The 110,527-nt window shown below is 52.7% G+C and overlaps 1 protein-coding gene across 1 annotated transcript; it reads left to right on the forward strand.

Annotated features, from left to right (window-relative positions):
* Window positions 1-6,701: 6,701 nt before the first annotated feature.
* Window positions 6,702-106,271, forward strand: CPNE5 (copine 5). The gene is made up of 22 exons (XM_052648476.1): window positions 6,702-6,796; window positions 22,171-22,211; window positions 23,952-23,998; window positions 50,369-50,472; window positions 51,894-51,933; window positions 52,147-52,223; window positions 53,968-54,027; window positions 56,079-56,129; window positions 56,409-56,472; window positions 70,442-70,545; window positions 74,836-74,940; window positions 84,249-84,290; window positions 87,007-87,082; window positions 91,359-91,412; window positions 95,343-95,404; window positions 100,258-100,308; window positions 102,265-102,442; window positions 103,034-103,161; window positions 103,405-103,507; window positions 104,298-104,355; window positions 104,767-104,840; window positions 106,053-106,271. The coding sequence occupies exons 1-22, from the start codon at window positions 6,702-6,704 to the stop codon at window positions 106,269-106,271; spliced, it is 1,833 nt and encodes a 610-aa protein (XP_052504436.1).
* Window positions 106,272-110,527: the final 4,256 nt, after the last annotated feature.

The raw sequence follows: 110,527 nt of genomic DNA on the forward strand, positions 1-110,527 counted from the left end.
TGTAACCACAAGCAAGGCAAGGTTCTTGCTTGTGTAAAACTTGTATTTTAGTGGGGAAAACAGAGAAGGATACCACTCTGAGGAAAAATAAAGGAGGGTCGGGGGCAAAGAGTAACAAGGCACTGGGTTAGGTATAATGGCCAGGAAATCCCCCTGCCCATGGGGCAGAGACCTGAGGGCCCCAGGGCCAAGTGTTCTAAGCTGGGACTTTCCTGGTGGTCCAGTGACTAAGACTCCGTGCTCCCAATGCAGGGGGCCTAGGTTTGATCCCTGGTCAGGGTACTAGATCCCACATACTGCAACTGAGACCCAGGGCAGTCAAACATAATTTTTTTTTGTTTTGTTTTTGAAGTATTCTAGGCTGAGGGAACAGCAGTATAAAGGCCCTGAGACAGGAGCCTGCGGGTCAATAAGGAGGCCAGTATGGCTGGCGCGAAGATTGTGATGGGGAGAGAAAGATGAGCTGAAGTCAGAGAGGTCACAAGCCTTTTGGTCCACAGCCCACGGCCCATCAAGTCCTCTTGGCACAGAGGGAAATGGAACCCAGGGCAAGGTCTCAAACAGAGGAGTGACGCAGCCTGACTCTGGTGTCAAGTGGATCCCCTGGCTGCTGTGAAGATTCTAGTAGCTAGACAGGGAGGCCTCCCCTCACTTAGAAAGCAGGAGGGGCTGGAAGGAAGAGGACAAGAGACTTGAGAGGCAGCCCTGGGGTGGGGGTGGGGGCAGGGGCACAGCTGGGATCCGAGGGGCTAGGAAGGGCTGCTGAACCAGCAGCGGGAGCGCCCTGCCCTGGGGCTTCCCTTTGCCCGGATGACTGAGCTAGTGGCTCTCTGGTGTGGGGAGAGGCAGAAAGGAAGGGCGGGGTGGGGCTCTGGTTGGGATGGTGGGGCAGCTCCAGGAGGAATGGGGGCTGGAGGTGTGGAGAGCTCCACGGCCAGCTTGTCCCCCTGCCTTCAGCCCCACCGAACAGGGCTGTTCCCAGACCTTCTCAGGCAGGTCCACCTTGCACTTGGGCATCTGACCTCACTGTTACTGCTGGAGTGTCTTATTGAGGGAAGAGGCGGGTGACCTTGAGTCCTTTACTCCCCTTCTCTAAACGTTTTAGTGAAAGAAGGGGTTTAATCTAGATGATCTCCAGCCAAGCCCCTGCTAGCATTTCTAGTAATGGATGGAATTAGACACTGCATCTCCCTCACCTCTCTACTGCCATGATGGCTTCAGGTTCCCGCCACGCCCTCTGTCTTTCCCTGTCTCCCCAGGACTCCCATGCACCATGGTGCAGGGTCTTCACTTCCCAAGGGCACCCAGCCAAGGGAGTAAGCAGAGGGTCAAATCCAGTTCCCTCCGTTCTACGAGCCATGTGCCCTGGCTGCTCAGGACGGAATTTACCCAAAGGCCTCTTTCCAGCTTGTTCTAAGATGCAGTATGGGCAGCCCCCACTCCCTGTCCCAAGCACAGTCCTTCTGCTCCTTTGTGTTCTTTCCTCTTATCATCGCCAGCCTTGCACAGGGCGGATCTGAGGGCAGCGTTTACACAACAGGGGGTGGGGGTGTAGGAGACGGGCAGCAGCTGCCTCATCTGTGAGCCCTGCCTCCTAAACCCCGTGGTGCTTTTCCTCTCCTTATCAATGCTGCGGGTTGCCTCTCGAAATTGCTCTGCCGTCATTAACACCACGGATTAGGTCAGATGAGAGAGCGTTTGCAGTCTTGGATGGCAGAGGCAAAACGCTGATGCTGATTATTCCACATCTTCTGGGCATGGCCCATTCTGTGCTCAGTCTGTAATCAGAGGGACAAGGGTTGGTTACATGGTGGGGTGGGCAGGGCGGTGGTTGGCTCTAATCTGGCTGCCGGGCCCAGACAGCAAGACTGCAACCCCTTTTGGCCTGCCACCGGCTTCCCTGAATTTCACAGGTGACCTCAGTTACTTGCCACCACTATCATAGCCCTCAAAGGAGAAATGACCTCTCCAGTGGCAATGCCCAGAGGCTGCTTTTGAACCATCAGCAATTCATTTGTGCAAGGACTGTGAGCATTTTGCCCCAGGCCTGATCAGCGAGTTTTGTATTCTGGGGTCACTGGTTAACCATGGAGCTCAGGGGTGTCTTTCAGACTCCTCTTCCTCCAGTGTACCCTCCTGAAACACCTCAGTGCCCAGAGGAGGCCAAGGCCCATGGCCTTGCATCATGGCCCCTCACCTCCTGGCCTCCATTCTATCTCTGCCACCTTCATCCTGCACTCCAGGGTCTCCAAACACAGCTCTCTGGCCCTTAATCTTGCTGGTCGCCCGCCAGAAGCACCTGCTCAGCCTTGTCCTCCAGGCAGAAGTTCGTCTTCTGTAGCAGCTGCCGTCCTGTCTGTACCCTCACCTTTACCATTTCAGCGCGCCCCAGCCCCACCTCCTGCTGTTGGCACCTGACTTCTCTGCCTGCAGCTCTCTCTGGCTTCTGGAACCTGCATTGCCACTCTCTGCTGGTCAGGTCAGATGTGTGCCAGGAAATGAGCAGGCTCCAGAGGCGGCACTCAGCCACTGAGCCTGTGACTGATGAAAGTTCGTGTGTCCACACACCCACCCTGCTCCCTCACCCCTCTGGTGGGCTGAGTGTGAGGTGTGTGCTGCGTGGTCTCCCAGAGCGCCTCGGTGGGAATGAGCCTAGTTGCCCGCAGGGATAACCGGCTTGATAAACCACCCCTATTGGCTGCCTGCCCCGCCTCACCTCCACACTCCCCACATGGCATTTCCTTCATCTCCCAAATAAACTACTCACATTTAAAGCTTTCTCTCAAGGTCCACTTCTGAGGGAAGCAAACAGACATCATCTTCAACGTCCATCTCAGTATCAGCTCTTTGCAGTTTCTTCTGAGCCTCCCTTGCACCCACTCCTGGGGAGGAACTATTGATCACTCCTCTCTGCGGCCCTGGCCCTGTATGTCTACCTCATCAGCACTGCTCTCGCTGCGCCGTCATTTATTTTCTGCATGTCTTGGGGTCCCCACTGGCCTGGGAACTCTTTGGGGACAGATACTACGTCCTTTTCATCACCTTTTTATCCTCTGAGCCTGAGACAGCACCTGGCACAAAGAAGTTGCCCAATATAATTTTTTTTCCCCAAAGAGCCACGATGGAAATGCAATAACTAAGAGAGAGCAAAAGAAAAATAAACACCATATATTATGCATATATGTGGAATCTAGAAAAATGGTACAGATGAAACTATTTGCAAGGCAGGAATAGAGACACAGATGCAGAGAACATTCATGTGGACACAGTGGGGGAAGGGAGGGAGGTTGGGATTGATATATATACACTACGATGGATAAAAGAGATAGCTGGTGGGAAGCTGCTGTATAGCACAGAGAGCTCGGCTCAGCACTCTTGTGATGACCTAGAGGGATGGGATAAGGGTGGTGGGGTGGGAGGGAGGCCCAAGGCGGGGATATATGTACACATAAAAATTATTCATTTCGATGTACAGCAGAAACTAGGGCTTCCTGGGTGGCTCAGTGGCAAAGAATCTGCCTACAATGCATAAGATGAAGAGACACGGGTTCGATCCCTGGGTCAGGAAGATCCCCTGGAGGAGGGCATGACAACCCACTCCAGTATTCTTGCCTGGAGAATCCCATGGACAGCGAAGCCTGGTGGGCCACATTCCATAGGGTCGCAAAGAGTCAGACATGACTGAGCACGCACACATGCGCTGCAGAAACTAACACAACATTGTAAAGCAATTATATTCCAATTTTTTAAAGTATCTTAAAAAGAAATAAATCAGTGAATAAAAACAGAAAAGAAAAAAAAGAGGGAATGGAGAGAAACAGACAAATTCCAGAATCTTTCTAGGAAGAGACACAGGGGCTGCTATGCCCAATGCTGTAACATTACAAGGTTATGCGATAGAACTTCAGTCTCACTATTCACCTGCTCAACAAGCTGCAGTGACTCCCACTGTTGTCCTCCTCAACTGGACCTAATTTCACGGATGTCTGTCTTTTTAAAATACGTATTTATTCATTTGGCTGCGCTGGGTCTTAGTTACAGCGTGCAAACTCTTTAGTTGTTGCATGTGGGATCTAGCTCCCTGACCAAGGATTGAATCCCGGATCCTCTACATTGGAAGCATGGAATCTTAGCTGCTAAACCACCAGGGAATTCCTATGGATGCCTTTTAAGACCCTTCAGCACCTGGCTCCATCCTAAGAGGCAATCAAGACTTCTGTTCAGAGTCAGGCTTTGGTCTCAACTGCCTGGGTTCAAATTCTCGCTCTGCCAGTTCCCAGCTGGGTGACTGTGGGAAAGTTATTTAGCTCCCCTGAAATAATAATACCTCACACCTATACTTATTTTGAGAATTTATAATCATGCGCAGTCTTTGTAAATATATTAAAACCATTGAATTGTATAGTTTAAAATGGAATTTTATAGTACACAAATAGTATTTTGAAAAATTAATCATGGTGTCTGGCCCAGGGTAGGCTCTTTGAAAACAAAACGGTGGTTATCACTGTGACCAAGGAAGCTTTCCAAGGGAACCTAGCACCTGATGAGACACAGAGTGGGTATTCTGTAAACACTGGTGGGACCACTGGATAACACAGCTCACAAGTATGTGTGGAGCATGTCTAGGACAGCTACCTGGGGGAAAGCGGGGAGTGGGGCACACAGAGATTCCAAGCCCAGTTTTGCATCCCTTGGGAAACGAGGCCCAACTTATTCTTGGTGGAGACAGGGCCTTAAGCCCAAACCAGAGAAAGGAAACTTTCGACCCCACAGCGCCCCACCACCCTGGGCATCCCCTCTTTGTTCTTGCTGTCGGGTCCCAGGTCGCAGAGCCTAGTCCAGCGGATCCTGAGCCATGGGTAAACAGAAAACACTTAACCCAGGCTGACGAGCGTGTTCTTATATTTATCTTTGACTCTGGCTGTATCCGATGTTCTGGGAATTGACTTCAAACAGAATCTTGAGCGCCGGTTAAGGCCCAGCTGCCAAAGCCAGGCCCGGGGGGCGCGGCTTTCCCAGAACCGGTCTCAGGCTCTGATCCCCCCAGGACCCTTCCCCGGCAGAGAGGCATGTCCGCTCCAAATGCCGGGGCGATGGGGAAGAGGAGGTTCTAGCTCAGTAAAGCTGAGATTCAGGCTGAGGAGGGGCCGCGGGAGATTTCCTGGGGAAGCGTCTCCCTGAGAAGCCCTGGAGAGACGCCACAGCGCTGCAAACCCAGGGGCTCACCCAGGAGGGCTAGACCCAGGCAGAGTGGAGCCGCAATGGGCCAGGCTGGAAGGGAGGCCGCCAGAGAGGGGCCTCGACAATCTCCTCGCTCCCCTGACTGCGATCAGAGCCCGGCACACAGCAGGCGCCTACTTGGTGCAGGTTGCAGAGAAGCCTGGAGAGCTCGGACCGCCCTCTGCCTGGTTGGAGGAAGCTTCTAGACCCAGGGGCTGGCTAAGCCGTGTGGTCACGACGGGCAGGGGATGGGGAGGGCTCTGTCGCGTGGCTTAGGTGGCCGACTCCGCGTGGCCAGGCCCGGCGGGGGCAGAGGCGGATGGGGGAGCGTCCATGTACCCACGCTGCCTAGGCCTAAGGACCCTCACTGAGGCGACCCCTCCGGGCACTGGGGTCGTCCCCACACGCTTCCCCAGGAGATGTAAAATCTGTTTCTGCACTGAGACCCGCCCCCTCCCCCGCGTTGGGGCGCACCCTCAGCAGAGAACCCCCAAACCTCTGGGGGAGATGCTGTCTCTGTGCACAGATCCCTCCCCACCCTCGCTCCGCAGAGACCCTTCCCAAACAGATGCTCCTAGGTTCAGACACCCCTCTGGCTCCCGGGGTACCGAGACCCTCCGGGAGGTGGGAAGTGGAGCGCGGGCGCAGACGAAGACGCGCACCGCCGAGACCATCTCTAGCCGTCACCCCCCCAGGCTCCCAGCATCTGGGCGTCCCCACGCCCGCCACACGCACACACACACAGATTCACACGCTCGCACACACACTCGCGCGCAGACCCCGCCCGCGGCCCCGCCCCGGCCCCTGCGGGCGCCCCCTCCGGCGCTCACGGACCCAGCAAGCGGCCCGCCCCGGGTGGCGGGAGGTGGCGGCTTCGGGTAGATTTGATTTTCCCGCAGCCCGGGCGCCCCGGAGCCAGAGCCCGAGCCGAGGAGGTGGCGCTCGGAGCCGCGTCCCCAGCCTCGCCGCCGCCCGCGCGGAGACCCAGCGAGTGGCGCCGCAGCTCCGGCGCTCCGGGTTCGCTCCGCGCTGCCTGAGTCCCGCCGCCCCCGCAGCCCGAGCTCCACTCGACCCCCCACACCCCTCTCCCTCTCCTGCACCCCTTCTGCCCCCACCCCGAGCTCCCCGCCCCTTTCCTGGTGCTCTCTCCACCACTCCGCGCGTCCCTCCCGGCGCCCTCGCCTCGCGCCCCTCCGCCTCTCCCCGCTGCGCCCCAGCTCCCTGCGCGCTTTGCCCCTCAACACTGGGTCCCCAGCCTCCTCGTGGCGTCACCCGCACCCCCTCCTCTCTCCTCGGCCCCCGCTCCCTCCGCCCCCTTCCCTCTCTCACTTCCCACGCCCCCTCTTCGCTCTCCTCTCTCCTCCCTTTGCCGCCCAGCCCCGGCTCGGGAGTTAGGGGGAGAGCCCAGGGTTTCCGTTGCTCCGGAGGAGGCGTGAATCGCGCAGGGACTGACTAATTTGGGGTGGGGGGCGCGGTGGGCTATGGAACAGCCCGAGGACATGGCGTCGCTGAGCGAGTTCGACTCCTTGGCGGGCAGCATCCCGGCCACCAAGGTGGAGATCACCGTGTCCTGCAGGTGAGCCGCCCGCTGTCCGGGTCCCCCCGCCCCGCCCCTGGAGCCGGAGCCGCGTCTACCTCCGTGCGCCCCCTTCCAGAGCGTGCTCGCCCCTCTGCCTGTCGGGCAAGAGCCCATGCCCAGCCACGGGTGGCCAAGGCGGAATGGGAAGCCAGGCTCAGGGTCTTATCCGGGAAAGTTTGCACGCCGGGCTGATGTTGCGAGGAGATAAGAAGACACGGGGGGTAGGGATCCGGGAACCCGAGAGGGGAGAGGGAGGTAGTGAACGAACACGGCAGGGGCTTCGCGCCGTCTATTTCTGACCGTCCCCTCCCCAAATGGAGAAGAGAGGGATTTGCCTCATCCCTCCCAGGCGTGCCCAGCCTCTGCCTTCTGCGCCCTCCTTCCCTGTCTTCTCCCTGCTCCTTCGCCCCAACTCCCCCACCCTCTCCTCCCTCCCTCCCCCCACCTTCTAGACCCCAGGATCCTACAGCCTTTCTTCACCTCCAACAGCAAAACAGACTCTTTGGGAAACGATCAGATTGGCTCATTTATGCTGAGCTGTGGATGACTGATAACAACTCGAAGTGAGACCATTAAAAACAAAAACAATAACTGGGGTACAAAATCTTAAGCCAAAGGACTAGGACACTAAGTGTGGAAGTTTAGAGTCCAGCAGGGGAGGGAGAGGAGCGTTTTTGTGGGCTCCCACCCCTAAATCCTCATCCAGGTCACACAGGCTTTGGGAGTCACTGGCGGGGTGGGGGGACACCGGAGCTGGGTCTCCCCCAGGTTCTTCCGTCTGAGAGGAAGGCTGTCCCAAGCAGTGAGGGGCACAGGTGGGCTGGGGGTCTGTCTCCCCTAGTGCAGTCAGCCTGCGGCTGGCCTAGGGTCACTGCCTTGCGGGGACTGTGAGGAGCACTGGTCGGTGCAGACCCCACCTCTGCAGGAGATGCAGTTCCCCTGCCCAGAGTGACCAACAGCGTCTCTGGGGTCCCGGGTGTGCACTTGTCCCAAATCGCCTGCCCCATCCTCTTCTAGGCCTCTCTTTGGTCGGCGTTTAACCCACCTTCGTGGCACCGCCCCCCCCCCCCCCCCCCCGCCCCGAATCTTGTATTCCCAAGTTGTGGCCCTGGGGAGATGCCTGTAGATGAGCCAGAGGAGCTGGGCAGGGGTGTGAAAGAGGGAGGTTTCAGGGAGCAGGGGTGGGGGTTAGGGGAGTAGGGGTGGGAGCTGATGCGGTGGAGCATTGCTATCCCCTCGTGTTAAGGCCCTTCTGGGGGCTCCTGTGATAACGCCCACGTTTCTGCCCCATGGTCCCACACACAGTTTTGTCAGGATCATCTCCCAAGGCCATTTGCATCTTGTCATTACTCCGCTGGGAGATTCCTGATGGCCCGTTAGTTAGCTCGGGTCTCACTTCCTCAGCCATCCGCAGCTGCCCCAGCCCGCCCTTCCCTCCCCTGCGGGCATACAGCCTGCCGTGCCTTCCCAGCCCAGCCTTCAGTCAAGCCCCTGTCAGAGCTGTCTCGGGGTCCTTTTCACCCCAGAGCCTCTGAAGGGCACCTTCTCCATCAGATCTCACCCGGTCTTCCTCTCTACCAGTTTATGTCCCCGACCCCATCCTGAAAAGCCTGGCCTCATGCTCCCCACTTCCGGCCATCCTTCTCACCCATGGGACACCCATCCCAAATCACTGCCTCAGGTGTCCACTGAGTCCTGAACACTCAGCCTGGCCCAGGGGGTCTCTCACACGCTGAGCCCAGAACCTCGGAAGACATGTCGTTTGTATAGACGTCATTCCCCTTCCCCTAAAGGAACTGTTTTTTCTTTCTTTCTCTCTCTCTTTTCTTTTTGGAAGTGGGAGCCCCCACTCTGATTCAGATTCACGAACCCTCTACTTCCAGGGCAGGGAGAGGAGGCAGAGGGCAACAGGGCACCGTGGCTTTGGATCAGACACCTTAAGATGGAATCTGCTCCACCACCTGGGGCAAACTTTTAGCCTTGATTTCTCCCATTTGTCAAGTGCAAACCACCTGCAGCCCTAGGAGGTCCCATATTCATTGAGAAACCTTACTTGCCAAGGTAGCTCACGCGCTTGGAAGCGTGGCTGGCACATAGCAGATCCTCAATAAATCCTGTTGGAGGAATTAACTTACAGGAGTAGAGGATCATGAAGCCTCCAGCATGCTGCTTTCCACTTGCTTCGCATACAGTAGGTGCTCAATAAATAGCTACACTGATTCTATAAGGCAGTAGCACTTGGCCCCTCCTGTTTACTCTCTGAAAGTAGAGGTGTCCAAAGACTTAAACCTTTGGCCTAGGTGGTACCCAGGGATGCAGTTGAGTTCCTGAGGGGTGTGGTTCTGGGATCAACCCTGGTGCTTATTCCCTTTCATAGGATATCAGGCTGGGGAGGGCATGACCCAGGCCCTGCTCTCCCACCCTCCCTGAAGCCAGAGGGTGGGAAAAATGGGGTTCTGGTAGGAAGGGATGAAGGGAGGAGTCACCTGGAACAGAGAGGAGGCAAGAGCACAATGTGGGCGGGCTTGAAATCGTCAATCCATCTCTTTGCCTCAACCAAGTCCAACTATCCAGTTTCTAGAACAGATTGAGAGAGGGAGAGAGAAGAAAGGAAAAGGAGGAGGAGGGGGAGGAGGGAGAGCCGCACAGAATGGCTTTCTCCAGCATATTCTATACTCCATGGCCACCAATTACTGGAAGTCCTGGCCTCTTCTGTTGCATTCCATGGTCCGCATTGACTGAGCCCCGGGGGAGGAGGCTATGGGATGCCCCTACCCTGAGCTTCTAGGTGACAGGGAATAGTGGGCAGGGGCAGGGAGTAGTAGGGCAGGCAAAGGTGCTGATGGACTGAGTTCCAGAGGGCTTCAGAGCAGGCATCTCAGGATGAGGGGGCCAGTGTTTCAAAGGAGCTGGAAACTGTCCTGGGAGCCAGTTCCCTTCCCTCTCTGCTTCTTAGGAAGGCCCCTGCCACCCCTGCCGCCCTCAGAGGTCTCTGCTGTTCCCTGAGGGAGGAACTGACCCCGCACCATGCCTATCCTAGGACACTGCTAGCTGAGCCAAGCTGCTTGGCACAGGGACACATGTGAGCCCCAGCACAGGACCACAGTGGATGCCCACCCAAGCCTCTGCTGAAGGCAGATGACACTGTGGGGTGGACATGTTTCAGCCCCTGGTTCTTCGTGTTGGTATTTCCTGGGCTAATCTACAGTCTGTGTATGTGTGTTTTTGTTAATCACTCAGTCATGTCCAACTCTTTGTGACCCCATGGACTGTAGCCCAGCAGACCCCTCTGTCCGTGGAATTCTCCAGGCAAGAATATTGGAGTGGGTTGCCATTCTCTTCTCCAGGGGATCTTCCCGACCCAGGGATTGAACCCAGTTCTCCTGCATTGCAGGCAGGCTCTTTACTGTCTACTCCCAAATAACTGTTTTTACCGATTTTGGTAACGTTGTTGTTCAGTTGCTCATTCGAGCCCGACTCTTTGTGACCCCATGGACTGCAGCACGCCAGGCTTCCCCGTCTTTCACCATCTCTCGGAGCTTGCTCAAACTCATTTCCATTAAGTCGGTGATGCCATCTAACCATTTCATCCTCCGTCGCTCCCTTCTCCTCCTTTGGTAAACTCAGGGTCAAAGATTTTAAAGCTCTGGTTGTCTGGCTCAGTGTTTAAGACCATGAGTCTGTGGAGTCTGTCTGCCTGGGTTCAATCCCCGTGATCCTGGATAAAGTACTTAACTTGGGCCATGGTTTCCTCATCTGTAAAGGAAGCGTAATAATCCTTATCACAGTAGAAGGATTAAATGGATTAATTCAGGAATAGTAATTTATGTGCCTATTATTTGACACCTGAAAATAAATAAAAATCTATCTCTATAGCTGGTTTGTGTGGGTCTTGGAGATCTGATCCTTCTAGGAAGTTCTATTTCCCCCACTCCCAGCTTTATTGACATATATTTGACATACGGTGTGCATTTAGAGACTCTGAGAAGTTGTTTTGGGAATAATGGTTTGTGAAACCGGATTCCAGCAGACATCGTAGAAAGTGTGAGCCACGAGCTTCTCCCTCCTCTGACGGTCTGTTTCAGACCTTTCCTGACTTAGTAATCTCCCTGCAGACCCAATCAAACCTTACCTGTCAAAAAAAAAAAAACATAAAAACCTCATCTGTCCAGTGCCCTGTTCCCAAGCCCCCCACTATTTCTCTATGCCTCTTCTGATAGAGGGATCCAGACCAACGTGTTGGTTAGAAAGGGCAATTTGCATTTTTTATGTAACAGAAACCTGTGCACTTCCCAGGGGTCTTGCTGGCAGAAGCAATGCACAGTTCTACACGGTGGGGTTCCTGAGACCCACAGGGGAGGCAAAGAAGGGACAGCCCAGTGGTGGGCGGTGGCTTAGCCCTGCTGGGGTCTCTCAAGCGGCTGGCTGCCCACGCCCCTGCAGCAGACGTGGGGCTGGTGACAGCCATTTCCTCTGCCCCAGAGATGTTGTTTTCTGCTCTCTGTTCAGGTTGGCATTTTGCTGCCCTGGGGCTCGAGAGGCAGCCTAGCTCCAGAGCGGTGCCCTCAGCCTCTCAGAAGGGGTGTGAATGGGCTCAGAACGCCGTCTTCTGACAGGCAGGGCGAGGGTGGTTTTGGTGAAGGAGGGGGCCTGGGGGCAGTGTGGCAGCTGTTAGAGCCAGTGCTGGGGAAAAGAGACATATCCAGCCACTGAATATGTCAAGATACCATTTAGAGGAGCCAGGGGAATAATAACGGTGGGATTTATTGAGTGCTTCCTACAGGTTAGGCTCTTAACATCTGTATTAGGCTGAACCACATGCATTGCCTATACTCAATTGCTTTTTAACCTACCCAAATAGCAGTTTGGTCCAAACTCAGATTTTTATTAGTTTTCAATTGCTGTGTAACGAATCACCACAATCCTAGGGCTTTAAACAATGGCCATTTATTATCTTACGTTTCTGTAGGGTCAGCAGCCCAGATACAGCACAGCTGGCTTCTCTGCTCTGGGTCTCCCCAGGCTGAAATCGAGGTGTGTGCAGGGGCTATGATCTCATCTGAGGCTTGGGGTCCAAGCCAAGCTCATTTAGGTTGTTGGCAGAGTTTAATTCTTTGCAGCTATAAGATGAAAGTCCTGTGTACTTTTTGGTTGTCAGACTGGGGCTCTTAGCTCCTATAGGCCACCCTCAGGTCCTAGCCACGTGGGCCTCTCACAGCATGGCAGCCTGCTTCTTCAAAGCCAGTGGGATAAATCTCTCCAGAGTCTGCAACTTAATATAAAGTAACAGGAGTGAGTATCCTATCACATTCCCACTCACACTCAAGGGGAAGGGATTGTGCAGGCTTGTACAGCAGGTGTGGGAATCTTGGGGACCATCTTGAATTTCTTCTGCCTACCACAATGACTGCACCTTTTGTAACCTTACAACCACCCTGTGAACTAAATAGTAGTATTTTCCCTTTTCACTGATTAGAAGATCAGGGCTCAGGTTCAGGAACCAGCCCAAGGCTGTACGGTTAGTGTGTTTTAGAAAAAGGGATCCAAATCCAGTTTCCTCAGACTTCAAAACCTTGAGAGCTTCTTCACATTGAGGATTAGGGTGTCCAATGATGAGGACTGCAGTAGCGCCTGCGCTCCAACTGTGGTAGATGCAACCAAGAGGTAGGTACTCTATCTCCAGAGATGAAAGAGGCCTTCTTGCCCAGTGATGCCTTTGGTTCTAAGCAGCAAACCCAGAGGAATCCCTAGGGAGCAGAGGCCAGAGAGAGTCACAGAATGGCAGCTGGCCTTCCACGGCATCCAGACTATAAAGTAGCAATTTATCATCTGTCCTCTCCCAGCCCCTTGTTCTTTCTGCTCAGACTTAAGGCCATTGCTAGAGAGGACCTACCACTGGAAAGAGAGAGTGGAGAGGAGGTGAGGGGAATAGGTGGAACAAGCTTTGGGGCACAGAGGAATCAGGTTCAGTTAGGAATGCTTTGGCTGTAAGTAACAAGAATTCTGATAGTGGATCAAACCCAAAATACATTTATTTTTCTTAAATCACAAGGAATCCATAGGAAGGTCTTCTCAGTTCTGGTTTGTCTGCTCACTTTGCCTAAGCACCCAACTGCCCTTCTATCTTGTCATCATCCAAAAGGTGGACCTCGTTGTTACAGAATAATTGCCTCTGTTCTAGGCATCATAACAGCATCCAAAGACAGGAAGCAAGACATAGGGCCAAAGACCTCTCTTTGAAAAGTTCTTTTTTAATCTAGAAAGCACAATCCTTCTCAAGAATTTCTCAGCAGACTTTCCCTTCTATCTCAGTGGCCAGAGCCAGGTTTCATGTCCACCCCTAGACCAGTATATTAGTCAGTTTGGGCTGGTATAACAAAATACCGTAGACTGGGTGGCTTAAACAAGAGAAATTTGTCTCTCACAGTTTTCTAGAATAGAAATCCAAGATCAGGTTGTCGCATTCTGGTAAGGACTCTCTTCCTGGCTTCAGATGGCCACCTCCTCACTGTTCTCACATGGCAGAAAGAGAAAGTGAGAGCTAACGCCAACTCTTCTTATAAGGGCACTAAGCCCATCATGAAGGACCCACCCTCATAACCTCAAACAACACGAATTACTTCCTAAGACCTCATCTCCAAATACCAGCACATTGAGGGGTGATGTTTCAGTGTACACATTTTTGGGGTTACACAATCAGTCAGCAGCAACAAGGGACAGGAGCCTTCTTTCTCTGACTTCAGGGCAGCTGCATCAGATACCTGAACCAGTGTGGATTCTGTTAGGAAGAAAGTGAGGAATATTTGTTGATTGGATAGCCATGGCCTCTGCCACAAGGAGGAGGCTTTCCAAGTGACCCATAGGTTCCCTGAGATCCCTGAGGCTAAAAGAGGCCTAGAGTTTGGGGTCCTCAGATTTTCCTGCACTTAGTAGACAGCCAGTGTTAAGTGACTGGGGACTGATTTTCCAAGCATAGCTTGGCTGGACTCTAGACAAAGTCTTTTTCTGCTAGTTTCCTGGTCAAGACAAAAAGACTCAAGAGTGATTCCAAAACATTTCAAGGTGCCTCTGTCCCCTAATATCCCCTCTGTCTTCCCACAGTCTTCTCTGCTGGCCTTGCATAGGCCTGAAGTTCCCAATAGGAGAAATCTTAAGATTTGATGAATGGGACAGGAAGGGGCATAAGGAAGTGCTGCCTACATTTCCGTTGTAAGCTATTGGCTTCACAGCTTCACAGGACGGGTATATGACTGCGTGCACTGATGAGGAAACTGAGGTTAAGTAGCTTGTTCAGGGTCATAGAATTACCATGTGGCAGTGTGGAGATTCTAGTTTGAATGGATCTGAGGCAGAGCTCAGGCTCTTTTCCTCGGTCACGCAGCTTAGGAGGGACAATTATTACAATAATTAATAATAACAAAAATGCAAATAGCTCCAGGAAGGAGAACTCTTCAAGCCATGTGAAAATTGCTTTTTAGACCTTGGCGAGGTTGCTTGGCACGGAGACGGTGCACGGGCGTGTGGAACAGGATCTGAAAGGGGAGATGGGCGAGTGCCAGGGGCTGGGTGCCAAGGTCCCTCTCCTCCCCAGCTCCCTCCTTGCCTTTCCTGAGATTACTTCTGCTGTTAGGACAGGGAGCAGAGCAGGGAGAGATGGAAAGCCCTCCAGTTCTCTTCAGCTGTTCCTTTGCGAGCAGCCCTGATGAAGCTAGGGGACAGGAAATCGGGGAGTGAGGATGTGAGTGGCACTGCTGGCTGGGGTGGGGATTTGGGAGACGCTGGATTTTGGTAACACAGGCACCCCTGCCTCCCCATAGGACCTCTGAATGGGCTCCAGCTTCAGAGTTCAATCTCAGTGCTCCAGCTAAGCTGGGGGACACTGGCACCGCATTCCCAGCTACCTTCCCTATAAAAGGAGACAGTGTCTGTCTCCCTGCATTGATACGTAGGGTGAATAGGGTGTCATAGGTTAAGTACCCAACAAAGGATTTGCTGCAGATTATATCCATGACTGGGCTTCCCTGGTAGCTCAACTGGTAAAGAATCTGCCTGCAATGCAGAAGACCCTCGTTCGGTACCTGGATCGGAAAGATCCCCTGGAGAGGGATAGGCTACCCACTCCAGTATTCTTGGTCTTTCCTGGTGGCTCAGATGGTAAAGAAGCTGCCTGCAATGTGAGAGACCTGGGTTTGATCTCTAGGTTGGGAAGGCCCCCTGGAGGAGGGCCAGTATTCTTGTCTGGAGACTCCCCATGGACAGAGGAGCCTGGCAGGCTACAGCTCATGGGGTCGCAAAGAGTCAGATACGACTGAAAGCCTAAGCACGCACACATATCCATGGTTAATGTGGCTCTCTCACACCTACTGCCTACTGGGGGTTGACCAGATGTTTGGTGTGGAATTGTTCCATAGAGAGTTAGGGTGCTTCTAGCAGGCCCCTCAAGCTCTGGGGTCTCTCCAGCTTCTTTAGGATTCCTGTTTCTCCCTGATAGTGACTCAGTCTGCTCTCCTCAATGAAGAAGATGGGCAGTGATGGGCCAAGGACATGTGGGTGCTCACAGTCCTAATCAAGCCCAGCATTTAGGGAACAGAGAGGGAAGAACACAGGGCATCCCTACAAGACATCTTATCCTCCACAGGGCTTTTGTGAGCACTTATTGTGTGCCAGCATATTACAAAGCACAGACATCACTTTGCCCACAAAGGTCCATGTAGTCAAAGCTATGGTTTTTCCAGTAGTCATGTGTCGATGTGAGAGTTGGACCATAAAGAAGGCTGAACACTGAAGAATTGGTGCTTTCAAATTGTGGTGTTGGAGAAGACTCTTGAGAGTCCCTTGGACTGCAAAAAGATCAAACCAGTCAATCCTAAAGGAAATCAGCCCTGAATATTCATTGGAAGGACTGATACTGCAGCTGAAGCTCCCATACTTTGGCCACCTGATGCAAAGAGCCAACTCATTGGAAAAGACCCTGATGCTGGGAAAGATTGAGGGCATGAGGAGAAGGGGATGAAAGACGACGAGATGGTTGGATGGCATCACTGACTCAATGGACAGGAGTTTGAGCAAACTCTGAGAGATGGTGAAGATCAGGGGAGCCTGATGTGCTGCAGTCCATGGGGTTGTGAAGAGTCGGACATGACTGAGCAACTGAGCAACAATCACATTGTATGCCAGGCACTGAACTGCAGATGACTGTGCGCCAGACACTGTTCTGTGTGGCATGTATGAGCTCTATTAATTCTCAGAAAACTTGTAGGAGAGAGGGACTATGATTACTCCTGCTTTACAGATGGGGATACCGAGGCACAGGCAGACTAAGTGATGTCCTAGATACACAGGAAGGGCTGGGTTCTGGACCTAGCATTGAAGATGCAAGTTATGTGCTCATCACCACCAGCTTTTTGCCAGAGGTTGCAGGGATGCTTAGTGAGGCTGTTGGAAAGAAACTAAACCATATTTCCTTGGCCTTTTGAACCTCAAGAACCTCTTTAAGAATGTGATAAAAACTCTCCAAAAGAAGAATGCGTACATACAGATCAATATGCCACATTTTGCTAATAGTTTAAAGGGGTTCATGGACCTCAATTAGGGACCTACAGTCAAGAAAAGCTGAGATACATCCTCTTGGAGTGTTTCCTTATTCTGTATCAAGAGTCATTGCTAGTAAATCCGTGGAGCATGAATGGGCTTTGTTTGCATGCATGCTCAGTCGCTCAGTTGTGTCCGACTCTTTGCGACCCTATGGACCATAGCCTGCCAGGCTCCTCTGTCCGTGGGGATTCTCCAAGCAAGAATACTGGAGTGGGTTGCCATTTCCTCCTCCAGTAGATCTTCCTGACCCAGGGATTGAACCCATATCTCCTGGGTCTCCTGCATTGGCAGGCTGATTCTTTACCACTGAGACACCTAGGAAACCCATAGACTTTGTTTAAAGATTGAAGATGTGATAATCAGTTCACCCAGCAATTTAGCTCAGAGGAAATGTATCCACCCCCTCAGACTGGGGCTCCCTGAGGGCAGGGCTGTGTCTCCCCTCAGACTGGGGCCCCTGATGCAGGGTTCAGTATCCTCTGAGATTTGGTCTCCGCTAGACAAGGCTGTGTTTCCTCTCAAATTCAGGCTCCTTGAGGGACGGCTGTCTCCCCTCAGATTGGGGCTCCCTAAGGGTAGGACTGTGTCTCTGCTCAAATAGGGCTGCTTGAGGGCAGAGCTGTGTCTCCCCACAGACTGGGGCTCCCTCAGGCGGGGCTGTGTCTCCCCTCAGACTGGGGCTCCCTGAGGGCAGGGCTGTGTTTCCCCTCAGACTGGGGCTCCCTGAGGACCTGGCTCTGTCTGCTGTCAGATCTGATCTGCCTGAGGGAGGGCTGTGCTTCCTCAAATTCAGGCTGGTTGAGGCAAGACTGTTTCCCCTCCGATGGGGCTTCCTGAGGGCAGGGCTGTGTCCCCCTCTCAGACTGTAGCTTCCTGGCGGCATTGCTGCTTTTCCTCAGAAAAGACTCCCTGTGTCTCTTCCTCTTTCTGACTACAGAGCCTCACCTTCTATTCTGACTCTTTCAAGCCCCTCCTTGGGGTGTCACCCTCAGGCTCTGTCCTTTAGTACTTGGCAGGAATTCTCATTTTGGCCTTTCTGTCTTTGCTGGGGTCTTCGCCCCTCACCGCCCAGAGCATGGTCATCCTTCCTGCAACTGTTTCAGAAATTATTCTGAGAGGAGAGCGGGGAGGGAAAGAGCATTGGCCTCGGCTCCCTGACCTTGATTTAAGGAACAAAAGGAGCCAAGCTTTAGGTTGCAGCTTGGACAGCTGAAGTATTTTATGCTTTTGGGGAAAAAAAATGAATTTTGCCTGTTGGAAAGAAAGTCTCTTTGAGTTTGCCAAAGACTGGAGAAAAGCAGTTGTGGTCTGGTCTCTTTGTGTCCTTGCAGTTTGAGCCCTGCTTCATGGTAGAAGATCTGGTATTTTTACCCCATGGCTTCTTACTACCCCTGTGCCTGTGGGCGAGTCACTCACCATGTCTGAGCCTTGGGGTCTCAGTACATCAGCCCCAGGGGGAAACTGGGGATGTAGGTGATGGGATGGGCTTCCTGGAGCTCTCAGTGTAGAAATGGCTTGTGTCGCTCCTCCTGTCCCTCCTTTGTCATGAAGTGAACCTGAGCGCTCGCCAGGAGAGTGACTGCTGTGCTCAGCACCGGCCGATGATGACTAAACTGTCTGATGAGCCTCACTATGTCCCAGGGCTTCACAGCAGTTCTAAAGGAGGAGCTATTTATAACTCCATTTTACAGATGGGGAAACAGAGGCACAAGGAAGCCAAGTAACTTGTTCGGGGGGGGATGTGAACCGGGCTCGTATGACTGCAGCCCACACACTTAACCATCAGGCTCTGCAGCTAAGTGGAAATACAGGGGCCGACCCTGAGCATGACCCTGTGGGGAGACAAGAGCCTCGCTCACCCATCTGGCCATTCCTTTTGGTTTTCCTTCATCCACCCAATTTGCCAGGGCCCTACTCTGAGTCCAGTGCTGGGTTGGCCTGGAGCAGCGCTGGGGTCGCTGCCCCATGTGAGAGACAGTGTGTGTGTGTGCTAAGTGACTCCAGTCGTGTCCAACTCTTTGCGACCCTTTGGAGCGTGGGAGACAGAGGCACCCTGATTTTGAAGTCCAGGTTGTGCCGAGTATGGTCATGGGTCCTACAAGCCAGAGAATGGCACAGTACAGGCCAGAGAAAGCTCTGAAGAAATAGTTGTCAGTCACTGTCCAGGGAAGGCAGAGTTTAGAACAAAGAGGAATGCTTCTGGAAGGAGGGTAAGGATAATCTCAACAGAACAGAGGGAAGCAGGTTTGCATTACCCTCAGGGCCATGGCCAGGATGACCCTAAGTCTCAGTGACAGTCCAAGGTCCCTGGGCAGGGAGCCACCGAAGCTAGGTGGCGGGGTTCTATTTCTTAGTGCAACTGGGTGCGCTCACCAGGAGAATCCCCATCGCCCAGACAGGCCCCATCTGCTTCTCTTGGAAGATAAAACTCCGTATCTGTGTCTCTTTCTCTCAGTCACTTTCTCTTTCTTTCACGTTCATGCACACACACACACACACACACACACACACATATATGCCCATATCTAGGCTGGAATCCTGGAGAAGGCAATGGCACCCCACTCCAGTACTCTTGTCTGGAAAATCCCATGGACGGAGGAGCCTGGGAGGCTGCAGTCCAAGGGGTCGTGAAGAGTCGGACACGACTGAGCGACTTCACTTTCACTTTTCACTTTCATGCATTGGAGAAGGAAATGGCAACCCACTCCAGTGTTCTTGCCTGGAGAATCCCAGGGATGAGGGAGCCTGGTGGGCTGCCGTCTGTGGGGTCGCACAGAGTCTGAAGCGACTTAGCAGCAGCAGCAGCAGCAAGCTGGAATCCAGAGTTTCACTCTCTCTCTCACCTAGACATGACTGAACCTGAGTTCCAACTAAACTTGAAGGATACCTAGAAGTCAGTTGCCTTCTCTCCAAGTCTCACATTCCTGATTTATAAAGGAATTAGAAAAGGTGACCTCTGAGGTCCCTTCTAGCTTGAACATTCTAGGATTTTATGTAATTACAGAACTTCATTATAGAATTCAAAGATAAATCTCAGCACTTGTTTGAGAAGAAGAGTCCCCCCCACTCCCCCACCCCCCAATCTTCTTTATGACTTTCCAGCTTCTCACCACACCTCAGGTTCCACTGCCACAGAGTCATCTTTGGAATTTAGGCATTTTGTATAATTCCAGACCAACGCTCCTGCCCTGAACCTAGCACACTGAGGAGAGGGGGGTCCACCTGGGAACAGATCAGCCCACTTCAGTGCGGAAAGAAAGTGAAATCGCTCAGTCGTGTCTGACTCTTTGCAACCCTGTGGACTGTAGCCTACCAGGCTCCTCTGTCCATGGGATTCTCCAGGCAAGAGTACTGGAGTGGGTTGCCATTTCCTTCTCCAGGGGATCTTCTCAACCCAGGGATCGAACCCTTGTCTCCCGCATTGGAGGCAGATGCATTAACCTCTGAGCCAAAATAGGTGGTGTCTTACCTGTGGTTCCTGCTGCCTAGCTTTTCGGAGCCGCCTGTACGTGTCGTTTCAGCTGATGCTCACTGCAGAGGACTGGGAGGTTTATCAGATGGTTTCCAAAGTGGCCGCTGCTGGGAGCAGGTCTGGTAAAGGGCCAGTGGGGGCCAGCAGAGGGGTTCTGTGCCTTTGGGGTCCTGGAGAGCTAGCAGGGTAGCTACCTTCGGGGAGAGGCCCCTGAGTGAAGAGACTGGAGCAGAGGGTGGGAGTCTGTTGGGAACCAGAGCTGGAATGATGGACCAGCACAGTCTGGGCCTCCCTGGCAGCAGAGCATGCTGCGTGCTGTCACCAGGAGGCTGCTGCGCCTGTCCGTCTGTCCCGGGCTCCCACCTCAGAGTGGGGGGTGGTGCTGGCTGTGGGTCGAGGTGTCCAGACAGGCTGTCTCTGCTGATGGCTTCAGTGTTGGTGACTTGGGGGAAGGTCTCCTTCTAGACCTCTCTGGCTCTACCACTGCTCACCACGCCCTGTCCCTCCCTGGGCCTCAGTCCCCTCCTCCTCAGGGAGAAGGTGAAGGGATAATCCTGAAGGTTTATCTGTTATCTGATCACCGATAATCCAGCCCTGATACTGGGAGTTGGCTGGCAGGAAGCCACGTAGCCCAGTGTCTGTGGTTTCTTCTCTCTGGGGAAAGGGTGCAAGGGGTCTGTTGGGGGGAATGGGGCATGGGAGTGGAGAAGGGGGATGACAAGACCCCAGGGACATCTGAGAGGGAGGTGGGACATGGATGAGGTGGTCGGCAAGGGCAGAGCAGGACTCTAGGGCAGTGTAGGAAGGAGTCAGTAGCACCAACAGGTGGGCGGGTTGGGGGGGCCTCACAGGAAGACCCTTCAACAGTGAAGCCCTTGCCCGAGTCAACAAGGGTCTTCAAGGAGCAGGTCTCCCGGTGGGCCCCTCTGGGGGGGTGTGTGGGACACAGAGCAATCCCCGGGGGGCGGGGAGTGAGGAAACTGGGCATTGATGCCCCAACGCCTGCCCAGCATTGGCTGAAGGCTGCCCCGGGGAGTGTCAACTCCCTGGTTATTTGCAACCCTGTCCACCTGGGAGAGCCCTTGGAAGAGAAGCAGGAGGAAACTAGGGGTGTGGATGGGAACTCTGAGGGTTGAGGAAGGAGGGAAGGCCGAGCCTCTCTACCGTACAGATGAGGAAACCGGCCCAGAGAGGTGGAATTACTTCCCGGCCGGAGACTGAGTTTCCGTCGGGCCACACTGTGTCCTGCACAAGGACGGCCGCAGGTCACTGTGCAGCGAGGGACGCCAGACGTGCAGGGCACGTCCTTGCCCAGTTGCCCCTGTTAGCTGGGATCCTGCCTCCCCAGCACTGACTCTTGCAGGACCCTGAGAGGACTGGGAGCTAATATTTGCCCAGCACTGGGCGCCGCACATGGGGCTCAGTGAGTGGAAGCTGTGATTGCACAGAGGCAGGGTGGGAGTGGGATCCACACCTGTCTCTCTGCCCCCAAACTCCATGTCCATCATGTTTTCTTGTTGTTGTGAACCATGCCGCGTTGCTGGCAGAAGCTTTGCTCCCCAACCAGGGACTGAACCCTGGCAATGAGAGCACCACGGAATCCCCTGTTGTGTCCATCATCTTACTGCGTGACTTCAAGTCTGATTGTCAGAGCCATGTGTGAGCTCTGGCCTTGATCACCGAAGGACCTTGTTCAAATGAGTCTGCATCTCCTGGGAGGTGTCATTAATTAATCCACAGGCACAGAGGAGATGGTCGAGTCCACTGGCTCTAAGTAGAGCCCTGGGAGAATGGAACAGTGAATGGAGAAGTTTTTGATGGCTTGATTTTGTTTTATTTTTTCAGAGACAGAGAAGTGGTAAAAGGAGAATTTCTAGAACAGAATTTTCAGAACATTGGGCAAGTTGGGATTTGGCCCAAGAGCGAGGTGCTGTGCAAGCTAGGGTACCAGGGTCCACAGGAGTGCGTGGTGGTGGGGGTGAGAGGCAGGGAGCACCAAGCACCCTAGGAAGGCTGAGCTGAGCAACCTCATGGGCCCACCCAGCTCTAATGAGCCCTACTAAACCACTCTGGAAGTTGGTGATGGATAGGAGGCCTGGCGTGCTGCAATTCATGGGGTCGCAAAGAGTCGGGACACGACTGAGCAACTGAACTGAGCTGAACTGAACTGAAACCATGCAGAAGGAGCCTCCTGCTTCCTGTTTGCCTGAAGCCAAGCCTGAGGCTGCCTCTGGGTCTCAGTAACAGCCTGAATCCCCTGGGATCCTGGGGCTGTGCTAACTCCTGCGCTCTCCCCATCTTTCAGGAACCTTCTGGACAAAGACATGTTCTCCAAGTCTGACCCACGTAAGTCCTGCTCTGACAGTAGTAACAGTAGCAACAATAACAACTGCACTGTGTTTGGTTTATTTTGCTCTTTTCCATGTTTTATTATAAGATAGTGAGTATACTTCCCTGTGCTCTAGAGTAAGACCTTGTTGCTCATCTATTTTATATATAGTGGTAATCCCAAACTCCTAATTTATCCCTCCCCACCACCTTTCCCCTTTGGTAACCATAAATTTGTCTTCTGTGTCTGTAAGTCTGTTTCTGTTTTGTATAAATTCATTTGTATAATTTTTTAGATTCCACAATACATGTTATCATATGATATATGTCTTTCTCTGTTTGGCTTACTTCAGTCAGTAGGACCATCTCTATGTTGCTGCAAATGGCAAAATTTCATTCTTTTTTATGGCTGAGTCATAGTCCATTGAATATTTGTACCACATCTTCTTTATCCATTCCCCTGCCCATGGACATGTAGGTTGTATCCATGTCTTGGCTGTTGTAAATAGTGCTGTAGTACATGAACTGGGGTGCATGTATCTTTTCAAATTAGAGTTTTCTCCAGATATATTCCCAGGAGTGGGACTGCAGGATCTTACATCAACTCTATTTTTGTGGTTTTAAGAAACCTCCATTCTGTGTTCCACGGTGGCTGCACCAATTTACATTCCTACCAACAGTGTGGGGAGGTTCCCTTTTCTCCACAACTTCTCCAGCACTTGGTGCTTGCAGGCTTTTTTGTGATGTCCATTCTGACTGGTGTGAGGCGACACCTCACTGTAGTTTTGATTTGCATTTCTCTGATAATAAGCAGCGTCGAGCGTCTCGTCATATTCCTGTTGGCCATCTGTATGTCTTCTGTGGGGAAATGTCTGTTTAGATCTTCTGCTCAGTTTTCGATTGGGTTGCTTGTTTGTTTTGTTATTGAGCTGCATGAGCTGTTTGTATATTTTGGAAATTAAGCCCTGTTGGGTCGCATTGTTTGCAAATATTTTCTCCCAGCCCACAGGTTGCCTTTTTGTTTTGTTTATGGTTTCTTTTGCTAACAATGGCATTAGGACTACTCCAGTGGCCGACATGGGAGCCAGGACTGAGTGCTTACTATGTACGAGGCACTGTTCCTGTACATCAGGGCTGTCTCATGTTTCACCGACACCGTCTGCAGAAAGAGAACTGGTGGGGCGGGAGGATGCGAAACCTCAACACAACCGAGCGGGTGGGGAGGGCTCAGGGTGTTTGGGGCCAGAAGGTCTCAGTCCCAGGGAAACCAGTGCAAGGTCTGTGGCCTAGGGGCATGAGCACTGGTTTTGGAGCCCAGGGTTCTAGCTCTAAGCAATGTTGCCCAAGTATGTGACCTCAGACAGATCACTGGCCTCCTCTGATCCTCAGTTTCCCCATCAGGAAAGTGGGGCTGATGGTAACAATAGGGCTGAGGCCGCCTTGGGCTCTAAAGGGACAGGCAAGTCTCAGATGCCCCCTCCTGCCACATCTCTGCCACTCAGTCCTCCTTCAGGCCCACCTGTCCACCCGCCTCACACTTCACACTTGCTCTGGCCTAGGAGTGGCCCTGACCCTCCTCCCAGACCCCCATATTCTAGCCCCCGACTCCAAGCTGACCTCGGCCCTGCCCAGACCCAACAAGGCTAACCAAGACAGAGTGTCCTGAGGTGCTTGACCCCCCAGAGCCCTCCCCATCTGGGGCGCACATCTTCCTCTTGGCATGGAGCGTTAACCCTTCTTTCTCTCCTCTCCTCACAGTATGCGTCATGTATACTCAAGGGATGGAGAACAAGCAGTGGCGGGAGGTAGGTACAGCCCCGCTCCCACCCTGGAAACACCAGCCTGTCCTGATGGTCTGTCTGTCTGTTCATCCAACTCTGGAGTCCTCCCACCTGGTGACTTATTACCAACTCCAGCATCTCAGCTCCCGAGGATAGTAAGACACGCAGAGTCTTATCCCTGCTGGTGCAGGAAGAGACTGGAGGTGGTGAGAAAGTTCCTGTCCTCAGGGAGCCCCGGTTGAGGCGGGAGACAGGGAGTCCTGGTCCACCAGGGTGGTGGCCTGAGGTATGGGTACAGCATCTAGCACTGAGTCGCCGCCACAGCGGCTTTCCTGGGGTTTTTGACTAATGTGAGTGAGCGTGGCTTTAGTTAGGTGACTCCCCTCTGCTTTGAATCAACTCCCAACTCCTTAGTCTGACTTCCAAGCTCTGCCATAACTCAGGATGAGCACGTGTCCAGCCTTGTTTCAATTCCATTGTCCCACCAGAGTCCAAGTGTCTTTTGCTCCTGGTGACAGGGGCTCTAAGGAAGAGGGCAGACTTGAAGGGCTTACTGTCAAGAATCACAGAGACTTTAGTGGATGGGTGCTAGATACCTTTAGTCTATTCCTCACCCAAAAGCCAGAGGAATCCTATTAAAACCCAAGACAAACCCTGTCCCTCCTCTGGTCGGAGCCCTCCAGCAGCTCTTGCAAAACCGCCGTCTCTGTGGTGGCCCACCAAGCCCCATGGGGTCTGACTTCCTTGAGCTGTCTGACCCATCCCCTGCTGCCCATCCCCTCCATCCCTCCACTCCAGCCATGCCTGCCTCCTCCTGCCTCAGGGTCTTTGCACTTGCTGTTCCTTCTCTCGAGATGCTCTTTTCCCAGACGTTCATGTGGCCCCTCCACAATTCCCTCAAAGCTTGACTCAGACATCACCCCATCAAGGCCTTCCCTTGGCTACCCGCTCTACCATTTCAACTGTCAGGCGAGTATGTGCTCCTCGGTTCTTTGTATGTCATGCGGGTGTGTGCTCCTTGGTTCCGTCTCGTCACAACAAAGATTCGGAGCGACAGACGTTAAAGCCCTCGGCGCGTCACAGCTCTCGGGTCTTGGACAAACCGTGTTGTAGCTCTTAGGCAAATCAGTGTTACAGCTCTATTTTATTTAGAAGATGGCAGGAGAATCCATCCTCGAAGCGTGAGGGCATGCCAACCCAAAGACTCGAAGAGAAGAGAGTGGAGGAGCGCACGTGGGAGGGAGGGAGAGAGAGAGAGAGAAAGAGAGAAAGAGCGCACGCACGCGGGAGAGAGAGGGAGACAGCGCTTTGGCTCCTCCTCCTATATGTTTTCCCTCCCCCTGGGCCTGCCCTATGCAAATTGGGCTTAGCCAGGAGTGCTGTCTGTTCTACCTGAAGTCTTCACTCTGGTCCTCGGGCCTTCCTTTGACCTTCCTTGTCTTTTAGCCACCGCCATTTTGGACTCCTTTTCCCTATTCTACCTACCTAACACAACCTCTCCAGCACATAGGCCCTTGCCTGCTTAATTCTGCCTCCCCCCCAACACCCCACAGCATGTGTGATCTCAGTTCCCCAAACAGGGATCAAGCCCACAGCCCCTGCTTTGGAAGCTCAGGGTCTTAACTGCTGGATGCCCAGGGAAGTCCTGCCTCCCTATCATTTTTCAGTATAAACCATAAAACCAGTAGGTGTTAACAAATGGCTGTTGGAGGAGTGACTGGATTAGGAAAAAGAGGCGGATGACAGACAGAGGCCAGCAAGAACGTGGCAGCTTTTGTCCCCTTCCTAACTCTGCTTCCTTCTTCCCTCACACCCTCCATGCCAGCTGGTTTTCAGGTGCAGAGGATAAAAGGGGGAACGGGCCAAGGGGGAGGGTCGTAGTAGCCCCTGGCTCCTGTCTGAGCAAAGAAGGAGCAGACCTCCTTACTCGTGGAGAAGAGGCTCTAGCCAAACAAGGATGGCGTGAAAGTCTGGGAGGTGAAGAATGTTTTCTTCTATGGTTGCAGGGGTGGAACCTCCATGAGGATGTGGGGGTGAATTTATCCGGAGGTGGTTTCCCGTGGTCTTTGTATTGTGCACACTGAGCTCGTTCCTGGTGATCTGAAGAGGATCCAGGATGGGATGAGAGGGGTTTGACCTTGGCAGCCCCACCTGTGCCCTTCACAGGGAGGGAGGAGGCCCGGGGCTCTGAATAGACACTCGGCTTGGGGTCTCCACTGAGAGAGGCGGGCGCTCTATCTAACGGGACAGAGGCAGCTTCAAAGAGCAGAGGGACACAGGTCTAGCCCCCGGGGCCTGCCAAGAGGGAAGGAAGGGAAAGGTGCACGAGAAGAAAAAGTCAAAAAACCAAGAGCTCACAGGGGTGGGGGTCCCCAGTGGCTTGATGAGAATGGGGGACTGCCAGGCCAGTAAAGCTTCAGTAATTCAGACTCTTAGTCATGAACTCTGGAGGAAGTCATGAACTGCTTCCTCTTTGGTGGACTGGACGGAGTATCACCTGTCGTGCTCCCTGCTCCTCCCTCCTTCAGATTTGGCAGAAGCAAGTGGCCGAAGTGGGTAAATTTTATCCATAAAATGTATGGGCAATATTTCCCCAGGGACTGGGCTATTGTTGACTTTTTGCCCTCTCCAAGACTCTAAACCAGTTAAAGTCTAAACCAGATTGCAGGGGAAATGTTTAGCCTAAATGAACTCATTACTTTTGAGGCCTTTGGCGGAGCTTCACAGAGAGCAGGAGTGTCCTAACATCTCAGTGATTCATTCAGGAAAGTCTGGAAAGGCCTCTTCAGAAGAGCGCTGTTCCATGAACCCTTAATTACAGTCTGTAATGAGGCTTGTCTCATTGGGTCAGGGTCCCCAGTTGTCCACGTTGCATCTTTTTTTTTTTGGCCATGCTTGGGGCATGCAAGATAGTAATTCCCCAGCCAGGGACTGAACCTGTGCACTGGAAGCACGGAGTCTTAACCATTGGACTGACAGGATTGAACCGATAGGGAAGTATCCATATTGCATCTTGTTATCATACGCACCACAGGATGAAACGAAGGAAAGGAGATAGGCCTTGGAGTCAGATACACCTGTGCATTCACTCCTGGCTCCAGCCCTCTCTGGAACAAATTTCTTAGCCTCTGTGTTTCCACACATGGAGATAATACGGGGATAACACCGACCTCACAGGCCTGAGATGACTGTAGGGCAGGGTGGATATAATGTGGCTGCTGTGTAGTCATCGTTCGGTAAATATTATTGTACAGCATCGGCCAGATTGTGGGGCCTTACTGGTCCCTCTTCAGTCAATATTTACAATAGGAAACATCCATGAGGTGCTGAGGGAAAGAGGGAGACAGGCCAAAAGAAGAATTTCACCAAAAACACAGATGGAACGGGGAGTCTTCCGCCTGGAAGGGGAGATCCCCGTGCATGAATAATGCGGAAGGAGGATGTGATGAGAGGTATTGATGAGAACAGAACGGGAGTTCAGAGGAGAGAACGTTACAGTCAGTGTCATTCGGGTTTTTAATGGAATTGGAACCTAAACGCCAGTCACCTCTCTAAGGGGTGCTTGACAGGGAGCAGAGGAGACTGTGGGTTGGAAGGAACTCTGAGGCTCAGCGGGTTCACCCTCCTCGTCCTGTAGAGGAGGGGGACTGGCCTCAGCTTTTGGAATCGGGGTGCTCGACCCCAGTACAGCGGGGGCATCCACTTGGGAGAGCTGAGTCAAGCTGGGTTTCAGTGAAGCCGGGAGACACGGTGCTTGCAAGGGCCCAACAACAAAATGGAGGTGAAAGCACAGGCTTGGAGGGGACGGGAGTAAGCAGGCCAGTCTAGGTCTTGGGTGGTCGAGACATATGATAAAAGGCTATTTATAAAGGAGTGTGCGGGGCTCAAGGAAACCGAGGAGGGCTGGTGAATCGCAGAGGCTGGCAACAGTGGGACCTCTCCAGGCCCGAGGCGGTAAGGGGAGGGTGGGGGTGGTTCCTGGAACCCCAGGGGAGCTTCTCTGCAGGGGCAGGGCCCTCAGTGGAGGTGCGAGTTCAGCCCGGCCACCCTCGCTCTCCCCACCCTCTGCTCTCCTGCCTTCACCTCCCTTGGGGGAACCTCCTGGGAGACTCGGGGCAGGGGCTGCTGATGCAGTCCAGACACGTTGGCCTCCCAGGCACAGAGCAGGGTGGGGAAGGGCAGACAGAGACTGGACAGACAGACAGCGAGCGAATGCGTGAGGCTGGCATTCAGGCGGTGTTGCGGGTGTTACAGGGAGAGGCAGCTGAAGGGAGCTCATGACCATCAGACTGAGGACTGCTTGGCTCACAGGGTCAGAATGTCAGAGAGGAGGCTGATCCTGTTTATAGGATCCGTCAGCACCACGTCCAGCCTTCAGGGGCGACGGTGGCAGAGCTCTGTCGATGGGCTACCCGGGGACACAGGCTTCAAGCTACTTCTAGAGAAGGGATGTTTCCCTCAAACACATCAAAGGCCCTACTGCTTTGCCTGATTCTTTGTGTGACCTGCAGAGGAAAATATCAGGAATGGAGAAGTTAAAGAATAATCCAGACCCACCTCTGTGGAGTGGCCCCTGCTATGGAAGACTGCTTTCCCTGGTAAACACAAACCCGTTCGCATGGCTCCACATTTCATTGCAAAATGTCCCTGCATGAGCTTGGATCTTGGCCAAGAGATACGCATACCATGGCCGGAGGGTGGCAAGTGCAGGCACAGCAGTTTCTCCAGGCAGGGTCCAAACCCCCCTGTTTGCATAAGGCCGCAGAAGGATGAAAGCTGCTCTCGCAGCCCCTGGCTGTTGAGTTCCAGCTGATTTTAACTGTTTGGGTCATTTTAATGCCTTCTGAGAAAGCTCCATCTTCCCAGCACCTAAATCTGTCACTGCACTTTATGAAAATTGACTCAAGATGTAATTTTAGCCCGGGAAATTGAGCACTATTTGCATCAAGGCTTGCTGGGGCCTTCTGCATGTCCCGGGAAGGGCAGGATGGCCAGGCAGGAGGAGTCCCAGAAACACTCTCACTTAGGAAGACGGGGCTGTGTGTGGGTCCCCGTTTGAAAAGGGTAGGGATGGGGTGATCCCTGCCCCTCCCTTGCCCGCTGGTTGCCCAGGCTGAGGGCCCCTGAGAAAGGAGGAGATGGGTATCATGGAATCTGAGGGTGTCCCCTGATGATTGACCCACACCACCCGCAGGGCATGCGGCCCCAGCCACCACGCCCACGCGGCCCTGCCTGAGCGCTCAGTCTATTTTTGAGCAACCTCAGCCTGTTAAAAATCTTAACACCAGCTGGGAGTGACAGTTCATCTCTGAATGTTCAGGATGATCTTCTTCAGAGCATCTTGACATGAGCCTCCACATAACTTTGACTCAACCTGCTCTGTGCTGGGGGATGGATGCTGGGGACGCAGAAAGGGACCAGATACTGTCTATGGCCAGAGCTCCCTTTCAATTCAGGGAGGTAACAAAAACCACAATAACAGCAGGAGTAACGCTAATAGCAAACACTTAGCTAACAGTGATGGACCCTGGCCCTGATCTAAGCATTTACCATAGTAACTCATGTAATCCTCACGACACCCCCGTGATAGAGGTAGCTGCAGCCGCACTGTTGTTACCATTATTATTGGCCCCATTGAACAGAGGAGGAAACTGCATGCAGCACAGACAGGTTAATGTGAAAGGAGTTTCTGAGCATGACTATAATATAGTCAGAACTATAATAGAATTATATATAAAGGGCAAAACTCCACTCGTTCCTAATTCCATACTCGTTGTGCAAAATAAGCTGGTTTTCTCTCCCATGTGTTCTTTCAGTGTTTGAGGACAGCTCACAGGGCCCTGTTAGTCTGCTTTGGGGCAGACTTAGAATGTGACCCTTTCTCTCCAAGCCGTTCTTTAGTGTCTCTTGTCCCTTTGCCAGGCTGGGCACACTTTCTGGAACACAAGTCTGTTTGTCACTGTTCTTTCCAAAGTGTGTGTCCTGCTCTGTCCCCTTCTCTAGCTGAGGGCACCGTGGGTTGGCTGTCTCCTCACCGGGTCTTGGACTAGACGATCATGCATTCTGTGGGTCAGTTTCCGAGGTTTACGTGTCTGTCGACAGTGTCTAGAATTCCACTGGCCTCTTTGACAGACGTCTTTGACTTATTTCATCTTGATTTTGGGGGCTCCTGTATCTTTCTCACATGGGTTGCTATCCGAACAGAATTCCTCTAGCTCAGATTTGGCAATGGTGTTTTTGAATGTAGACGTGAGGGTTTATAGTTATCTCTGTTGTGTGTCATTTGGCAGATCCAGTCTGCTGTTCTGGTCTTTGACGCTCACGCTGAATTATGGTAGTGCATTCAGCATCTTGGTTCTGCCTTCTGGCCCTGCGTCAGCTGCAGTCATTTGTCCACGCGGTGATAGGGGTTGAATGAAACGGAGTGCTGTGCTCCTCCGCTCGAGACCTTTTCCCAGATTGATCTGGTCCCGAAGGACATCATGAATAACAGCCAAATGACTTGTCAGATGACACCCTGAACTTGATGTCCAAAACCCTGCGTTCCCATCCCAACTCTGAGATTTGCTATGTGACCTGGGTGAGGTATTTATCTTCTCTGAGTCTCATCTTACTCGTGTGTAGAATGGGGTTAGGAGATCTTCTTGGGAGGACTAAGATAATGCTTTTGAGATATCAGTGGTAGAATATCATTGCCCTGCTCGGGCACCTGGCCCTTCATAGTGGGAATGGCCACACTTGGAGACCCTGGGAATCAAACCAACATGCCCTCCCAGCACCTAGAACTCACGAATGACAGCCAACATTCTGTAATATGCAAGCTTCCTGGGAAACTCGAGTCCCCTCCTCAGAGGCTGTGGGATCGCATTGGCTCCAAGGAATGAGGGCTTTCTGGGAGACGGGGCTTCCCAACCCTGCGTGTGAGGGTCCCTCATCAGGAGGGGCTCTCTCAGGAAAGGCCAGGATGTCACCCCTGTGTCACGTGCAGAGCGCTGCAGCGTGGCATGCCAGCCACCAGGATGGGGACTGCTGCTGGCACAGGAGCTCCGCTCCCAGCCTCGAGGGTGCCTTTGTCCCCTGCGGTGTTTATCCGGATGTCTTCTCAGTCTGCCCACGAAACCCTGCCTCTCTGTGTGCCTCCTCCCTCTTCCAGACCCTGATCATCCTCCCTGCCTCTGGCCCCAAAGGTCACCCCCAGATTTATCCCCAAAGTCTCCTTTCTTGCTCCCCCTGAATAGAATAGGCTTTCTCCTGGCCTCCAAAGACTCTTTGAATCACAGTTCAGGAATTCACCCATTTTCCAAGGCTCTGAGACAAGACAATCAACATTAGCCTGGGGTTAGAGCCTCTCCCACTTGGACTCCCCTAAAAATGGCCATAAGATAGGAGCTACCAGGGACTCAGCCCTTTTTGTGTGCTCTGCTCGCTCATCCCTACCCAACGCTGCAGCCACCGCGAGGAGATGCGATTGGCCCAGATCCCAGAGAAGAGCCGAGGCGGGGCAAGGGGAAGCAACTTGTGCACGGCCATGCACTTCATCAGTGTCGGGCTGGGACTCAGTCTGTGATGAAGCCTCCTAACTCTGGTTGGCTGTCCACAGCTGCCGGGCCTTTAGGGGAGACACCTGCCCCCACGGTCAGGGCTGGGTCAGGCACATCTCTGTTTCTGCTCATCCTTGACACTGGGCCTACAAAACCATGAAGTCAGGACCCAGGCTGATTTCTCCATGTGCACCATGTGTTAGAGTGAACTATGCGTGCATGCTAAGTCGCTTCAGTCACAACCAACTCTTTGCGGCCCTATGGACTGTAGTCCACCCCTCTGTCCAAGGGATTTCCCAAGCAAGAATACTGGAGTTGGTTGCCACGTCCTCCTCCAGGGGATCATCCTGATCCAGGGATCCCACCTGCGACTCTTAACATCTCCTGCGTTGGCAGGTGAGTTCTTTTACCACTAGCGCCACCTGGGAAGCCCAGATTGAATCATTCGGATTTGCAATTGGAAAATATTGGCAGTTTCACATGGTCTGACAGTTAAGGTTAGGGTCTAACCTAATATTAGCAAGTGATCCCTAGTCACACACAAGCTCAGAGAGGTCCCAGGGCCTGCCTCTAACCTGAGAGGCTTCTTGAGGCAGGCCGAGGGGATGCTCCAGGGTTGGTGATGATCAGGCCACAGCAGCCTCCATCTGTGGAAGAACCTGGGGTATCCCAGACCCACTCCCAAGGCATGAAGTCACACTGGTCTCTGCCGAGTTTTGCTCCCTGCTCGTTCAAGCACTTAAATGCTTGTACAGACCTTCTAACCATCCAGTTGTCTCTCTACACCTTCCCGTTGGCTGTGAAAAATCATTGCTAACACCCCTCTGTTAATATGGCTCTCCAGTGCCCAGGAGATAGCGTATTAAAGGTGAAACCTCCTAATAAGGGTCTTTCCAATGTAACTCCCACTTGTAGGATGGATGAAACTCATTAAAAAATAATTTAAAATCATGTGAGAAAACCCTCTGCTGTTTGACTCCAAGCTTTTTCCTCCTTCCTCAGGGCCTGGTACCCACTTAGGGAAGAAACTCTCCTTTGCTCTGATCCTCTCTCTGCAGCCAGCATTCAGAGCCCCCAGTCTGGGGTACTGCCCACTCTCACTCTGTTCCTCCAGAGGTAATTTTCCACCATGCCCTTGCCTTTATCCACCTCTGATCTACCTTCAGCTCTCTCTGAGCTCCCTAGACACCCCTATCTTAGCAACCAAGATTGCTCCCTGATAACTGATGATTTAAGCTACTCAAAGAATCAGTCGAGATGTACAGAAAGTCTGTATAACAACAGGCCTCCTTTACTGAGTGCCTGCCGTGTACCCCGCATCTCAGACTCATCATCTCTAATCCTTGTAACAACTCTGCAGGCAGGTACAGAGTATGCCCAGACCGTGTAGTGGGGGTGGGGTCTTGGGCAGTTTTAGGAGCCAGACAAACCTGGGTTTGTTTTAGGACCCTGATACCTAGAGCTCTGTGGACTGAACCAGACATGTATCCTCTCTGAACCTCAGATTACTCATGTGTAAAATGGGCAACTAGCAATACTCACCTGCTCGATTCTCTAAGGATTTGAGATAACACAGGGTAAGTTGGGGGCTTCACTGTTAGATCAGCTGGTAAAGAATCCACCTGCAACGCAGGAGACCCCAGTTTGATTCCTGGGTCGGGAAGGTCCCCTGAAGAAGGGATAGGCTACCCCCTCCAGCATTCTTGCCTGGAGAATCCCCGTGGACAGAGGAGCCTGGCGGGCTGCAGTCCATGGGTCGCAAAGAGTCAGACACAGCTGGCTAAGCACCACACAGTGCAGCGTAGGGTAAGCGGAGAAGCCAAGTAGGCACTTGGCCAAAGATAGCTCTTGATCATAGACCACTGATGGGCTCTGGGTGCCGGGCAATGTACCAGGCGGCTTATATACGTTCTCACAGGTAATCCTTTCTAAAGATAGCAGTATGGAAGCCAAGAGAAGGGAAGTCCCTCAAGTAAGACACTGTGGTAACCTCCAGGGTGCAGAGGGTAGCAGGGAGGTCCCTGCTCTCAGAGGCCTTACAGGAAGCTCTGTCCCTGGTGTGGAGGATGATTGCAGGGGAAAGGACAGAAGCAGGAAGACAGTATGCAGTGCCGTGGAACTCCTGGGATGAGAGGGGGTGGAGAACTGACACGTACACAGAAAGATTGAAAAGCCTCCTTTTGTTGATCTTGATGAGGGTATTGGATCAGATCCTCTCGAGGCCCCAGGTTTCAGACTACAACTAGTCCAAGAGCCTCCCAAGGAGTTTAGATTGGAATTCTCAGCACTTCATAGCAGGGACTGATCCAGGGGGAATTCCGGGGGGAGATGGCACCATACCTGGGACTCAAAGGATGGTGGGAGGAAGAAAGGGCATTCCAGGAATGGGGCCTCACAAAAGCAAAGCCTTGGGGTGTGAATGGCCTGCATGCATTCACATGCTGGCTGTGACTCAGTCTGACTGCGGCCCAGGGTGTGCTGGAGAGAGGTTAGCAATCAGCTTGAGAGGAAAGGAGCTTGGGACGGAAGGATGGCGCCTGCTGGGAGTCCTGTTGGGCATCTGCAGTCTTAAATGTAATCACGATTTCCAGAGGGAGCAGTCAGGGAACAGGCATTTATGGAGCACCTACTATATGCCACACACTAGTCCAGGCACGTAGTGGAGGGCGAGACAAGCAGAGTCCCTGCACTGGAGAAGATTAGGATGGTCAGCAAGGAAATTGATTTCAAGTACTGATTGATAAGTGTTGTGAAAAAGATAACACAGTGTAATGAGATAGAGAGTGACCAGGAGAAGGGAGCTGCTTTAGTTAGAGGGGTATCAGGTAAGGCCCTGCCGAGTTGAGCATTGAGTAGTGCCATGCCTAAGTCTGGGAGTGGGAGGTTCCAGGCAGGGAACAAGTGCAGAGGCCCTAGGGTGGGAACAGTCTCTCTATACTCAAAGGACAAAAGAAAGCTGGTACCATTTGAGTGGCATGGACGATAAAGGCAATGGGCCATATAGTCACAGAGCTTGAATGGGCAGATTCTGTAGGGCTTTGTAGGCCATGTAGGAGTTCAGACACTGCTCTTAGTGCAGTGGGAAGCGATCTGAGGGTTTTGAGCAGGGGAGTGATGTAGCCTGGCTTGTATTTCAGAAGGACAGCTCTGTCCCCGGCGTGCAGGACAATTGCAGGGGAAAGGACAGAAGCAGGAAGACAGTTTGCTCCTGGGATGAGAGGGGGTGAGCACCGGCAGTGGGCATCAGGTTGATTCAATGGCCAAGAGTTTAAGAGTGAAATGAAAGACCCTCCACCCACTAGGCTGTGAGCCCAGTTTGGGATCCCTGATGACCAGCATAGGACCTGGCCCGCATCATAAAACATAGACCTTTATCAAAAGATGGAAAGTGACAAGTGGACCATTATTATTGTTAAAGCCCAGAGCAAGAGACAAGCCTCTCAAGGAGGAGGACTTCCACTCCACCATGGGGTTGGTTTTCCAGACTCCCCTTTTTGCAATCTACCTCTGCAGAGAAAGGCTGCTCTTGGGAACTTCCCTGGTGGGTCCAGTGGTTAGGACTCCACACTCCCAATACAGGGGGCCCGGGTTCCATCCCTGGTCAGGGAACTAAATCCCACGTGCCACAGCTGAGACCCCGCGCAGCCAAACAAATAAAGGTCACTCTTGAGCCCTGGGTTCCTTGGGCAGTCTTTGGTGGGATTTGTTCCTGAATTTTCAGCTGAATTTCGAGGGCCTTGACCCCCTGTCATCAGCAGCAGGCAGTCTAGGACAGAGGCCTTGCTTCTGGGAGGGACCAGGTGGAGCCACAGATATCTGCTCCCAGTCTTAGGGGCCTGTTCCCAGTCTTAGGCTTTAGAACCTGCTTTATTTCCGTGTCTCTTGAAATCCTGACTTTTCCACTTCTCAGCCTCTCTGAGCCTTAGTTATTTTCATCAGCAAAATGCGACTCTGGGACCCTGATGCCTGCTCCTTTGGCTGTGATGGGACGAAATGACAGAATCACTCAGCTCAGTGCCTTGTTGCGCTCAATGCTTAATTTTTTTTAATGAATCCATTTTATTTTTGACTGCTCTGGGTCTTCTTATTGTGCGGGGGCTTTCTCTGGTTGCAGAGAACAGGGACGACTCTGCGCTGCGGTGCTCAGGCGTCTCGTTGCCGTGGCTTCTCTTGCTGCAGAGTGCCTGCTCTAGGCGTCTGGGCTCCAGTAGTGTGGCAAACGGGCTTAGTTGCTCCGTGGCTTGTGGGGTCTTCCCAAACCAGTGATCGAACCCGTATCCCCTGCATTCTTATCCACTGTTCAGTTCAGTTCAGTTCAGTCGCTCAGTCGTGTCCAACTCTTATCCACTGTACCACCAGGGAAGTCCCGTGCTCAACACTTAAAGGATGATGATGATGACGATGATGAAGCATAGTCAGGCAAAGCTGCGGGGGCGCTGTCCCCGGTCCTGCTGATCCTCAACAGGAGGACGACTGACATTCCTACTGCCTCGTGCAGTCCCCACATCACCGCATCCCGTTATCCCCCATGGCCCTCACCACATCCCTGATGAGGAAGCCGAGACATGGAGGGGGGGGTCCCTGCTTCGCCCAGAGACTGCTAGAAATTGGCAGAGCCGGGACGTGCTGTGGTCTTCTGAGTCCGAGGCTCTGCTTCTCTCATCTGCCCAGGCCACCGACTTTCAAAATGGGCTTTTCTAGCTCTCGGCTTTGAGGTCCGGGGCCGACTGTGAAATTTGTCAGTGGTTCCTGCCGCCCCTTCCCCCATTCAGCCAGAGGTGTTTGTTAGTTCTGTGTCACACATTAGATAGAAGCCTACGCTTCCATTTAGAGAAAGGAGTCAGCCTTTCTAGTAAACCCCGAGGATCTAGGCCAGGTCCCTTGATAGCTGAGAAATCTATTTACTCTTTGGCGTTAGCGTCCAGGCACACTTTACAGCGCTGCGGCTGAACTGCTGAGAGCGTGGGCTCTGAAGTCAAGGTAACTGGGTCCAAATCGAGGCCACCACCTTCCCAGTGGGGGCTCTTGAACAAGTGCTTAGGCTCACAAGCCTGCTGTGGGGATTAAAGGAATTGATTCATATAAAGTGCCCAGCACATAGGAAATGCTCAATAATTGCTCTTCCTATAAGAAGCCGTAAGTGAGACACCACCGATGGTATCATTTCACTGATGGTGGATCAGGAAGGAACCGCTGCTGCAGTCATTTCAGGTGTCTTGATGTCATTTGATAGGAACCATAGATATTTGGGGGTGTGCTAAGGAACAGGTGCTGTTATAGCAGGCTTTCTCAGGCTCCCCTGCTCCCCTAAGAGTGCTATAGCCCGACCCAAGACCCAGCAGCCTAGGCAGGACCCAGAGGACAAGCCAATGGAGGGTGTTTCACCATCAGCTTGGCAGCCAGGCTTATTGGTGAAAGCGCCGCCAGGAGCTGAGACGATTTAACAGATTATCTGGAACGATGACTAATTAGGAACTAAGCTTTTTGGCAGGATGTCTTTTATTATAAAGCTTGGTAAAATTTCACAGGCCACTGTCAGTGTCTGGGGCCAGATCGGGAACCTTCTTCGTTCAGGCCTGATCACCAGGAAGGCCGTTGGAGCCCCAGGTCCCCTGTCTCCACCCTTGCCCTTTCTCACTAGAGGCCTTGCCAAAGCAGGAAGTGGTCTGGGAGGCCGTAGAAGTCATGGTTGGCTCTGGGTGACTTTAGGTAAGCCTCTTGCTTTCTCTGGGCCTGATTCTCCTCACTGTCCAAGGCAGAGGTGGCCACAGAGTCTTGGACCCCTCCCATGAGTGAACCTGAGAGAACTTCCCAGGCCCGAGACGGTGGCAGACCTGGCAGGGGACCGGGTGCTGTGTGGGCATCCCTCAGCCCGTGCCCTCATTCCTGATGCCCAGACCTCCGGCCATTCTCCCCAGCCCTGGGTGCCCACCCGGTCCCGTGTTTGCAATGCCAAGCAGATTCCCTTGTCCCATTTCTGTTTGAATCAGATGGCTTTCTGGCCTCTAATGTTAATCCCGGTGAACATGATTCATGAGGGTCCAGGGGTTGGGCCCTGCAGTGAACCTTTTAGAACCCCCCATTGAGGAGACATCAGTAATGTATGAGAATTATAGGGGGACTCCAGCTGGTGAAGGGTGGGCAGCTTGGTGGTAGAGAGCAGTCTGTCAGCTCCCACCTCCCTCTGTCCTGGCCAACATAGCCACCGGGGGCCTCGCAGCTGAGGGGAGGTCTCCGAAGCTTCATCCAGCTATAACTTGTAAAAAGGCAAGAACTGTGTGAATTAGGGGTCATTAGGTTGTTCGGGCTTGCAGAGCCATCCACTCATTCCAGGGACTGGTGGTGAGTGGACACTCCAGGACACAGTGCCTCTGTCACCCCTGGGGGCCCTGGCCCTCTCTTCCGACCTCCTGGAGCTCAGTTTCTTCATCTGTAAAATGGGGATGGTAATAAAGTCATCTCCCCTGGGGATCAGTGGGGGTGTTAAATGAAATCGTGGCTGTCTGGAAGTCTTTGGAAGATGAGAAGTCATGATGAGAAGATCTGATGGAAGGAAGAAACCTGAGGTGGGGGGTGGACAGGGGGTGTCCACAGGCTTCCAGGACACAAGGGCACTGCTCAGAGCCGGAGCTCCACCTGGCCTGGGCTCCTGTCACCGCCCTCTTCCTAATCAGCTGTGTGGCCTCCATCAGAGCGCCCCATTCCCCCTTCCCAGCCGCTCTCTTCTCATTGGTTGAGAGGATTGGGTTCCTTCTGGCCCTAAAATCTTCAGTTCTAAGTCAGCTCATTGTGTGTGCCGTGTGCTCAGTCCTGTCTGATTCTTCGTGACCCCATAGACTGTAGCCCACCAGGCTCCACTGTCCATGGGATTTTCCAGGCAAGAATACTGGAGTGGTTGCCATTTCCTCCTCCAGGGGACCTTCCCCACCCAGGGATCAAACCTGCGTCTCCTGTCCTGCAGGCAGATTCTTTAACCGCTGAGCCATTGGGTCAAGCTGTTAATCAGTGAATATTTACAGAAATCACAGGAAGGACCAGGACTATGGGTGTGTGTGTGTGTGTGTGTGTGTGTGTAGGGATTACCGGTGCGGTGGGAGTTGAGCAGAGGAATAGCTCGGGGGCATTCACCTGTACTACTCAGCCCCACAAGAAGAGTTAACCAGATGGAAGGGACAGTAAGCGCTGGAGATGTTCAGAGGTTGCGTGCATACTAAGTCGCTTCAGTCGTGTACAACTCTGTGATTTTATCAACTGTAACCCACCAGGCTCCTCTGTCCATGGGATTCTCCAGGCAAGGATAGTGGAGTGGGTTGCCATGCCCTCCTCCAGGAGATCCTCCCGACCCAGGGATTGAACCCGGGTCTCTTATGTCTTCTGCATTGGTAGGCAGGTTCTTTACCGCTGGAGCCACCTGGGAAGCCAGTTCAGTGGTTGAGCTGGGGCAAAGACTGGATAGGACATAGTCCTAGCCTCATTCACAGTATTAACCTCTCATTGGTAAGTGACTGGACCAACCCCTAATTGACTAGGAGCCAGATTGCCTGGGTTTGAATCCTCTTCGTTCCAGACATTTGCGGTATGACCTTGGGCAAAGTATCTCAATCTCTCTGAACCTTATCTTAGTTTACTTATGTGTAAAATGAAGGTGATGGTAGTACTGCCTCATAGAGTTTTTATGAACATTCATTACAGGCGGATCCTTTACCACGGAGCCACCGGGGAAGCCCAGTATTAAGAACATTAGATGAGTTAATATGTGGAGAGCACTGAGCCTCTGGCGCCTGGTGGGGCTTGGCGATAGTTGATGTCAGTTTTGAAACCCACTGGGCGGCAGATGATCCAGGCAGCCTTTCATACACATTTCCTTCTAGCCTTGCCCAGGAGAAGAAAGGAGGCTCTGTCTTATCAATGGGGAAATGCGCTCTCTGAGGGGTTACCCAGGTGGTCTCACATAGATAATAAGGAACAGAGCCCTAGCCAGTGTGAGGCTCCTGGGCCGCTGGCTTGGCTACCGCCTCTACCCCTCCCTGGCTGCAGCCCCCGGGGCCCCCCATCCAGGGTCATCTGCATGGAGCTGCCTGACAAATTGGAAGACATCCCTGAGCTGCTTGCTGTCACCGCCCCAGCAGAGAGTTGTGAGGGAGAAGAAAGGGACCAGGTTTTAGAAATCTGAAAGCAACAGAGAGAGCCTCTCCCAGGCTGGCTTAGTTCTGTATCTCCAGTGTCTGAGCTGGGGATGAGCGGGCCAAGGACATCCCTCTCTCCCTCCACAACCACTAGCAGCCTCCTTGTACAAGCTTCCTGCCTTCCCTTTTCTATCAGTGAGCAGAATGGATTTTCTTTTCTTTTTTTTTTTTAATATCTCTTTATTTTTGGCAGTCTCAGGTCTTAGCTGCAGCAGGAAGCTTCACTCTGGTTGTTGGTCCTGTAACTTGTGGGATCTTAGTTCCTGACCAGGAATCAGACCCAAATCTCCTGCATTGGAAGGCAGATTCTTAACCGCAGGACCACCAGGGAAGTCCCCAGACTGAATTTTCTTCTCTAGGCCTGGGTGGCTAAGCACATTTTACACATCCTACTGCCTTTTTCTAACGGAGGCCTGGGGGCATTGCTCGGTGTTGAGGGGAGCCCACGGGAGGGGCCGAGCCTGGATCTTAATGGAGCAGCTGCTTTCTGAGAGCAAAGGGCCAGCGCCGCATTTTCCCCTCTGCCTCACCCTGTATGTAGAAGATGTTTGGACAGAAACCACATAAAACTGGGGCCTCCAGGGGACTCAAGCAGAGAGGACCCCTTTAGATGGAGGACCGAGACCATCTCAGGTGTGGAGGGCTAGTAGGAAAGGTTAGTGGTTAGGGCCAGAGCATCTCAGAGACAGGGCTGAGTTCAGAGACTTGGGGGACATACACTTCCTGGGTGGCTTGGCCACCAGGGTTTGGGATTTATAAAGAACCAGAGCATGGACTCATACATTTACAGAGAATGTTTTATGCCTCGGGCTCTCTTCTAAGTATGTCGTTGTTGTTCAGTCGCCCCGTTGTGTCCGACTCTTTGTGACCCCACGGACGGCAGCACACCAAGGCCTCTCTGTCCCTCACCATCTCCCCAAATTTGCCCAACTTCATGTCCATTGCATCAGTGATGCCATCCAGCCATCTCATCATCTGATGCCCTCTTCTCCTTCTGAAGTATATTACATACACTAAATCATTTAATAATGCTCTGACAACCCTATGATGTGTGGACAAATGGTCATTTCCATTTTACAGAAGGGGAAATTAAAGCTCAGAGAGGTGAAGGTGTTGCAGGAGGTGGGACCCCTTTCAGCGCCCGAGAGTGGGCTTTTGTCTAACACTCAGAAATGAATTGTTCCAGAAAACACACCTTTTGACAAAGCAAAAGACTTTATTGGGAAGGGGCGCCCAGGTGGAGAACAACAGGTTAAGGGGACCCAGAACTACTCTGCCACAGGTTCACAGTCTTAGGTTTTATGGAAAGTGGAAGTGAAAGTCGCTCAGTCCTGTCCAACTCTTTGCGACCCCATGGACTATACAGTCCGTGGAATCCTCCAGGCCAGAATACTGGAGTGGGTAGCCGTTCCCTTCTCCAGGGGCTCTTCCCAAACCCAGGGATTGAACCCAGGTCTCCCACATTGCAGGCGGATTCTTTACCAGCTGAGCCACCAGGGAACCCCAGGCTTTATGGCGATGGGATTAATTTCTGGGTTCTCTGACCAATCATCTTGCTTGGCCCTTATTTGGTCTGACTCAGGGTCCCTCCTGGTGACGTGTGCATCTCTCAGCCAATAATCTGGGAGGATCCCAGCACAGAGGATTCTGGGAGGCTGGTAGGACGTACTATAGGCTGACGTCTCCGCACTCTTTTTGGCCCCTCCCGAATTCTCCCAATTAGTTTTCCAGCTGCAGCACCATGTCCCTTGTCGGGACCTCCTGTTGTGAGGCAGCTCACGCAAGTGGTTATCATTGTGGCTGACCAGTGTGATCAGTTTCAGTCAGCAGTTCCCTAACAAAGGAATCTGACCAAGTCACACAGTCAGTGAGTAGCTGAGCCAGGATTTGAACTTAGGAAGTCTGGCCTCAGAATGCTCTATCTTTATTGCCCTCTATGGGAAACCCTAAGATCTGTCTTCAAAGCTTGAATCAGTGGTTTATAAAGCTTTCTGAAGATATGCTTCCCTTTGAGAAATTGATGAAAACCATGGCTTCTCTCCCCAGAAAATAAGGACATGTACAGACATTTGCATTCAATTTCAGGGCATCACAGCCCCCTCAGAGCTGGTTCAAATCTGGCAGTTGCCTTTCCTTGCTGGGCTCTCGGGCACCTGTGTGGATGGGGCCAGGATGCCTACTTTCTACAAAGTAAAGGCTGTGATGGGAGCCTTGGTCCCCGAGAGTCCCCACAGAGTCTCACAGGTGGGATGGCTGTGCTGGGACCCTGCATCCCAGAGGGCTGTCACGGACCTTGGGCATCTAGGCTGCACGGCAGGAGTCACAGACTTTACTCGTGCCGTGAACGTTACAGTGTCTGAGAAGAATGGGGTGGAGGTGGGGACTGTTCTTGGTTTATGGTCCGTTACAGTTGGAAATTGTATGAGTGTGTGAATGTGTCTGAGAGAGAGAAAATATATCAGCCAGGGGCCCAGCAGGAAGGAGAATTCTAGTCAACTGGTTTCGCAGAAGAGATTTAATGGATTTCTTTCAAAGGTGTGGGTGAGGTTGAGGATACCCACAAGGGATGGTGCCACACTCTGGGCCTGGCAAAGACAGGGAGCTGTTCCCACCCAGGCTTGAAGGGGCATTGGGAGGAGACAGTGTTACTGTGTGAGAGTGGGAGGTGAGTGAGGTCAGCGGGGAAGCAGCCCCTCCCAGAACCTTGGTGCTGAGACTAGGTGGGAGCTGGAAGTAATAGCCCAACCTCTCTCTCCTCCCATCTGCCAGTGCCTCCCGCTGTGTGTGTGTCCGACTCTTTGTGACCCCATGGACGGTAGCCTCCCCCAGGCTCTGTCCATGGGATTTTCCCAGCAGGAATACTGCAGTGGGTTGCCATTGCCTACACCAGGGGATCTTCCCAACCCAGGGATCGAACCCGAGTCTCTGGTATCTCCTGCGTTGGTGGGCGGATTCTTTACCACTGAGCCACCTGCTGGCCAAACCCCACTGGAACCCACAGGGCAAGGGAACCGGGTGATGGAGTTTGGTGGGAAACAGTCTCCAGGAGTGTAGGGCAGGACCGAGAAGGAGCTGGGCAGGCCGGAGCGGTAGCGCTTCTCTCTCTAGCAAGAGAACAAGCCTCCAAAGCAGTCTAGGCCTAATCACCAGCCCAGTGCTGCCTGCAGGTTGGGACACCCCTATCTTGATGCAGGCCTGCCCCCTCCCGGCCTTGTAGCTGGATGTGGGAAGAGAAGGCCTTGCTTGACTGTCCTAGGTTCTCCATCCCAGCCCTGCACTGGCCCCTGACCCAGGACAGTGTGGCGGTGCAGCCCCCCACCCGCCCCCATAAATCTCCACTTCTCTGTGTAGTGCAACCCCCGAGAGCCACTTAATTTAGTCCTCAGAGAAGTTCCAAGTCTGCCTCCCCACTTTGAGGGTCTCACTAGAACTTATGTAATTAATTCTGCTTAATTGATATTCTTGGGGCTTAGTCATAGGGGTTTTAGGACCCCTTGGGAGCATCTTTTGTGACACGTCAGAAGCTTTTCCCACTGGGTTTGGTTGCCAGGGACAAGAAGTAAGCTTTTCAGAAGGTTAACACCCTGAATTTCCAGGCTTTTTTCTCATTTGTGCCTTCTCTTTCTTCCCTCTGGGAGGCTGTCCCTGTCAGTGGGGTCAAAGTCCCCTCACCACCCCATCATTCAGCCCCTTCCCCAGTTTCACACCCCAGCCTGCTCAGTCCTGCACTTGCCATCTACCCAACAATTCTCTAGGGTTCTCTGCATTAGAATCACTTGGTAAAACAAAGAAGATTTCGGGCTTCCCTGCAGCTTTGTTAATCAGAGTGTTCCTGTGGCCCCCAGTGTTTGGTGGTCTGTTCCCCAGACTATAAGCAGTGTCAGGGCCCCCTCCCATCCTTAGAGACCAAGTATGGACAAAGGGCTTCAGAATGGGCTTCAGAGGGGCAGATCCTTCCTGGGAGCTAGAAGAAGGATGTTCTGGGAGCTGGCTGACTTGGCTCCGGATTCTGGGTGGTGAGGGGTTAACTTACTCCCCCCTCCCCCTCACCCCCCATCCCGCCCCCCAGCAGAGCCAGATCTCAGCCTCTGCGTGCTTTCTTCCCACTGCTAGTTCCCTAGTACCTCACCTCTCCAAGTCCCTTAGGCTTGAAAGTGCTCTAATTCTATGTAGGATGAAATACAGCCAAATTGATTAAAAAACAACAACAACAATCAGTTCATCTGTGTTCTGACCGTCATGAATAGGAGTGTAAATTGGGTTTAACAGGGACCTGGTGGCTCCTTGGATTTTTTAAATCCAAGTTTTCACGTTTTTTTCTTTGTTAGTAACCCAAGTAATGAAGGCTATAAAACATCTTTAGTAAGTCCCTGGGTTGAAGATTCCATACACAGTAGTTTGTGATATGCATATGTTAATTACTCCGGGTCCTGGTAATTCATCACTGCCCAGCCAGACTCACTTGCCCCCTTTCCTGTTTCAGGAGATACTGGGTGCCCTTGGAGTCCCCCTCCCTGTCCTGTTTCCAGGGGAACTCCACGTTCTTCTCTGGCAGAGATCAATCTCTAGGGAATTCCCCTCTATTGAAGCCTCGAGTGCCGTTTTAAAAGCAGCGCTGTCATCTTCCCTAATGGGTGTTTTCCTTGGAGTCTCTGCCAGGAGTGGAAGGAGGAGGCAGGCTGCACAAAGGCATACTTGCTCTTTCTGGGCTGGGATTTTTATATAAAATTCTGCCGGAGGGATTTTTTTTTTTTTAATGTGTTTGAGAGAGGAAGGCAGTGAGTGTATTGAGGAGGAGGTAGGTCCCTTTCTTAAAAGAGGATTCTCTGGAACCTGGGTGTTTTCCTGGAATAGTCCACATTCTAGAAAGCTATTAGGAGAAATTTGTTTGCATCTGAAGACAAGAAGTATTAAAAATTAGCAAAGGCAGGAGAGGAAAATTTGGGAACTCTTTTGGAACCAGGGTTATACATTATAAGATTGTTATGGAATTTGGTGGGTGGGGCAGGAACCCAGTCTTAATTCAACTCAACATCCTTCCCAGGGACTTGCACACAGGGAGGTTTCTATAAATGCTTGTGAAGTAAACCTCATATTTACTTGGCTTTCATAATGCTTGAGGACTCTTGGCAGTTAGATGAAGGAAAAAACATAAGGAGCTTTGGAATTAAACATACTTAGGTTTAGATCCAGCTCTGCCTAGCTCTGTGACCTTGGGCAAGTTACTTACCTCTTGATTTTCAGTTTGCTCACTTGCAAAATCCCTGGAGAAGGAAATGGCAACCCACTCCAGTGTTCTTGCCTGGAGAATCCCATGGACAGAGGAGACGGGTGGGCTACAGTCCATGGGGTCACAAAGAGTTGGACAGGACTGAATGACTGACCACACACTTGCAAAATGGGTAACAACTCACAGAGTTTTTGTGAGAATCAAATGAAATGAGTTCAGTCACTCAGTCGTGTCCGACTCTGCGACCACATGTGCTGCAGCATGCCAGGTTTTCACCATCTCCAGGAGTTTGCTCAAACTCATATCCATCGAGTTGGTGATGCCATCCAACCGTCTCATCCTCTGACATCCCCTTTTCCTGCCTTCAATCTTTCCCAGCATCAGGGTCTTTTCCAATGAGTCAGTTCTTCACATCAGGTGCCCAAACTTTTGGAGTTTCAGCTTCAGCCCCAGTGCTTCCAACGAATATTCAGAACTGATTTCCTTTAGGATGGACTGGTTGGATCTCCTTGCAGTCCAAGGGACTCTCAAGAGTCTTCTCCAACACCACAGTTCAAAAGCATCAGTTCTTCAGTGCTCAGCTTTCTTTATAGTCCAACTCTCACATCCATACATGACTACTGGAAAAACCATAGCTTTGACTAGAAGGACCTTTGTTGGCAGAGTAATGTCTCTGCTTTTGAATATGCTATGTAGGTTGGTCATAGCTTTTCTTCCAAGGAGCAAGCGTCTTTTAATTTCATGGCTGCAGTCACCATCTGCAGAGATTTTGGAGCCCCAAAAATAAAGTCTCTCAATGTTTCCATTGTTTCCCCATCTATTAGCCATGAAGTGATGGGACTGGATGCCATGATCTTAGTTTTCTGAATGTTGAGTTTTAAGCCAGCTTTTTCACTCTCCTCTTTCACTTTCATCAAGAGGCTTATTAGTTCTTCTTCACTTCCTTCCGTAAGGGTGGTGTCATCTGCATGTCTGAGGTTATTGATATTTCTCCCTGCAATCTTGATTCAACTTGTGCTTCATCCAGCCCAGCATTTCACATGATGTACTCTGCATAGAAGTTAAATAACCAGGATGACAGTATAAAGCCTTGACGTACTTCTTTCCTGATTTGGATCCAGTCTGTTGTTCCATGTCCGGTTCTAACTGTTGCTTCTTGACCTGCATACAGATTTCTCAGGAGGCAGGTAAAGTAGTCTGGTATTCCTATCTTTTGAAGAATTTTCCACAGTTTGTTTTGATTCACACAGTCAAAGGCTTTGGAGTAGTCAATAAAGCAGAAGTAGATGTTTTTCTGGAACTCTCTTGCATTTTTGATGATCCAGCGGATGTTGGCAATTTGATCTCTGGTTCCTCTTTCTTTTCTAAATCCAGCTTGAACATCTGGAAGTTCACTGTTCATGTACTGTTGCAGCCTGGCTTGGAGAATTTTGAGCATTACTTTGCTAGAATGTGAGATGAATGCAATTGTGAGGTAATTTGAACATTCTTTGGCATTGCCTTTCTTTAGGATTGGAATGAAAACTGACCTTTTCCAGTCCTGTGGCCACTGCTGAGTTTTCCAAATTTGCTGCCATATTGAGTGCAGCACTTTCACAGCATCATCTTTTAGGATTTGCAATAACTCAACTATAAAGATCCACTTAATCTACTGACTATTCAGTAAGGGGCTCAATAAATGTTAATTTTCTTCCTTCATCCTGCATGCATGCTAAGTTGCTTCAATCCTGTCCTATGGACTGTAGCCCTCCAGGCTCCTCTGTCCATGGGATTCTCCAGACAAGAGTACTGGAGTGGGTTTCCGTGCCCTCCTCCAGAGGATCTTCCCCACCCAGGGACTGAAACCATCTCTTACGTCTCCTGCGTTGTCAGGCAGGTACTTTACCGCCAGTGCCACCTGGGAAGACCCTGTTTCCTACTGAGAATCTGTGATTCTTAACACCATCTGCACCTTTAAATTATGTAGGGAACTTTTTAAAAATACAGTTGTTCAGAGCCCACCCATTGAGACTTGGATTTAATTGGCCTGTGGTAGGGCTTGAGTATGGGTTGTTTTGTTTGTGTTTTTTGACCCTGCCTCAAGCTTTGTGGAATTTTTGGTTCCCCTGCCAGGGATCAAACCCTCACCCTTGGCAGTGAAAGCACAGAGTCCTAACCACTGGACCACCAGGGAATTCTGAGCATGGGTTATTTTGAAAAATCTCTTGTGAAAGGATACACTTTTTAAAGATAAAATAATGATTCCCACAGAAATATAAATTGAACACATAGCAAAATTGTATTCAACTTCTTCATTAATGAGGGAACCAGTAAGATGTTATAACTGGTTCAAATCCAACAACGCGAACACATACACAATCACAAATGCTGAGGTGAATTTACAAATAGATGCAAATCCACTGGGTAATAATCAGATAATCAATTGCATTCCACTGAGGGAAATTCATTTGCATTTCTGTGGATAAGAATCATTTGCATGACGTTATACCTTCTGTAATTTACAGAAGTTGTAAAAGAGCTCAGAGGTAATGAAATGCAGACCTCTATGAAATCAGATGCCTGGACTGGTATGTGAAACAGGACTCCCAGTGATCTGCTTTTTGGTACATTTCAATGACTTCCAGGCTTCCCCAGCCAGAGGAGCGCACTCTGCCTTAGACCTTTGCATGTAACTCTGTGATGACTGTTCTCACACTGTCTTGTAGTTATTATCTGTGTCTGAGCTGTCTCACCTATGACAGAGGAGTCCTGAAATATAGGATTCATATTCTATTTATCTTTGTAGCCCAGGACCCACCACACTGCCAGACCTACTTTATAAGTGCTTGAAAACTGTTGAATTCATAATTGAATTGAATTGGATAACTCAAAGAAACAAGCAGAACAAGTAGTGTTTTTATTTGGTTATTTTTGGCTGCTCTGGGTCTTCGTCCCTGTGCTCAGGGTTTCTCTAATGGCAGTGAGCGGGCTTCTCATTATGATGTCTTCTCTTGTGGCGCGTCAGCTCTAGAATATAGGCTCAGAAGCCGTGGCGCACAGGTTTAGTTGCCGCACCTGGACCAAGAATCGAACCCATGTCCCCTGCATTGGCAGATAGATTCTTTTTAATTTTATTTGAAACCTTTATTAAACTCTTTATTGGGTTATAACCACTTAACAATGCTGTGATAGTTTCAGGTGAATCACGAAGCAACTCAGCCATACGTATACATGTATCCATTCTCCCCCAAACTCCCCTCCCATTCAGGTTGGGTAGGCTGGTTTTCAACCACTGGGCCACCAGGGTAGTCCCAGAACAAGTAGTGTTATTTTCCATCTTCTGATGAGGAAGCTGAGGCCTTGAAAGTCTCTGACCTTATAAGTCATAATCAGCTTGTGATAAAGTTGGAACTCAAACCCTCTCATCCATTTCCTGCTTGGATCTTACTTCATTCAACAATGAGTAGCTTACTCTGCACCAGTCACTGGGAGCAGTGGCTTCTGCTGTCCTTGCTCCTGGAACCTTACATGTAGGGCAACATGCTTGGAGAACGTGAGCCAGAATGCCTGAAGTCAGCAATTATTAGCCTTGCGACTCTAAACAAATTACTTGCCTTTTCGGTGCTCTCATTTTCTCATCCATAAAATAGGGAAGGCCTACCATAAAAGGATTAATTAAGGGAATACGATGCAAAGTGTTTACAGCAGCTGCTGCTGCTATAATCATCTGTGAAAGATGAGGAAAACTTGGATCCTCCCATTGCTCGAGAAGCTCTATCTATCGGGATGAAAAGAGTAGATCATGGTTAGGGCATGTGGTGAGTGCAGTCATAGGGATATGAGGCAAACTATGGGAGCTGTAGAGCTGGACTTCCGGGGAGCTGAGTCCTTAAGCATTAGCATGGGAAACCACATGGGGTTTCTCACGTGGCTCAGTGGTAAAGAATCTGTTTGCCGATGCAGGAGACAGAGGAGACTCGTGTTCAATCTCTGGGTCAGGAAGGTCCCCTGGAGGAGGAAATGGCAACCCACCGCAGTGTTCTTGCCTGGAAAATTCCATGGACAGAGAAGCCTGGCGGGCTACAGTCCATGGGATCGCAAAGAGTCAGACACGACTGAAAGACTAACACACTTTAGCCACTTAAACAACAGGGTCGTGAATCTGGGTTCAGCTTTGTGGAATCCTTTGCCTCACGGTCTCTCACGAGGCTTCCGTCGAGGTGTTGGCCAGGACCCCCGTCCTTTCAAGGCTGGGCTGGGGCAGGATCCCACTTCTAAGCTCATTCAGTGGTTTTCGGTAGGATTCAGATTCTCAGGGGTGAGTTGGCTGACAGTCACCGTGGTTCCTTGCCACATGGGCCTCTCCATAGGTCAGCTCACACCATGGCATCTGGCCTCATCACAGTGAGCAGGAGAGAGGGGAGGTGCCCAAGACAAAGCCACAGTCTTTTTTGGCTGTGCTGTGTCTTTGTTGTGGTCCTTGTGGTGCGGGAGCTCCTCTGGTTGTGGATCACAGGCTTAGTTTCCCCCCAGCGTGTGGGATCTTAGTCCCCCTACTAGGGATCAAACCTGTGTCCCCTGCATTGGAAGGCAGACTCCTAACCACTGGACCATCAGGGAAGCCCTGCCATAGTCATTTATAACATAACCTCGGAAGTGACTTGTGCTCCAGTCCAATCTTCATTAGACGCAAACCATTAACTCCAGTCCACGTTCAAGCGGAGAGGATTACACAAGGGCATGAACACCAGGAGAAGGGATCTTCAGAGATCCCACAGCCCCTGTCTCTGCCTTGCGTTTACCATCAGGGCATCAAATCAGTACGCCTAAATCGAAATCAGTCCGAGAAGGAAGGTGGTCATAGAGGTAGCACAAGCTCAGTGTGCTCGCAGAGGCGTCTGGTTGGAGGAATCAGCACGGTTTCCTGGAGGAGGCAACATTAACGATGGACCTTGAAAGAGTGGAGGACACGCCATTGGCCGAGAAGGGGAGGCCTGGTGAAGGACACAGCATAGGCAAAGGCAGGGAGGTGGGCAAGTGAAGGGTCTGCTCAGATGTCCCGATATCAAAACCATCTCACTTGGGAATTCCCTGGCCATCCAGTGGTTAGGACTCTGTGATTTCATTACTAAAGATCCCAGTTTGATCCCTGATTGGGGAACTAAGATCCCACAAGCCCAAAAAAATCCCCACAAAAAAAAACAAAAAAACACTATCTCACTTGAGCGGAACCTATTTAAAAAAAGGGGGAGTAAAGTGATGGCAGTGGAGATTAGAGCTGAAGGTAGACGGCTTCCACTGTTAGATGAGGGAGCTCTCTCCTTGACTAGGGGATGAGGGTGGGGGCCAGGGGCTGGAAGAGGCATGGTTTCCATTACTACCGGGTTCAGGACTGAGGGGCTCTGAGTCCAGTCCCTCCATCCTGACTGCGAGACCCACGCCCCTTCTCCTCTTGCAGTTTGGACGCACTGAAGTCATCGATAACACACTCAATCCCGACTTTGTGCGCAAGTTCATCGTGGATTACTTCTTCGAGGAGAAGCAGAACCTCCGTTTTGACCTGTAAGTGGAAGATGGTGCTGAGGTTGGAGCTGGGGAGGGAACCACGGTTGGGAGGTGGGGCTCCAGGACCTGTTGTTGGGGCGGCGGTTTCCTCACTCGGGAAGGTAGGAGATCTGTCATGTCAGAGGAAGCCCGGGGTTGACCGGAGAAAAGGGACTATTAGCTGAAGTCCAGCCCCACCCACATCAGGAGATGGAAGAGAGGTGGGGAGAGGGAACAAAGGCACCCCCCCCCCCCATTTGTTTAGTGTGGAAGGGCACTGGGCAAGCTACCTGATTCTGGGGCAGGTGGTTGAGGGAGATCTTGGGGGCAACTCCAGCTCTGCCTCCAGGGAGCCCAAGTCCCCAGCGAACTCTTCCTCTGTCAAAGCTGCTTCTGGGGGCAGGTCCCCTCCAGTTTCCCCTCCTGCAGAGGTTACCCAGCTGATCAGACTCAAAGCATCTATGTGTTCATCACACGGATGCAGAGTGCCCCTCTTCTGAGGTTAAAGGTGACAGTGGGGTTTTAGTCTGGTGAGTAGGTGGAGGAGTGTTTTATTGTTTTGTTCGGGGAATAGGGTGGTTAGAAAGCACTGTGCCCCTGAGAATTGTGGATGGAATGGGGAAAAGGGGTTGGCGAAGAGGGAGCAAAGGAAGAAAATGCAGGAAAAGGAGACGAACACGGAGGGAGGAATAGGAGGACTCGAGGCCCAGGGCAGCAGGGCAGCCCATCGCTGGGAAGTCAGCTTCCCAGGTGGCACTAGTGGTAAGGAACCTGCCCGCTGATGCAGGAGACACAGGAGACACAGGTTCAGTCCCTGGATGGGGAGGATCCTCTGGAAGAGGGCACGGCGCCCCATTCTAGTATTCTTGCCCAGAGAATCCCATGGACAGAGGAGCCTGGCAGGCTACAGTCCGTGGAGTTGCAAAGAGTCGGACACGACTGAGTGACTAACACATACACAGCTTGTATATGGGCTTCCCTGGGGGCTCGGTGGTAGAGAACCCACCTGCCCATGCAGGAGATGTGGGTTTGATCCCCGGGTTGGGAAGATCCCCTGGAGAAGGAAATGCCAACCCACTCCAGTATTCTTGCCTGGGAAATCCCATGGACGGAGGAACCTGGAGGACTGCAGTTCGTGGGGTCACAAAGAGTTGGACATGACTTAATGGCGAAACAACAACAACATAACTTATATATAGTAAAGTGCTCAAATCTTTAAGAACCCTACCCCATGATGCATGTTGATATCCATTTATCTCCCAGATCAAAAGACACACTAGAAGGCTACCGTTTGTGTCTCCCTGCTATTACTCCCAGAAATGTCCACTGTGTTAGTGCCTGGTTTGGGGAGAGCATGGGTTCTGGCTCAGCTCAGGAAGCCAGACAGTTCAGGGCAGGCTGCCCCAGCTGCCTTCACCATCTCTCTGTGTTCCCTGCAGGTATGATGTTGACTCCAAGAGTCCTGATTTATCCAAACATGTGAGTTCTGCCAGCACCTGCCCAGCAATTCTGAAAGTCTCCTAAATGCCAAACTCTGAGTTGGCCTTGGGCTTCACTATGACACAGTGTGTGTGTCTGATGTACATCCTGTCATTTCAGAGCCCTCGTATATCCAGGTGTGGGGTGGTGGGGGAGGTGGGACGACTGTGAGCCTAGTGGGTGACTGGTCCTTTTTGCACCCTGGATGTGCAGGATTTCCTGGGCCAGGCTTTCTGCACCCTTGGAGAGATTGTGGGGTCCCCTGGGAGCCGCCTGGAGAAGTCCCTCACGTAAGTATACAGGGAAGTGGAGCCTGTCTGGGTTGCTTTCTCAGTGATAGTCCAACTTGCTGTTCATCTTTGCTGAGGGCTAGCTCAGGGGAGGGGCAAGCCGTCAGCCGATCATCATGGGCAGTCAGAAATATGGAGACTGCAAGGGCCTTGCCCTTGCAGGACTTTTAACCCAATTATCTTGGAGGGACCTCGGCTCACTTATTAGAGACCCACATTCCTTAGAATGGCCCGAGACCTTATGTAGTCCACTCCCACCCCTCACCCCATCGTTATATATGGGAAGAAACTGAAGCCCAGAGAGGGAAGTGATTTGCCCAAGGCCACATAGCTAGGAAGTAGAAGAGCTAGGATTTGAACCTAGGGATCTGCTCACATAGAGTAGCCTTCAGATTGCTAGGATGGCAAAGCCCTCCGCATCCCACCAGGCCCCTGCATCATAGGGTTTTCAGTGCTTTAGGGGGAAACTATTACACTGAACAGGCTCTGCCATGAAGAGTCTCAAGGCTTCTCACAGTGGAGCCTGGGGGTGGCTTCAGGGACCAGCCAGGCTTGCCCAGGCAGTGGGGTGACCTCTCTTGTCCCTGTCTCTCAGGAAGCCCCAGGAGCAGGGCCCAGGCAAGAGAGGCCTGCAAACTGGGACATTTGTCCAGGTCACAGGGCAGGGTGGACAGAAAAGCCCACCCCCCCACACCGCTTCTGTCAATTTCACACTGGACACTGTCCCCTCATCATGATCAATAACTGCAGAATGTGTTGTTTGGGGGGTGGGGGCTGGTCTCTTTCCCAGGCCCTGTCTCTGACCCCCAACAACTATGTGGAAACTTCAGAGCCCCCAGAAAGTCCTCCTTGTCCCCCAAAAGTTCTCCTCCTCTGGCTTCACAGAATATAGTGATAAATAGCTATCATTTCTTGAGAATAGGGAGTAATCCCCTGTTTGAGGGCTCTGAAGCTTATAGAATTTGAGTCCCAGGAGTCAGTGTGTGTCTTCTCCTCTCAGCTCCCAACTGCCTGGGTCAAAAGCACCTGAGTTATTTGGGTCTGTTTCTGGTGCTGGCCCCTGGCCCTCCAGCGGTGGAGGGGCACACCTTCTGGAGGGGCTGGAGAAAGACTTTGGATTGGGGAGGAGCCAGTGGGAGGAGCTTTAAAGGTCAAACAGTCTAAAATGTGGAGATGCAGGGTGCTGGTGAAGGAGGGGACCTACTGCCCCACCGAAGCTTTCACATGTCCAAGTCTAGTTGTTTCCCTGGCTAGACCTATGAATGGCTTCCTTTCAATGGGTATCTGTTCTGGGCCAGACAGTGTTTCGTCTCTGTGACCTCACGAGGTCTATCTCCCCATTTCACAGCCCGCACACTGAGGCTCAGAGAGGTCGCGCAGAGGTTCTCAAACTGAAGCAGGCATCAGTATCCCCTGGAGGGCTGATTTCGCACAGACTGCTGGGCTCCAACCCCAGGTCCAGGCAAGGGTCCAAGAATTTCTATGTCTAACATGTCCCCAGGGGAGGTAATGCTGCTTGTCCAGGAACCACTCCCCAAGAACCTCTGAGGTGAAGTTGCCCAGGGCTTCACCTTGTTAGGTTTGGGAAGAATACCTCTCCTTCCCCTGGCCTGTGGCTTTTGGACCTGTTTTGATGTTTGATCCAGAACAGAAACCTGTCTCCAAGAGTCTCGGTGATGCCGAGAGCTCTGGCCTCTCGGGATGGGGATACTCAGCTCACGACATGCTCTTTTTCTCTCCACAGAATAGGAGCGTTCAGCCTGAATTCCAGGACAGGCAAGCCCATGCCGGCTGTGTCCAACGGGTAGGCCACCAGACACCTCTGGCCCTGGAGTCCTCAGACATTCGGCCAGCTCTGCAGAAGGGGGCCTCAGGGTCCTGGTCCCATCCCCGCTCCCACCACTGTGCCTTCTTCAGTCCTGCTTAGGGGCACAGAGAGGGCCCTGGGTCCCTCTTAAAGGACCTAGGCACTTGGGGCCACTCTGCAGCTGGCCCTCCCCACACCCAGGCTAGAGCTCCAGCATCCCCAACCCCAGCGGTCAGAGGGCTCTGGGGAGCAGGGTGGGGCTTAGAGGTAGGGGCTGTTTCTGGGCATCAGCAGGGACTGGGCCCTCTTCCTTCCTGTCCTCTCCCCAACCCGGTTTCTTCCCCACCCGCCTCTCAGCCTTCTCCTCCCTTGTCTTTATCTCCCCTCTTCTCCAGTGTCCGCTGCTGGACGTCAGCCTCCTCACAGAGTAGATTCTGCTAAACCCTCACTTTCCGCATTTCCTTACCAGCTGTGGTGGGCTAGCCACGTTTCCCCAGCCCCAACCCTGACCATCTGCTTTTGGCTGGCCTCATGCAAATATGGCCACAAAGACCCTCCCACTCCTTCCCTTCCCTCTCCTGGTTGGAGAGAGGGTTCACACCTGGCAGAGGGTAGGGGGACCAGGGTAGGGAGCATCTGCTTGGGGGACCCACCTGGAGGAGCCACTGGCATTTGCTGAGGACTCCTAGAAGTTGGGGTCTCAGTAGCTGGATTGTTCATCCAACTAGCAGGATGTAGGAAATGGGCCTTCAGGGGACCCAGGGATGCCTGCAGCCCAGGAAGGGTATGGATGCTCATTTACAAGAAGAGTAGAGAAGCAGGAATTGGAGAGGGAGCAGGAGTCAGAGAGAGAAACAGAAAGGGAGAGCGAGTGGGAAGAGAGGGAGAGAGAGAAAGGCCAGGCAGGTGGGAGCTGATTGGGGCTGGAGAGCGTGGAAGGAAAGATCGGAAATAGACGAGGGGCTCAGCGGCAAGGAGAGGAGCAGATGGAGAAACACTGGACAGAGGAGGCTGGTGTGAGCATTCTATGTCCCTGGTCAAACAAATCAATCTTTACCAGCAGGCAGGGCCGGCTGGGGGTGGAGGGGCTTTGGGTTACTCAGCTGGCTGCCCAAGTCTAGAGGGACAAGCTGGCCACTTGGCTGGGGCAGGGGACACTCCAGCTGCAGCCCTGCTCTGGCCGCTTCATCTGGAGGGATCCGAGCTATCTCATCAGCCCCCTGCAGAGGGCCAGCTCCCCTGCCTCCTCTGTTTGAGAATCTCTCCCTTCAAGAGCCGGCACTGGAGAGAGCTCCATCAGTGGTTCTCTGAAATGTGTTCCGCAGCCAGCATGTTGTGGCCCTGAGGGCTGGCTCAAGTGTGGGCTGCATTTCATCAGCTTTGCAGAGTTGTAAAGGGACACAGGCAGGGAGAGAAACGGTGCTTTTGAGGCCTCCTCCGTGTCAGGCGCGGTGTGTGTACGTATTATCTTGTAAAATGGATGCTACAGTCACACCCATTATATGGGCTAGGAAACTGAGACTCAGAGAGGTGCAGTAATGAGCCCAAAGTCACACAGCTACTGGACAGCTGCCATTTTCTTCTCCCTCCCAGGGGCCCTGGTTTCCCTGGGACCTCCCCCATGCTGGGGTTAATCCTCAACATCAGAGTGCTATGGGCTGGTACCTGGGTGAGGTGGGGTCCCTCCTGACCAAAGGAAGAGGTCATGGTAGAACCCCACCCTGGGAACTTACTCCCCTTGAGAGGATTCTCTGGGGGAGGGGGGCCAAATTCACGTCCTGGTTGCCCACCTCATAGAGGAGCCTCAGGGTTGGCCGAGATCTCTCTCCCCCAGAGAGACCCCAGCCAAGAAGCTGCAGGGGAGGGGGCCATGGGAGACGGCCTGGCAAGCTGCCATCCAGAGTACTCCTGTCCTCCTGTTTCACTACCTCTTACTGCCCTCCTTTCTCCGATGGATCAGAGTGGCTCAGAGCTGGGGTGTTCCGGGACTCTGGGGATCAGCTGGGTGCAGGGTGGGGTGGCTAGCCCACGAGGTCTTTTGCCCACAGAAGTGGTCTCTGGACGGAAAGTTTGAGAACCACTGGTCTGGAAGCCTCTGGGTGAGTCTGGATGCTTTTCTAGGACTTTCAATGCAGACAGTACCCTTCTTGGTGGGCCCTTGGGGAGCAGGGGTGGGGCAATTCCAGGCCTGGGGCCCTGGCCCAGGAAGCAGCACCCTAGGTCACAGGAGACTCTGTCTTCTTAGGGGCTTCAGAGCAGATCTGCTGGATGGTGGTGGGGAGGTGAGGGGAGGCTGAAGAGGGCTGAATCAGGGAGAGCTCAGGCTTGTGGCTCTGTCTTTGTCTGACTTTCCGTTCTCTCATCTTCTCCTCTCTCAGCGGTGTCCCAGGGAAGAAATGTGGCACCATCATCCTGTCTGCTGAGGAGCTCAGCAACTGCAGGGTGAGTGGCAGAGGACTGTAGGACAAGACCTGGGGGCGGGGGGGGGGGGGGGGTGGATGGAGGGCAGGCTGGCCTCCCTGGGGCCCTGGGGCCCGCAGGATGTCCTTGGAGGCACAGGGGGAAGGTGGGGCTCTTCACTTTACCCTAGCTGTCATAGAAGCCCACAGCTTTGGAGCTGGAAGAGGTCTCCCCTTTTTAGAGCTGAGCTGACTGAGGCACAGAGAGAGGAAAAAGCTTGCCCACGGTCAGCCGCTGAGCTGGGCTGGGAGCCCTGGTCCACTCCCCGCCACGGCCACGCTCACTTGTCCTTGAGCCAAGACTGCCTTGGCACCAACACTGGCGGCGGAGAGGCCTTTTCAGTCTGGGAGGCTGGGCGCTTGGCATTTAGTTGTCATTTTTCCCTTTTAGCTCTGGAGTAGGGTGATGCCCCTACATGGGGCTGAGGGGGTGAGAGCATGTGGTTGGCGTGTGTGTGTGTGTGTGTGTGTGTGTGTGCGTGCGTGCGTGTGTATGTTGGGAAGCCAGAGTCTGCAGTCCTACGCAGCCCTTGGTTTTGCTTCTTCTGTGGGACTGTAGAGAAGCAGGAGGTAGGGACAGCTCGAGGTGGGAGCTGAGGGGGTAGCCAGGGTCTTTAATAACGAGGCTGTAGTGTCTCAAACTCTGCATTCAGGGGCTTCCAGTTGGAGAATAAGACACAGAATTGATATTCTTTGGGAAGTACAGCAATGACTAGATCAGCTCAAACACAGTTGCTCTGTCTGCTTTCTCTGCTTATCTGTTTACCTCGGTGGGTCTGGTGGACCTTGACCCCAGGACTAAACCTGCCCCGCGTGTACACCAGCAGAGGGCGGGGCGTGCAGTAGGTGATCACAGAGGCTCTTCTGTGAATCTGTAATTGAATGAACAGGAAGCCCAAACCAAATGTCTAGGAGATGTGGATATAACTGCTACACCTGTATATGCTGGTGATCTGGACGCTATTGGAGTCCCCACAAGGGAGAAAGTCAGTTCAGTCACTCAGGCGTGTCCGACTCTTTGCAGCCCCATGGACTACAGCATGCCAGGGTTCCCTGTCCATCACCAACTCCCAGAGCCTGCTCAGACACTGTCCATCGAGTTGGTGATGCCATCCAACCATCTCATCCTCTGTCATCTCCTTCTCCTCCTGCCTTCAATCTTTCCCAGCATCAGGGGCTTTTCCAATGAGTCAGTTCACATCAGGTGGCCAGAGTATTGGAGTTTCACGGAGAGAACAAGGGCAAGAACCCAGCCAATATGTAGACTAGAGCTTCTATTCAAGCTTCCTGAGCCTCAGTTTCTCCACCTGTATGCTGGGGCTGATAGACTTGCTGTGAGGATTAAAGGAGATCGTGAAGGTGAGCGTGCCCGAGGGGCTCTCCTGCTAGTGGGTGTCTGGGGAAGACCAAATCTGAATTCCCTGAAACCTAAATTCAGTTTGCCCTCAGCTTCTAACTCAGTCTGTGGCTTCCTCCCTAGTTTATAATTAGACAAAGTAATACAAACGAAAGTGCTTTGGAAATTCTAAAGCTCTAGACAGTGCTGGGTGCTGCTATTGGTCTAGTTTTCCGGGATTGGTAAACAGTGTGTGTTTAGGCTCTCCTCCTCCTCCCCCACTCCGCCCTCCTCCCCCTGCATCCACGGATGGCAACAGCTTCTTTGATTTAAGCAGTTTCAGAGCAAGTGGGGGTGGGGGGCTCCCTCCCTTCCTCTTGAGATTGTCAGCTCCTTTTCTTTGGGGGCATCTTTGGCTGAGTTCTGTCTTTCCCTCGAATACTTGCAAGGAAAAAGAGACTAATTCCCAGCATCTGGCTGAATTAAAATAATTACATCTGATCGGCTTTGCTTCTGTCATCCCAGCATTCAGTAGGAGGATCAGAGGAAGAGGGTGGAGTCTGAGAGATGGTTTTTCACCAGAGCTGGGCTTCCTGCTCAAATGAATATATTCTGCTAGAGCAGACAGACCCTCCCTTCATCCATGGGGATGGTGTGGGCAGGCAGGGACCAGAGAAGGATTAGAGTTGACTCCAGAGGGTCATCAGCATGTTTTGATGGGTTATAGAAAAGCCCTTCTCATCGAGAATTTAAATACCAAGAAAGTTCCAACAATCAGAATTTAACCCCAGATATTATTCAGTGATACTTGGGGTTGACAAGGCTGAGCTTAATCTCCTGAAAGGCCTCTGAATTACCAAAGAATTCATTATGGTCAGCAGTAAAACAGTAATTATTGCATGTAATACTGACCAATATTTGCATAGTCCTCACAGTTGACTAAGACTCTCGTGTTGACACTCTATTTGATCATTCACCATGGGACTCGGGGGCTTCGCTGGTGGCTCAGACAGTAAAGAATCTGCCTGCAATGCAGGAGACAGGGGTTCTGTCCCTGGGTCCGGATGATCCCGTGGAGAAGGACATGGCAACCCACTTCAGTAGTCTTGCCTGGAAAATCCCATGGACGAAGGAGCCTGGTGGGCTACAGTCCAAGGGATCACTACTGAACAACCAACACTTTCACCTTCGTGGGACTCAGGGCTGGATAGGTGTGAGTGACCCAGTGTCCAGATGCAGAGAAGTTGGAGTGGCCTACTTAAGACTGCAGGATTCTAACCCAAGCCTGTGGTCTGGGAGTGTTTCCCTCATCCAGTGAAGTTCTGAACCTTCATGGCACATAGAACAGCTATGAGCTTTGTCAGGCCAGTAGCTGTTAGTAGGCCTTATGAGTGGCTGGACTTCGAGAGAGAGGCAGGAAGGTGTTGTGGGTGCGGGTGGTGAATAGTTCCTAGGCTTCCCCTTCCCAGACCCCTAGCTGCCCCTAGGCCTGCCAGGCAGCCAGACAGCCTTGCTCCGGAGCCAGGAGTCCTTGGCCGGAAGCACATTCTCAGTGCCATCCAGTCAGGTCCCTGCACACACTGGCGAGAGTGTGACTCACCTCTCACCAGCCAAGGAAGTCAGAGCTCCACCTGGCACCTATCCCTCCCCATCCCCTTCTAGATATCAGCAGCCTGGCAAATAGATGGGGAAACAATGGAAACAGTGACAGACTTTATTTTCTTGGGCTCCAAAATCACTGCAGATGGTGACTGCAGCCATGAAATTAAAAGACATTTGTCCCTTGGAAGAAAAGCTATGACCAACCTAGACAGCATATTAAAAAGCAGAGACATTACTTTGCCAACAAAGGTCTGTATAGTCAAAGCTATGGTTTTTCCAGTAGTCATGTATGGATGGGAGAGTCGGACCATAAAGAAGGCTGAACACCAAAAAATTTATAGTTTTGAGCTGTGGTGTTGGAAAAGACTCTTGAGAGTCCCTTGGACTGCAAGGAGATCAAACCAGTCAGTCCTAAAGGAGATCAGTCCTGAATATTCATTGATGCTGAAACTGAAGCTCCAATACTTTGGCCACCTGATGTAAAAAGCCAGCTCATTAGAAAAAGACCCTAATGCTGGGAAAGATCGAAGGCAGGAGGAGAAGGGGACAACAGAGGATGAGATGGTTGGATGGCATCACGACTCAATGGACATGAGTCTGAGCAAGCTCCGGGAGATGGTGAAGGACAGGGAAGCCTGGTGTGCTGCAGTCCATGGGGTCACAAAGAGGCGGACACGACTGAGCAACTGAACGACAACAAAGCCTGCTTGTGTTTTCATTCATTTCTTTTCATCAAATATGCTTTGGCTCAGTTCATGCCCTCCCAAAGTTTTCCATTTTGTATGAAAGACAGAAATTGCCAACCAGCAATCACTGTACAGCAGGGTCATCAATCCTGTCAGACCCATTGCCTCTTTTTTTATGACAAATATTTTACAGCACTCTTTACTATCCTGAAGGAAAATTCTTGGATGTAGCATATAATATGCCAAAATACATACAGGTGAGGCAATGAGCCCTTGCAACTACCTAGAGGAAGAATACCGTAGCTCTTGTAAAGGAAGGAGCAGGAATACAATAGTGAGTGACATCAGAGAGGCAAAGGTGTGGGTGAATGTGGGGGCCAGATGGTGTGGGGCTTTGTGCATGGGGAGCTTAGCTTTGAGTCCTGATTAAGTCAGAACTCTCATTGTTCTAAAGACAAACTTCAGAGAGAGCCCAGTGTCTCCATATGTGAGTCTTGGGAAGATTCCGGGAGAAAGATAGGAATAAAGGGGTAAGGTGAAGTAGGGCAAGTGGTGAAGGTTTTCTGATTCCCAAAAGAAGCAGGTTGATCTTTGGGGATGGTTTGTGTGTGCATGTGTGCGTGTGTGTGTGTGCGTGTGTGTGTGTGCGTGTGTGTGTGGTTAGCACAGCTATGTGTCCTGCATGATGAAAAATCAGCATTCAGATATCACCCTTTTATTTTTTATCTTTTTAAAGGAAGAGCAGGTACTTATTTATTTTTGGTTGCCCTTGGTCTTCGTTGCTGTGCGTGGGCTTTCTCTTCTTGCAGGGGCTACTCTAGTTACAGTGTTTCTGTTGTTGCAAAGCACAGGCTCTATGGCTTGTGGGCTTTAGTAGTTAGGCATTTGGGCTCAGTGGTTGTGGGACATGGACTTAGTTGCTCAATGACCTGTGGGATCTTCCCAGACCGGGAATCAAACCCATGTCCTCTACATCGGCAGGCAGATTCCTATCCACCGTACCACCAGGGAAGTTCCAGACATCACCCTTTAAAAAAGTTAGTTTGCAACATTTTGGCCTTAGAAATCATCGTTCTGGTTAACAACAACAAAAAACAGAATGAAAGAAAACAAAACAAAAACATTTTTCCTGATGCTGAAAAAATACCATGTTCCCAACAGACAGTTGAAAATACAAAGATGAGAAACATCACCAAGAGATAATCATTGTTGACATTTTGAAGCCTTTCCTCCAAGGCTTTTTTCCTGTGTGTCCAAGTATATAGTTTTTTCTTATAATTAGTAGAATATGATATCCAGATTTATTTTTCCCATGTCATTAGATATTCTTGGAAGACATATTTAATAGCTACATATCAATTCTCTGTTGTATGGATGGGCCATAATTTATTAAATCTATTCTCTTAAAGGAAAACAATATAATTAATACCTTGAACATTCTCATAGCTGACTTATTCCATTTTCCTTTGAACTTTAGTTGATGGAGTTTGGTTAGTATCCTAGACACACAGGCTCAATGAGTGGGAGGAAAAATGGTCAATCGCAATTCTCCGCCTGTGAATGACCACATCAACAGATACACAACTGATTGGCTTGCTTGAGAAGCCAGGCATTAAAACAGCAGAGAAAAACCAGCTTGACCTCAACGTGGTTATTCAGCTGATGTCTAGAGATAGGCCCAGCTCCTAGACCAGCTTGAATGCTCACCATCTGCGTGAGAATAAACTGCAGCCTGTGGAGTCTTCACCACCATCCCGAATGCCTACCCCCGGGTCTCCTCCCTCTGCAGGCTTACCCAGGCAAGCAGGGGCTCTGGGGCTGGGCCCCTCTGTGAAAGCAAGAGCCCTTCCAGAGGTCATTGGTCACAGAATCACCACCAACTCTGAGTTGTGTTCACTCTATAGGGGTGCTAAATCTCAAGAGTTGTGGCTAATGATTCATTTTCTTACCTTCTTAAGTTTAATTTTCAGTTTGTATTGGGGTATAGTTGCTTTACAATGTTGTGTTAGTTTCGGGCGTATGTGTGTGTATGTAACCATGCGTGTTCAGTCACATACAACTCTGCGACTCCAGGGACTGTCGCCCGCCAGGCTCCTCTGTCCATGGAACGCTCCAGGCAAGAATACCCGAGTGGGTTGCCATCAAAGCGATTCAGTGATACAGTTACATATATTCATTCTTTTTTCAGATTCTTTTCCCTTACAGGTTGTTTCTTTTCAATGTCTTCATTTTTCTGAAAACATTTTTCTGAAAACTTATTTGGAAAACAGCAAATATTAAGGAGAAGACCATAAATGTCACTATGTTCCACATCTATTTGAAAGTGTTTCTTAGGGTACAGAATGTGAGCAGTAGGTCAAAGCGTTAAGAACTTGGGCTCTGGGTCCAGACTAAATGCCATTGCTTACTAGTTCTGTGACCCTGGGCAAGTTGCTTGACCTTTCTGTGCCTCAGTTTCTTCATTTGTAAATGGCTTTATTTTATTTAAAATAGATTTTTGATATTTTATGTGTCATGGATTTTTTTTGCTTTTTTTTTTTTTTAATACCACATTAAAATCTTTATTTCAATTCCCGAGATTTTGGAGTCGCTTAAATTTTGCACTGGCCTTATCCTGGCTCTCACCCTGGGGGCTGCCAGCAAGACTCAAGCCAGAGTAACCTTCCATTCTCCCCTCCTGGCTGTGGCTACCCTCTCCCAGCCTTCAGTCCACCCACTGACCTCTGACCTCTCTCCTGGGTCAAGGAGGGCTAACATATTAGAGTAGGCCAGACTACCACCCCAGAGAAAAAGACTGTTTGCGCTGTGGTCTCGCCAGCAGCCTGATTAACATGCGAAAAGATGCAAATGGAAGCAATCCTGCTGTTAGAGAACTTAATATGTTTTTTAAAAAGATGGGGTGAAAAGGCAGAAATTGCAGAAAATTATATATTGCTGGAGCTGTTTTACCATCCCTGCAGTTGATTCCAGAGATGCTTCTGGTTTGGGAAAGGCATTTTATATGCTCAGGGAGCCCCCCTCTCTCTGAGAATGTCAAACAGCAGGATCTTTGACCCTTGGCCAGATTTTGCTGCTCCCTAATCCTGCTTGCCCAGTACATTTTATTGCCTCTTCTGGAGTCACATGTATATCAAGGGCTGATTCATTTATTAACCCTTATTCAAGAGGAATAGTCAAAGCATAGTAAACCTATTACCATAAACCATGGGAAAGCGTGAAAGCGTTAGTCGTGTCTGACTCTTTACAATTCCATGGACTGTAGCCCACCAGGCTCCTCTGTCCATGGGATTCTCCAGGCAAGAATGCTGGAGCGGGTAGCCATTCCCTTCTCCAGGGGACCTTCCCAACCTGGGGACTGAACCTGAGTCTCCTGCATTGCAGGGAGATTCTTTACTGTCTGAGCCACCAGGGAAGCCAGACATAACCCATGACCTGTAGCCACCTTCAAAAGCAAGTCCCTCAGCAGCTCCATGTTCCTTGGCACAAGGGCTCCCCATGGGTTGTGCACCCTTTGGAGAGGACGGGTGCCTTGGTTACAGCCTAGAAAGTCTCTGAAGTTTTGTCTTATGCCCATGGATTTGGATGGCCCCATACTGTTTATCATAATGGGCTTTTGGCAAATGTTACTGCATCTAGATGGTGTTAGGGAGGACAGATCAAGTTGAACAACCAAATAAACCTCTATCAACGCCGCACACATATTTGCTATGAGGGTGCGGTAGGGGAACGAGGTGTGGCTCACTGATGGATTTTTCCAGTTAGATGAATTTCAGATCCAATCTTTTATCTTTTTTTTGGGGGGGGGACTAGTTTGCACAGAGGAGACTTCTGTAAAATGGATTTCACATTTCTCTGACTTCTCAAACTGAGACTGCAGAACATAATTAAACTTATCTTGATGATTCGGGGTCATCATTTGGAATCTCAGTTATTCATCTTTGGAGCCAGACTGTCTGGTTTCAATCCAAGCTTCTCCTCTTATTAAGCTGTGTGGCTTCAGGAAAGAGTATTAACATCTCTGTGCCTCAGTTTCCTTAGCTTTAAAATGGGAATAATCATTGTACTTATCATAAACACTAGCTGGACACTGGCAATTTCATTTGGGTCAGCCTAGGGGTAAATGGCACTCAGAAAAAAGCGTTGGCTTTGATTCTTTTATTTATTTCATCTTTTACATTTTTATTTATTTATTTTTGGCCGTGCGTGGACTTTTCTCTAGCTGTGGCGAGTGGGGTGTATTCTCCGGTTGTGGCATGCAGCCTCCGCATTGCTGTGGCTTCCCTTGGAGCGCAGGCTCTAGGGCGTGTGGCTTTCAGTAGTTGCAGCACATGGGCTCAATAGTTGTGGTTCCCGGACTCTAGAGCACAGGCTCAACAGTCGTGGCACACAAGCTTAGTCACTCCACAGTATGTAGGATCTTCCCAGATCAGGGATCGAACCCGTGTCTCCCACATTGGCAGGTGGATTCTTTACCACCGAGCCACTAGGGAAGCCCCTTCAATTTGTATTAGAGTGTCACTTTCTGCTGTGGCTCTGATTCTTTTAGCTGTTCTATGCTAGGCTCTGTGGACTGGTACTTAACATATATTATCTCCCTTGGTCTTCCAAACAGTCTCAAGGGGAAGTCTCCATTTTTCCAGAGGAGATACTGAGACTTAGGTGGAATTGCTTGCCCCACGCTGCTCAGCTGGTAGATGGCGGGGGTGGGCTGGGGGTCTAATCAGGGGCTGTGGCTTCTTTGTACTGTTTTCTCTGTCAGGCGCTGTGCTGGGACCATGGCCCTCCCAGTGGAGCCCTAAATGGTCCCTGAAGTTATGGTCTATTAAGTTCTGCATTAATATTTTTCTGATATTTCTACTCCCCTTCCTGATCTTGCAGGACCCCCCATGGGGTTTCCTAGGCAGGAAAAATAAGAGACTGTTCCTCTGGATTTTGAGGCATCTGTTTTGGTTGTTTTAAATATATGTATGCATTTTATTGGGTTTCCCTGGTGGCTCAGACAGTAAAGAATCTGCCTGCAATGCAGGAGACCTGAGTTCGAACACTGAGTCAGGAAGATCCCCTGGAGAAGGCAATGGCAACTCATTCCTGTGTTCTTGCATGGGGAATTCCACGGACAGTGGAGTCTGGTGAGTTATAGTCCATCAGGTCCCAAAGAGTCGGACATGACTGAGCAATTAAAACACACACATGCATTTTATAGTCAGCCAGTATAAACTGTCATGTGTAGCTCGTCTGTGTTCATTCAGGTGAGGGTGTCACACAGGTGACCTCCAGCTGTGGGAGAGGTCACTGTGATAACCGCCAAGTTATGTCCTGGGGAGCCTGAAGGGACCCTGGATTCCCAGACTGTCCCCTGAGCACCAGCCTTCCCCAGATGCCACCCCATATGGTCCCTGTGGCATTGGCACCAAAACCTAAGCCATCCAGCTTTAAAGAACAGTGATGGTCATCCTGTCCACTGCATCACTTTCTAGAAGAAGAAGCAGGAAGAGGGCTTGAAGAACTGCTGGGACTCGCTAGAACTCAGAGCTGTGTTCCTTGCTGAGGCTCCTCTCTGTTTTCTGATGCTACTGATGGTTCCATCCAGGGGGAGGAGCCAGGACCCACTTGATGGGGATGGGATCTGTTCACTGGGGCTTCCCAGGAGCCCACCTGCCAATGCAGAAGACATAAGAGACATGGGTTCGATCCCGGGGTTGGGAAGATTCCCGGAGGAGAACAGGGCAATCCACTCCAATATTCTTGCCTGGAGAATCCCATGGACAGAGGAGCCTGGTAGGCTACAGTCCATAGGGTTGTAGAGTTGGACATGACTGAAGCGACTTTGCATGCATGCATGATCTGTTCAGCCACACAAGACCGGCTCTTGGCTTAATGCTCTGCTGTCACAGTCTTGAAATCTCTTAATACTATTTGAAAAAAGGACCTCACCTTTTCCTTTGACACTGGGTCCCACAAATTACACAGCCAGTGCATAGTGCAGGGAGGTGAGGGGAGCCCACCGGGTCCTATGCCACCCCCTTTTCCTAGGCCTTGGGATGGAGCTCCCCAGGAAAGCATTTAGGGGCCCCCTCCATCCAGCATGAGATGCGATTGGAAATTTCTCCTGGGTAGAGCTAAAAACTGTTAGAAGTGGACCTCAGTTCAGTTCAGTCACTGAGTTGTGTCTGACTCTGAGACCCCATGGACTGCAGCACGCCAGGCTTCCCTGTCCATCACCAACTCCTGGAGCCTGTTCAAACCCATGTCCATCGAGTTGGTGATGCCATCCAACCATCTCATCCTCTGGCATCCCCTTCTCCTCCTGCCTTCAATCTTTCCCAGCATCAGGGTCTTTTCCAATGAGTCAGCTCTTGGCATGAGGTGGCCAAAGTATTGCAGTTTCAGCTTCAGCATCATTCCTTCCAATGAACACCCAGGACTGATCTCCTTTAGGATGGACTGGTTGGATCTCCTTGTAGTCCAAGAGACTCTCAAGAGTCTTCTCCAGCACCACAGTTCAAAAGCATCAATTCTTCGGCACTCAGCTTTCTTTATAGTCCAACTCTCACATCCATACATGACTACTGGAAAAACCATAGCCTTGACTAGATGGACCTTTGTGGACAAAGTAATGTCTCTACTTTTTAATAGGCTGTCTAGGTTGGTCATAACTTTCCTTCCAAGGAGTAAGCATCTTTTAATTTCATGGCTGCAATCACCATCTGCAGTGATTTTGGAGCCCCCAAAATAAAGTCCGCCACTGTTTCCACATCTATTTGCCATGAAGTGATGGGACCAGGTGCCATGATCTTAGTTTTCTAAATGTTGACCTTTAAGCCAACTTTTTCACTCTCCTCTTTCACTTTCATCAAGAGACTCTTTAGTTCTTCTTCACTTTCTGCCATAAGGGTGGTGTCATCTGCATATCTGAGGTTATTGATATTTCTCCTGGCAATCTTGATTCCAGCTTGTGCTTCTTCCAGCCCAGCATTTCTCATGATGTACTCTGCATATGAGTTAAATAAGCAGGGTGACAATATACAGCCTTGATGTACTCCTTTTTCTATTTGGAACCAATCTGTTGTTCCATGTCCAGTTCTAACTCTTGCTTCCTGACCTGCATACAGATTTCTCAAGAGGCAGGTCAGGTGGTCTGGTATTCCCATCTCTTTCAGAATTTTCCAGTTTATTGTGATCCACACAGTCAAAGGCTTTGGCATAGTCAATAAAGCAGAAATAGACGTTTTTCTGGAACTCTCTTGCTTTTTCAATGATAAAGCGGATGTTAGCAATTTGACCTCTGGTTCCTCTGCCTTTTCTAAATCCAGCTTGAACATCTGGAAGTTCACGGTTCACGTATTGCTGAAGCCTGGCTTGGAGAATTTTGAGCATTACTTTACTAGCGTGTGAGATAAGTGCAATTGTGCGGTAGTTTGAACATTCTTTGGCATTGCCTTTCTTTGGGATTGGAATGAAAACTGACCTTTTCCAGTCCTGTGGCCACTGCTGAGTTTTCCAAATTTGCTGGCATATTGAGTGCAGCACTTTCACAGCATCATCTTTTAGGATTTGAAATAGCCCAGCTGGAATTCCATCACCTCCACTAGCTTTGTTCGTAGTGATACTTCCTAAGGCCCACTTGACCTCACATTCCAGGATGTCTGGCTCTAGGTGGGTGATCACACCATTGTGATTATCTGGGTCATGAAGATCTTTTTTGTACAGTTCTTCTATGTATTCTTGCCACCTCTTCTTAATATCTTTAGCTTCTGCTAGGTCCATACCATTTCTGTCCTTTATTGAGCAAATCTTTGCATGAAATGTTTCCTTGGTATCATCTTGGATGACCTCTAAAAGTCTCAGTTTTCTCATCTGTAAAATGGGGAGACTAGAGGAGTTACTTCATATATGTGTGTAAAGAGGGCTCAACACAGCACCTGGCATCGAGTAAGTGCTCAATAAGTCAGCCATTCTCTATTCCAGGTCTGAAGTCCTCAATTTCTCAGGAAGCTCTCAGATTCCCAGAGTTTCCCAGTCCTGTCTCCTTGTCCCTCTCAAGTGGTCAATGCTGAGGGACATAATAAAAGCTGCCATTACCTGGGCACCTCTGGATGCTGGCTGCTGTGCCTGGGCACTGCCCCCAGGGGCTCCCTTCAGGGGACCCTTCAGCCCAGGCTAACTGGAGCCCAGCCCTGCCCCGAGTCAGAAGAAATCAGTGATTCTAAAGATATAGGGAAGCGGGCCTCATGAAGGGTACTGTGCTCTGTGCTGGAAGAGGCATCACTTTGAAATCATGTTGCCTTCATACATGTTGAATTTCTGCTCTGCCAGTTGCCAGCTGTTGATCTTGGGCAGGTTACCTAGCTTCTGCAACCTCCAGCATCCTCATTTGTAAAATGAGGATTATTATGAAAAAGGATGATTTGGAGGGCTAAATATGCTAAGGCTGTAAAGCCCTGAGCCAAGGGCTGGCCTACACAGACGGCAGCTAATAGCTGTTTGTGGAATGAATGAATGAATGAATAAGCTAGTGGTTGGAGCTCTGTTTGCTGTCGTCAGATGCCCTTGAGAGAAGGCTTGTGAGCTGGTAGAGGTGGGCGTGGGGCAGGGACAGAGGCCACACACAGGCAGGGGCAGGGAGGGAGAAGGGAGAAATACCCAGATCATCATAACTTATACACACACAGTACTCAGTGTGCACAGTATACTCCTCAACGTTGTCGTCAGTTAACTCATTTCATCCTCCAACAAGCCTACGAGGTAGTCTTTCCTGTACCCCCATTTTACAGATGATGAAACTGAGCCCAGACAGGGTGAGGAGCTAGATCACACAGCTAGTGAGGGATGGAGTGGAAGCAGGCAGCCTGGCTCCAGAGACCATAGTCTTAACCAACATACCGTATCCACCGTCCCAAGCTTTTTTTTCTTTTTTTTTACAAATTTATTTACTTATGGCTTTGTTGGGTATGGTTGCTGTGGGCTTTCTCTAGTTGGGGAGAGCGGGGACCACTCTCTAGTTGAGGTGGGCAGGCTTCTCATTGCAGCGGCTTCTGCTATTGTGGAGCATGGGCTCTAGGGAGTATGGGCTCAGTAGTTAGGCTTAGTTGCCCATGGCATATGGGATCTTTCTGGACCAGGGATTGAACCCATGTCCCCTGCACTGGCAGGTGGATTCTTAACCACTGGACCACCAGGGAAGCCCCCTGCCCCAACATTTGACCATGTCCTCTGAGCTGTGAAAGGTGGCATCTTCATCTCTGCCACCACGCTGGTCCTGTGGGACTGATCTCCAGAGACGCTCTTCCCCACTGAGAAGAAATGGGCAGCACGAGAGAGTGGGTATTTCCTGACAGGCTCAGCCCTTGAGGGCAGGCCAGGCCCCAGGCACCATCACCAGAACCCTAAGCTCTGGCCAGTTGGCAGCTGACTCGTTGGGATGCAGAGCTTTCAGGTTGAAGAGCCCACATGGGGATGGGCAAAGAGGAGGAGGCAGGGGCATCTCTGCCCAGTGCCCTGTTGGCCACAGCAAGCCAAGGGGCCAGGATCTTCACGGGGCCTGGGTACCTGCCACGTGCTCTTGGGCTGAGGGTTGGGTCGGCTAGGGCCGTTAACTCATCAGAGGAGGCAGAAACCCGGGGCTCTGTTTGGCAGACTTGTGGGAGCTGCTCCCTGCTCTGAGCTGTAGGCTCCTCAGCTGTAAGATGCGGGAGCGGGGGTCACGGTCTAGCTGTACCCGCCTCAGAGTTAGATGCGTCTTGTGTGCGTCAGTGCGTGTGGAAGGCATGCTTAAACTCGGGAACCATGCAACCCTGTGAGGGAATGAGGCGATGTGGACCGCGAGGGCTCTGGGGCTGGGTGGCCAAGCTCAGAGTGGCTCGGGTTAGTCATTTCAGCTGTGAGCCACTCGGCACAACAGTGATGACACCACGTGTGTGAGCCTCGACTGGGGGGTGACGTGCCTGCCGCACGCTCTCCTCCAGCCCTCACCGCGGCCCTCGGCGGCGTGCGCTGTCATCAGCCCCACGACACAGAGGGGAGACTGAGGCTCCGAGAGGTCACCTCCTCATCTGCTCACGCAGCAGCAAAGTAGCGGAGCCAGGATTCTAACTGGGGCAGCCGGCCTCACAGCCCAGCTGCTCCGCCAAACCTGCCGGGGAGGGCTGTCTGAAGACAAAATGAGCCCCTCCAAAGTGTGAGCTCAGGGCCTGGCACCTTGTGCCAGGCAAACGTGAACTGCTGCTGTCCTTTCTGACTGGCTTGGTGCCTGGAATCCCCAGGCCTCTGGGCTGGGTTTCCACAGGGCTCTGCTGCCTCACATCCCTGTTCTCCTTCCTCCCCCCCAGGACGTCGCCACAATGCAGTTCTGTGCCAACAAACTGGACAAGAAGGATTTCTTTGGGAAGTCTGACCCCTTCTTGGTGTTCTACAGAAGCAACGAGGATGGAACGTGAGTTCTCCAGCAACACTTCCAGGGGCACGGGTTGGGGGGTGGGCTGAACGGTGATGACTTGCTGGGCGGGCTGGCTTGGGCCCTTGCTCTGGGTAGACGTCAAGGGGCCCTAGGAGCTCCAGGGGCTCCTGGCTGCACAGATGGGACTGGTGGGGGACAGATGGCAAGCCCTCAGTGACATTCTGAGGGTCTTAGTGATGGCGAGTGCTGGGCGTGTCAGAGATGGAGGCAAAAACAAGCAAGAACTCGGGGTCCCTCTGACAGTCCACTCCTTCTTCAGCATCGATCAGTCCCCATCTCTAAACCTAGTCTTCACCCATCCACAGCCCTCTGACACCCCAGGACACGTCCCCCCACTTCTTCCTCCTCAGCATGGCAAATCTGCACCCATCTCCCCACCTGGCTCCACACTCTGCCACAAGCTTCGTTCAAATTCCCTCCCATCTTTGAAACCAACTCCCCCCTCCCCAATCTCCTTCTCTCCTCTCCTTCATCTGGAAGCCACCCACAGTATGATGGAAAGACAGATGACTCGTTAGCCAATGTAGGTCAGTGATGTACACAGAGGGACAGATTCTAGGTTGAGGGTCTGGGGACCTGAGTCGTCTCCACCAACCGGCTGTGTGACCCCAGACAAGTGTGCCCCGTCTCTGGGCCTGTTTTCTCATCAGTGAAATGATCTGGTTGGACGAGGCAGTCTCCACGGTCTCCTTAAGCATCATAGCTCTGGGAGGCTGCGGCCACTTACGGCTGGGATTCTGCAGAATGAGGAAGCCATGGGGCCAGGAAGGTTAATTAGAGAAGCGCTGCTGGAGAGGGGAACTGGGGAGCAAGTTTTGAAGGAGAGAAAGAAAATGGGTCCATGAGGGTTGGGGGTTGGGAGGGGAGGGGAGGGGAGGGGAAACTCAGGGAAGAATAACAGTCTAGAACTGTGTGCAGAACTAGTGTGCCCTGAGCAGAGGGCAGGGAGGCCTTGCTAAGGCCCCTAGAATCTGAAATTCTGGGTGTGTGTGTGTGTTGGGGGGCAGGGCAGCAGCAGAGAGGAGGTATTTCACTTCAACGGAAAAACGGATTTTTAAACCTGAACGTACAAAACAAGGGAAATTTGGTACGATCATTTGCATAACAAAAGGATTCTTTGTCTCACCGGAGGACTCCTAGCAGAATTTCTTTAAATAATCCTTGTTGACTTTGACTTGACTTGAGGGAGGGAGGAACAGGTCGGAGAGATGTTCTGGGCGCTCATGGAAATGTCCACGCAGCTCCCCTCCGGTGGGGCCGCGCCAGGGCTCGTCTCAGCGGGGAGGGCCGGCTGGCCGGCAGCGGGGAGGGGCTTGGGCTGTGGAGCTGGAGATGGGTGTGTTGCAGGGTGTTAGCCCATGATTAATCTGGCAGAGCGGTGTGTAGGATGGATGGGGAGGGGGCGGGGGCTGGGAGAGACTCGTGACTGACACGGTGAGCAGGTGGGAGGTGCTGAGCCCGGCGAGCTGCGCGGTGGAGACGGGCAGGGGCGGAGGCGCGAGGGGAGGATGGGGCTAGAGGCTGGTGATTGGCCTGGCGTGGCAGAACTGGGGTGGGGGCTGCAGCCACACCCCCTCCCCGGTAGAGGAACTGCGGGGAACCCAGAATGTTGAAAACAGCAGAGGAGTTGGTCAGATGGGGCCGGCGATGGGGGGTTATTTGAGGGCGGGTTTCCCTGGAAGCAGGGGCTGGGTCCCTCTGGGGTGGGGGGTGGGGGTAACCCAGGGCAGCTGGAGAAACTGATCCAGAGAGAGTGAAATGTCACGTCTGCCATCCCAGGAGGGCAAAAGGGCAGGAAACATCCACAGAGCACCCCCTGTGCTCCCGGCCCCTCACATACCTTGTCTCCTTCAATCAGAATCACTCGACTGGGAGCAGGAATGTGGTGACGGACAGCCAGGCTCGCCAGTGGCTGCCGGTCATCAGCTGTGTAACTTTAGGCGAGTGTCTGAGCTCATGGAACTTTCTGGGATGGTGTAAATGTTCTGTATCTCACTGTCCCGTACGGTCGCCACCATGTATAACTGCTGAGCCCCTTGAAAGGGACTAGAGCGACTGAGAAACTGAATTTTTTAAAAACTTTCCTTTCAGTTAATTTAATGTAAATAGCCACGTGTGGCTAGTGGCCGCCATTCTGGGCAGTGGAGCGCTACCCTCTGCGGTTGTTTCTTGGCGATGGGGAAAATCCTAACACTTCCCTCCCAAGGAAGCCGTGAGGATTAAATGAGTTAATGCGGGTTATTAGAGCAGGGCCTGGCAGCATTCGTTACGGTTCTTTGGGGGAGCTGGGGGAGCTGGGGGAGCGCAGTCACTCGCCTGGAGCTGCACAGCGAGGCAGCGCGCTGGGACCCCAGCTCGCATCTGTCTGAGGCTGTTGGTTCTTACCGCCCACCCCCGCACCCCATGTGTTGAAATGAATTGAACTGAGCTGAGAGATGATGCGGGGACCCTTTCCGCACCAGGGCCTCGTACCCCGCCCGCGGCAAGTACATCAGGGGATCAGGGGCCTGTGGATTTAGCGATGGATGCGGGGAGGTTGGGGGAGCATAAAGAAAGTGGTTTCAGGCAGGAGTCTGAAGCGGAAAGCAGACCACACAGGGCTCAGGAAGAAAGACATATAGGGAGGACGTGAGGCTCAAGAGCGTAGCCGGCTTGCTCAGGCAGTTTTGCCGGCCTGGGAGAGGAGCTCGAGAAGGCAGGGGTTCCAAAGAGGCAAGGAGGCCGAGAAGGTCCACAGCAGGTCTGGTGTCTGTTCAGGTGGGAAGTGAGGGTTTTTGCGAGGTGGGAACCTCCCCCGGCGCCGCCAGTTGCTGCTCCAGAGTCTCCCTTCTGTCCACTCCCCTCATCCCGCCCCACCCCAGCCAGGCTCCTCTTCCTGCCCGACCTGCTGCCCCAGCCACGGACAGCAGTGGCCCCTCCTCCCCGGTCCCCATTCCTCTCATCACCAGCTCTGGGGTGTGTGGGGAGGTCTCCCACATGAACCTCACACTCCAGCAGGTGGGCGAGAAGGAGCACAGAAGAGAAATGCTGAGCCGTGGTGACAGGAATGACATTTTGACTTGAAAATTGCCAGAGAAGAACTGGCACAGGGCTGTGTGCTTAAAGGCAGGGCCCAGGCACCTTCCCAGGTGACCTTTCCCAGCCGGGAGGTAGCTGGGGTGGATGCTAGGGAATCTCAGGGGCACAGACCCGGCCCTAAGCTCCACTCGGGGTCCCAGCTGCCCCTCCACGGGGGTTCCAGGGCAGGGCCCATCAGGCATGGCGTGGGGAGTGGGCCAGGAGCTGGATTGGGCGCCCAGCTGGGACGAAGCCAATTCTGCACTTTCAGTTTGCAAAGCAAGCTCGTGGATTCAGACTAGAAGAACCGAGAAGGTCTCAGAGATCATCTCAGCCAGGGGCTTTAATTTCACTGGCTTTAATTGAAATGCCAGTGAGAGCTATGGAAACTCTCCTCTGAGAAATACATTTATTCGTTAGTTCATTCCAAAAAAATATTACATGAACATCTGACTAAGGGCCAGGTGCACTTCTGAGCGCTAGAGTTATACCAGGGAACGAAGAAGACAAGCCTTGACCTTACGGAGCTTACATTTTGGTTCCAGATTGTAAAAGAAATGAGAAAGACCCTGTCAAATGTCAAATGGTGACAGATGGGCTGAAAATAGCAGTATAGAAAGGGACTAGGAGCTGTCAAAATCAAGGGACCAGGGGGCTATAAATTTTAGATAATGGTGCTCTGGGCAGGTACTCATGTCACAGAGATGACATTTGAGCAAAGACCTGAAGGAAGCGATCAGGTGAGCCAGGAACTTGGGAATCTGGGTGAGAGTGGTCCAGGCAGGGGACAGCAAGCACGTGAAACTCAGACACCCAGTTCCACAGATGATTTCAAGGGTTCACAGATTCCTAAAGCACCCTTCCCCCTCCAGATCCTTCCATGGGTCTCAGATAAAGAAAGTCTGATAGTGGCCAACTCCCTGGGATCACAGGTGAGGAAACAGAGGCCCAGAGGGGGACAGGCTTGTTCAAGTTCCCCCCGAGAGCAGCAGGGGCCAGAACCACATCTCCTGACAGTCCTGCCTCGTGCAGGAATCCTCTCTGCAGTGTTTTCAAGAGATGGCTGTCTAACTTCAGCTTGGATGCTGCTAGTGACAGGCAGCTCACCACCTCACAGAGCCATTCTCTCTACTGAGTGGTACCTGCCGAGATGGGCCTGCCAGCCCCTCTGGTGTCAGGACTGACGGCCCTCCTTCTCTCCTCTGCCAGGTTCACCATCTGCCACAAGACGGAGGTCGTGAAGAACACCCTAAACCCAGTCTGGCAAACTTTCTCCATTCCTGTGAGAGCCCTCTGCAACGGGGACTATGATCGGTGAGATGAGAAACTGTCCCTCTCCCCAAGCCCAGGTGCGGGACGCACGGTCGCGTGGATGAGGGCCAGCCCATCAGTAGAAGCAGACCTCCTGGAGCTGCGGGCTGGCAGCCCTGCGCAGGGTGGGCCTGGGAGTCCCTCTGCCTCCCTGGGCAGCATCTGCTTTTCCTCTCTTCACAGCCCTTCCCTCCCCATGCCCCGCCTCTTTCCTCCAATCTGAGTTCCCATTGGTGGAAGCCCTCCCAGGCTGGGGGTAGGGGGTGGGGCTGGAAGGTACCAGGGATTTCTGGGAAGCCAGGGTGTTGGGGCAACTGTCCTGGAGCTCAGTGGCTGGTCTTTTCACTGTGCCCCAGAGGGCAGATCTAATTGCAGGCAGAGGTGGCCTGGTCCCCACCTGCTCCAACTCCTGGCTGAGGGTCTCTGGGGAGTCAGGATCCTAGGATATGCTCTGCCAGACAAGTTGCCATAAGCGGGGGTGAAGGATGCAGTGCAAAGAGCTCGTGGGATTTTTTTTTGATCCTTCAAAGCCTACTCATGATACACGTCCTCACTGTTTGAGTGCAGATTGCTGAGTGTGGATACCAGATACCTGCTTTCTAATCCTGCCTCTGTGATGAAAAGGCACTGTCAACCTGGGCCGACTCTGGCCTGTCTGAGCCTCAGTTTCCTCATCTGTAAACTGGGTATTTAAACATCCACCTACTTTGTAGGGCTGCTTTGAAGCTCACATGATACAACCTATTTAATAAGGCTCTGGTTTGGAGACCTGGGTTCAATTCCTGGGTTGGGAAGCTCCCCTGGAGAAGAAAATGGCAACCCCCTCCAGTATTCTTGCCTGGAGAATCCCATAGACAGAGGAACCTGGCAGGCTAGAGTTCATGGGATTGCAAGAGTCAGACACGACTTAATGCTGTCTTTCTTTCTTTCTTGCATAAAACGCTTCCTTGGTGGCTCAGCGGTAGAGTCCACTGGCCAATGCAGGAGACACAGATTTGATCCCTGGGTTGGGAAGATCCCCTGGAGAAAGAAATGGCAACCCACTCCAGTATTCTTGCCTGGGAATTCTCATGAACAGGGGAGCCTGGTGAGCTACAGTCCATGGGGTTGCAAAAGAGTCAGACACGACTTGGCGACTAACAGCGACAATGCATGAAACCCCATTCAGCGTTTCATCCACAAACGTTTGTTGACTCCCTGCCATGTGACAGGCACTGTGTCAGATGCTGGGAAGTCAGCAGGAAGCAGAACACACAGTCTTCACCCTTCACCCAGCCTCTCGGAGTTTACATGCTAGTGGGGGAGGCAGACATTAATCCAATAATCACACAAAGAAACGTATAATTACAAATTGTGGCAAGTGCGGCGGGTGGGGGAGAGGGGTTTGTGGGATGGAGCTGTAACACAGAATTGGTCCGTGTTTACTCACAAGAACCCAGCCTGGTTTCCTGGTGATTGCTAGAGCTGGTGGGCGAGCTGGTAGGAGCTTCCTGGTCAGGGCTACCCAGGTGTCCCTGAAGGAGCTGGGCCTCTGCTGGCCACTCCAACAGGAACACTTGGCTGTCAGAACAGATGCCTCAGGGCACCCCGGCCGGTGGCATTGGCGTGGGTTCCCCAGTGTTCTGTTCCCAGTGGCCACTGACAGGGTGTGTGCAGTGGGTGAGGAGACAGGAGTGAGCAGATGGTTGGCCTCCAGGCACCCGTCTCCCTCCCTCTAAGGCTGCTGATCCAAGAGATGAAGCAGCTTCTTTGTCCTGCCTTTCGGCTGGGACAAAACCGCCACAATTGATTCCACAGGTGGTCATGGGGCACCTACTGTGTGCTGGGCAGCTGTGTGGCATTCAAGGGAACGTAGCTGCATTTCTGGGCTTCCCAGGTGGCTCAGTGGTAAAGAATCCTCCTGCCAAGCGGAAGAGGCAGGTTTGATCCTTGGGTCAGGGAGATTCCCGGAGAAGGAAACGGCAACACACTCCAGTATTCTTGCCTGGGAATTCCCATGGACAGAGGAGCCTGGCGGGCTACAGTCCGTGGCGTTGCAAAAGAGTTGGGCATGGCTTAGTGACTAAACAGCAGCAGCAGCCACATGTCTATTTTCAGGGGGATTATAGCCTGACCGCAGGAGCACACATGTGCACACATGTATTTTATCTTAGTATTATTATTTTGGCCGCCCCGCCTGACATGTGGGATCTTAGTTCCCTGACCAGGGATCGAACCTGCTCCCTCTGCAGTGGAATCATGGAGTCTTAACCCCTGGGCTGCCTGGGACGTCCCTGCATACATTTTAGATAGCTAAATAGCTGTGCAAAATGAGGCTGGAAACAAAAAGAGGCATTTCAGTCTAACAAACTCCTGTGTCTGGCCAAGTCCTGGGCCTTCTAGGGTGGTGGGGAATTGGCAGGGTTGAAGCGATAGGGTCTAAAGGAGGCTCAGGGGAGGTTGGAAGATTGAGGAGGGGTCAGTTCCTGGGGACCAGGGCTGTAGGAAAAATGGTTGGGATAGAGAGAAAAGGAGGGGGACGTTCAAGGTGGGGGATGGAAGGATGTGGCAGCTCAAATCTCAGGGGCATCCAGCTGACCCCTCACACCCTTGCATCCCAGGGCAGGGCTCCTAGGAGCCTCGGAATCCAGCCTTGTCAGGGTCAGCCAGGAGGGCAGCCTGGCTTAGAGGCCTGGGCTCACTGTTCAGCCATCAGAGGGGTTGAGGGCTGGTGAGGAGGTGCAGGTCACGAGGAAAGTCCAGGTGGGCCCCCATATCCCCATCCCATGCTGAGTCCTGGACTGGCTTCCCCCGAGATGGCCACAGGCAGCTGGGCCCCTCCTCCAAAGCCAGGAACAGGTTGACTGGGGTGTGACTGACCGTGGTGTGCATGGAGCGGTCATGTGTACCACCCTGGCCTGGTGAGCCCTAGGGTCACCTGCACACCCAACAGCCACTCAGGAGCTGCTAGAAGGCCCCGCTGGGCAGGAGAGGGTGGGCCTTGTGCAGCAAAGCAAGGCCCCTTTCCATGCCTTCCAGGGCACCTCTTACAGCGTCACAGGACACATTGGCTTTAATCCAGGAGGCCTGTCTTCTAAGCCAGCCAGACACCGGGCACCGTCTTGGGTGCTATGGACACACTGAGCTATCAGACCCAAGCCTCCTTCTGAGGTTGCTCCCAGGCCAGGGTGGGAGACAGACGGGTTATAATCATAACAGCAAAGGCTCCTATAATACTTTCGAGGTAGTTGATACATGTGAACTAATTTAATCCTCCCAACAATTAGTAACCTCTTCCGAAAAAGGTACAAATACCACCCACTGAGGCCTAGAGAGGTTAAATGACTCACCTAGGGTCTTACTGCCAGTCAGTGGTCTTACCAGGAGCTGGACCCCAGCAGGCTGACCCTAGAATCTGTGTTCTTAAACTCCAGCGCTCTGCTGACAAATAGTCAAGACATGGGGTGAGTGTGGTGGGATTGGAGAACAGCTCTCAGAAAGCTTTGCCCGCAGGCTGGGGCAGGTCTACTTTGAGCCTGGAGGTCAAAGGAAGACTCCAAAGGCTTGACATCTACCTGGATGTGGGAGTGAAAGAGACAAAGAGGTTATCAGGGTTTGGAGCTTGGAGGATGAGGGATAGTACCGCTGATGGAAATGAGAAGTGTAACAGGGAGCCAGAGTATGTGGCTATGAGACAGGGACAGTGGGGTTCCACTCAGGGGAGAGGAGAACAGGATCTGGGGGTCCCCAGGAAAGGGCTGGCAGAGGTGCCCAAGGCCCCAGGGGAAAGGCACAGGTCAGGAACAGGAGAAAGAAGAGGGGATGTCAGAGAGAAAAGAGGAGTCCAGAGCCGGGCAGCCATAGCCAGAGGGGAGAGATGAGAAGAGGGTTCAAACAGAAGTATCAACTGCTGTTGTGAAAAAGAGGGCCATGGGGTGAGAACAAGGGATGTGTTGAGAAAGGGTAGTTTTCTTGGAATGATGAGGGTGGAAGCCAGTTAATCTTTTTAAGATTTACTGAATCTTTAGGACACGGGCCAAATTGAGTCCTAATTGGTTGAAATACAGTATCTTATTTTATGAATTTAAATTTCATAATAACCCTAGAAGGTGGTACTAGTGAGGTACCCATTTCACAGATGGGGTAATGAAGGACCACAGATTCTGTAACTTTTCCTGGGCAAGGAGAAGGTGCGTTTCTCTTCTCCAGAAGTCACCTCTGGTCTGGCCCTGTGATTTGGGATTCTCCTAGTTTGGGGTCCCTCTACCTGTATTGTATTTCCAGTCCACATAAGGCCAAACCCAAGCAACCCAACTGAGCAGAACTGGAGTCAGAGGACATCGCATCCAGATCAGAATGAATCTAACCCTCCAGTAGGGGGATGAAGGCTCTTTTCCTGCCTTCTGCAGCCCCCCTGCTCTGTCCTTGAATATTCTGTGACTTGAGGATTTGTCTCTGTTCAACCAAATTCCTCTAGGCCAGGCTGCTCTCACTCACACCGTCATGGTGAATGAGTAGCTTTTAAAAGAGTGATCAGGGTGCTGAGTTTTCACCTGGAGAGATGAGCGGATTCCCAGGAGCCAGAGAAACTCTGGGCTGGACTGAACAAGTTGCTTCTCCTTTGAGCCCCACTGCACGCTGAGCCCTGGGAGGGACCAAGCACAGCACGACGGCCTCAGTTAGGAGTGTCTTATCCCAGCTTACACAGGTACCTCCTGCACCCAGACAGGGGAGGCAAAGCAACGCTGTACAGCCGGGGCTGCCCAGTGCCCCCGCCATCACGTCTGCTGCCTGCCTGGGCCCGTGCGGCTCGATGCTTCTCTTCTTCTCCAGAGCATTTCAGAGTAATGGACTGACTCAGTTACTTTAGAGTGAACCCCGCAGGGCCTGTCTGCCCTGGGAACTTGTAAGCATCAGGGAAGCTTACCTTCTCCTGCCTGGGAAGGGCAGAGGTTCATTAGGAACAGACCCACAGCTCAGCTCGGAGGAGGCTACAGACAGAGGTGCTTGGTGTGCTGGGAGGGAAGCCGGGCGTCTCTGCCAGCATCCCCCATCCTTGCGGGCCTGCTGAGGCTCACACACACCCTGCTCTGTCATCCCTGCCTCACATATTCAGAGACCCATGGGACATCAGCTCCCAGCCCTGAGCGCAGTGTCACTACTGACCAGCTCTGGGGAAAGCCACTCCCTTTGGATTTTTTTTTTTTTAATATTTATTTATCTGGGGGCACTGGTTTTAGTTGTGGCTCACAGGATCTTCAGTCTTCATTGCAGCAGGCTGGATCTTTCGTTGCAGCCTGTGGGATCTAGTTCCCTGACCAGGGATTGAACCCAGGCATTTGAGCACAGAGTCTTAGCCACTGAACCACCAGGGAAGTCTCTCCCTTTGGGATTTTGTGGAAGGAGGGTCTTGTTACTCTGGCCAACTTCACAATGTTTTAGAATATCTTAGTCAGTCAATAGGTATTTAATAATCTGTATATTACCTAATGGGCTTCCCTGGTAGCTCAGCAGTAAAGAATCCACCTACAATTTGGGAGCCGCAGGAGACATGGTTTCTATCCTTGGGTCAGGAAGATCCCCTGGAGGAGGGCACGGCATCCCACTCAAGTATTCTTGCCTGGAGAGTCCTGTGGGCAGAGGAAACTGGCAGGCTACAGACCACAGGGTCGCAAAGAGTCGGACACGCCTGAAGCGACTTAGCAGGCATGCACGCATATTACCTAATAGATGCCAGGCGCTGTTCTGGAGGTTGAAGATACAGCAGTGTACAAAACGAACAAAAATCCATGGCCTTGTGGAGCTGACATTTATATGCTGAATGGGAATTGTTTGGGAGACGGGAGTTTAGAAAAAAGGCTTGAATGTTTTAGATGGAACAAACATGTGTCCAGTGCCAACTGTGTGAACAATGTAGTTGCCTTCTGATCGCAGTCGTAAAGTGGGTGTGATTGTCCCATTTCACAGAGGAGTAGTCTCCCGGGCTTCCTCAGTGGCTCAGCAGTAAAGAATCTGCCTGCTACACAGGAGTTACAGGAGACGTGGGTTCAATCCCTGGGTTGGGAAGATCCCCTGGAGGAGGGCATGGCAAACCACTCCAGTATTCTTGCCTGGAGAACCCCATGGACAGAGGAGCCTGGCGGGCTGCAGTCTAGTGGGTCACACAGAGTCAGATGCAACTGAAGCAACTGAGCAAGCACACAACAGTCTCTGAGGGTGAAGCCAGTTGCCCAGGGCCTCACAGCTAAGCTCCTGGAAGAGCTGGGATTGCCACCCAGGGCTGCCTGCCCCAGAGACCACTGTCTCCCCTTTCTGCCTCACTGCCTCCCAGATGAGGTGCTCTGTGTTCTGAGCCTTTTTATGCCAAATAAGATGTTCATTGTGTGAGGTCATTTCATTGTCCCACACCCAGGAGCCCCTTCTCCTGGGTGCTGACCCCAGAAGTCACAACCCAACGTGAGCCCTGGCTGGGCCTGTGCTCAGGGACTGGGAGCCGCGACGTGCAGCCCAGGAGTGGCACACGGGGTGACCTGGGGCTGCCTAGCCAGGGCTGGACGGTGACAGAGCTGTTAGAAAGTAGTCAAAGCTGTGTCCGGCTTCTGCCGCTGCCTCCCCCATCTCTGGGCACTTCCTTCTTCTCCGGTTCTGGAGGTTGCAGCATCCAGGCTCCTGTGACACCACCACCCCGACTCCCACCAGCCCTCGCAGCCATCCCTTGATCCTTGATTGCTCAGGAATCTCACCCTCAGTGGTCTCAACCTCAGCTGCAACTTCCCCTCCCCTGAGGAGCTTTTAACAATTCCCTGCACAGGCTGCACCCCCCAGGCCAATTGATTCTGAATCACTGGGGTGAGGCCTCACCATCAGGATTGCTAAAGCTCCCCCATGGGATCTGATGTGTAACCAAGTTTGAAAAACAGTCATTCCATCTAGAGAGGTTAAAGGCTCTGGCAGCACATTAGAATCAGCCAGGGGACTTGTAAAAACTACCCATGCCTGAGTCCTTTCCATACCAACTGAATATGCCTTCTGGCGGTGGGATCTTTAAAAAAGCTCCCCGGTGATTTTTTTGGATCTCCAAGGCTGTGGCTATGAGTGGGGTCCTTCCACAGTCTCTGAGCGTGGGGCTGTCCCTGATCTGGTCACCTGAGGTACTAGTGTTGGTGATCCAAGGGGAGGGACTCCTTGCTGAGGTCCCTGAAGGTCCCCTGCAGAGCTGGAGGGGGAGGCTCTGGGGAAGGACTGGGAGACACTGGGGAGCAGGGTCCTGGCTCAGACCCTCACCACTTGTGTGACCCTGGGCAAGTGACTGGCTGCCCTTAGGGCTCAGTTTCCCCAACTGAAAACCAGTGGCTGGAGGTCATGTCTCCAGAAGATGCATAGCAGTAGCATTTGTGGAGACTGTCAACCTAGATTCCTGGGCCCTGCCTAGAACTGCCAAGAATTGGACCTGGGGTGGGGGGGGGGGGGGGCAGGGTCTGTGTGTCTGGGAAGCTCCCTGGTGATCTGCCGGGTGGCCAGGCTAGGGTGCTGCCAAGGTCACTTTCAGCCTTGTCATTCTAGGAATCAGAAGTTGCAGAGCCCAGGTGCCCAGGCTCAAGTGTCCTTCATTTAAGTAAACTGCATGTGAAACCTATCCCGAGTGTGGCCTGAATGCGAAAGTGGAGAGGAGGCACTTTTATAGAGGCCCAGTGCACGCCCGGCGCCCTTACCAGCCTGTCTCCACGGCTGTGCAGTACGGCCCTTAATTATTGCTGTTGTTTAATCGCTAAGTCCTGCCTGACTCTTGCGACCCCACGGACTGTAGCCCGCCAGGCTCCTCCATCCATGGGATTTCCCAGGCAAGAACACTGGAGTGGGTTGCCATTTCCTTCTCCAGGGGATCTTCCTCACCCAGGAATCGAACATGCATCTCCTGCTTGGCAGGCGGATTCTTTACCTCTGAGCCACCGAAGAAGCCCCAGGGCCCCTCACTATGCCTCTTTCAAAATGATTTTGTGGCTCAGTGAAGTTAAATGACATCTCCAGGCCCCACTGCTCAGGAGCCAGCATCCCAGTCCACACCCCAGCCACTTTCCACTCCTTCAAGCCCACCAGCCCACCTTCAGAGGCCCAGGTTTTTTTTTTCTTCCCATAATAATTCACCTCAGAGAGACATAGTGTTTTGTTTTTTCACAGGAATTCAAAGGATTTCTCTAATTGGTGGGCTTCTGTGCCCACCCCATTTCACGTTTTGGTAACAAAAAATCCAGTTGCTGCCCAACCCCTGGGGCATCCCTCCATTTCTGGAACAGTTTCTATGCCAATGCAAGAGAATCCACACCCACCCCCAGGCCCCTTGGAGGCTCATCTGAAGTCAGACAGCGCCTCCTTCTGGGAGCTCCAGAACCCCAAGGCCAGCTCCCTGCAGCCCCGAGGAGCTGGGCTGTGGCCACGGCGGGATGATGAGATATTCATAGAACACCAGCCCAGGCAGCCGCCTCTGCCTGCCCCATTTAGAACTGAAGGCTGGAGACCCCAGCGCCCCCCATGCCTCTCCCACCTCCCCAGACCCTGACCCTGCAGAGGGACCCGGGCGTCTGCCCTGTCCCTGGGCATCCCTGGAGGACAGCTGGCACCAAGGGTTAACCTGCAGCCCTCCACCACCCTCCTCCGCCTCTGGTCTGCTAGCCTGCTGCCATGGAAACGGGCTAAAAATAAAATGGGCTCCCAAAGCCCAGCACCGAGCTCAGGAGTCAAAACAAACTAATTAAAGCAGCCAGGCTAAAATGTGAAGATAATTACGCCCTCACTCGGGAGCCAGTCTGGCATGGAAAAGCTCCGAGGGCCATCCCCACGTCAGGGCCCCTGAGCCCACCCCTGACGGGCGGGGTGCGGGGGCTCCCTACCACTCAGACTCCTTGGACCCTGGGGTCCCACCACACAGTCTTGTGACTCTGCCCCAGGAGAACCCACCCTGCTTAGGCCTTGGATCTAGGGAACACCATACTCCCCCTACGACAGTCCCACCCCGATAGACTCAGAGTATGGCTTCATGCGGGGACCTGTGTGCCCTTTGGGGTGGCCAAGGAGAAGGCAGCGTGAACTAGAGTCTGAGGTTGCTTCTCTACATCTGGCCTGAAATTCAGGGAAGTCTCTATGCAGTTTTGGGGCTGGCTGGGTCCCTGAGGCGTGAGGCTGCAGAAGTGGTCCTTTGTCTCTTGGGCCTCTCCAGCACGGGCCCTGGGTGTTCCTGTATCCCCTTGTGGCCCAAGAGCAGGAGAAGGGCCCTGTTCTCAGGCTATACAAGTGCTGGGTCAAGTCCATCCCACCACGAGCCCTTTGCCTTACAGGACCATCAAGGTGGAGGTGTACGACTGGGATCGAGACGGCAGGTAAGCTGGCCGAAGGACAGCAGGTGAGCAGGGAGGGGGCCGCCCCTGGGCAGAGGGCGGGTCTTGCTCTCGAGGAGAGAGCTGTGCCCAGGCCCCCCACGCATGGCAGCTCTGGGGTGAGGGGCCTGGGTTTTCCTTGTCCCTGCCCAGCTCCGCTGAGGCACCAGAAGGCCAGTGTCCTGCAGGACATGGCGCAAGGGGAGTAAGAGGCCTCTTTTCCTCAAAGAGTTGTCTAGCCGCCAGCCCAGTGTCCAAGGTCTCCCCCACACTTGGGAGAATTTAGGATTTTCTGAAATGTGTGTGTTCTAAGGTACAGGCAGATGTTAGTGACCTCCTGAGCGTTGGTGATCATGTTCTCTGTGTGAGGCTAAGCATTGTGGGGTGAACTAAGTGCAGAAGACAAGCTGGCCCGCAGAGACTTCCTGAAATCCAGCAGGGAGGCCCTTGAGTCCTCAGAGGAGCTGTTTGCAGGGGGCAGGGCCTGAGGGAGCAGAATTTGTGGGAGGTGAGCCTTGACGCAGACAAATGGGCCCAGGAGCCGTGAGGCAGAGCCCGAGGAGGGCTGAGCCCAGCGCTGGGGGGGGCCAGGGTCTTCCTCTTCTGTGCATTGAAGTGCCCCCAAGGAGCCGGTATTGCTGGGAATCCATAGACAGGACCAGAATAGGCCTCTTGCAACTTTAGTAGAACTCTCACCCGCTCTTGCCAGTTGAACCAGATCCAAGTATGCCATCCCTCCTGACTTTGTGAGCCCTGCGTCCTGTGGTGCTACAGGGGGTGTCGTAGGGGGCTTTAAGCCCTGCAGTCTCCTCTGGTGCCTCCCAAGTCTGGGACATGGACAGGGGATGCCGTGGAGAGCTGTGCACACGCAGCTCTGAATCAGGCCCCAGCTTCTTTCACGGAGCTCACCTTTCCAACATCTTCCGATAGAGAAGCTCCGGAACCAGCACTACCTCGGCCAACTCACTCTGGCCCCTCCTCTCTCCACTTTAACCACATCACAGGCAAGTTGGCCTCAGGCTTCCACCCGGCACTCACCTCATCATCTTACCCCGGGGTTCCTCATGCTTCACCTTTGCCAGGGAAGCTGGAAGTGGCTTGAAAAAGCTGGCTTAAAATTCAGCACTCAAAAAACTAAGATCATGGCATCCAGTCCCATCACTTCATGGCAAACAGATGAGGAAAAAATGGAAACAGTGACAGACTTCATCTTTCTTGGGCTCCAAAATCACTGCAGATGGTGACTGCAGCCATGAAATTAAAAGACACTTGCTCCTTGGAAGAAAAAAAAACCTATGACAAACCTAGACAGTGTACTCAAGAGCAGAGACATCACTTTGCTGACATAGGTCCATATAGTCAAAGCCATGGTTTTTCCAAAAGTCATGTATAGATGTGAGAGTTGGACCATAAAGAAGGCTGAGTGCCGAAAAATTAATGCTTTCAAACTGTGGTGCTGGAGAAGACTCCTGAGAGTCCCTTGGACTGCAAGGAGATCAAACCAGTCCATCCTAAAGGAAATCAGTCCTGAACATTCATTGGAAGGACTGATGCTGAAGCTCCAGTACTTTGGCCACCTGATGCGAAGAGCCAAGTCATTGAAAAGACCCTGATTCGGGGACAGATGGAGGGAAGGAGAAGAAGGGATGAGAGGAGGAGAATGAGATGGTTGGCTGGCATCACTGACTCAATGGACGTGAGCTTGAGGAGATTCCAGGAGATAGTGAAGCACAGGGGGACCTGGTGTGCTGCAGTCCATGGGGTTGCGGAGTCAGACACAACTGAGGGACTGAACAACAACTGGAGGTGGCCACCAGATGCCATTGGGTCCCACCATTAAGGAGCTCGTAATCTGAAGGCTGAACGCTGTAAATATGTAAACAAACCACAGTGTGGACTCAAGGTATCAGGCTCCAGCAGGTGCTTCCGGCCAGCATGCTCACCACTGCCCGCTATGGGAGAGTGACGGTGAAAGGCAGCCACCCACAGAAGGGGTGGGAGTTCTGCTTTGTACAAGGTTCTGCTGCACTTAACATCAACACACGCTTGTGGGGCAGAGATGCAGAAGATAGAAACACTGCAGAAAACACTTCAGGCTGCCTGGACTGACCTAGTGCTGGATGTCTTTTCAAAACATGTTATTGGAAAAATGTCAAGTGCACAGAAAAGTCAAGAGTTTAATGAACACTCTAAGCCTATCACCTGACTCTGACACGTGTTCCACATGGCCACAGTGGCTTTATCTGTGTTTTGCTGATATAGTTTAAGTTACAGACGTCATGGCATTTTTACATCTAGATATCTCATTGGGAATGTCTAAAAATTAAGGGCATTTTTCTACCTAACTACACATGTCATTATAGCACCAGACACATTGAACAATAATTCTTGAATATGATCTAATATTCATTTCATATTCAAATATCCCCAGTTGTCCCCAGAATACCTTCTATTGCTCGTTTGTTCAAGTAGGAATCCAAGTATGAGAAGTAGGTCCCATTCTCCAGGACCCTGCTCTTTGCTGGGTTACAGCTGGGTTTCCGGCCCCATGGGTGACACTCGGCTCTTCCCAGGGCCCCACCATCTCTGCTGGCATGGACCCCTGGAGCAGAGGAGCTGGGCAGAGCTGGAGCCCGGGGTAGGGATGTGAGAGGGGGCGGGATGGGTGTGAACAGCCTGGCCTCGTGTCCGTGTTCTCAGCAGCGCCCTTCCCTTGCAGCCACGACTTCATTGGGGAGTTCACCACCAGCTACCGGGAGCTGGCCCGTGGGCAGAGCCAGTTCAACATCTATGAGGTGAGGTGGGCTTTGCTCTGACGATACATAGCTCCCACAGTCTCTGAGGCCCACAGGGAGCCCGGGCTGGGGTCTTTGCCTCTTCTCCTGTGAGGTGGGTGTTATTGTCCTATTTCACAGTTCAAGAGACTGAATCTCCAAGAAGTAAGGGGACTTGACTCAAGTTCAGAAAGAGGCAGAAGAGGCCAACGATCTAAGTTTATCTGACTCCAGATCATTGAGTTATATTCCATACCCCCAGCCCCAAAGAGAGCTCTTCCAACCACGCAAGGGGAGAGAAATGCAGGTGGGGCGGGAGGCAGGGCACGGTATCAGCAGGTTCCCGGCTCCAGACCTGAGGTCCTGAGTCCTGCCTTGCATCGGAGCAGTTGCAGGGCCTGCAGAATGTATTCTCTGTCCTAGAAGGAAAGAGAGGGACAGGAGCCGGGGTGCCTCCATCTAGACGGGAACCTTGGACGAGACACCCAGTCTCTTGGCAGATAAGAGCTTCTGCCCTCAGGATAGTCTCTACACTGAGCCTCCGCCTGCGTGCGCTCGTCCCTTGGGATACGCTCCCAGCCTCACACGTCCAGTTCAGGCCCTGCTCTCTGCCACAGAAGTGGGGCAGCTCCGTGGACAGCACAGTTCATGCCAGACACTGAGCTGCAGATGCTTGTAGCCCTCGTTTACGGCCCAGGGTTCCTATCCTAGCTCTACCGTGTATAAGCTGGGTGACCCTGGTTGAGCTCCTGCCCCATTCTGTGCCGTGCACACTGAGAATTAAATTACTAGAACCACGCCTGGCCCCTGGTGAGCATTACGTCAGTGCTATCTCCTAGTATCATCTGTCGAGAGCCTGGGTGCCAGGAGATTTACATTTCACAACCGTCCTACGAGCTGGCCCTGTCCTCACATCGCTCAGCGAGTGAAGTCGCAGAGCTGGCTTTGACTCCCATCACCGACTCTGAGTCCCTCCTTACGTTGCTCCCTCAGCCTGTATCTCTGTCCCGAGTGGACAGGTCTTGTGTTCCAGCTGGACCAAAGCGCCCCAAGGGCAGACTAAGTGACAGCCCTTTCTGTTGCCCTATTCACGTTGGCCTGGGTCCTCCTAGGCACACAGTAGGTGCTTGTTATACACCCACGCTGAATTCAGTTCAACAAGGCTATTTGTGAGAATGGAACATGGATGAATTGCTTTGTAGGAGCTCTGACACTCACAGTTAATTGCTTTGTTTTCTGCAAGGACAAAGGACGGAGCTGTCTCTTTTCTCCCACCCACGCAGCAGGCCCCGTCTTTCTCTGGACTCTTTTTTTTAATTCCTTTATTTTTGGCCGTGCTGGGTCTTTGCTGCTGTGTGGGCTTCTATCTAGTTGTGGCGCACTGGCTTCTCAGCACGTGGGCTCTAGAGCACAGTTGTGACGCAGGAGTTTAATTGCTCAGCTGCATGTGGGATCTTCCTGGATCAGGGATCGAACCCATGTCTCCTGCATTGACAGGCAATTCTTTACCCCTGAGCCACCAGGGAAGCCCCTCTCCAGACTCTTATTTACTCTTTTGGCCATGCCACACGGTTCATGAGATCTCAGTTTCCCAACCAGGGATTAAACCCCACCCTCTGCACTGGAAGTACAGAGTCAACCACTGGACCACCAGGGAACTCCCTAGAGTCCTCTAAGAAAATTTTTAGGGAAGGGAAGGGAAGGGGTCAGATCTCTTGGAGTCTGGCCTTCTAAGGGTGCCTGACAGGCTCAGATGAGGCCATGATCTCTCAGGCTTAAAGCAGGAAAGGTTAGATCGACTTGTTTTCTCAGTCGTTGAGCCCTGCTCCCTTGCAAACAAGAGAAACTGCAGCACTGGCAAGCCAAAGTGCTGTTTCACACATTGGAAGCGCCGGCAGGTAGAAAAGGAATTAGATTCTGGCTGCCGAGGGGCAGCCCTCGCACTGTGGAGGGCATCTCTGGGAGGCTGGTTTGGGCTCAGGAAGGCCTTTCTAGTGTCTGAAGTGCCTGAAGAGGGACTAGGCTTCTGCCAGGAAAGACCCTCATCTCAGGCTCTGGCGTCAGCCTAGGTGTCCATCGCACATGCCCAGCTGTATGTGGCCACTCCTCAGACTTAGCCTCCTAAACTGAATGCGCTGGCTAGAGCCCCTGCTGCCCTCCTCTCCTCTGGCCAGCCGCTTCCCCCTCCTGTGCCATCATCGCGGGGACCACGGCCCCTGGGGAGGCATCCCTGATGCCTTCTGCCCCGCATCCCACACCCAGTCCACGGCTGAATCCTGCTCCTCTTGCCACCTGGATATTCTGAGGCTTGTCCCCTTCCTTCCTGTCCACCCCCACCGTCACCATCTCCCCCGTGGGGGTGGGGGGCTTTGCGACAGCCCTCTAATGGCCTTTCCACTTCTACTCAGTAACCCAGAGCTGCCTACAAAATGGTAATCGACCACCCTGCTGCCCTGCTTACTACCTGGCTGTTCACTTCACCCGCTGTCTCAGCCTGGTTCACCCCAGGGAGCAGGGAGCCTCCACCCCAACTGATATCTGACAGGGCCCTTCACCTACAAGGAAAGGCCGAGCTCCTTCACAAGAGCGTCAAGCCCCTGCGACCTGCAGTGTCTGTGCAGCTGAGGTGGGGGCGTGTATGAGCGGCCGTATACAGCACAGCTCTAGGAGCCCCTGGGGTCTGGCCCGCTCCCCGTCCCTCTGCCCACCCTCGCTTTCAGCCCATTATGCCATCTGAGGCTCTCGGAACCTCCATCTGGCTCAGTCTCTGTGGCTTCATTTGTGCTGGTGCCTCCCCGGGGCTCCCTTTGCTCTTCTTGACCTGTTTGGGCCTCTACCGGGCCTCAGAGACGCCTGTGATGCTCCTCCCCCAGGAAGGCCCTACCTGCACACCCACCAAGTCTGAAGAGGGTGCTCCTGTTCCCTCCTCCCCCACTAAAAGCAGGCCTGTCACCTGTTTATCATACTATGGGCCTGCGTGTGTGCTAAGTTGCTTCAGTCGTGTCTGACTCTTTGTGACCCCGTGGACTGTAGCCCACCAGGCTCTTCTGTCCATGGGATTCTCCAGGCAAGAATACTGGAGTGGGTTGCCATTTCCTCCTCCAAGGGAATCTTCCTGACCCAGGGATTGAAGCCACATCTCTTAGGTCTCCTGCACTGGCAGGCAGGTTCTTTTTTTTTTTTTTTGGCAGGCAGGTTCTTTACACTAGCGACACCTGGGCAGCCCTTATCATACTTCCTACCTCCCCCTCCCCCCCCACCCCTCCCCCCTACCCACCCCCTCCCCCCCACCCCTCCCCCCCACCCACCCCCTCCCCCTCCCCCAAGACCATGACATCCTCAGGGGTGGGGACTCACTGTTGTGTCCAGAGCCCGCAGAGCTCCTGGTCCTGGGAGCCACTCAGTGCCTCCTTGCACAGGAGGGCAGACCGCTGGGGACCCTGGAGACGCTGGGGACGTGAGGAGAGAGAGGAGAGGGCTTCGAATTCCAGCCCAGGAGTGGGGAGGTTGCTGGCCCCTAGGGGGCGCTGGTCCCCTGCACGGCGTCTGGGGCCGCTTAGGCTGGAGAGTCTGGTACATGGGGAGGGGGGGAGGGGGTGTGCATGCCCAGTGGTGGTGGAAACCCCAGAACAAACAGGATGTTTTCTCAGTGCCCACTTCACAGGAAGATCTGAGAACAAAACAGTGCTTTAATATTGAAACAGTTATAATTAGAGAGTGCATGTGGAATACAGGCTAATTTAAAGATAGCAGATGACTTCAAAGACATATGCTTGTGGCCAGGTCTTTTGGTGATGCCCAGACCCCCAGGAGTCCATGTTCACTCCCCTCTCGTGGGAGAGCTGCTCTGGAGTAGATGTTTGAGTTGCGGAAAATTCTAGAAGCCCCACACCCTCATGGGACAGACTGAGAGATCCAGGAACAGTGTAGTCTTGGGGCTGCAATGTGCCCCCATCTCAGCAGCTTGCCTAGGGAACTGTCGTCCTACGAATACGTCAGGCAGCACCAGATCCTCTGCGTGGCCTTCAGGCCTGTGGCGGTTCTGAGGCTGTTCTGGGTTTCTCCCCCCAGACTTCTCTCCCCCGTTCCTACCTGCACAGCTTGCCAGAGCTCCCACCTGAACTTCCCACCTGTGCCTAAGCTCCAGCTCTTTCTTCCTTCTGCGTCTCCCTAGTCACCCTTGGCTTCCTCCTTCACTTCTGCCCCAGGGCCACACCCAGTCCCTGACTGCTCAGAAACGCTCCTTCTTACCTGGTAACTGGGTTTTATTTTGTGTGTGTGTTTTTTTCCTCGGCAGGTGGTAAACCCAAAAAAGAAAATGAAGAAAAAGAAATATGTGAATTCGGGCACAGTGAGTAGCCACTCCCTCTCTGAGGCGGATGTAGACTTCCTGAGCCCCGAGCTAGGTCTGGTGGTCTGTGCGGCTTTGCTGCAGGGTGTGGGAACCAGACCTGGGGGTTGGGGGTGGGGAGGGGTGGGGCTGACGGAGCAATGGGGGTCAGGGGGCACAGGCCCTGTGATATAGGATGAAAAATCCCAGAGAGAAACTCCCGTGGGGGGCTCTTCCTGCAGGAAGGAAAAGGACTTGAACTTATTGGGCTCTTACTCTGGGAAATTCCCCGTTGAGGTCCTTTTCACAGGTTGTTTCCTTAAGAGGCAGGCATTATCATCCCCTCGTCACAAGAGCGGAAACCAAGGCCGCAGGCAGGGAAGTGACTCAACCAAGGTCACAGAGCTGGAAGGTGGTAGACAGAGCAGTGAGCACAACCGTTAAATCTGCAGCTTGCAGCTGCTATGGACACGGCCTCCTTAACCAAGACCATCCTGGGATCACACTGGCCCAGCGGCTTCTGGGGGCTGATCCTCAGCACATTCCTGCATTTCTTCAACAAATATTTACTGTGTGCTCCCAAGTGCCAGGCACTGTTTGGGGCATGAGGGAATAAGACTGAAGCAAATCCCTGCCCCCCTGGTACTTATTGTCAGGTTGGGGGGTGGGGGACAGAAGACAAGTGCACCCACAAATCCCTGTGTGTGTCAGGTGGTTGGGAGTGCTGTGGAAAAAGGTATAGTGAAGTGTGGAATCTAGGAAAATGACATAGACGATCTTACTTGCAAAGCAAATATAGAGACAGACATAGAAAACAAACAAATACCAAGGGGGAACGGTGGGATGAATTGGAAGACTGGGGTTTACATATACACACTATTGATACTATGTATAAAACAGATAACTGATGAGAACCTACTGAATAACACAGGTTCTGTGGTGACCTAAATGGGAAGAAAATCTGAAAAAGAGGGGATATATGTAAGCATATAGCTGGTTCACTTTGCTATACAGAAAAAACTAACACAACATTGTAAAGCAACTATACTCCAATAAAAATTAATTTTAAAAGTATAGTGAGATAAATCAATAGAGAATGCAAGGGCCAAAACTTGCTATTTTATATAAAATAGCCAAGGAAAGCTTCTCTGAGAAGATAACCTTTAAGCAGAAATTTAAGCAAGGTGAGGGAGTTAAGTATTAAGGATATCAAGGAAAAAGAGTTCTAGCTGTAGGGATCAACATGTGCAAAGGCCCTGAGGTGGAGCCCACCAAAGCATTTATAGAACAAACCGATGTCTTAGCAGTGCACACATACCCAAGTCTGTGCCCTTCATGTCCCTCCCACTCTAGAGGGCCACTGTCCCAGAGAGAATGCAGCCAAACGCAGCCATTTGAGTCAGGCCAACGGCAACTCTAGACCAGACGAGGCCACAGGCAGGGGCCCCCAGGATTCCTCCCAGAAACCTTTTCTCCATCTGTAAAATGGGTCTAATATATCATCCCTACCCTGTTGAAGGCACAGGGTGGCTGTGGCAGACACATGGGAGATGCAGGACTGTAAACTGGACTCTGCTGACCACCACTTCTCTGATTATAACTGCTTCACATGCAGGCGTGGAGTAATACTTCCTTTGTCCAAAGGTGCAGGGTTTCTCAGTGGAGATGTTGTCAGCATTGGGGGCAGAATAATTCTTTGTCTTACAGGACTTCCCCATATGTGGTGGGATGCTTAGCCTCCCTGGCCTGAGCCCATAGCTAGCAGTAGAACCCCAGTCATTGTGAGACCCCAAAGCTCTCCCTCATGTTCCCAAATGCCCCTTGAGAGGGCAGCACCTTCCCCAGCTAAGAAATATTAGATGTACAGCTAAAAAAATAATAATAATAATAAGGTATGAAACCCACTGATCTCATCCAGCTTTCTTGCTTTAGTGATAAAGAAACTGAGACCCAGAGAAGGGGACATGATGCCTCAGGTCACAGTGAGTTAGGGAAGGGGCAGGGCTAGGCCCAGGTCTCCTGACTTTCCTTTAATCCAGCATTTCCCAATCTTTACCATTAAAAAAAAAAAAATCACTCAGGGTTCAGGATCCCTATTAAAATACAGATGCCCAGGCCAGTTCCCTGGGGTTCTATTTTAGGAAACCCAGGCTGGGAGCCCAGGAATCTATATTTAGTGCTTCTCAGACCTTACTTGCTATGTGCAGGATTTCCTGGGGATCTTGCTGAAATGCCAAGAGTCTGCATTTCTACCCAGTGATGCTGATGCTGCTGTTCAGCGACCACATTCTGAGTACCAAGTCCCTGAGTCAATCCATACGGCCAGCCAAGTTCAGCAATTAATTGCTTCATCCCAGGGCCTGAAGCGGAATTCAACCCTGACTGCATGTTAAACTCAAGTGAGGAGCCAGAAATAAACCAGAGCCACATCCCTACTCCAGAAAGCCTGATGATATTGGTTTGGGGTCTTCAGTCCAGCCACAAGATGTTTTAAAAGCTTCCCATGGAGTCTAATGATCATAGAGGAGAGGCCACTGCCACAGTCCACTCCTAGAGACTAGGGAGGCTTTGTCCATCCACAGCGAATGGGGGTCTCCAAGGCCCAACTCAGTACTCACAGACTCTCCATCATTTGGGCTAATGGCTCATCCGCTTTGTTAAGGGGAAGCCCTCCCTGGTCTCCCCACCGAGTTGATGAAGATAACTGAATCTGTACCAGTAGGGGGCGCTACAAATCCTAGAGTGGAATTCTCTGACCCTGGTAAAGTGTCCGTCGCCCCATTCTTGCCTCATTTAATTGACTTTGCCAAGATTGAAGGCAGGATGAGAAAGGGATGACAGAGGACGAGATGGTTGGATGCAATCACCAACTCGATGGACATGAGTTTGAGCAAGCTCCGGGAGTTGTTGATGGACAGGGAGGCCTGGTGTGCTGCTGTCCGTGGGGTCGCAAAGAGTCGGACATGACTGAGCAAGTGAACTGAACTGAACTGCCAAGCTTTCATTTGTCTCCACGATCCTAAATCATTATCATAACCCACTGCCAGGTAGTTGCCTGTCTTGGGAAAGCTGATGCCAAAGCTGCCAGGGGCATAGGTCAAGCAGCATCTGCTTAGGCAAGAGGGCCTCAGGTGCTTAGTTACCTCCAGGGAAAGGACAGGCTACTTAGGAGGGGCTTGGGTCTGAGAAGGTAGAGATGGGCGATGCTAGAGGAATGAGGTGGGACAAATAAGGTTTAAAACAAGTGCAAACCAAAGAGGCGTATTTCAAGATTAAAGCATATGTGCGTGCTCAGTCCTGTCCCAACTCTTTGCGACCCCACGGACTGTGTAGCCCACCAGGCTCTTCTGTCCATGGAATTTTCCAAACAAGAACACTGGAGTGGGTTGCCATTGCCTACTCCAGGGGATCTTCCCGACCCATGGATCGACCCGGGTCTCCTACCTTGGCAGGTGGATTCTTTACCACTAAGCCAACAGGGAAGCCCTTCAGGATTAATGTGGAAGCACGAAGCTTGTCAGCACTGACGGATCTTAGCCCTGTGTCGGGAGGACCCCGCCGCTCCCTCTACACCCATGTCCACTAACAGAAAACTCAGTTCCTTGGCTTGAGCCCCTGTACTCCAGTGACAGAGACAGGGCCCTTCCAGGATGCAGTTTGGCATCGAGGTCAAGAGCACAGGGCCTGGGGCCAGACAGATCTGAGTTCCCATCTTACCTGGTCACGTCCTGGTAGTGTCCTTGGACATACTGCATCACTTCTTTGAGCCTCAGTTTCCCGGGCTGGAGAATGGAGATAATAATAGTACCTCATAGAGTTGTCGTGGGCACTGTTTGCAATGATGTGGGCGAACCTGGCACATGCTGGGGGCTCCATCACAATCTGCAAAGCTCCCTGCACCCCCTCTCTGCTCAATGCTCCCCGCTGACCAAGCCTCTTTTTGTTTTCAAGGTCACGCTGCTTTCCTTTGCTGTGGAGTCCGAGTGCACATTTCTCGACTACATCAAAGGAGGGTGAGAAGAGATGCAGCCTGGTTTCTTTGGCCTCAGGGGGAGGGAAGGGCCCCCCCCAACACGGACCTGAGCTGAGCTGACCGCACCTGGCCTCTCTGAGGTCCTGGCCGGAGCCTGGGATGCTGGGCTCTGATCAGACCTCCGGTATCTGGGCTCAGACGACTCCCCAGAGCCCTGCAGGGCCCTGATGTGGCTGCAGAGGGCGCTGCTGAGCCATGGAGGCTCGCTTGGGTCATGGGCGGTCTCTGTGCGGAGGGGACCTGCAGGTGGTAGGGACTACGTGAGACTCCGTGACAAAGAGAACTAAGGGCTTAGGGAGGTGGAAAAGCCCTGATCTAGGCGTCAGGAGGCCCAGGCCCTAGGCCCCTCTTTGCTGTGAACTGGCTGGGGTACTTTGGGCACATCACTTTCCCTCCCTGGGCATCCATCTCCTCCGCTTACACAGAGAGGTTGGCATTTAGTGAATTCTAAGGTTCCTTCCTGCTCTGAGCTTCTGATATGGTCTGTCTGGGAGGCGGTGATTAATCTGCCCAGTGTCATTAGGGACCACAGGAGAAACTGGGACAGAGGCCAGGGGATGGTCCAACACAAGTTTAAGGAACAGAGACAACCAGAGGGGTGGGCCTCCGGGCCAAAGCAAGCAGAGAAATCTGGAGACTCCGGCCAAACAGCTCATGAGGAAAGAGCCTGACTCTGCAGTGAGGTCCTGCCCAGCACGCTCCCTGCCGGGACAGGTGCCGGGGCAGGGGTGTGGGTAGCCGAGAGCCCACAGGTGCAGGCAGGTGAGTGACTACACCTGTCTGGAAAGGAGACAGGCGGGGCCATTGCCAAAGGTTCATCCCAGCCAAGCCGGCGCTTGGCCGCCTGGTTCTCAGGGCAGAGGGAGGAGTCAGGCCCTGGGAAGCCACACTTACTCTCCCATGATGTGACTCCCTGCTGCCTCGAGCCTGCAACCCACAGGCTTGCAGCTCTCCTTGTCCCCGCTGAGCACATGCCCTTCCCGCAGTCCCCCAGAGGCCTCCCCGTCCCTCCCCCACGTCAACTCCAGCCCCTGCCCTTGCTCCTTCCCCGATCAGAACTGCTCTGTGCTCTATCCTATTGAAAAACCACCCCTGATATCCCATGGTAATTTTCAAGCAACCCTCATCCTGTTTATCCTTCCCATTTGCATGCATGCACGCTAAGTGGGGTGTGCCCGACTCTGTGACCCTGTGGGCTGTAGCCTGCCAGGCTCCTCTGTCCGTGGGCAGACTGCCCCCAATTTACAGGATACAGGGGGCCAGGGAAGATGATTATCTCCATTTTACAGAAGATGTCCGAGGCCACACCGCTTAGTCAGCGGCAGGGTTCATCCCGTCATCCACAGGCTGCGTTTCTTCCATAGTAATGAATCCACCGAGCTTCCCTTGTGGCTCAGTTGGTAAAGAATCTGCCTGCAGTGCAGGAGACCTGGGTTTGATTCCTGGGTTGGGAAGATCCCCTGGAGAAGGAAATGGCAACCTGCTCCAGTATCCTTGCCTGGAGAACACCATGGACAGAGAAGCCTGCAGACTGCAGTCCACGGGGTCGCAAAGAGTCAGACACGACCGAGCGACTCAACCGCCACCACCACCACCATTGAATCCGCCTCATAGCTACGAGGTGGGGTGTGAGAGAGATGGATGAGTCCAAGGGCTGGGTGCTGTGAGGTCTCGTCATCTTGCTGAGAGGGCGCTCACAGAGGCAAGCCCTGGCCCTCCTCCTCTCCTCTCTTCACACTCTGGAGAGCCTGGGTGAGGGAGCTGGCTCTAGGGAGCGAGAGGCCAGCATGCATGTCCAGGCAGGCAGCTGATGGAGGCGTTTGTCTAGGGACTCTCTCCTCCCTCACCCACCTGGACCAGGAGGAAGGTTCTAGGTGCCTCTGTCCCCTTGGAGTCAGAGATGGAACTGGTTGCTGAGCAGCCTGTCCTTGCCCTTAGGCAGGAGAGGCGAGCCTGCAGGGAGTCACTTTTTGACAAAAGTACCTGCTTTTCAGTCCCTTCCTTCCCTGAGCCATTTCAGAACGAGAGCAGGAAAGACTACTTAAGGAGTGAAAAGCCTGCTTCTCCCTCACCTTTTTTTTTTTTTTTTTAATGTGGACCATTTTGTAAAATATTTATGGAATTTGTTACAATATTCAGTTCAGTTCAGTTGCTCAGTCATGTCTGAGTCTTTGCGACCCCATGGACTGCAGCACACCATGCTTCCCTGTCCATCATTGACTCCTGGAGCTTACTCAAACTCATGTCCATTGAGTCGGTGATGCCATGCAACCACCTCATCCTCTGTTGTCCCCTTCTCCTCCTGCCTTCAGTCTTTCCCAGCATCAGGGTCTTTTCCAATGAGTCAGTTCTTCGCATCAGGTGGCCAAAGTATTGGAGTTTCAGCATCAGCATCCGTCCTTCCAATGAATATTCAGGACTGATTTCCTTTTAGGATGGACTGGTATGATCTCCTTGCAGTCCAAGGGACTCTCAAGAGTTACAACAATGCTTCTGTTTTATATTTTGTGTTTTTTTGGCCACGAGGCATGTAGGGTCTTAGCTTCCCAACCAGGCTTTGAACTCTCACTGCATTGGAAGGTGCAGTCTTAACCATTGGACCACCAGAGAAGTCCCTTCTCTCACCCTCTATTTGGAAGAGCCAGGCTGACAGGGTCCCTCAGCTGTAGTCCTGCAGGCCAGAACCGCCTCTTGCCACCCTGTGGCTCCTTCTCCTTCAGAGCTTGGAGTCTACTGAATGCTCTGGCCGAGGGCAGCAGACAAGGGGAAGGCGTGTGGGGAGGACTGTCCCTGGCCAGCAGACCCTGGGTGGGGTCTCCTGCTCACCAGGTCCTTCCCCCTTCCCGGAGATGGAAGGTTCCCTGAGCAGCAGCTCAGCTGTGATCAAGTGCAGCGAGGGCTGTGGTTTCTGATAGGGACTGTCTCCTCAGTGCACGTGAGGTGAGCCCTGCGTGCGTGCTAAGTCACTTCAGTCATGTGGACTCTTCGTGACCCCATGGACCGTAGCCTGCCAGGCTCCTCTGTCCATGGGATTCTCCAAGCAAGAATACTGCAGTGGGCTGCCATGCCCTCCTCCAGGGGGTCTTCCGGACCCAGCGATCAAACCCGGGTCTCTGATGTCTCCTGCACTGGCAGGCGGGTTCTTTAGCACTACTGCCACCTGGGAAGCAACCTCACCGTATATCATCCATGGTCAAAACTCAGAGCAGAGTCTTCCCGGGTGGGATCCCAGAGCCCCCTCCTCAGAATCGCTACTTGAAGGCAGGCGATGTTTGCTGATTCTGGGGCCCCATCTCAGACTAACTCCCTCCCTGGGAGGGAGGCCCTGGGACAGTCTTTGTAAACAAGCTCCCCTGGTGACTCTACACTCACTGTGTGTGAGAATCACGAGACTAGACTTTATCAGGGATTCGTGTCTCGTCAGCTTTGTTTTGTCAGCATCTGGCACGGAACCTAGAACAGCCAAACCCTCAGAAAGTTTTAACCCTGAATATGAATCCTCAAAGCCTAATTTTTTTTTTGTTATGGAAAAATTCCAAACACAGGCAGAAGTGGAGAGACGGTGTGATAAACCCCCGAGTACCCTCCACCCAGATTCGACAGTTACCAGCTCACAGAGTCTTGTTCCACACATTCACCCTTCCACCCAATTATTTTGAAGCTCCAGACATCATGTCTCATCCCCTAATTACTTCAGGATGTGTCTCTAAAATAGAAAAGGACTCTCTCTTTGTAAAATATAACAGCAATACCAAAATCGCACCTAAAAACCAGTAGTTCCTTAATGCCAACTGTCTAGTCAGTACTCAAATTTCTCCAGTTGTCTTATAATGTTTTTGAATTGGCTTATTTGAATGCAAAATCGAGGCAAGGTCCATATATTGAGATTGGTTGATTTGTCTCATAACTATCTTTTGTTTTTTGATCACGCCGCTCCTTGTGGGATCTTCGTTCCCCAACCAGGGGTTGAACCGGGGTGCCCTCAGCAGAGAAGGTGCCCAGTTCTAACCACTGGACCACCAGGGAATTCCTCATTATCTTTTCATCTAGTGGTTCCCCCAAGTGCCTGAAGGGCTTGCTAAAACAAATTCCTGCACCCCACCAGGGGATTCTGGTTCAGTAGGTCTACTGGGGCCTGAGACTCCTCACAGATTCCCATGTGATTCTGATGCTGCTGGCCCAGGGGGGACCTTCCAGTAGTGCTCCTACAGAATTTCCCACAGGCTCCCCCTGCATCCCCCACAGACCCTCACTTAACGTATTCTTCTGTCCCCTGTGTTTCCTGTAAACCACTGGTAGATAGTTCTGGAAGCTCAGCTGATTCCAGTTCCATTTTTTTGGCAAGACAGCTTCATGGGTGGTGTTTTGTTCTTCTCTCAGGTGATGCGCAATGCCTGTTTGTCTTTTTTTTTTTGCCAGGTTAAACAGTAAGGCTAAATCAGCTTTAACCCTGAATCTGACTCCAAATCTGAGCCAGGAATACAGGGAAACCCTACTTTACTGGCCTCCGGGAGGGGCCCAGGGGCAGGGTTTGGAGAGGAAATAAGTGATCGTAGTAGCCATGTGCCCAGCAGAATGTGAACATCTTTGGAGAGCTGTCCCACTGCCTCACTCTTCTGATGCTCACAGCAGGCCTCTGGGGGAGGGTGGGGCGGATGCTACTCTTCCAGTTTTCCAGACCTGAAGGAGACAAATGCTTCACCCAGGCTTCATACATGGCATGCAGCGGGGCTGGGGCGGAAGCCGGGGTTCTCACTCCGGTCCAGGATGCTTCACCCTCCCCACAGCCCTGCCTTTGGCCAGCTAACTCCCCTGTTGTCCTCCTTCTTCTAGGACCCAGATCAACTTCACAGTGGCCATTGATTTCACAGCCTCCAATGGTGAGTAGCAGGCATGGGCGGAGGAGCTGGATGGGGGCTGGGGGCCTGGAAAGGGGAGGGCTTTCCAGGACTGTGGTAGTTGTCCCTAGCTGGACGCCAGGTCTTCCGTACTCTCTGGCCTCATCCTCCCAAAGAAGAGGAACGTGGGCCTGGAGAACCAAAGATACAGCAAAGGTGGCAAAGGTATTCGCTGATTGGATCGTGGTCACTCGCAAAGCCGGGCTCTGGGCCCACATACCCTGAGCCTTGCTCTTGAGGACGCCCAGCCTCCCTGGGGGAGTAGGGGAGCCCCGGGGCAGAGGTGTTTCCTCACAGGATCAAACTGCACACCCCCTGTGCAGGCCGGGGCTTCCCCGGTGGCACTAGCGATAAAGAGCCTGCTTGCCAATGCAGGAGACGTAAGAGACGATTCCCTGGAGGAGGGCATGGCAACCCACTCCAGGTACTCTTGCCTGGAGAATCCCACGGACAGAGGAGCCTGGCGGGCTACGGTCCCTGGGGTCGCAAAGCGTCAGACATGACTGAGCGACCGTGCGCGAGCAGAAGCATAATGTGCAGGCCAGCCCGCAGGCCGGAGGCAGGCAGAGGCAGGACTGGGAGGCGGGCACGCGGGGGCTCCAGGCCTCGCCTTTGCTCACGCTGCCCCAGCTTCCTTCCTTCCCTGACTTCTCCAGGGTGGCCGAGCGGTTGGGAGCAATCAGTGCCTAACTGTCAGAGCCATGACAACCTTCCTTGGATTCTGGACCCGCATTAATCCCTGCTCAATCAGAAGTTCCTCAGGTCTGGTAGTCCGCAGGCATGTCAGAAGCCTCTCTCTGCAGGCCCTACCACAGCGGAGTGCTGAGATGTCAGAGCTGAGGTGCGGGGCTTAGTATTCATAACAATGAGGAGAGTTACAGTAACATCTGTTTAATCCTCACAATAGGCCAGTGAGGCGGGGCCTGTCATTAGTATAGTGTAGTGTTAGTCGACAAGCTGTGTCTGACTCTTTGCGATCTCATAGGCCGTAGCCCGCCAGGCTCCTCTGTCCGTGGGATTCTCCAGGCAAAAATACTGCAAGTAGATTCCCATTCCCTTCTCCAGGGGATCTTCTCGACCTAGGAATTGAACTCGGGTCTCCTGGATTCCAGGCAGATTCTTTACCATCTGAGCCACCAGGGAAGCCTGGGGACTATTGTTGCCCCCATTCTACTGCTGGGGAGACTGAGGCTGAGTGGTTAAGCATTCGTATCCAAGATCACACAGCAGGAAGCAGAAAGAGGGTTAATACTTGGCAGCCTGTGCTGTACTACTCTCGTTAATAAACAAGTAACTAAAATATGGACCGTATCAGTGGTGATAAGGGCTATGGAGAACAAGCCAGGAAGAGGGGTGGGGACTGTAGCTTTCAACAGGCTCCAGGGAAGACCGCAGCAGACCTGAAGAGGGAGGGAGCGAGGCATGTGCACATCTGTGGAAGTGTCCCAGAGCGGAGGGAACAGCCTTTGCCAAGCCCCTGAGGCGGGGATGGCGCGAGGCTGGAACCGAGGGAGTAACGGGATGGTAGGAGATGTGGAGAGGTGTCACTGGAGGCCAGCTCCAATGGGGCTGTGTGGGCCCTCGTAAGGACTTCAGACTCAGCTCTGGGTGAAATGGAAACATCGGGGCATTTTGAGCAGAGAAGAGGTGTGATTAGGTGAGTTTTGATGTAGACTCACCCTGACAGGTGTGCTGAGTGTGGACACAAGGCAGAGACCCGGAGATCAGGCTGCTTCAGTCCTACGAGCAAGAGGCTAGATTCACAGAGAGGGGACTCAGGCTCCATTCGGAGGGTTTCGCAGCCATGGTTTGCTCGAGAATTGAATGCTCAGTAAGGGAAGGAAAGGGATGCCCCTGGACACCCTCTTCTGCATTCCGAGCCCGGTGACTTGGCGTGTCCGGGCCACCCAGTGTCCCCCCTTCTCCCCACTTCGCAGGGAACCCCCTCGCAGTCCACATCGCTGCACTACATGAGCCCCTACCAGCTGAACGCCTACGCACTGGCGCTGACCGCCGTCGGGGAGATCATCCAGCACTATGACAGCGACAAGATGTTCCCCGCCCTCGGCTTCGGGGCCAAGCTGCCCCCAGACGGCAGGGTGTCCCACGAGTTCCCGCTGGTAGAAGACCCCGGGAGAAAGGGCTGTGGCCTGGGGTCGGGGGCCTTGCCCATCCTGCCCGCCTGGGGACTTGAGCTGCGGGCTTTGTCAGGGCAGGCTGCATGCTGGGGGTTGGAGCGGGACTTGTATCGGAGCTCGGATCAGAACCCCACTCTCCACCTCGGTCACAATCATCTCCCCTGTGAAGCCACCCACAGTGGGCTCTGCCCCCCTTTTCCCAACAAGACCCTGTGGAGGTGGAGTGGAGTCATGGCTGAACTATTCCCTAAGACCTCAGAAATGAGGATTAAAGGGGTCTGAACAACTGCAGGTAATTCTAGGATGGGAGGAGGTGTCTGAGCAGATACAGGGAGTAGGACAAAGAGCCCGTCTGGACACTGCTCACCTGGAGCTTGTGCTGCCCTTCATGGTGGGCCTTGGGGCTCTCTCCCCAGCCCCCACCCCTGAGCCCCCACCAGAGAAGAGTCTAGGAGGGCCCAGGCCTGCAGGCCTCCTCCATCCTGGCTCAGCCGCCCCCCAGACCACCCCTCTGCCCTCCTTCCCACCCCTCCTTCCTTCCTGGGCTCAGCTCCCCACCCCCTGTGCTTCCAGAATGGCAACCAGGAGAACCCCTCGTGCTGCGGCATTGACGGCATCCTAGAGGCCTACCACCACAGCCTGCGCACGGTGCAGCTCTACGGCCCCACCAACTTCGCCCCCGTGGTCACCCACGTGGCCAGGTGAGCACGGGGTCACTGGACAGCCCTCCCTGCAGCTCGCAAGGGGCTTCCTTCCGTCCCCGTCTTCTCAGGAAGGCGGGAGGGCGCGTCTCTTCCCACTGATTTACTTTTGGGGACGCCCTGACCCTAAAAAGATCCCCCTCCCACCAAAGAGCTGTCGCACCAGGGTTCAGGGTCCTTGTGCGGGGGGTCGGCGTGCCCAGCGTCCCAGCAGACAGACTGCTGCCCCCTGCCCTGCCCCAGGAATGCGGCCGCAGTGCAGGACGGCTCCCAGTACTCGGTGCTGCTCATCATCACAGACGGGGTCATCTCAGACATGGCGCAGACCAAGGAGGCGATCGTCAACGTGAGCGGGGGGTGGGGACAGGGGGTGGGGAAATCTGGGGGTACACCTTCTTGCCTCCTTTGGGGAGACCTGTGGGGCATGGCTTCTCTTCTCCTGGTTTGGGGCATCTTTGGGACCACTCCTGGTTTCTCGCTATAAAGCCTGGAGGGCCAACAGCAGGGTTTGGGGGGCAGAGGGGGTTCCAGCTGATGAAGGATCCGACTAGCAAACTCTGTACCCACCTCTTCATCACACTGGGTGGTCCACTCCCTCCAGACTCCTATGGCTCTCTCGTTAACCCACCTCTGGGGCTGCTGCCCCAGACCCCAGCCCAGCTTGGCCAGGTAGAAGAGATGGGAGGTCCCGAGAGGTGGAGACCTGGAAATGTGGAACCCCCCCACGGGGTGGTCTCCCTGCACAGGGGCTCTGGCCACAGCTGGCCCTCCCTCCAGGCCCACCTGATGGAGGTCCAGAGGCAGAGGAGAGGACGGGGTGTCTTGCAGAAGCAGACCTGTGACCCGCCTCCCCTCTGCCTCCCTCCTTCTCGATTCCCGCTTCCTCTCTGGTGTCCCCACTTCCATTCCCTTTGGTCGGTGCCCTCTTTCCCGCCTCCCTCTTTTGCTGTGTTTCTCCGTGTGTCTCCATCCTCCTCTTCTCCATTTCTTCCCTGACCGCCTCCCTTTCTTCTGTTGGCCCACGCCTTCCCTTCCCTACCCACGATCTCCCCTTTCTTTTAACTGGCCCCTCGGCTGGGCCCCCACCCTTCCCACCCCCCTCCACCTCCTGCGTTGTCTCCCACATTGCTTCTCAGGCCGCCAAGCTCCCCATGTCCATCATCATCATCGGCGTGGGCCAGGCAGAGTTCGACGGTGAGTCCCCACCGCCCCCTGACATGTTTCCCCAGAGGCTTCAGGCCCTTGGGAGTGACCCCTCCCAAAAGAGCAAGGACTCATACCCCAGTCTGTGCGAGACTGTCTGGGTGAGCAGGCAGGGTGTGAGAGTGCATTTGTTTGCACAGGGAGGGGTGTGTCAAGGTGCGTACCCCACACCCACACCCCAAGGCTGTGGGGAGGAGGCCCCAAGTCACTCCTCCAGCCTCCACCCTGGGAGCCTGCGGGGGTGGCGGGGAGGGCTGCCCGGGACTGGGCCTCTCCTGTCTCCTGGCTTCAGCTTTCTCATCTCTGACATGGGGGCCTGGGCTGGCGGCCTCTGTCCTGCCAGGCTCAGGTGCCCTCCGGTTAGTTCCCCCACCCCTTGTCTTTACCCCCTCCCCCCAACAGCCATGGTGGAGCTAGATGGCGATGATGTGAGGATCTCCTCCCGGGGAAAGCTGGCCGAGCGGGACATTGTCCAGGTGAAGCCCAGACCTTGGCTTTCCCCACAGAAAACGCAAGAGCCCCCCTAGCCAGGCTGACCTCACGCCCCCTTCTGGGGGCTTCTCTGGAAAGGGGCCCTGCAGGCAGGCATTGGTAGTCCTAGAATGGCTTGGCCATCATAGAAGGAGATAGGAGTCAGTTGTGGGGCTGGACACCCGCCTCACCATGTCTGAGACTCACCCCTAGCCTGGTGTTACCCCAACTGCAACGCTCACACCCAGCCCTCCCTGAGCCTGCAGTGTCTCCTGTAGAACACAGAGGCCTAGTTTCTTGCACCTTCTGTTGCTTTCTGCCGGGCTGCCTTCCTAAGTGAGGTGGCAAACCCTGTGAAGGTGGAGGCGGTGTCTAAAGGGCTGCTGCAGCCCTTTTCAAGAATGAGTGTTGCCTGGTTCACTGAATCAGTGCCAGCCTCCCCTCAGAGAATGGCAAATGTAACAGCAGACAGGTCTTTGTCCTCGGGGAATCCCTGTCCAGTCAAGCCTCAGAATGCGCCTCAGTAAGCACACACCCCTCTGTGACTCTGCTGCAGACTGAGGCCCTGGGGCTTAGGAGATTCAGAATAAAAAACACCCGACAGTCTCCATACTGCCTCCTCCCCCATTAAAAAATTGAGATGGGGGAGGGGTCATTCCAGATGTGGGGACCACAGTTGGGGGGGGCAGTCTGGGAGGTGTGTGCAAAGGCCTGGAGGCAGGCGTGAGCCTGAGGCACCGGGGTGGGGGTGGGGGTGGGGGCAGGCATCTCCCAGGAGAAAGCCATAGGAGTGGGACTGTAGGTGTTGGGCCAGAAGGGGAACCCAAAGAGACAGGAGGGACTCTGCTGCAGAGGTGGGAGGAGGCCTGCAGGGTCCGTTTCCCAGAAACCCGGCATTCCCGTCAGCATTTCCTGAGCGTCTGCTAAGTTCTGCTAAGTGGCTCTGCTTGGTGCAGATACTTCATCAGAGATTAAGGAATCTTGTTCAGTAGTGTATCCTGGCATGAACAGTGTTCAGGAAGTTATTTTTTGAGTGAATGAAAGAATAATGACTATGGTACAGCCCTTTAGAGAATCACTATGGTGAGGAAGGCTTGGGGCAAGCCAGGCAGAGGCTGGGCAGAAGTGGGACAGGAGCCCAGGCCTGGAGATTTAGGGGGTGGGGGCTGGTGTCCAGAGGGAGACCTGGCCTCACCCTGCCTCCCCCTGCTGGACAGTTCGTGCCCTTCAGGGACTACGTGGACCGCACGGGCAATCACGTGCTGAGCATGGCGCGCCTGGCCCGTGACGTGCTGGCCGAGATCCCCGACCAGCTGGTGTCCTACATGAAGGCACAGGGCATCCGCCCGCGTTCCCCGCCCACGGCCACGGCTCGCTCTCCCCCACAGTCCCCGGCCCGCACACCCCCAGCTTCCCCGCTGCACACACACATCTGAGCGTGTGGTCTGCTCAGATGGCTGGGGCTTAGGCCAGTAGAAAGGTGGGCGGGGCGCCCAGACCCTGCTGCGGTCCACCCTGCCCAGCCTATGGAACACGTGTGCCTGGGAGGCTGGCGGGGCGGGGCTTCTGGAGACTCCTCCCACACTGCTCCATTCCCCGAAGTCTGGAGGTACAGGTGATGGAGTTGGGGATCTGGGCCCCTCCTTCTCTTCTTTCACCGACGCCTGGTTCTGGACCAGCCAGGAAGATGCTAATCAGGACCATCGGGGTCCCCCTCAGCCCACCTAGGCAATCTTCGTCTGCTCCTTTATCACCCGGAGCCTGGGCTGAGCTTCCCACCGCCAGGTCGCCCGCTCCTGTGGTCTACTCCTATACCAGCCCCCTGACCCCCACCTCGGTATCTCTCCTGTCCCTGTTTCTAATGAACCCCATGAGGCTGCTGGGTTTTGAGGAATGCCCAAACACGTGACCCCCTCCCTGGGACCCTTGCATGTAGCGGGAGTACTACAGACCCATGAAGGAGACGCCGTGGTAGTGGATGGAGGCCGCGTGGTGGGCGAGGAATGGAAGCTTATCAGGCACAGAGTCCTTCCTCATGCCTCTCCAGCCCAGTATGATGCTGGTTCTAGACAGAAATCCACAGGCCTCTCCTGGTCTGTGCCCATAGGGACCTTAGCAGTTGGCTGCTGGCCTCAGACAGCCCCTTCTCTCCCCAGAGGCTGCCCAGGGTCCTTGGGGTGCAATCCTCTACCACCTGGAGGCTTGGGCAAAAAGCAGCCCTGCTCCAGCACTCTGACACTGCCCCTCTATCCCATGGGGATGGGGGATCCCTGGGTTTAACCCTGCCTCCAGCCCCTGCTGGCTGCAGGATCCCAAGCAAGGCCTTTCTACCTTCTGGATCTCAGTTTCCACATCTGTAAGGCAAGAGGGTTGACCAGATGGCCCTGGGTTTACCTTCAGCTCTAATGGTTTGAGAGTCCATGGTCGTCCCATGTCCAGCTTCCCCATCCCACTCCTCACTAGTGCTGCCCTTTAAGGCCGTCTTGGCTCTAGGGTCACCCTGTTCCATCCCATCACCCCAAATCCACCCTAGTCCCTCAGCCTTGGGCTCCTGGCCTCTGAGCCAGAGCCCTTGCCCCTGTTGTGGGAAAGGTGAGAAAGATGATCTCATGCCTGGGCCTCCCCGCAGCTGCCCAGCCTTTACCCACCTGGGGAACAGGTCATGCATGCCAGTCCCTCCTGCTGCATGGGGCTCCTCTGCCCACTGAACCTCCCATGCCTGGTGGAGACCAGGCCACACCACGTCTGTTGTGGACACTGCTTCCCTTCCCATCATGCATGATGGTGGCATTTCTATGCTGTCTGGTCCTGTGCCCGTCTCTGAGACAGTCTCTGTGTGGAATTTGCCTTAAACTGAAGTAAATTGGATTCTTTTACTAGAGTTCTTTGTTTTCCTTTGTCCTTTGAAAAATAGCACAGATGTTGCTGTGTGTTCTCCTCGCTCTCTTTTTTCCCCTCTTTTGTTCCACAAAAATGTGCTGAACAGCTATGTGCCAGGGTCCGTGCTAGGCACTGCGGATGCAGCAGTGAACGAAACACGGGGGCCCCGTCTCCATGTCGAGCTTACAGCGGACACGCAATAGGACAGGGGAAACACAATAAGCACATAAACGAATAGGTAAATGACGATTTCCAGTGGTGGTAAGTGTCACAAAGGAAAAGAAGAGCATAAGACGATAGAGAGTGACAGGGTGACGTTTTAAATGAGGTGGTCGGGGAGGGGCCCTCTCTGAGGAGATGACGGTTAGATGAACCCTAAGCAAAGGAGAGAGAGAGAGGCATGCTGGTATCTGAGGCAAAAGGGCGTCAAGAAGCAGCACATAGAAGGCCCTGGGGTGTGTTTGAAGGACAGCAGGAAGCCAGTGGATTGAACCTGCATTAAGGAGGGATTTCCTTGGTGCTCCAGTGGTTAAGATTCCACACTTCCATTGCAGGGGGCACAGGTTCAATCTCTGGCCAGGGAACTAAGATCCTGCATGCCACAGCGGGCAGCCAAAAGCAACAAGGAGGGGACAGTGCAGGAGATGGGCTTGGGGGTGGAGAATCTGGAATGCACAGGGCCTTGTAGGTCACAGTATGGTCTTCAGTGTTACTCTGAGTCGATCAGGGAGCCACTAAGGAGGTGAGACAGGTGAGCAACATGATCAAATTAGTCTGTGAGTGACTTTGTTGCATTTGCTCACTCATCTCTCAGCAAGTGTTGAGTGAGCATTAGTGCCAGGCCCTGCCCAGGTTTGGAGACCCTGCTCACACACAGTTGCACCCTTCACAGGCCTCTAACCCCTGCTTTGGAGAAATAAGCAATAAATACTACCGCCCTAAGGTATCAATACGAAACCAGTGGGAAGGGCCAGGACCTGTGAGTACCAAAGGGGGACTCGGGACAGCCTAGACCACTGGTCCCCAACCTTTTGGGCACCAGGGACCGGTTTCCTGGAAGACAGTTTTTCCACAGGGTTGTGGGGATGGTTTCGGGATAATTAAAGCACATTACATTCATTATGCCACTGCTGATCTGACAGGAGGCCGAGCTCAAGGAGTAATGTGAGCGATGGGGAGCGGCTGTAAATACAGATGGAGCTTTGTTTGCTCACCCACTGCTAACCTCCAGCTCTGTAGCTCTGTTCCTATCAGGCCAAGGATCCGTACCAGTCAGCGGCCCAGGGGTTAGGGACCCCAAGCCTAGACAACTCACAGATCACGTGTCCAGGATGAGTTACTGCTCCTGTGTGACAGGGCTGTCTCTCCTCCCTTGCAGGACTGTCACAGGGCCAGAGTAACGTGCAGGTGTGCACATAGGAAGCGTGAGACATGCACAGGACCTGCTGTGCTCAGTGTGCAATAAACACCACCTTCCTCCTCATCGCTCTTCACATATAAACTCCTGTGGCCACGAGGGCCCAGGATCACAGGGAAAAGGGGTCTCTCCCTTCTCTGGGTGAGTTTGCTCTCGGATTAGCCCTCCAGGCAGCCATTCCCAACCTGCACATCACAAGACATTGGTACTAATTACACCAAAGTTTGGGACTTGCTTGCTTCTGACAATTTTATAGTAAATTAGAGCTGATTCACCACTGTCCTTATAATTAGATGCCCCTCTGACTTGCACTCTGATCTGCTTTGAGTGGGAACCGGGTGGGGTCACAGCTCTAGAAGAAGGAAGTTCCCATAACCAGTGGCCTGATTTCCCTCACCTTGGGCACCCATGGGAAAGGGTTGGGAGGAGAAGACTGCCTGGCAGGGGAATTGAGGCTCAGAGCCGCCGCCCCAGGGCACCGGGAGCGTCTTCATTGTGCTCAAGACAGTAGCTTCTCTCCTGGGTTCTTTCCCAACGATGTGTTCCACGGAACACTGGTTCCCTGGCAGGGGTTTTGGGAAGCTGCTGGCTCCAAGGCCCTCTCAGAGTCCCAGGGGCTGTCAGGGTGTTTGAGGCTCTGATTAGTCTTATGGCAAAGAGACTATATTTCTTAAGCTTTTTGACCATGATGTGTGTGTGTGTGTGTGTGTGTGTGTGTGTGTGTGTGTATTTCGCTGTAACACCGTCACCGAGCAGAAGCTGTCTCGGGAATTTCAGTGGAGACACACTTCCCTGGTTCCCAGGCCAACACAAAAGCCTGAGGCTTTTCCCTAGGAGGCCTGAAGGAGGGCATGGAGTTGGGGAACTTCTCAGAGGGAATGGGGTAGCAGAGGTGAAGCCATTTGGTTCCGGACAGAAGGAAGAGGCCTCAAAAGGCGTCTCTGCCCCGGCCACATCAGGAAGAGAAACCACAGAGAAGAAAAGAGGGTGTTCAGGAATTCACAGACTCATGGCTCCACTTTGACTTTACTTCATGGGGTTCCTATATTGTGCTGAGAAGAGTGTGTGTGGCAGGGCTGGGGGAGGGCAGGCAGAGAAGGGAGAGGAGATTGAAGGGGCCCCCTCTCGGGACTATGAGCCCCTACTCAGCCTGCCAATTCAATCTCCAGGCCTTCAGCATTGAGGACCCCAGGTTATCAGCCTCCAGATCATTCTGCTAATCATTTCTCAGCCTTTAGAAGTCCCTTTCCCACTCTCATTTCAAATGCCCCTGAATTAACAAAAATAAGATTATACTAATAATAGTAATGACCAATACTAAAGCACCAGGCATTCCTTTAATCACTGTATATTCGGGAAGTTTATCTTCTTAACAACCTGTGAAAAGGGTACTAT

This window comes from Budorcas taxicolor, chromosome 11 (assembly GCF_023091745.1).
Source record: "Budorcas taxicolor isolate Tak-1 chromosome 11, Takin1.1, whole genome shotgun sequence".
In the NCBI taxonomy this organism is placed as follows: Eukaryota; Metazoa; Chordata; class Mammalia; order Artiodactyla; family Bovidae; genus Budorcas; species Budorcas taxicolor.

Excerpts from the sequence above, each read along its gene's own strand:
- CPNE5 (XM_052648476.1), top strand. The coding sequence starts at position 6,702 with ATGGAACAGCCCGAGGACATGGCGTCGCTGAGCGAGTTCGACTCCTTG. Across the intron at positions 50,473-51,893 it reads CAGAACCTCCGTTTTGACCT|GTATGATGTTGACTCCAAGA; the intron begins GTAAGTGGAAGA and ends TGTTCCCTGCAG. Across the intron at positions 56,130-56,408 it reads ACTGGTCTGGAAGCCTCTGG|CGGTGTCCCAGGGAAGAAAT; the intron begins GTGAGTCTGGAT and ends CTCCTCTCTCAG.